The sequence below is a fragment of the Fundulus heteroclitus genome, chromosome 21 (genome assembly GCF_011125445.2).
Source record: "Fundulus heteroclitus isolate FHET01 chromosome 21, MU-UCD_Fhet_4.1, whole genome shotgun sequence".
Lineage (NCBI taxonomy): Eukaryota > Metazoa > Chordata > Actinopteri > Cyprinodontiformes > Fundulidae > Fundulus > Fundulus heteroclitus.
In genome coordinates this window covers 29099722-29243900 of record NC_046381.1, presented here as the reverse complement: position 1 = coordinate 29243900, position 144179 = coordinate 29099722, and the positions used below count along the sequence as shown (strand labels likewise).

The 144179-nt window shown below is 42.0% G+C and overlaps 1 protein-coding gene across 18 annotated transcripts; it reads left to right on the top strand.

Moving 5' to 3' along the window:
* Positions 1 to 25923: 25923 nt before the first annotated feature.
* On the top strand, positions 25924 to 120800 carry svila (supervillin a). Of its 18 annotated transcripts, none has more exons than XM_021320807.2 (43): positions 25924 to 26054; positions 64762 to 64825; positions 67701 to 67792; positions 68589 to 68652; positions 68764 to 68900; positions 68977 to 69691; positions 75217 to 75300; positions 77087 to 77941; positions 78361 to 78528; positions 79137 to 79171; positions 85513 to 85577; positions 86736 to 86872; positions 88198 to 88293; positions 88657 to 88945; positions 91842 to 91910; positions 92540 to 93056; positions 94736 to 94898; positions 98359 to 98491; positions 99788 to 99841; positions 101648 to 101722; positions 102130 to 102186; positions 102935 to 103100; positions 103262 to 103342; positions 104516 to 104602; positions 104775 to 104952; positions 105047 to 105219; positions 106679 to 106834; positions 109176 to 109312; positions 109422 to 109569; positions 109656 to 109801; positions 109946 to 110121; positions 112211 to 112349; positions 112438 to 112717; positions 112890 to 113044; positions 113125 to 113230; positions 113365 to 113572; positions 113663 to 113796; positions 116729 to 116884; positions 117098 to 117241; positions 117357 to 117478; positions 117589 to 117744; positions 119698 to 119718; positions 119983 to 120800. In XM_021320807.2, exons 4-43 carry the CDS (start codon positions 68645 to 68647, stop codon positions 120067 to 120069), a joined length of 6813 nt encoding a protein of 2270 aa, XP_021176482.2. In that variant the 5' UTR covers positions 25924 to 26054; positions 64762 to 64825; positions 67701 to 67792; positions 68589 to 68644; the 3' UTR covers positions 120070 to 120800. The 18 variants fall into 18 exon arrangements, 17 of the variants coding, with proteins under 17 accessions (XP_021176482.2, XP_035981403.1, XP_021176473.2 ...); XM_036125510.1 differs by lacking the exon at positions 25924 to 26054 and adding an exon at positions 47907 to 47933; XM_021320798.2 differs by lacking the exon at positions 25924 to 26054 and adding an exon at positions 57559 to 57962 and having other exon boundaries at positions 109659 to 109801.
* Positions 120801 to 144179: the final 23379 nt, after the last annotated feature.

Below are 144179 nucleotides of genomic sequence, written 5' to 3'. Positions count from 1 at the left end.
CCGAGCTAGCCCGACCCTCATCTGATTCTGTCTGCCGATTTTTGACTGACCTTTGGTTTTGGACCCTGGACCTGTCTTCGACTGGATTCTCCGCCTTGGCCCCTCTGTACTGCCGCTCCGACCGTCTGTGGACCTCGTCTCTGGAAGGATCAAGGAGGACCGCCCGTCTGGATATCTGGCCGCTGAACAGCCCAGAGCCCGCAGATTCCGTTCATCGGTGGACCTCGACTCTGGAAGGATCGAAAAGGACCGCCTGCCAGGATATCGGCTGCTGAACGGCCCAGAGCCCGCAGACTCCCTCCGCAGCCGGACCTCCTCCTTCGAATCTGTTTCCACCAAACCCCGCCATCAGGTTAGTGATCTGGCCGTCCTCTCCTTAACCTCTCATTACCCGCCGATCACTAACCTGTTGCCTCTGGCCAGGAACTTACGGCCGCGCAGGAGGCTCCGCGTCCCGAAAACACAGAAACCACTTCCTGCTTTCAATAAATAACTTGCCGCCACAGTCCTGTTTCTGACTGAATCTTGAGTCCAGTTCTCGTACGTTACAGTACACTCTGGCCAAAAGATGGACTCCTCATCGGATGCTGAGTGGCGTGCTGGCGTGGAAAAATCCATTTCCATGCTGGAGTCGGGCGTCGCTGAGATATTAGGTCATCTCCGCGGCCAGGAGACTCCGGCACCGGCGCTTCCGCAAACACTTTCCCCCGACACCGCGTCACGCACAGTGACGTTGCCAGAGTGACTCTGGCCGCGTCTGACCCCGCCTCAGCCATTCGGGGGCGATCCCGAACAATGCAGAGCGTTTCTCACTCAGTGTGAGATCCACTTTGAGTTGCAGCCTTCTTCCTACCCTACAGATCGCTCAAGAATTGCTTATGTAATTTCCCTGCTGACCGGCAAGGCAAGACTGTGGGGAGCTGCTGAATGGCAGAATGACTCCCGGATTAGCCATTCTTATTATGAGTTCTCACGAGAATTGGTCAGAGTATTCAGTCCGGTGCTGCCCTGCCGGGAGTCATCCAGGGGGCTTCTTTCTCTCAAGCAGGGAGAAAGGACTGTCTCTAATTACATTATTGACTTTCACCTGTTAGCTGCTGATAGCCTTTGGAACGAGCCGGCTCTTATCGATGTCTTTATTGAGGGGTTAAATGGAAAGATAAAACATGAGCTCGCTACCCGGGATTATCCCCAGACTCTCAAGCAGCTAGAAGATCTTGTTACCCGAATTGACCTCCGATTAATGGAACGGCGAAGGGAGCGTCGACCCGTTCCTCCACCCCGTTCCTGGGTCCCTTCTTTTTCTCCAGCTGGGCGGTCAGCCTCTCGTAGTCCGGCTGATCCAGAACCCATGCAGTTGGGAAAAACAGTTTTGTCCAAGGAGGAGCGCCAGCACAGACAGCAACAAGATCTCTGTCTGTACTGTGGTGGTGACGGTCACCGCGTCCGTTCCTGCCCAGTAAAAGGTCAGGCTCATTAGGTAGAGGGAGATTCCTAATGCACCTTACAAAACTCTCGACCTCCCCAGATCTTTTGTTCCCTGCAACACTGACTGTCTCCACCGAATTTCACAATTTCTCTGTTTTCATTGATTCTGGGGCAGATACGGAGTTTATGGACAAGGGACTGGCCAGGAGACTGAACATTAAACTCCTCCCGGGCTCATCTCCTCATAGTGTTTTAGCACTGGACGGTCGTCCACTTAACCACTTTCATCTCATCACGGAACCTGTTGAACTGTTAGTCGGAGGTAATCACAGGGAGAAACTGACTTTTTTGATAATCGACTGTCCACAGGTTCCGATTGTCCTGGGTGCTACCTGGCTGAGGAGACACAACCCCCAAATAGACTGGCAGAGAAGGGAGATTTTTGGGTGGTCTCCCTCCTGCTCTGGTTCTTGTTTACTGTCAGCCCAACCGTTTCAGAAGTCAGATGGCAGCATGGAGGAGACCTACCCAGACTTATCCAAGGTTCCTTCTGTGTACCATGATCTAAGGGAGGTTTTCAATAGGGCCAGGGCCACGAGCCTGCCTCCGCACCGCCCATTTGACTGTCGGATCGACCTGCTACCCGGGACAACTCCCCCTAGGGGTCGGTCTCTGTCGGCCCCTGAGTCTGATGCCATGCAGAGGTAAGTTAACGAGGCCCTAAGAGCTGGCATCATTCGCCCCTCTTCCTCTCCTGCAGGTGCTGGGTTCTTCTTTGTGGGGAAGAAGGACGGCTCTCTCCGCCCTTGTATTGATTACAGGGGACTCAATGACATTTCTTTAAAGAATCGGTACCCCATTCCCCTCATGAACATGGCCTTCGACCAGATCCAGGGGGCCAAAGTCTTTACGAAACTGGATTTGCGAAACGCCTTTCACCTGTTTCTGATTAGGGAGGGGGATGAATGGAAGACCGCCTTTAACACCCCAATGAGTCACTATGAGTATCTAGTCATGCCGTTTGGGCTCACCAATGCCCCGGCCGTCTTTCAGAACCTTGTTAACGAGGTCCTGAGAGACATGATTGGGCGGTTCGTTTTTGTGTACCTGGACGACATCCTCATCTACTCCGACAACCTAACTACTCACACACAACAGGTCCGCTCAGTCTTACTCTGCCTCTTACAAAACCAGTTATATGTAAAGGCAGAGAAGTGTGAGTTTCAGGTTACCACCACCTCTTTTCTCGGCTTTATTTTATCTCCTGGCCGGATGTTAATGGACCCAGCTAAGGTCTGATCGGTCACTGAGTGGCCCCTCCCAGCCGATCGGAAACAACTACAGAGGTTTCTGGGGTTTGCAAATTTTTATAGAAGATTTATCAGGAACTACAGTCAAGTGGCGGCAACCCTTCACGCCTTGACATCCTGTAAGCAGAAGTTTTCCTGAAATGATCTAGCAGGCAAGGCGTTCAGGCGGCTGAAGGACTTGTTCACTTCTGCCCCAGTTCTCACCTCCCCCGACCCAGAGAGGCAATTCATTGTTGAAGTTGATGCCTCTAGTTCCGGCGTTGGGGCCGTTCTCAGTCAGAGGGCCGAGGACGGCCAGGTTCACCCTTGTGCTTACTTTTCCAGAAAGCTATCCAGTGCAGAGTGCAACTACGACGTAGGCAACCGGGAGCTCCTGGCGGTCAAGCTGGCCCTGGAGGAATAGAGGCACTGGTTGGAGGGGTCCAAAGTCCCTTTCCTGGTGTGGACGGATCACGAAACCTGGAATATTTGAAAACAGCGAAGAGACTTAATCCCCGACAAGCCAGGTGGGCCCTATTTTTTGGTCGTTTTAACTTCTCCCTTTCTTACAGGCCAGGCTCCAAGAATGTTAAGCCTGATGCCCTGTCCCGAATGTTTGAGATGGAGGAGGAGGATCCCAGCAAGACACCCAAATTCATCTTGCCAGACACAGTAAGATGTGCCATCACCAGGCTCAAACTAGAGAGTGAGGTCAGGCAGTCTCTTGATGGGACCCAGGTCCCCGAAGCATGCCCCAAGAACAGGCTTTTTGTCACTGAACCCCTTAGGGACAAAGTCCTCAAGCTTTGCCACGGTTCCCGCCTGTACTGCCATCCTGGAATTACCAAATCCCTCCGCCTAATCCGCTCCCAGTTTTGGTGGCCTTCCTTGGGTAAAGACGTCAGGGAATTCGTCTCCGCCTGTCCCAGTTGTTGTCAGGCTAAGGTTTCCCGTCAGGCTCCGTCCGGCTTGCTCCGGCCTCTGCCTATACCCCCCCGGCCCTGGTCCAGTCTGTCTATGGATTTTGTTACTGGCCTGCCTGTCTCGGGAGGCAACTCAGTCATTCTTACCATAGTGGATCGATTTTCTAAAATGGACCACTTGGCTCCCTTGCCCAAACTCCCTTCTGCCAAGGAGATGGGCTCCATCCTGGCTAGAGAGGTGTTCCGGTTGAATGGGTTACCAACCGACATCATTTCTGATAGAGGCCCTCACTTTGTGGCTCGCTATTGGAGGGAGTTCTGCTCTATGCTGGGGATTTCCGTCAATCTGTCCTCTGGTTTCCATCCCCAAACTGATGGCCAGACCGAGAGACTTAACCAGGAGGTCGAAACTAAGCTTCGCCTCATCTGTGAGTCCGATCCTACCAAATGGGCCCAGAACCTGCCCTGGGTGGAGCACACCATTAACTCTACACCTTCCAGCTCCACCGGGCTCTCCCCTTTTTATGTAGTGTATGGGTTTCAGCCGCCCGTGTTCTCCGTCGAGGAGAGGGAGTCCAGGGTCCTGTCTACCCGCTCATCTGCATTGAGGTGTCAGCGGGTCTGGAGAATGGCAAGGAAAACCATTCTTAAGTCCTCTCAGGTCCAGGCCCGGGCGGCCAACCACCGACGGGTTCCAGCCCCACTTTACCAACCGGGGGATAAAGTATGGCTCTCCACAAGGGACCTTCCCCTTAAGGTTAAGAGTAAGAAGCTGGCACCCCGGTTTATTGGTCCCTTCACTGTCTCCAGAGTGGTGAATCCGGTAGCAGTCCGGCTCCATCTGCCCCCAACCATGAAAGTCCACCCAACTTTTCATGTCTCTCGAATCAAGCCCATCAAGCCTTCAAGGTTTTTTCCCACCTCTAGACCCCCTCCCCGTCTGGTTGATGGTGCCCCGGCTTTTAGCGTAAGGCGGATTCCTCAAGTCAAGAAGGTGGGGTAGGGGTGTGCAGTTCCTGGTTAATTGGGAGGGTTATGGACCAGAGGAACGGCAGTGGGTTCCCGCTCGCCTTATCTTAGACAAGTCTCTCATTAGGAATTTCCACAGGACCCACCCTGAACAACCTAGGGCATCTGGTATCCGCCCTTGAGGGGCACGCCGATCACTAACCTGTTGCCTCTGCCTGGGTACTTACGGCCACGCAGGAGGCTCCGCGTCCCGAAAACACAGAAGCCACTTCCTACTTTCAATAAATAACTTGCCGCCACAGTCCTGTTTCCGACAGAATCTTGAGTCCAGTTCTCGTACGTTATATTGTGTAAACATCAGGGCGTCATGATTAGTCATTTAGCCATCATAGTCCAGAGTTTAACATTTGGCACTAGGATGTTTTCATTCCAATTCTCAAAAGTGCTTGAAAAATAACAAAATAAAAATATTTTTTGTACAAGCATGTATTTTATTAGTGTCATTTATTGCAAAATTGCATATTAAAATGCCCAAACAGGCTATTACACTTTCAGAAATAAAAGAATAAAACATACAATTAATTTGCAAATAATCTCAAATTACCTATGGACATTATGTGATTAATCGGGGAAATGATCCCCCCCTCTGTTTTTTTTTTTTTGCAAATCACACACTGGATTTAACATTTCAAAAGCAACCAGCCTGATCCAGCAAATGGAAAAAGTTGAAAACATCATTGAGAGAAGTTACAGAAAAAATCTAAATAAGTAAATAAATAAATCAGAATGCAGTTTTTATTGGTTGCCTTGACACAGCAGTCAACTCAAAACCCACATTTTTCAAAACAGTTAACGCAGAGGCCTAAACAGTGGCACCAATGATCAAAATTAAACATTTTGTTTGCAAAAGGCTCCAACTCTGCCAAAACATTTAACAAATGATGCAAAAGCACATTTTGCCCTCAAACAACACAAATTGCACACAAGTGTTTGAGCCCTTCCAATGATTCGTTACACAAGGGGCAACAAAATACAAAACACCACACTCAATGTGAATCAGTGCAACATTGCTGGTTCATTGTAGCCAAAGACTGTACGCAGCTTACATGGCAGTGTCATTTGTAATCAAATTTGCCTTTTTGCAAAAAATGGATACAGAAGCAAATATGTTGTAATGCAAATTTTATTGATTCTTCATTCTTTTTTTCCAGATAAACAAATGAAATATTCCAAAAAATTAAAGATTCCAACAGAAAATACTAGGGCTCTTTGTTCCTTCTAGTCCATTCTGTCCTGACGAATAGGCCACATGGCCTCATCTACGTCACACTCACTATTTCCCCTTGCAATGCACCTAGGGAAAAATCTTCTTGCATGCCTGATCCATCCTTGACATGCCTCTGCATCTACATCTTGTGCAGCAGCAGTCATTGCATTGAGCAACAGCATCTGCTCATAGGGGCAGTGATCATATACTTTTCATCGCCATGCACTGAAGAATTCCTCTATAGGAATAGATAGAGATGTATATACTGTATAGCAGCAATACCTGCTGTCCCGTCGAAAAACTCTTACCATGGATGCAACCTTGTTTCTATTGAGAACAGGTTGGACTCTTTGTCCAGCACCTCTAAGTGAGAGGCCATGATTTACCACATGATCAATCATAGTTACCCAAATTTCATCTGTAACTTCAGCCCTTCCAGCTACACTGCCACATCACACATGGATTCCTCTTCCTCATAATCCTTTCCCCCTGACCCATCTACCTCTTACTCTGACTCTCATCTGCCTTACGTAGACCATTCATGCTTGCAAAGAACAATACACAACATGGCACCTTTTACTTACAGTTTTTATCGGTTGCTTTGACCTGTTTGAAGAAACTGGCAACATCTCAGTTTTCAGCATCACCATCTCTGCAGAGCAAAACACACTTCTTGCAAATGAGTTAACCCATTCTCATTGGTTTGACACATTTTCCCCGCCCTTGTGCAAAGCAGTTAACGCAGATGTCATTCATGCAGTCCAAACTCCATTGCTTTAGCTGCGGTAGCAAAACAGAAACTATATGTTCCAAGCTCTTAGAAACTTCTTGATCAGAATGAAATCACTGAAGCACCTGATTGACACCTCTTTACACAATGTTTCAATTTGCAGTCAGTTTGCAGGCTTTACGTAAAAGGTGCCATGTTGTGTGTTGTTCTTTGCAAGCATGGATGGTCTAAGGCAGAAGAGAGTCAGAGTAAGAGGTAGATGGGTCAGGGGAAGAAGATTATGAGGAAGAGGAATCCATGTGTGAGGTGGCAGTGTAGCTGGAAGGGCTCAAGTTACAGATGAAATTTGGGCAACTATGATTGATCATGGTAAATCATGGCCTTTCACTTAGAGGTGCAGGACAAAGAGTCCAAACTTTTCTCAACAGAAACAAGGTTGGATCCATTGTAAGAGTTTTTCAATGGGAGAGCAAGTATTGCTGCTATACAGTATATACATCTCTATCTATTCCTATAGAGGAATTCTTCAGTGCATGGAGATGGAAAGTATATGATCACCGCCCCTATGAGCAGATGCCCTCGCTCAATGCAATGACTGCTGCTGCACAAGATGTAGATGCAGAGGCATGTCAAGGATGGATCAGGCATGCAAGAAGATTTTTACCTAGGTGCAAGGTAAAAACGTCACATTCAAAAAATTTAATGTGATGTAGATGAGGCCATGTTGCCTATTCGTCAGGACAAAATGGACTAGAAGGAACAAACAAAATAGTATTTTCTGTTGGAATCTTTCATTTTTTGGAATATTTCATTTGTTTATCTGGAAAAAAAAGAATGAAGAATCAATAAAATTTGCATCACAACATATATGCTTCTGGATCCATTTTTTGCAAAAAGGCAAATTTGACTACAAATGACAGTGACATGTAAGCTGTGTAAATTCATTCGCTACAATGAACCAGCAATGCTGCACTGAGTCACATTGAGTGTGGTGTTTTGTATTTTGTTGCCCCTTGTGTAACGAATGATTGGAAGGGCTCAAACATTTGTGTGTAAGTTGTGTTGTTTGAGGGCAAAATGTGCTTTTGGATCATATGTTAAATGTTTTGGCAGAGTTGGAGCCTTTTGCAGACAAAATGTTTAATTTTGACCATTGGTGCCACTGTTTAGGCCTCTGCGTTAAAGGTTTTGAAAAATGTGGGTTTTGAGTTGACTGCTGCGTCAAAGCAACCAATAAAAACTGTAAAGCCTGCAAACTGACTGCAAATTGAAAAATTGTGTAAAGAAGTGTCAATCAGGTGCGTCAGTGATTTCATTCTGATCAAGAAGTTTCTAAGAGCTTGGAACATATGGTTTCTGTTTTGCTACCACAGCTAAAGCAATGGAGTTTGGACTGCATGAATGACATCTGCGTTAACTGCTTTGCAAAAGTGTGGGGATAATGAGTCAAACCAATGAAAATGGGTTAACTCATTTGCAGGAGGTGTCTTTTGCTCTGCAGAGATGGTGATGCTGAAAACTGAGAGGTTGCCAGTTTCTTCAAACAGGTCAAAGAAACCAATAAAAACTGTAAGAGCCATCTGTTCAGGTTTATTTGGCCACAGTGCCACAGGCCAAGGAGGCCCCTTTCATCTGCATCCCCGGAGGAACCGCACCGCTTATACCTACAGCTCCAGCCCTACTTAGCTCATAAAAACGTCTTAGATAAGCTCCCACTGACCAGAGATCAGTGGGAGCTACACCACATCATTACACTCAGATGAGACTTTGAAAGAGGCAAACCTGCTATTATCAGATTTAATTTTCAGACATGTAACTGCACGTTACATGTCTGAAAATCATAGTATGATTGATCATATCGTAAATCATGGCCTTTCACTTAGAGGGGCGGGACAAAGAGTCCAACCTGTTCTCAATAGAAACAAGGTTGCATCCATGGTAAGAGTTTTTCGACGGGACAGCAGGTATTGCTGCTATACAGTATATACATCTCTATCTATTCCTATAGAGGAATTCTTCAGTGCATGGCGATGAAAAGTATATGATCACTGCCCCTATGAGCAGATGCTGTTGCTCAGTGCAATGACTGCTGCTGCACAAGATGTAGATGCAGAGGCATGTCAAGGATGGATCAGGCATGCAAGAAGATTTTTCCCTAGGTGCATTGCAAGGGGAAATAGTGAGTGTGACGTAGATGAGGCCATGTGGCCTATTCGTCAGGACAGAATGGACTAGAAGGAACAAACAGCCCTAGTATTTTCTGTTGGAATCTTTAATTTTTTGGAATATTCATTTGTTTATCTGGAAAAAAAGAATGAAGAATCAATAAAATTTGCATCACAACATATTTGCTTCTGGATCCATTTTTTGCAAAAAGGCAAATTTGACTACAAATGACACTCACATGTAAGCTGTGTAAATTCATTCGCTACAATGAACCAGCAATGTTGCACTGATTCACACTGAGTGTGGTGTTTTGTATTTTGTTGCCTCTTGTGTAACGAATGATTGGAAGGGCTCAAACATGTGTGTGAAAGTTGTGTTGTTTGAGGGCAAAATGTCCTTTTGGATAATATGTTAAATTTTGAGTTGACTGCTGTGTCAAAGCAACCAATAAAAACTGTAAAGTTCTGTCATATAATTGTCATGAATTTAACAGTTTATCTGTCTGTTTTCTTGCAAATATCAAGTGTAGAGACATAAACTCAACCTCCAAGAAAGCCAGAAATGAGTGGTACATCCACTTTATCCTTCCTACAGGTGATTAGACATTTTCAGTTTCAAATAAACAGAACCTGCCAATGGCTCTGCTACATGAAAATAATTTTTTATAGAACTTACATACTGCAGCTTTAAACTATCATTAAATTTTACATTGTTTGAAGTTCTACACATGCTTTTGTTTATAAGTGCCATAACTTGTTTCAGATTGTATGGGCTAAAAATCTTATTGAAATTTGTCTTTTTAGGTCAGTTAGACTTCTAGTTTTGTGCCTTTTAATAGGACAGGAACTGTAGAACAGGTGAGACAGTCACATTCTATGCTTTTTCATTATTAGTTCCTATTGTTCCACTGAGCTATTTACTGTGTGAGAAAAATAATGCAGAATATAATGAGCTGTGGTCATTTACTTTTTATTCTTGATTTTTTTTGTTACAGCTTAGAGCAATAAGCCGACTACAAAATCTGGAGCAACATTATGCTCAGTTTGAAGAATGTTATGTCTTGCTCTTTTTCTAACGAAACTACTTGAAGGAACTGTTAGAGTTTATTCTATTATCAACATTACTTCGTTGATGGCTGGATGTTTGTGAATGTGTTTTTTGTACTTTTATCAACGATAAATACACAACTATGCTTATAATGCAGCTATTTCAAAAAGGCCATGTTGTAAATACTGACACTGCAGTTATCTAGTCTTCATAAGTCACATATACCAGAAAATATTGTGTTTCTCGGGGTCTCACAATTCAGTTAGACATGAAAGAATTGTATGAAAGTTTGTTCTAGAAACTTTGGAAAGGCACGTACCCATTTGTCCCATTTTTGTCAAGTGTCACAAATATGTGAGAAAACGTGTGTGTGTGTAGTCTGAGTTCTTTCCACAGTTGAGGATCTCTGCTGATGGATGGCACCATTGTTATCAATCTCCTCCCTCTGGCTGGTAGAGATTTAAGGAGCTGTTTATTAACCAGTCTTTTCCTGATTATCATCTGCCTGCCCACCCAAAGATCCAAGAAAACCTCAGACCCACCTCAGACCCTGTTGTCAAAGAACTTCCTAGAACCATGACAATTGAGCTGTGATGGGATCAGCTTGACTGTACCTATCAAGTCAATCCAACTTGAGGAAGGTACTTCAGGAAGCATGCCGGGGCATTTCCTCAGATTGCTTCAACAAATTGACAGCTAGAATGCCAAAGGTCTTTGCAACTGTAATTGCTGCAAATGGAGGATCCTTTAATGACAGCAAAGTTTGAAGGACAAAATTATTTCAAGTACAAACCATTATTTCTAACATTGTCAGTGTCCTGACTATATATTCAGTCAATTTTGCAATTCTTTTGATCAACAAAGTGGGTTTTTATAGAGAAACATGACATGTTTTGGGTAGCGGCAAACATTTGAGTGGTAGTGCGTGTGTATAGAGAAACATCTGACTAGTGACCTGCATGGCAATTCAGCTGTTGACTGCCTTACAGTTCCAAATCATGACAGCAAAGGGATAAAATAAATTCATGACGTTTTCAACACATGGCCATGATACATTATATGAATTCAAAGAAAATTATTTAGTCATGTATTCATGAAAAAGATTAATGTGATGTATCAAGTTTTAGTAAAGTCTTCACATGTATAAACAGCGATTTTGGCTCTTTTTAATTTATTAAACTTGTGGCCCTTTTGACCTTCAATATGCCGTGGTCCAAATTGCTGATATTTTATGCCTCTGCTTGGATTTGTGTTTATTTGTAAAAGGGAAATGTTATTGTAGCTCACTTTAAATACATTTATGTGACATACTGACTACTTACATGAGAAGTCTGTAGGCTACAGATGGTAATCATTCTGAAGGAGGGTATCAGAAAATGTGAACACATAGGCACCTTAAAGAAAATAATGTAAACCTCAGTCATATTTATTTGACCTTCCTGTCTCTCCGTAGATGTATAAAATCATTTAGTTCTTTGGTATGTGAAGCGTCTGAGTTTCAGTCCCAATTCCTGTCAGTGCTGAGTGCTTTTCATACATCCTCCAATGTAGGAAAGCTACATGAAATTGTTTGTTTTGAACATCAGTTTTTCATCATTTACAGCATTAAATTGTGCATTAAAGTGCTTTAAGTGGAAGGCCACAACTACAATGAACATCTTGAGATAAGGTGAGAAGCTGTAACTGACCTATCTTAATAAGTTACCATTCTGAAATTGTTCAGGGCACAGAATTGTTCTCTTTACAAGACTACTAATTCTACATGCAATATATATTGTGACTCTAGGAGGCGCCATTTCTTGTGCAAACCTCAAGCAGGAGTGTTCCATGCCAATAAAGCACCAGAGTAGATGCAGAGCAAAACATTTATCAGTTAGCTATTTTCAGAAAAGCAAATCAGGCGGGGTGTCACGGTGTGTGGGGAGAACAGCTTTGTGAACATCAAATCATCAAAGCAATATTTGGAACCAAACGTAATTATTAGATAAACATGTCACTGCATATTCTCACACATTATCGACTCTGTTCTGCAATCAGGCAAACATAACATTTCATTATGACTCAAAAAGAAAAGACTCCTTTGAAAGCATGTTGCTGAGGTTCCAATTATTCCCATTTGTCCAGTTTCTGCCTGTATTTATACTCACTATACAAGAACTCTGCCGTCATACAGGTCAGGGTGGCTTACCACTGCATACATGAGAAGCAGGCTACAGGAGATTACATAGTCTAATGGCTATTGACAGAAAATATGAACATATATGTACCTTAAAGAAAACAATTTAAACCTCGGTCATATTTATTTGACCTTCCTGTCTCTCCATAGTGTATAATATCCTTTATTTTTTAGATCTTTAGATAAAACAATATGTCGCTGTCAGTCCCATTTTCTCATGTCAGAACTGGATGTTATTAGACACTTCCACAGCAGCAAAGGCAGATGAAATTGTCTGTTTTGAGCCTCATTTTTTTATTTGGTCACATTCAGGCTATAATGTAACAGGATGAAACATGCAGTGATTTTCCATTGCAATGGTTTAGGATTAGAATTTTAGCTTTCGGGTTTATTTCAGACATGATCAAACACATTCACCCCTAAAATAGAAACAATTCATCGCCATCATCCTATTTCAAGTGCAGGATATCTAATTATCTTATTTTTGAGGTAAATATTCTCATACCATTGGCAAATAGTCTTATTTACCTGCTCAAATCAAGAAGAAATGCACTAATTTCAAGAAAATTATTATTATTAGTTTCTTTTTTTTGTAGTGATACTACTGAATTATTTACACTATTTATTGTTGTATTGTGGTTTAGGTTTCAGAGGAAGGCCACAACTACATGGAACATTTGGAGTTGAAGGGAAATGCTGTAACTACACTTTTTAAACAAGTTTCTGTTGTGATATTGTTCAGGAAATGAACATTAGAGCAAAGATTTGTTCTATTCACAATCTGATGGATCTGTGTCTGTGGTTGTAGTACACTGATGCTCTGCATCCATCCTTATGGTTACTCTGTTTACGCAAACTAAATGTTTACACTATTTACACATTCTTCTAAAGAGGAGAGCCAAAGTGAACTGAAGACAGAAATAGCAGTTGTTACACTATGACATGGTGACAGAATGAGGTGTTGCTCTTCGTTTGATGAAATGATTTTTCTTTCAGCGTCATAATTTAGCATTTTACAACTGAAAATCTAATCATTTTTTGTTTTCTCATTTCTGACGAATAACACGGACAGAGCAAGAAGGTCTTTTGTTATGCCAGCCTCCTCCCACTGTCCAGACACATGCATGTTAGAATAGTCGTTAAAATTTTCCTAAGATCTGAGTGTGCCCGTCTGGTTTCATGTTTCTGTGATGGACTGGTGACCTGTCCAGGGTGTAACCAGCCTCTTTCCCATTGACTGCTGGAGATCAGCACCAGTCAACCTGCAGGGATTTACAAAGCACAGTAAGTGAAGGCTCTATATTTCTTCAGTAGTTTTGTAAATAAGCCAGTGTTGGGTTGTGCCCAACTCACTTTATACCTAAATATTGAGAAATGCTAGTCTTATCCAGTAAAGTGACAGTTAGCACGTGGAGGGTAAATCATAGATACCCATTAATCTTTGTTTCAAATTGTCAGCCTGCCAGATCTTAGATTCCCCCTGCTTACACAGCGGCCTCACATGTTGTTTTTTCCTTTATTTTATTTTATGATCAAAGCTTTTTGTCCTTCCTGCTTTCTGTTTTGCTCTGTCCGATGAGTGCAAACCCCTCCTTCGGCACAAGTTCAGCTTGTGAGACCAAGAAGTTGTCGGTTCTTGCTCTAATCTACACAAGCTCACTAAACTACACACCCTTATTCTTCACATGGCATCGAACTTTGCAACTGTGAAAAGAAAATATAAGTCTATATACGAACCTGTCTTGAGAGTTATTAAGGTTTTGCGTGATGGCAGAGGAAATTAATCCCATGCAGCTATTGGCCACATATCAAAGGAAAAAAAGCAACCAGCTGCTTCACATTACTACAAAACACAACTTTTTTTAAAAATGGGAAGAAATCTTTATTTATTTCCTTATTTTTAAACAATGTTTTATTTGTTTATAAACCAAATATATTCTCCATTGGTATCAGCTGAAAAAAGTAGTTTTCTGCCACAGTTGCTTCACAAGACCATGATTATTCATTCACCGTGACCTTACTGAAAACGTCCATTATGTCATACTTTCTGTCCTGCGTCCAAACCAGCTCAGTTTGTTGTAACTTGACAATAATTGTTTGCAGATGTGAATATTTCATTTGCTGGCTTCAGTGCAGTTCTTACCGATCCCAGAAAAACAGAACCAGGAAAAAAAAGCTCTGACATAAACTTTCCTTAATCTAATAAAACACAGGAAACATGTTTTTATACTTGGTTTTCATTTCTGCTCACTGTACTCTGTAGGGTGACAATTTGAGAGATCATGTACATGTTATGTTGTGTGGTTTTGGAGTTGATCCAAAGTGCAAACAGGATCATGGGATGAGCACAGTGACGATTTTTAATAACACTAGGAGAACTTACAGAAAACCGCACCAGGGATACAGAACATGGAGCATGGGAAGAATAACATGCAGTACAAGGGGAGCAATGGAGAAAAAAAGCCAGAAAACAGGAGAAGGATGATCCAGAAAAGAACTTCAACAAATACTGAGGGCAGAATGGAGAATACCATAGAATGCAGGTACATTTATCAGGGATTGCGTGGAGCGGCTGAGGCAGAATTAACGCTGCCTCAGCCGCAGAGGGAGATAAACAAAGTTCCTAATAATCTTCTAAACAAGGGTAAACGCTGATACTGACCAAAAGCAATAAACTAGAGAGCACCTTGGCACAGAACACAAGATGAAACTAAAAAAGTTAGCACAACAGAGTGAACCTGTATGGAAACACGTTATTGACATTAATGAACACAAAGGAATGAAAGACCTTTTAAAACACAATAACAGGGAGATGTTGGAAAAAGAGACACAAAAGAAAACCAAAAACCAAAGGGTCATTACAGTGCCTGAGGTTAAGCTTTACTTCCTCATTCTAACTCCCGTGCAACACTCCAAGTGATTACATTTATGTTAGTCTCTTGGAAATGAGCTAAATCTGTGGGAAGTCTAGTATTATCAAAATGGCAACTAAATTCAGAACAGAAACACAGTAATCACATACATCCCTCCACCAGTCTTTCAGTTACTTTCACTTTTCACCATAGGCAACCTATGTTCACAAGAGCTCAAAATTGCAAACCAGTGACTGCAGTGTATTTATGCTCCTATAGTAGTTAAAGTCACATCTTTAAATCTGATACTAGAAACCTACCTGCAAAAGTCAAACAAGATGCTCTACAGGTTGTTAGCTGCTGTGGGCAGCTTCATGTTTCACAGACAGCCAGTCTTTAGGAATTAGGCACGCAGTGAAAGATTTTGAACTTTTTAAACAGATATTTTAGTTCAGATGTAGGTGTTTGTCCAGGCTGTGCTGCAGCCAAAGCTGTTACTAGAGGCCACTGAAAGCATGCACTTGTAAAACGCAATCACATGTGGTGCAGATTTATGGGGTCAGTGAGGAATGAGACTGGAGCAGCTAGGATGCCGTTCATTCTGCCTGTCGGTCATCAGCCTTTTTCTCTACTAAGCAAACAGAGCAGGATCGTTCATTTTAATCTTGTAAGAACTGAACACAGTAAGGAGAATAAATTCACTTGCGCAATTAACCGTCATTTATCAATTAAAAGTAATTATTAGACCGACAAATGGCACAGAGATGTTGAACAGTGCAACTGTTCACTTGAAAATAAGATAACCGTTTTCTTTCTTTCTTATTTAAGGATGGGAGAGCTCTGATGTCGTTTCTGGATGTCCTTTTCTTTTGCAGAAGCAGCACACCTTTTCCCTCATTAATGTGAAGGACACAGTGTCTTTAATCACTGTACAAAGGGCTTTGTTCTAGGTAGTAATATGTTGTGACCTAAAAGTAGATCATTTAATAAAAGAATCTACTCTTATCAAATTTGAGCTAGCCAAGTTTCCAGGTAAAAATAAAGGGTGGATGCAAACAAAACTGAAAAGATGTGATTTAATTTAATAAACTTAGAGTTTTAAGTTTAGTTAGAAACAGCATAATGAACACAGCAGAGACACAAGCATGAGATGGCTGAGGATGACAAGTTATTGAGTTTTGGGAGCAATCACTTTTTCATATAGGGCTGGGATAGCTTCCTCCCCTCATTAAATTAAGTCATCAATTTAAAAATTGTGTTTTTGTTTCCTTAATTTACCTTTTAATAATCTGAAACACTTGTGATTTAAAAAAGCCAAACCAGAAGAAATCTATTAGGAGGTAAATACTTTTTCACTGCACTGTGACTGCCAAAGTTTGTTATTCGTAATTTGAGTAAATGAACTGAACGGTTAAGTGGAAATTTAACCTTGAAAACAGACTTTTTGTGTCATAAAGAATACGCAAACAAAGCTGGAAGGCAGAGTTCAAAACTAATCAACCCACTCTATGATCAAAGCTTCTCTGACATCAACAATCACATCCATTTGTGTATTTTATTGTCTCCTAATAATTTAGTCATATTTGACATCCACTGTGATTAAAGCAGGACTGTAGTGAATCCTAGCTTTTGAAATGTCCATTGTTACCATTTGTACAATTTGTTGCAGGTGTTTTCTTTCAGGTTATTTCCTGCGTTGATGAAGATAAAAAAAAAAAAAAAAAAACGTCATTAGGCAACCTTCCGCTCCAATTGCCATTATAAATACTTGCCTCATTAGCAGGCGAATAACAGCTTTAGTGCCAACATATGCAGTAAAAATGAAATTACAGTGCCTTTCAAAATGATTAATACTCCTTAAACTTGTTTCCATTTTGTCAAGTTATAATCACAAACCTTAATGTAATTTATTAGGATATTGTGTGAAACACCAACACAAAGCAGTGTTTAATGTGAAGTTGAAGGGAAAGTATACATGCGTAAGTATAAAAAGTGTAATGTGCAACTGCATTCAGCTCCCTTTATTCTGGTCCCCCTAAATAAAGTTAATGTATATACTTTATTTTTCGTCTTGAATTATGCGCTACTTTGTGTTGGTCTACCAAACACAGTGCAACGACAACAAAATATATTGAATACGGAAAGTTCAAGGGATATTTGGGCTTTTCCCAAGACAGTGCACACATGTTTTAAAAGCAACATAATATGAAATGAAAATCACTTTCTAAGGTACCAGGAAGCAGGTTCTGTGCAGAAGAGATGGAGCCTGGCCTGGCCAGCAGTACAGAGCGGATGAGAATATAAAGAAGGTTTTGTTGGTGTATGTAGAGCAGCCAGAGAACGTTGCTGGTTTGACCTCATTACTGAAGCTTATACTAGTCCTGGAGTTGTGGAGAGGCATAATGGGCCTGTTTAAATGCCCAAGAATGTACACTCATTTGCAGCAGCAAGACAAACCCACGCAAACGGCAGTTTGGCTTCAACTCTGAATCCTCCTAAATAGAGCTTTGTTCAACATGTACATGAAGTATCAAAAAGTAATATGCAAAGCGGGAAACATATAGTCAAGCAAACACGTCTGGTCATTTGAATAAACAGCTTCCATAAAAGCAAACATGCAGACTATAAAAGACTGTGTGAGCTCAGTTTCTTTTTCTGCCTGACACTGAGGTACCTGTGAGTGTGACATCCTGGCCTCTCCAGCTGTGTGACTTTGCATTTTGGATAAAAGGTAAAGATTTGGACACCAACAAAACCAGCAACTAGTCACAGGTATAAAAGTAAGTGTTTGCCTGTATTTTTCAACAAGTTCAGACTGTACCAGTTCTGGTACAGATCATCATGTTTCTGCAGAGGAATTAAGTTTAATCCTACCTTTCCCGTGAAATTGAAGATTCAGTTTCACTGGATTATTCAAAACATGTCTTCATTAGTATTTGTTTTAACAAATTTTGAAGCAAAGCTTAAGCAAAGCTGCATACAACAATGATAATTTGCAACCTGTTAGGATGATATAATAGAATTATGTCTACATAATCTTAATTGTAGTTTAAATTTGACCAAAATAAAAACTCCTCAGATAAAAAACAACAAACATGATCTTACAATGTTTTATAGGTTTTTTTTCATGGGCTTAATTTCTCAAAGTGAACTTGCTCAGACTTCAACATTAGCTGTATGGAGTTTCTGTCAATTGAAGATAGATGTTAACTAATCTACAATCTGATTGGTTTATCAGTCATTGTCCTGCTTTATTTGCGCTCTGATCTGTTGTTTACCTGATGCCACTTGGAGCTGTGAGGAATTTTTAGAGGTGATACAGTACTTTATAAAAATGTGTCACCCCCACAAACTGTGTTGCATTTTAGTGGAAATTGAAAGCCATGTTTTAACTGCGGGGTCCTAAATGTTTTCTTTCGCAAACCTAATTTTACAGAACTTTTTTATCCACTTAGGAAGTTCGTGAGTGCCTTTCTACTGGGGAATGACCTCCCATGATGCTGAGCCGCTGCTGTGGTCTAGACTAGGAACGCTAATCTTCTAGATTTGATTAAAAGCAGTGAAAGCAGGCTAAAAGCACAATTCCTTTTTTTTTTTTTTTGTAGCAGTTTTGAAATAAAAGCCACATCCTTCTACAGTGAACTGCATGAAAATGTGGAGATAGAATAATTTGAAATTACCTCCACTGAGCCTAACTCCAGAGTGTGTCACAAAGGAAAAAGGAGAACTTCAATCAGGATTACAACCGAATTCTTCTATCATTTATGGCTATTTTATGATGTTTGAGCTCATGAATGAAATTCATATTACTTCTCATTTAGTAGAAGTTTAAAATGATCCACAGATCTTCAATAAGTGAAGCCTTAAATGTGTTCAATAGAAGGAATAAATCCACATACACATGCTGCAGCAACATGGCCGCTTCATTCAAGCTTAAAAATCAATGAATGTTCAACAGTCCTGGCCAGAGGAATTCCCTTACACTATTGCTCAGAAATGAAAGATTTTAGGAAAATTCAAACTTTTCAGGTAAAAATCTCATTTTGATGAACATAACCCTTTTTTGTATAATTGATAAAAGTAATTACTTTTTAAGTCTAAATATTTCCTGTAAGGCTGTAGGATTTTATCAATGTGTTTTAATGCAAGCTCTGGAAGAAATTACGATAATTAGTATGGATGGTGGAGTATAAATGTAACGTTTTCAAACCAAAACCCCTGTCTTGTGATTTAAAGTTAACAGAAACCATAACAAAGTGGGAGCTGGCAGTAATATTCAACCATTAAGAAATGTTTAGCATCCTTCTTCTACAAAGCTCCACCTTTTGTTCAGAGTTCATTGAAAAAGTGGACCAAGGCTGTCTTTGTGGGCAGATTTCTGCCTTGGTGATCTGATGTGGTCCTGGTTCCTAAAGTGGAAACCCAGGTGGAGAACAACTACTCCAGAAAGCTACCCTGGTTCCTAAAAAGGTTTCTGCCATGGAATCAAGTAGTTCATAATTGTGAAGTGGAAAATACTAATACATGATTTTCTTATCTTTTTTTTTTTTTTTACAAACAGAAGTATAAATAGACAGATGTTTTGAAGCAGTTTACACCGTGTAGAAAGTTTCTGTCTGCCAGCTTTGCACATCTAAGGAGGAATTCTTTGCCCGTTGTTTGCTAAATAGGTCAAGCTCAGCCAGCTTAGATGGAGAGGATCTGTGAACAGCAGTACCAAGTCTTGCCACAAATTCTCAATTAGATTAAGGTCTAGACTTGGATTAGCACGCTTCAAAAGAAATTTTACTCACAGCCTCTAATTTGGGATCCTCAGCTCTGGTCCTGAGGACCCACTGTCCTGCATGCTTTAGATGGGTCTGCTCCACCACACCTGAATCAAATGAATTCACGAGGCAGTCAGTGTAACAGGTCACCACAACAGGGTCATTCAGAAGTTTGGGGGCTGCTAAATCTATTGAAACTTTCATGCCCTTATAATTTAATACCTCATGCATTATTTTTTTTTACAATAAGTACATTTGAGACAGTTGCTGGATTTGAGTTACTTTAAATAAACTAAGCTGTTTATCAAGACATGTTGGGATTTCTGGTATGGGTCCCAGTAAAGTGTCTACTTGTACAGTTAATGGAAAGCTCAGACCAAGGCAGAGGTTGAAATTCAAATGTTTCACCAACATCGCTTTTCAAAGTCACTTGACTCACTGATCATCACCCAACCTCAATAACATCTGATGTTTTGGACAGGAGAAAATCATTTTCAATTCAATTACATTTTATTTATATAGCGCCAATACACAACACGTGTCATGTGAAGGCACTTTACAAAGTCAAATTTCTATCTAAGAAAACCCAGTAGATTGCATCAAGGGGAGTGGTGGCCAAGTGGTTAGAGCGAGAAGGACGCAAGTACCCGGTTCAATCCCAACCGCCTGCACTCTGGGTCCCTGAGCAAGACCCTTAACACCAGAATGCTCCCCGGGTGCCCCACAGTGGCAGCCCACTGCTCCCCAAGGGGATGGGTTAAAAGCAGAAGTGAATTTCTCCATTATGAGATCAATAAAGTTCAATTATTATTATTCAAGTCTAGACAAGCAGCATTCACTCCTCCTGAAAGAGCGTAGAGCCACAGGGAGAGTCATTTGCATCGTCCATGGCTTTGCAGCAATCCCTCATACTGAGCATGCATGAAGTGACAGTGGAGAGGAAAACTCCCCTTTAACAGGAAGGAAAACCTCCACCAGAACCAGGCTCAGTATGAACGGTCATCTGCCTCGACCGACTGGGGGTTACAGAAGACAGAGCAGAGACACAAAAGCACAGAAGCACACATTGATACGGGAATCCTTCTATGTTATAGAAAGGATTGCCTCCTCTGGATAATATCACCGCTAACAGAACGCCAAACCAGATGTACCTACTATGAAGAAATAAAAATGACAGAGAACAAAAAGATAAAAGCTGTAATAACAACAAACAAGAGGAGCCTGATAGCTAAAGGATCTGCCTCCCATTCTACTTTTAGAGACTCTAGGAACCACCAGCAGACCTGCAGTCTGAGAGCGAAGTGCTCTGTTAGGAACATACGGGGTAATCAGAGCTCTGATATATGATGGAGCTTGATTATTAAGGGCTTTATACGTTAGAAGGAGAATTTTAAATTCTATTCTTGATTTAACAGGAAGCCAATGAAGGGAAGCTAAAATTTCATCAGAACACTTTTTGCAGCATTTTGGATCAGCTGAAGGCTACAAACTTTTGTGGACTTTCTGATAGTAAAGAATTACAATAGTCCAGCCTTGAAGTAACAAATGCATGGACCAGTTTTTCAGCATCACCCCTGGACAGAATATTTATAATTTTGGCGATATTCCGGAGGTGAAAAAGGAAAACCTGTGAAACCTTTTTAATATAGGATTTAAATGACACGCCTTTGTCAAAAACAAGACCAAGGTTTTTGTACTTAATTAGCAGAGGCCAGTTTAATGCCATCCAAATTAATTGATTGATTAAAAAGTTTATTTTTTGACGACTCTGGTCCAAAGATTACAACTTCTGTTGTTTAAAAGGGGAAATGTATCGATAGTAGAAACAATGATCAGCAGCGCTGCTATTGGCTGTTCAGCATGGCCAAAGAACACCCACAGTTTTTCTCCCAAGCAGAACCAGAGCTTTTAATGGAAGGTTATGCCGAATTTGAGTCATTAATTAAAATGGCAGGTAACACCTCAAAATCTGTTAAAGCCAGGAGAGAGAGCTGGCAAAAAGTAGCAGACAAATTAATGCGTAAATACTGTCCATGGTAGATGTTTCTATCACTTTCTACAGTATGAATTTTTGCATTTTAATAATCTCATATTTACTTTGTTCTTTTATGTCAGAGCCTCCACGGGACCCACTAGAACATGGAGACAAGTACAAGTGAAATACAATAATATTCTACAAAATGGTAGCCTTTAATTATTATACTTTATTTTAAAAAGGCACTTGTTATGTCAAGAGATCCAAATTTCAGTGTCATTCCTTAGACACTGGAAGTAAAGGACAATTTTAACAAAAAAAATCTTTATCTAGAAAAAATGAAATTCTTCCTTTTCCAAGTCATCCACAGTTTACACGGTAAAACTGTATTGCTCCGTGTCTAAATAATCCATCCATAGTTTTTTCTAATACAATATACGGCTCGACGGGAAGCAAGCCTTTCAAAGTAAAACTAAACTTCACAATAAAATGGCCTGAACAAATCTTCTTACTGAATATGATAAAAATAAAAAGCAAACCATCATACAAATAACTTAAATATTTTATATTTATGGCTCCAACATCACTTTTTCCTCTTTAAAGCCACTGTTAAATGATGTGCTTGTCTGTTTCTAACAGCCACCAAGAGAAATCTCTCTACAATTACACTGTCGCGCTGCGCTAAAGGATCCTGTCTATTGCGCAATATGCGATTAATTCGAAAAACTCTGCAAATTATTCTTGCACTTTCCGCAACAGGTTGCCGTCGTAAAAATGGACAAGACAAGACAGACTTCCCTATCTCCTCCGCTTATAAAGCTGCGATCTAATCCTGTTTACATGAAATAAGCCTGCTCGCGAGCAGGTTTAAGCTAGCTGGCGCACATGTTGCTATGACAACAAGTCCGAGATGAGTTTCGAAGAACCAAACGATCCAAGATCATGCCAAACCGTCAACAATAAAATCCAGCTAACTGAGTTAGTGACGTACGGAGAACGGACCCCAGGAGAAGATGGATTGTTGTCTGTTTGTGAACGCATAAATACCGCAAGAATTAAGCTTGCAGCCGAGGTTAGGCCTCCATTGAACATTAAAAATAAAAACGTAAAAGAGTAACAAAAAGGATCTGCTTGTGATTAAGTTTTTTTTAAGCTTTCTGTTCTGTGTCATTTAGTTACATCCAGTGGGACCTCTTTGTCAGTGCCATCCTGCAGTTCACATCAATCACCTCACAATGACTGGTAAGTGACCAGCGTATGTACAGTAAATATGCAAAAAAAACAAACAAAAAAAAAAACAGGTTTTTCCATATTATGTCACTTAACAATTACAAGGAGAGAAAGTTGTGGCGAAGTTTAAGGCAGAGCTAGGTCATTTTATATCCAGAGCTATGAACATCTCACAGAGCGCTGTTCAATCCATCATGTGATGCTGGAAAAGTATGGCACAGTCGCAAACCTACAAAGACGGCCAGCCACCTAAACTAAAAGACTATACAAAGGATAGCATTAATTAGAGAAGCAGCCAAGAGAACTTTAGTAACTTTGGATGAGCTGCAAAGATCAACAGCTCAGGTAGGCAACACTGTCGATCTATCAATACAACAACCATTAGACAACTGTTAAACGCCTTTATGCAAAGTGGCTTCAGTAAAGTCATTGGTGAGTGAAAGTCTGAAGTGATCCAGCTTCCAGTTAGCCACAAGCCACATAGGGGACACAGCAAACACGCGGTTGGACAAGAGCAAATGTATGTGTTCAGGTCAAATGAGAATCCCACTCTGGCCTATATGCAAAACTGCATGTGTGGGAGACCAATAACAATATCACCATGAACATGAAATGCCAATAAAAACACAAAGGTTTGTGGCTTTGACATGACCAAATGTTAAAAGTACAAGGGGCATGATCGCTTTTACAAAGCACTGTGAGCCAGTCAATCATCTCATACCAGCAGAGTCTGCAGACGGTCAGTGGCCCGGTCTGCGCTCCGCCTTCGGCCTTCTGTGCATCTGATTTACAGCTTTCATGGCAGCTTGCTGTATCTGAAGAACCCTCTATCTAACAACATTGCTCTTGTTTCTCTCTGAAAATACGGCAGCAGAAGGAACGTTGTGCATGACATTCCTTCTCTTTTAAAACAAAGAAACATTCTACTTTCATGGTTAACAACTGACTGAGACCAAGAGACAGAATACATTTGCAGCCACAATGCTACATAACTCAGAATATTATCTCACTTGAAAAAAGGATGGATTTATGTTCTCAGGCCTTACTGACAACCCACAGGTCCTTCCCAGGCGCCCACTGTAACTCCCTCTCTGTGTTCTCCATATGGCTGCTGGTGAGTTTCATGTTCACTACGGGCTCATCAGCTATTCTGACTGCGGTCGGGGATCATTTGTTTGCTATTGGTCTGTTTCCCTTGGCAACATGCTTTGGAACCCGCTGCTGTGGAGACTATTCAAAGGAGGCAAAGTGAACAAATAGCACAGGTGACGAGTCAGTTCAACACTCGGATGCTTACCTTTCCACCTCAGCAGCTTCTATCTGACAGAAACATTTTGGATATTGCAACCTGGCTCTTAGTAGTGTGTGACAACAGCAGAGGCTGATCCATAGCAGCAGTTTGCATTTTACGAGCCTGTTAAAAGGACACAGGCGGAGATAGGAGCAGCTTTAACTGTGGTCAAATTGAATGTTTGTGCAGCTTGTTTTTAACAGTCAGGATGTGTAGGATGTTCACTGTGCCGTTACAGCACACTTGGGATTGATCGGCCATTTTAACCAAGCTAATCTTGCTTTACACTGCAGGAAAAGCATTTAAATGCATTTGGCCATGTGGCGTAAAAGACAATTGGTTTCATTGCCAAGCAGCATTACAAAAAAGTCAAATGCGTGAGAAAAGACCAAGGGAGACAGGATTGGCAAATATAGACCTGGCTCACTGAAAGCTAAAATAAATGTATTTTTATATTGTTTAACAGGAACATCCTGTTTGTCTGACCATAAGAAGCTATGAGTCTGCAGAGGGAAGTCAGTCAGTCAAGTAAGGCAAACCTCAGAGTTCAACAGGAACTCAGACATCTTTGTGAATGGGGTGAAGCCTTCAAAATAAAAGCCCTATAGAATGGAGTTGCCATGCGCCTTGGTGGTACTATTGTTTAATAAATTGTAAAGTGTACAACAATTCTGCCAACTACATTTTACCCTTCTCTTGCATCTGAATATTTTTGACTAGCTTTGAAGAAAACCTGTTGAGCTGAAAAACAGACATAGCCTACAGACATCAGATTATGACTTTTTTTTTTAATCAAAGAAAATTCCAGCTAGAGCAGAGTCTCACCAAAGTAAAGTCAGAGAAAATATTATACAAAGTATAGATTTGGCAAATCAAATAAAACTGTGATATGCATGACATATATGTCAAAGACATGTTGAATGGCTGACAAACAACAGATCACCAGAACAACAGAGCCATAAAACTCCTATACAATGCCAAACTTTGGCCGACAAAACTGTTGGTGTTATAGTGAATGTTTTAAAGCACCTATAAGATAAAGCTGCAATCTTTTGATGAATACACACATTTTCCAGCACATTCGACAATAACTGTTAATTGATAAAAAAACACACACACAAAACCCCCCGTAAAAAAGCAACATAGAGGTTTTCTTTACTAAATTATTATTTTTTTGTCCCACAGTTATCCATAGCTGTTTTAAATTGTGTTTTAGTAAACAGTTGACTGAATAAAGACCCTTTTAAAGTCTATGTATTGATTAATATGTATTTAAATTTTGAAACATTTATTAAATAAGTTTTGCTGAAAGCTTTTAGGAACAGAAATAAAATACAAATATATTTTAATGCCCCACAGTGGGGAGATTCAGTTTTCTCAGCAGCAAAGTGAAACGTAATGGAAGCAAGCAGATAAACACCAAGTTGAAAATATAAAAACAAACAAAGCATTTACAATAAACTGTACAGAAAGGTCAAATTTTAAATATTAGAAAAAATACTATAGGCTACAATTATTCATCATTAAAAAAAGCATACAAATAAAGAAATGTGCTAAATGTGTGTATATTTCTGCAAAAGAATACCAACAGATTATTTACAATGTTGTTTTTATTGCAGTATCTAAGAAATGAGATATCATGAGTATGTATGTGATTAATATGATTTTTGTCAGTTTTGTGAAAAACGCAGGGACATGAATGATCTTCATAGATCACCGTGTTCAGTGGTTTTTTTCTGAGAAGCTTTTTATTTTGAAGGTCCATCCCAGAAGCGATTGTTTGTTAGTTACTGTGAGCTTGAAAGAGGGTGTGAGGACTTCACAGCTGCTGGGCTGTGCCGTGAGTTTGTGTGTGAGTGGTTGTGCGTATGCGTATTGTCCGTTTGCTGCAAGGGGTTAGTGGTTCAACCTTCAGAAGCAAGTTCTTTCAACCAAGATAGAGTCGGTAAGTCTAACAAACTGTTTGAGCGCGTGAGTTTTCTAAAGTGCTTTTTGGGACGCTGGAAAACATCATAAATAATTTTTCAACTCCAAACTGGGTTTGTAACATCGACGGAAATGTCTAGGGAGAGGTTGGAAGTCACTATACTGGATAATTTTTAACCAGAAATAATTGCTGTTCAGGTTCATTAATGCAAACCTGCTGCGGTCGGTCGATTTCGCGTCGCGCAGAAACTTTAAATATCGGAGCACGCGCTGCTTTTTATTTTATTTATTTATTTTTTAATCATGACGACGCGTAACGGTACACAATTTACTGCAGGTGTGCCCCTGAATTGCAGGGAACGTTTAGAGACAGGTCCAGCTAAAACTGTAAAAAATGCAATTATTATCTCTGCGTTTGGACAATATTTGAAACTAGACTGGAGGTTTAATGTCTCTACTTTAATGCCTCAACGCAGGTAAGAGGTGCAGGTGTATTATGTTACCATGTGCATGGAACCCAACAAAACAGAAAAAATTACACATTATGTGGAAATTAATTAAGGAATTGTCTTACATTCGTTGCAGAAAATGAATTTCAGACGGGACAACAATTTTATTTAGAAGCCAAACTATGCAATGCCTCCATCTATTGTCTAATGCTTATCCAAGTCATTAGGGTCATTAGGGCAACAGATCCCGGAGGGAAATGCAGACATCCCTCTCCCCAGCGACATCCTGCTGGGATCCCAAGGCGTTCCCAGACAGACAGGATGTATAGTCCCTCCAGCGAGTTCTGGGTCATCCTAGGGGTCTCCCCTAAGTGAGAAGTGCCAAGAAAACCCCCAATGGGAGGTGACCAGGGGCATCCTGATCTGATACCCAAACAAGCTCCTTTCAATAGCCCCTTTTCCAGTGAAAGCCCCAGGATTTGAAGCCCACTTGAACAGTGTCAGAGGGACTTTAATATCAGAATATACTTTATATTCGTAATATTTTATTTTTTGCAATATTATCAGTATATTTTCGCACCCTTTGGCTTCATAAAAATAATTATAATAATCTAACCTGGCCCTATTACTCCAGGACTAAGATACTTCTGCAAACCATGAATATTCTGTAAATGTCCCCCCTTAATTGTCATAATATGACGTTTTCCTCATAACATTACCACTTGTCTTTTTTTTACTTTATTCTCCTATGACTTTTTTCCACATATTAGTAATTTTGTCTCTTTAATATTTCCCCAAAAAGTCTGTTGCTAATCTGTGTCTATACCAGATCTTAAAAGTTTCTCACAGTTTTATGAAATAATCAAGATCACAATGTTTAGATTTAACCAATTGATTTTTTTTATATTCATAACACATACACATGTATATATTTCTCTCACCCGTTTATCTATCTATCTATCTATCTATCTATCTATCTATCTATCTATCTATCTATCTATCTATCTATCTATCTATCTATCTCTTTAGAATACTTCAAAATCTATATATGCACATAGATCAAGGGTCTAATGTGGAGAAGCAATGGCTCTACCAGCTCCACCTCATAGAGCTCCTCACCCTATCTCAAAGGCTGAGGCCAGCCACCCTCCAGAGGAAGCTCATTTCGGCCGCCTGTATCCGTGGGTCTTGTACTTTTGCCCATAATTCATATCTGGACAGAAGATTCTACTTAACATATTACCAATCAAAATGTTGCTGTCATAAAAGTGCAAACTTGCTTCTGCTAGCCATCTAGCTTGAAATTTTAGGAGAAAACGGTAAAACGAAATTGAAATGGAAACAAATCTGAGTCTGCTGGCTAATTCAGTGCATTGCAGGATGAGTATTGGAGTAGCTAGAAAATGTGCTCTACACAAACTATATTGTATAAAATATAATGATGCATAAAATGTTAAAGCATATGCTAGCTGTGGCCCATGAGCCTTGAGTCCAACATGCCTGTTTCTTGCTTGCCAGTGTACACTTTGCAGCATGCTGTAAGTCTTTGCAACAAAAATATTTAGTGAATTACAAGGTTTCAAGATTAGATGTCGCTCATTAGCTGCTTTTCAATTGCAAGCCCCAGGATTGAAAGCCCCAGACTTCGGTTAAATAATATAAAGCACAGCTTCTCTCTCCCTGCGCAGGGACCCCAGTGGTGTGACTGAGACTGTGATCTGCCTCAGTCATGAGTATGTTTCTGCCTCAGTCATGTTGAGAATGACAAGGGGGATTTTAAAGTGCAATACTGGAAACGTTTGATCGCTGTAAAGTTATTTATATAGGTAGGATATACGCACAGGGCAGATTTGGCTCTTCCTCCACTTTCTCTACCCCGGAAGAAAGCAGAGAGCCTACCTTGAGACACACACACACACACACACACACACACACACACACACATGGTGGTTTGACCAGCAGCTGGTGCGCTCTAGAGACAAAAATTTCAATGTGAGGCAAAGCCTCGCTAAATTTGTTGAATTTAATTAAATACAGTGCTCCCATCTGCATCTAGAAAGCTGAAGTGTATCTTTTCTACAGACGTGGTTCATGGTTTGTAAATAGTACAATAGTTCAGTCCACCAACTTAGGTTTACCTGAAAAGTCAGTGGGAGTCTGTTTTCCTGTGTACAAGGAAAATAAAAGGGCTCCATACTTTGTGTTCTTGCTCCATTTCTTTGGGAAGTGCACAAGGAGGTAAATTAACAGCCATTCCTCCTTCCCCAATCCCTGATGATTTAAGGTCACTGAACCATGAGGGATTGTGACAACACTTCAGAATTTGTGCTTGATCTTTCTAATGGCCACAAAGCAGACACAGCCTGCTGAATGACATGACATTTGGACTGTTCTAGACCATATTTTTCCTTAAAACCTCTACCCTAATACGTTCAATGTGACAATGGTTTAATTTTTTTTAATAATCAGATGACTATATGATGACATTAAATCATAGTCATATCTGAGCTAATTAATCACTGTATGATAAAATTACTTGGAAGCGTACACTTTTTTTCACATTTTGTGAAAACATTTTATGCCCACTTTAAGTTACAGTTGTGGGTTTTAAATGCATAATGTTACTTGGAAAAATTGGAGAAAACAGGTGTGTCCAGGTCATCTGGAGATGGCAGTGTTTCTTTTTTTCCTTGTTCTATTCCCTTACTCTAAAGGGTGCTTGCAAATATGTACAAACTGATCAGTATGTCATCTCCCAAAGCCGAATCAGCGCCCCTCCGCTTCCAGTCTCAAACCTGATTTTAGCTCACAGATTTCCCCAAAATGAATGTTAAACAGATCAACACGTAGCAATCACACTTGTAGATGTGTATAATCTGTCTTGTTATCCACAAAACTAACATTAAGTAGGAAGGAACAATGGGGTGAGATATCCTCTAGCGGCTATGTTGTCTTTTTAAATTTGTTTCCAGTTGCCATCCATCCATCCATCCATCCATCTTCTTCCGCTTATCCGGGGTCGGGTCGCGGGGGTAGCAGCTTCAGCAGGGAGGCCCAGACGTCCCTCTCCCCGGTCACTTGGGCCAGGTCCTCCGGGGGAACCCCAAGGCGTTCCCAGGCCAGCAGAGAGACATAGTCCCTCCAGTGTGTCCTGGGTCTCCCTCTGGGTCTCCTCCCGGTGGGACGTGCCCGGAACACCTCTCCAGGGAGGCGTCCAGGAGGCATCCTGACCAGATGCCCGGACCACCTCAACTGGCTCCTCTCGACGTGGAGGAGCAGTGACTCTACTCTGAGTCCTCCCCGGATGACTAAGATCCTCACCCCTATCTCTAAGGGAGAGCCCAGACACACTACAGTGAAAACTAATTTCGGCCGCTTGTATCCGGGATTTCGTTCTTTCGGTCATGACCCAAAGCTCATGACCATAGATGAGGATAGGAACGTAGATCGACCGGTAAATCGAGAGCTTTGCCTTTTGGCTCAGCTCTGTCTTCACCACAACAGACTGGTACAACGCCCGCTTCACAGCAGACACCGCACCGATCCGCCTGTCGATCTCCCGCTCCATCTTGTATCCACTTGCCTCATTCAGAAACGATAATATTGGTTTTCATAAAGGACAGAGTGTAGGAGTGTGTTGTGTATTCCACAACTGCTCTGGTAGGTATCCTTGCTGGTTGTTCACATTAGCAAGCACCAATATTGATTATTGAAAATCATTATTGGTGTATCCAAGGGATGTCATCTTGGGGCGGTGTGATGGTGGTTGCATGCACTAACCACCAACCTGCATATAATGGGCGGGGCCTAAAGTATGTAAGCTGTCTTCCATAGCTGCATACAGAAAAGGAGAATTATTAGCTGCTGCTCGCAGAAGAGTGAGTGCTGCCACCCTCACAGCTCTGAGGGTATTTCACAAACATATTTTAGCTTGTTCTGCAGGTGGTTGCAATGCGGTCTCTGTCCACTGGCAGGAGTGTGTTCACCTGGTCACACGCATAAGTGGCTGTCAGTCATAGCGGGAACACAAAATTGTAGTGGTATATCCAGGCAGAGGTAGAAATGACAGTGTTGTGAAAATAAGATAACTTTGTTTCTATAAGAAAGGTAACTTTAAATGACTTCTGCTATGACCGACGTTATTTAGAAAATAAATTGGATATAATAACGTGTCCGTCTGTGCCTGAAGACTGAAGTCTCTAAACAAAAAGACGCCTCAAAAAATGAATCGCTTGGCTAAATGTGTGCAAAAGGCTTATCTTTCATAATAATCAAAATTACTTTAAATTATCAGATGCATATCCAGGTCACCAGGTGACACATCTGTTCAATTATGCTGAGGTTGTTGCTCATACACCCCTTCATGTATCCAGACAACAGTGTCTACATGCTCCTAATTACTCCTAGTTTCTCTGATGAAAAAAATCATTATGGTGTCTTAGCTGTAGTTTTCCTCTTGAGTTACATTTTAGCAGAAGTCAATTAAGCTGCCCCCTAATGGTGACCTACTTCGTTTTCTATGTAATACATTTATTTTCCTTCTAAACCAGTCCACTAACTGGTCAGCTAGAGTGGAAATCTTATTGTTATTTCAAAATATATAATTGAGAAAGGTTCATAGTGGTAAGATGAAGCCTTTAAAAACATTACTTTAAAAATAACTTAGAAATTGTTATCATTTTTGTGTAGGCATTTTGTGACATTAGCACCTCCATATGGTAAGGGCAAAAAGCATCATGCCTGCTGCCAATAGATGCACCGCTATTTCCTTCTGTGTAGTAGAAGCATCATCTTATTGCAAGTGTGGTGTAAAAATTTATTAGATGCTAATCAAATATTTTTTGATCCTTAATTACCATTTCTAGTTCCTAGTTCCATTTGTAGTAATGGAAATGATAAAGAATGTAGGGGAACTTCATAAAGAACCACAGTTGCCTCCATTTTTTTAGTCCTTAAAATTGCATGTGAGCAGTTAAAGCTACTTTTAATAGCTTCTTTTGTATAATTTTCCATCCACACAGTACCACAGTTATAATATGACCAAGCTCTGTGATGGGCAAATGTACAAACACTCCTGAATCGATTCAATTTCCTGCAGCTCTGAATCAATTTCGATTAGCTTGATTCAATCTGTTCTTACAATAATCAAAGTCGCTCAACTGTGTTTCAAAATACATATGTATTTTATATTTTTCTCTTGACATTAAACACAAATTGCAAAGTGCAGACTTGTAAATTGGACAGTTTAGACCTGGGGTCTAAACAAGTAAAATATTGCAGTTCACTGCAATTTGCATAAAAGCATTTTCTCTTAAAGGTATACTATGCAACCGGGGTTGATTTTCCAGCGAGGCTCCCCCCAGAGGGCGAAAGTAAAAGTGCACTGTCATAAAGATGCTCAGCTGTTCTGGTTTCTCCGTCAAGTCAGGCGTGGTTGTTTTGAGCTTAGCAGACAGGCGAACGCAACGAAAAGTGGAAAAAACGGCAGTACAAACAATGACTAACACAGTGAAAGTATGAACATCAAGCTTCCCGCAGCGCTATCTTGGCAAGGCAGCCGCCGCCTCGCCAAGCCGCGGCCGCCACCTCGCCAGTTTTATTATTATTATTATTATTATTATTATTATTATTATTATTATTATTATGTTGGCGAGACGCCACCGCCTCGCCAAGCCGTCTCGCCAACATAAAAGATAAATAAAAATAAAATAATAATAATAATAATAATATAATAAAACTCGATATGCTTGCATGTTTATTTGACGTTAACACGCGGTTCTTTGTTGTTGCTTTCGCGCGTGCATATAGTGAATGGCAGGGCAAAAACACATGGAGTTCTCGCCGTAAAGTGAGACTTCTGTGGGTGCGGGCCGTGAGCTCTTGCAATTGCAAGTGCGGTATTTCCCCCACAGACCCCCAGGGCGGCCGAGAAAACCTTTGTTCGACCTGAAATGACTCATTTAATCATCCAAAACGGTATGGAACACATTAATTAACTGAAAAATGTTGCATAGTATGCCTTTAAGCGCCAAAAAATATACTGCCAACTAAAAACAAAGTAAATTAAACATTCAAGTGTAATAGTCTTTTCACTTCCAACTAATTGTGAAATCCTTGTGAAGGAAATGAATTCATTGACATGATCTGAGTTTAGGCAGCTTCTTTTTGCAGTGATATTGTCACCTGCCATTGAAAATACCCTCGCCGATGCAATACTGGTCCCTGGGACACAAAGATAATGCTTTGCAAGGCGAGCCAGCAGTGGATACTCCCTTTCATTTGACCTCCACCTGATCAAAGGATTCTCATTCAGCCCAGCAGGATTTTCAGCTTTGTATCTTCTGACTTCATCTTCAGCCCTTATTGCTGGAGTTTTTTGTCCCGGGTCCTGTACTGTTGGTGAGTAGACTGTCCCAAGGCGAGAGGTGCTCCAAGATGCTGGATTTCTTGAGCTTCTTGGGCAAAGTTGCTTCTTCCATAACATCAGCTCCTATATTGCCGTCATCATTTTGTTGTTGAATGGGACAGGACAAAAAACTGAGATAGAAAATAATTCAACTCTTAAATTAATCAATTCCTAGATCAATTCCTTCTAATCCAATCTTTTGATCATAAATGAAAACATTAACTAAAACTATTTCTAAATACTTACATCACATGCAGCAGTGGCAGCCTCAGTCTGGAGCCTGGAGAAGGTGTCATTTTGCTCTGCAGCAGACGGGTATGGAAGGAGAGTATGAGTGAGGATAAACACAGGATGGAATATGTGTCGGTGACTATTACTAAAAAAAGGCACATAGAAAAGACACAAACATTAAATGCTTAAAGATAACTTGTCCCCAATTTATTCTTCACAGCAGCCTTTAAGTCCCTCACTACAGCGCTGTCTTCAAGGCTGGGGGTGAAGGCATCCTGAAGCAGGGTGTGAAGGGGGGCGATGACAGAGTTGGTTGCTTGTCCTCCGACATTACTAGTGTAGCTTCTTCCATCGGTTTCAACACCTGGACCAAATCTTAGGCAAGTGTTACATCCTCCTCTGTTAAGATGCACAAATCTTTTTCATTCCTGTGCATGTCTTGTGAAAGGAGAGTAACAGAGATGGCTGTTGCTCTATCAGCCCCCATTTCTGTATGGTTCCCGTCAACATATCGGCTACATTTGCAGCGGTGTGACTGAAGGTAACCTCGGTGGTCTGTAGCTCATGAGACGTGAGGCGGCACTCATTATCAACGTAGTGGGAAGTCACCGTCATGTAGGACTGAGTTGACAACGATGTCCATTTCACAAGTTATGCCGACTCTCTTTAACTGCATTTTCATTTGAATGTTGTTTTTCACTTGTGCGTATATTATGGAGATAATTGTTTCAGTCAGATGTTTGCGTTGCACCATAATGTAGCGTGGTTCGAGCACATGAACGAGCCACTTGAAGCCTTTATTTTCCACTATGGCATAAATCTGCACTCAAAGTTGGAATAGCCTGTTATCGTAATGGCCCGCGAAGAATATGCATATAATGCTAGTGAGTCCCCTCAATTTCTTTTGTTTAGCTCCGGAAGGTTTGTTGTCGGATGTTAGCATAGCATGATATCCTGTCTGGTGCATTCTGAGATTTGTAGTGTTTCTACAATAACTGACCTCCGCTTGGCAGATCTTGCAAACCACTTTGGTTTTATCCAGCACATTCTCTTTAGTTGTTTTCAATTCAAAATGGTTCCAGACGTCAGCCTTAAGTTGAGACGGCTTGCTGAGCTACCTGAGTTGTCCATTTTGCATTTGTACATGCCTGCTCTTGAATGTCAATGTAACGTCACACATTAAAACCATTAAAACTATTAAAACCAATCGATCTCATTCCCTACACATTGATTTAGCAAAATTTAAATGGAATCGATCCGACATCAATTAAATAGATTTTCCTATGCAGCCCTACTCATGTCCTGGATTATACTGTCTCCTAAGAAATAATAATTTTTACTCCTTTTTGGTTGCAATATAAAGAATATCTGATAAGTGGTCATCAGATGGGATGGACAGGTGTTTATGTGTAGCTTCATATAAGATTCTAAAATTGTCTAATGACTTATTTAGTAACTCCAGGTCTTACAAATAACAATTTTAGTGGTGCATCATACTTCTTTGTGTACTCTAATTTCTGTTTAGAGAATTTTATGTATTGTGTTAGTTTGAACAAACTTACTAAGACTATGAGCTTATGGCCCTGATCTAAGTTATGGTTCACAATACTTGGTGTTGTCTGAGTGAATCCACCACAGAGTACTGACTTACAGCACATTTTATTGTGCGTTGCCATGGCCTCCACCTCATGTGTTCCAGAGTAGAAAACTAGCAGCAGAGTTTGGTTACATAAGCCCTCTGGGTGTTGCATCATTACTTTGGGGCCCTGAGCTGTGGCTGGGGCTATAGAGGGGCCCATTTGGATAAATCTGTCCTGCTGCGAGACGTGGCTTCATTCTCCAGAAAAATTAAGCTCGCGCCACCTGTAGCATCACCTGACACTTTTGTCATTGGTTTGTTGCACCTCACTTGGGTGTGCTTGGTTTTCATGATGTCAGACTTGGTATTTAAAACTGAAATGATTTACACTTCTCAAGATCAACCTCATCTCTTAAACTTAACGCCAGTAAATCATCCACCCAAAATACTAAACATACCTTTGAAAACTTTGTGGGCCATAGTCGATTTGCAGCTAAAAGTCATCTGTCTGCCATAATCAGAAGATTTAGAGTAATGTTCTGCATTCTGGGATTACTAGGATCTGGAACCTTTTAAGAATATCACTGTAAAACATGAAAAGCTAGGAATAGTTTGCTTTTATGTGGTTGTGTCCTTCCTTCAGTCTATATTCACAAAAAATTCAATCACCGCCTACAGAAAACCATTCCTCTGAGTTTTTCGGCCACCATGAAAACCCCCTTAGATCTGCACATTTAAGACTCTGTGTGGCCTGTTTTTTTTTTTTTTTTTTTTTTTTTTTTTTTTTTCTCTCAGTTCTCCTTAAATCATAATGTGCATTCACCGAATATCTAATAACGGCAAACCGTATAATGGGGCAGTTTCAAGTTTTGGTTAAGCACAATTCCCACAGTCTTCACTGAGCAGTTGTGGACGGCTGTGAACCAGAGGAAGGAAGGTCAGTGTCTAGTAAGACTCTAAAAGAAGATGAAAATGTGCTGCTTCACACGATGCGCATAAGCATCCTTGTTGCTTTGTCATTTCAGTTTTTTTATTATTAGTGCAAATAGTATGAAGGTGCTACACCAATTAAAAAAAGTTATGCACTGTAAAGGAATGCTTTGGTTTCCTTTAGCATACCCACGCAGACCAGGACTAGCTGTTTAACTGATTTAATTTGCAAAGAGCTGACACATTTAGAACCTGCACTGAGTTTTCAGTGAGTTTTCACTTGATTAGTTCAACAAGCCTACATTTGCTCATATAGAACCTCGTCCACAAAAAGCTATTGACGAGCTTCTATTGAAGCCCTTCTATTGTTACTAAAACCAAAGGCAAAAAAAATTTTATTTAACAAATGGAGCAAGAGTGACCACCAACAAGTCCCACTGCAACATGCGGTATCTGCAATGCGTAAGTTGCGAGGGGGGGTGATAAGGTTGGTAAATTCAACACCGCAAACTTAAATAAGCACTTCCAAAAGCACAATGCTAAAGAACACACAGAACGTTTTTTAACAATATTTTTTTCAAGCCTGATAACTTCACTCACATGGTAAGGTACACTGTTTTCATTAAACAGTAATATCAGATCGGTATTGGCCGATACATGGAGCACAATTATCTGATTGGATCGGCAAAAACTGGATCGGTGCATCTCTAATAAGAAAGGATCATCCCATTTTGGCTCACAGGGCACTGAAATGCATTCTGCCTTTTGCAACAACCTACTTGTGAGAGTCTGGCTTCTGCTCTTTAAAGGTAATTGAAACAAGACCGAAAAAGTTGACACTTGGACAATGCCAAGCGTATGGCATGGATAGACATTAGGCCCTGCCCTCCCACTACACACACATTTGAAAGAGGTTGGATTTCTTTTGTTCTGTTCTTATCAAGTTTGTTGAAAGTGTATTTAATGGGAATATGTTGAAAACCTGTTATTTATTATTCTGATGCTAAACAAATTTAATAATATTGAATAGTCAATAAAAGAAACATTGGAAGAGTAAATTTTTGGATGCTGTAGATGTCTTGTAAGGAAACCATCAAAGGGTCTCAGAAAGAAACACTATCACAGTGTCACACTGACAGCTTACCTATTGGATTAGATGCTAACCATCCCAGACAAAGTTGGCACTTTACAAAACAAGTTTCACCTTGATGAACAATATCTCAACAAGTTATTGTTATTGCAGGATCTCATGGCCCTTATGTGTATGATGTTTCCAGACATTTGGAGAAGCTGAATCGTTTTCCTTCATTCCAAGTGCTAAACGCATGATATTTAGATGAAATGAAAGACTCAAAGCTGTTGTTTCTTACCTTTTAAAGCTACTAAGGAACACTATTTACCCATCAGGTATACAGAATTTATTTTACTAAGTCTTGGGAAGACTACTGAGGCAGTGTCTCAATAGTCTTCAGTAGAGATGGCAGTGTCTTACTAATGTGAACAGTTTTAATAAGTTTTTATTCTAGTTCATTGGGAGATTTGCTTTGGGCCCTATTACTGCACACTGATATTGTTCCTATATAGTTGAGCATATATTACAGTCTTAGTGCTTTTGTACGAATACCATTTAGTTTCAAAAGCAGTTACGTTTGGCAGATGACATTGATAAGTGTATTCTAATATAAATTAAGCAGAACGCTGATTGGCATTGACAAATGTCCTGCTGGTAGCATTGCATGTCTTTTCAAATATCAGATGATTAGATCTCAGCAGCTGCTGTGGTGAAACAATGGCCAGTGTGTTGCCAAGTACACATAAACACATCCAAAGACCGAGGTGGCCCAATTGTCTGTCAGTGATTTAGTTCGACCTCTGATGAACCTTTACCAGCCCATTTCCACCTTGTTAATCTCCGATTCTTTGAGTCATTTGTGTTCTCTTGTTACACTTCTCCTTAGGTTATAGAGACTTGTTTTTGTTAGTCCTAAGCAATGTGTCACCTGTTGGAATATTTACTCATTGTGTTCCCATCAAGTTTCCATGATTACCCAGCATACTTTGGCCTAAGTATTTGCTGCCACATTGAAGTAATTATAACTAACAGATTGGTGACAAGCAATGAAAAACACGCAACTCCTGTTGTATTGTGTGATGGTATTTTGACAGAACGTGGTATTTGTTATTAAAGGTTTGGCAACCACTGGTTTATGTGGTATCATTTAGGAGGAATAATGGTCTAGTAGGGAGAGCAGGGGGATTGCATCCTGGAATTTGCAATCCCCCTGCAACCCCTAAATTTGAAGGTGTTGAAATATTGATTCTTCAGAGATGCATTTAAATGACCATCTGAGTCCACTCAGCATCCAACTAAGCTGGAAACTCTGTTTCAGCTAAAAAAAAAAAAGAGTCCAGATATGCCACATGGAAATATTATCTTGATATTCTATTTAAATGCTTGAAATAAAGCAGCTCTAATTTAAACCCGGGGAGCCAGCTTCCTGTGAATAATTGCTGTCTTTTTCAACGGGGCTACGTTGACTAATGCAAAACACAACGTGGAAGTGACACTGTCATCAAAAGCATCAATCTGCGAAGGGGAAGGAATAACATCAGGGCAATTCTGTGACACTAAGGAAATTGAAAGGGGGACAGACTCATTAAAGTTTCATACAGCATTATCTGACAAATATCTACTATAATGAAATCCTCTTTTGGGGGTGGAGAACTCGGTTAAATTCAGTTGAACTCAAAGGTTATTAAAAAAACATAGGACAAGGATGTGAGGAAATGCTGTAAATTCTTCGAGATCAATGGCACAAGTCAGCACAAGGTCCAAAGTATGAAGACAAGTGTCAGTTTATGCATATTTTGAGAAAAAAACGATTGAATCTAGGATAGCTTTAAAGGCTACACTAAGGTTATCACATTCAGTGTCAACATGAATGTTAAAATCCCCCACTATAATAACCTTGTCATTGTTTAACACCAAATTAGATAAGAAGTCTGAGAACTGATCCAAAAACTGAGAGTAAGGGCCTGGTGGATGATACAGAACAACAGAGGTTTTATTGCTTTGTAGTTTGTATGAGGGAACTAACAATGTTCAAAAGAATTGTAGTTATGAATTGGCCTGCGACTAATTAATAAATCAGACTGAAAGATGGTTGCTGCTCCTCCTCCTTTTCCCGTAGTGCTGGGAATGTGGAAATTCAAATAAGTAGGAGTTGACTCATTTATACTAATGTAGTCCTCTTGGTGATGAACTAATGGGCTATTTCACAGCATATTAATAAAACTGGACTCATTGCTTGTTTACAATCTGAAATACTTGAAATGAATCCCTGACTTGAATAATATGACTGTAGAGATTATTTAAAATATGGTTTGAGACTTAACAAAACTTTATTCTATTTGTGACATAAATGTTTTCAGTATTGTTTTGGTATTAGGACTGCGTTAGATTTAGACGAGCATAAAATCACAATGCATGGATTAATGAAATTTGGATATATTAATAGAATTTTGTTTTCTGAAACTTTTCCTCTGAACACAATAATTTTATTGAAATCTTGAGTTGTTCTCATGAACTCAACTAATGAGACAATTCCTATGTTCCCAGTATTTGGATTTGTCAACACGCCGGCTACTGCATAATTTCATTTGTGTAATCACATTGTGAGACATGGCCAGTTTGTGTGGCTTAGTAGTAGAAAGTAAACCTACGTTACATAGACTTTCTTTATGACCATTCTGTGGAAGTGACCACAACACGCACATGTGGCGGTTCTTTCCACCCTGCTTTGTATTTATCAGTGACAGATTTAGATTTGGCTCCTTATGTAGCCTGTTGCTCAAAATGCAGCTTGATATCACAGTGAGTCATGAAACATGATACTTTGACAGCTGGACTGAATTTACAAAAAGAGGTTGTAAATGTGGCATCAGTTGTTTGTAATCTGACTTTTCAGAGTGTGTTTGCTCAGTCACTTCTGATGGGGAATCTGATACTTAAGACATGTACTGCAAAGAGAAAAGCCCCACCCATCTGGAGTTTTTTTTTTTTTTTTTTTAACCAGACTGAATCATCCAATAAAAAAAAAAAGAGAAAAACATTCTGAGACAACATGATAGTCTGACGCAGCCAATTGGGTGAGGTCACAGCTTGAAGTGTTCCCAGGTGGTTCAGGGAGTCCCACTTTCCTCATGTCTAAACTGTTACAACAGATCAGAAGAGGTTTCTGAGTTAGAAAGGAGTCATATCAAGTTGCTACGGTATGACAGGGTTACTGTGTTGAGCTGTTAGCCATGCATGAACTCACACCTACACCTGGTGCTGCTCATCATTGTTCTTGGTCTCTTGCCACTCTGGTGCTCTGGACTGTCCTTATATAGGAAGGTTAAGGGTTGGCATGCAGGATGTTTGTAATAGCATGAGTGCATGGTCGTGTGGATAACCTTGATGTTGCTGTAGCCTACATCACACAGTAATGTGTGTTTATCTTCCACATCTATGCACTCTTGTCCTGATTTAAATACTTTGGGTCTTATTTCATTTGGGAGTGGTGGCCATATTTGACTAAGACAATCAAATGTTGTTTTCACAAAGAGTTGATCTCATTGTTTTTCCTGCAACATCTGGTAGATGCTTGTCATTTAAATGGAACCAAGCACTTTATAGGTACTCTAGCCTTGCACTAAGTCTTCCAATAACTTCATTAAAAGTGTTGAAGAGATGATTTAAATTGCAGATGTGAAAAGTTATATTATGCATATGAAGATGCACAGTAGAAAAAGAGGATAAATCAGATATTGTTTAGGGCTGGCTGGTCAAACTTTTGTTTGGTGTAATCATTTCTGCTTGACAACTTTTAATTCAGAATTACTTTATTCATCCCAAAAAGAATTTGGTACTAACTACAATTTCTTTAGTCATTATAAATGTTCCTAGCTGTGTGCAGGGTGTCCTATATTTGAGAATTTTATTTTAATGGGGATGATAGTTTTACATAGTTTCCAGACAGTGTCTTGCAAATGTATACTCACTCATCTTTTTTTCTTTTTTTTTTTTTTGCCTTACCACCTGGGATTAAAATGGATTGTTTAAAAGTCTGCACCATTTCATTTACAAAACATACCAACAACTATGAAGATTGATAATTTTTTCATTGTGAAGCAAACAACAAAGAGGACAATTTTTTCACATTTAAACATTTGATAGTTTTTGCTTGTGAACAGCGTCCTTCAAGTCTAACCACTGATCCTCAGTTGGATTGAGGTGTGCACTTGATTGCCACCACCACATCTCACTGTGGGGATGGTGGTCGTGGAGTGATGGGATGTTGTGTTTTTACCAGACATCACGTTTTCCTTGGTGGCCAAAAAGTTCAATCTTAGTCTCCTCTGACCGGAGCACATGCATTCAAAGTCGCTCATGTGCCTTTTGGCAAACTCAAAACGTGTCCTCTTGTTTTTAACACTAAATGTGTGTTTTTTTTCTGGTCATAAAGCCCAGCTCTATGGCGCGTATGTCTATGGAGCCTTCAGGGTTATCTTTGGTCTCTGCACTTCCTCTCTGATTAATGCCCTCCTGACCCTGTCTGAGTTCTGGTGGACAGCCATCTCTTGGCAGGTTTGTTGGGGTATTATGTGCTTTCCATTTGAAGATGATGGATTTGATGGTGCTCTGGAGGTACATAAGAGATTTTGGTGATTGAACTGATATCGCTCTGCCCCCTGGGCTCCACAAAGCCTCCTTCAACCTCTGGTAATGAGGGGGGCGGGAGTTGGAACCTCCACCTTTTTTTATAAAAAAAACAAAAAAAAAAAAACAGATGTCACCCTGGTCTCTCAATGTTTCAACATGTCACTTTCCCTTGTCCTGACCGCAGCCATGAGTCCCACTTCACCTCCCCCACTGATCCCTACACTTTATTGTTTCTCGCCCACTTTGGTGGTGGTTTTCAAAATGTGTCTGGGTGGGGTTACAAAAACTCGGGGCTTTTCATCATAGTTCTCATTTTAAAGGTAGTCAGTGATTTATTTATTTACTTACTTTTTTCTTTCTTCTAGAAATGCAAGTAAGAAACGCCCAAGTCCCTTTTTTGAATAATTGCGCCTGTACAAGACTGTCTTACCTGCTCTTCTGCTCCTCAGGGACCAAATCTCTGACCAATCTCTTCACTTCAGTCCGAATGACAGGATTGGTCAGAGTTTTTACAGTCCTGGGGCTCCTGGAGCTCTCAAAGAGATCTCTCACAGAGATCAAATTTTTAGCCTACTTTTTCTGAATACATAATGTTTGACTGCTAGAGCATATTTATTTAAAAAAATTGTCCAATTCTGAATCAATTCTTATAATTCCTAACGATTGATTCATATAACCAAAGATCTATTTTTATTTCTGGCTCACACTCCACTCCAGGATGTGAATTTTTAATGTAGTTTTTAAGGTTAGTATCCAAATAGCAGCTGTATATATCTCTGGTTTTCTCTGTTTTCTACCCTGGATCTGTTTGGGTATTCCGCCCCACAGCATGTTTGTGAAAGCAATTGTTTCAACATTCAGGGAGAGGGTTTGGTCCTTACAGCTGCCATTAACTACCGTTACTTTATTCATTTGCTGTTGAATGTTAATATAATACTAGTATCAATATGTTCCATAACCACAGTCATGTAATTCATATAACAGCTAAGAAAAAAACATTTTAATACCAGCCATCCAACTTAGGATCAGATCAAAAAGAATCCATTTTAAATCTTGAGTTGAAGATGAATCGTTTCTTGAAATTTCAATCAATACCAAGCCCTGTTGACTCGTAAAGATGGAAGGATCATCTCGTCCAGTATAACAAGTGTTTCTGAACAGGATTACCAACTGTAGCTTTAAGTCCCTGCCTCTGAAGCCCTTATCCCAGACGATGGCAGAACAGATGGAAGCCTCAAAACTAGACTTATAGAAGATACACAACATCTTCTGTGCAGCTGGCCACCTGATCAGAGACATAACCTCGTAGTTACAAGTCAATGACTTGATCCAATCTGCTGGGTTTCCTTAGATGGGAAAACTTTTAACCAACCTACTCTAATGATTTGATGGATTGACATTGTAAAGTACCCTAAACCCTGGCATGGGTTTGTGAATTTCTGCTGTATAAATAAAAATTATTTGAAAGTGTAATTTCATTTTAAAGTTTGGTCTGTCTGGTAGCCCCTGATCCAAATGATTGAGGGGTTGCTCCTCCTGTTTCTTCTGTAGGGTAAATCAGGCTGAATTGGGCTAAATGCACTGGAGAAATCAAAGAACATGATTCTCATGAGCAGTTTGCTTTGTCTAGGTGACTCTGAGTGTGTTGAAGCAGGTATACAATGGCCTCTCCAACTCCACAATGGAAATGAAACTGCAGTGAGTCCTATAAGGTGCTTGTTTGCAACACGTGGGACAGTAAGTCTTTAGAAGACTTTCATGATGTGGGTTGTCAAGGCAACAGCTCTCTAGATGGTAGGGAACACGCACAAGCTTTGTATTAGCGTTATTCCTGACTCTTTTACAGTGTGAAAACATCCCACCAAGTGCATTTTATTTGTACCCCACATAGTTTCAGAGGGAGGAGACGACACACCATTTATCCCCTTGTGGAACCAGACTCTGTTAGTCACAGTAGTTCTGTCTCTGAGCTTTTACTTTTTCAGATTTATTTATTTTTGCCCTTCTGTTTGAGTCATCAGCTTTAATGGAATAAATACAAAGGAATTCTCTCCATTTTTTCCCCTTTTTAAATTTTCTATCTTTTCTGGTGCTGAAAACTGTTGTTTGTGGCTGTATTGTCCATCGGCGTTAGAAACACACCAGGTGTAGATCACTGTGCTGGGATTTCTAACAGTTTCCCCCCGTTACTTTCTTACTGGGACAACACGAGTGCCACCACCAAACCCAGCCCTTGGCTTTGTGGGTTGTGGTCACTGGCGAGCCGCCTGTCTCCATTCTGATCACGTGACTCCAAGTCTGTCCAGCCTTTATTCCGTTGGGCTTTGTGTCCTCTTCTTCATTCACTACGGTCTTCTCCATCATTTCTTTTCCCTTTTTAGCTGAATGAATGTATTTCATGATAAATCAATTCTACCAAAAAAAGGAACAGGCAGCAAGAGCACAATGAAAGGTACAGTCGGTTCTACATGTTTTTATCCTTTGCCTAATCATTTAGTATCTTTAGGTCTTAGTCAGCTTCTGGTTCTTTTTAAAAAATCCTTTCACTCAGTAATGCAGTTGGAATGGCAGTTTCTGTTGTTTTTTTGCCTGTAGTCTTGGCAGCAGGCTCTAGTGTAGTGGGAGTTGGGGTCTGCTTAGTGTAACGGTTATTTTGCTGCTGTTGAGCAGACGTGGGTCAGAGCAGTATCGAAGGCTGGAGGTGAGACCAGCAGGGCTGATAAACTGGATGGAGATGGAGGGCTGGAGGTGTCTTTGATGGCTGCTGTCAAGATAAGTCTGGGATATGAATGTGACTTTCTTTTTGGGAATATCCCATTTCTGAGAATTTTCTGATTCTTTTTCTGAATTTTATTCCATATTTACCCAATTATGCATCATCTAGATTCTCCTTATGCTACTGTTAACCTTGTTTCACCACCAACCTACTTATCTGCACTCTATGAAACTCTTATCTACTTGCCCGCTGTTTATTTGTGGTTTGAGGAGGTCAGTCTGATGTCTTGAGTCCTGTAGGTTGGTCGTGCTGGGTCTGGGTCTGTGCCCTTTTAATGTTTTCTATCAGAATGACAAAAAGGAGATTGAGGAATGTTACACTAGAAACAGAAGCCTTGATCAATCAGGTCGCTCTGGATACTTATCATTGCCTTTTTTGAAGAACAAAGCTGTGTTGGATAACCTTAAGGCCACAAGCTGCATTTCTGGTATCTCCCTGATACCAGAAATGCACCAACCAACTGGCCAGTTTTCCTTTGAGTGGCACGGATCAATGATCTAAAGGGGAAATACTGAAAATACTGCTTTGTCTATTCATTAAACGCATCAAAACTTAAACTGCTATAACATTTATTTTATAAACTCCTTAAACTACTATATGTAGTTTGATGTACATGTCTGCATGTAGTAAAAATATTGGAACATCTATTACATTCTGATCCTGTTAACTATTTTCCCTTGGATTAATTAGCTGAAGTGCTAGGACTCAGGTTTTCTAGATTTTAGTTAATAATTCTGCACACAGCATTATTATATGGCTGTTCGTTATTGCTTGGATTTGTTAAATAGAAGTTTCCATGTGTAGTTCTGGACCTAAAACTTTAGCTTGATAAATATTTGAATAAAAAAATAGGAGTGTAAACTAATCTTGATTGTTTTTGAATTGGTAAGAGATTGTACACATACTCAGGCTCCCCAGATTTATGAGCTGGATATGATTTTTCTCATATTTCCCACTGTATAAGACTTGTGTACCATCGTTTTCTGATCTTAAAAACAATTATTTAGGTTTGCGAATTAATTTCAACCTTGTTTTCTCAAATCATTTTAAAAATGGTTGCAGAGTTTAGCCCCAGAACCTTTTTTTCCAGGTACAGCCAAAGTTGGTTACCAGGAGCATGGAGAATAGGACAGTTGGTGCTGTGGCTGACTTAAAGTCACAAGCAGTAGATCAACAACAGCTTTGGAGAGTTGAGTTTAATCAGGAGTCCTTTTACCAAACTTTAAGAAATGCCTCCGTTGGAACTCTAATCTGAGATTTGAAATTGAGCGGCACGTCCCTGGTTTTAAGAAATACTAGTCTCAGACCAGATTTCATCATATCAGTCCAGTTTTTGTTATGCAGAGCTTGAGACATTATTGCTCCCCTAAAGCTTCAGGTTACAGAATAGATCTGTTTGTAGTTCTGCGTTTCAGATAGATTTTACTGAAATATAAATGCAACATTGTTACAAAAAACAAATTAAAAATACAGGACATCGATGGAGAAGTCAGTCTTGTTTACTCTATTTAGACGACTAGATTAATTTATTTTTTTCTTGGATGGGAAAAATCTGTAAATGTTGGATGTTTTCAGTCTGGTTTCTGATGGCGCTCCTCTGGCTCAGCAGACTTTCATGTCCTTCATGTGAGCGCTCCACATGTTTTACAGAGGATGGCCTTTGAAGCAGAAGCTGCTGAGTAGGAGTTTGCCTGCATGGCTGAGAGTCATCAAAGAACCCTGTAGTGGTACACACATTTCCAGTTTTCCTACATCTGGGAACATTGTTGTGGTCTTTCTGTAACTGTTTATGGAAAAACAGGAGTCAAGGTCTTATGCTCACAGTGTTCTTTATGCTGACCGTGTGGAGTGCTCCAGGCATGTTAGCAATCAGTATTCAACTCTTTTAAGCTAGCTGAATTAGAATCATGTTGTTAGTCAGTGCTTTGTTTGCTTTGGGAGAGCTAAAGTTTTCTCCAGCACTAATTAGCTCTGGAGTGACTGAACCCTGCTGCTTTCAGTGCCTGGCCCCGTGCCTGCTGCTGCTGCTGCTGCTGCAGCTTCTGTATGCATGAGCTGAAAAGCATGGACCTGTGTTCTAGTTGACCTTTTCACTGAGCAATAACTGCTCACGCTCTGTTGCACTTGGAGGAATTTTGTTAAGAAATGAAGAATGAAAAGCCCAAACTGTGGCGTCATTCACATTGTGGTTCCTTGTTGTCAACACTGGGTGGTGCTGTTGGCTATGAAGGAAGTTGGGTGTTCGAGACTGATACTCTAGTTCTGCTACCCAAAAGCCTAAAACGCATAAAATGACCTCTGGCAAAGCAGTTTTTTCTTGCCTCATCCTTTTATTTACCTCCTAACCCAGTTCAGGTCCCTTTCTTTGGCTGTCAGCTGAAACTGGCTCTTTCTTATCTTTGGGTGTTTGTCTGTTTGACCCTCTTCCTTCCTCCTGCATCTCTCCATTGTTCTGAATCAGAGCTGACGAACCCTGGCACATTATGATGAATATGTTATGCCTGATAGTTTGTTGGTCATGCTTTTTGTGTTTTCCAGCCAGGCAGTATAATCCTTTATGTTTTTAAATAATCTTTATAACACAAGGCATATTCCAGTTCTAGTTGGACAAGTCCAATTTTCTAAAGATTGCCAAATTCAAAGGTGGCCCTTAGGCCATGTGGTGTTAGTTTGGTCATGTGACAGCGATGCAGTGCACGATTGTGGGGTGTTTAACTGAAGCAGACGATCAATGCCGGTGGTGATGTTGTTTTTGATGTTAAAAATCAGTTATCAGCCATAACAATAATATCAGTCCCAATGTTTTTATATCAGTACATCCCTAACTATAATGAAAATGTGTTTGGTTCCCTTAATATTAGTTTTTTAAACTGCCCATTAAACACTGCAATGACAGTTGATGTCATGTTGGGCTATAAAAATCTGGCAGAGAAAATGAAGCAGAAATATTTCCAGAGAAAACTGTCAGATGAAGATGTATTTGGGTCTTTTATAATGGCACAAAGGGAGTTTTCAAAATCACCAAAACTGATTATCATTTAAAAAATCTGCTTTAGTCAAAGTGCTCAGTTTTTCTGTAAGAGCAAACTCTTTGAAGTATAGAAATCTAGACAAATCCTATAAAAAAATGTATTATACTTTTGCCATATTGCCCACCCCCACTTTAAAGATTATTCAGCGTTTCAAAATGTGAACTAGAAATCTATGAACAGCCTTTAGGCTGTCTAGTTTACATTGTTGTTTAATGTTAAATAAATTCCCCTTTGACTTAAAACCTCATTAGTATTCAGTTTATATTAGAGCCTTCAAGGGTCCATAGAAAGACAAAGCTCCTTCAGGAAACTTTGGATGCAGCTTTTTTCCACAAGCTCTCTTTTTCTAAACCCTGACCCGGCTCAATAAACTTGTATTTTAGAGTCCATTCATGTCTTAAAGCTGGGTTATAAATGAATGTTATATTGAAATTGTATGATGACTAGTATGGCCCCTCAATCAGCTGAAGCTGGTAAAGCCGACCGTTTCCTTCTTTGACCTCACGTCTGTGACTCTCTTGACTTGATTGATCTCGCCTGGCGCTGATGGAGTGGGAAAGCACCGCTCTAAATTTATCACCTGCCCCTACCACCCACCCCACGAGCTCATGCTGGCCTCAGATCTCGTCACAACACTGGTGGGTAGGGGTTGACGGGACCCTTGGATACGTTGGTCTATCTTTCTGTCCCAGAAGTGCCTTTCTAGCAAGCTCTGACCTTTCAGTAGAAGACGAAACTAACCTGGAAAAGCTTTGTCCACCACAGTTACTTGGGCCAGGCATTTTATCAAGGTATGTGGATTTTACGACTCGTTGCTTCTTCTATATCTTTTGGTAGTTTTGAGACTTGACTTTGTCTTTATATTTCCTTATAAGCCTTTGGAGTTTTTCACCTACAGATCAAACACGTGCCCTGTAATCATGTTTCAATAAAAATTCCAGTAAAATCATTTTGAGAGCCACTTTTTGCTGCTCATCGCATTGAAATATTTGAAGAGCAGAAGTCGAGATTTGGATTTTGAGGTGTGCCGATGTCCACCAAGTGTGATGGACTGGCGGTGGAGAGTCCAGCTGTTCATTGTGCTGCACCTGCTCTCACTCTGTCAGGAAAGGCCGACAGAAATAGAACGCTGCCTAACAGGGCAGCACACCGCAAATATTTTTGCCCAAGTTTTTCCATTAATATAAGCTGTGCACTTTATGACTCTTAAAACTCGACTTTAAAACAACCCTTTAAGCTTGTTTCATTCTTTAAAGAGATAGTTTGCTTCTGTTTTGATATATGATAGATAACTGGTAGTTCCAACAAACTTTAATGCTTTGTACAACTGAGAAAAAGGGATAAACTCAATAGTTTCTTGTGGAAATTTAGACAGTAAATACCTGCAGATTTTGTCTTATCGCTTATGTGATTGCTTCAAGTTGTAAACTGCTAAAAATGAAGGTCTGTATGATTAGCCAATGACCCTCTTTAGCTCTGAGACAGATGTATCACAGTGGTTTGTGGAAAAGAAGAATCCTACTACAGGTAATGGATCCATTATCGCTAACTTCTCTGAACCTCACTTAAACATCTGAAATATCCATCTAAATGCCGAACTCCTTATACATTTGCTTCTAATTCAAGTTCTAAATGTATGAGTTCTAGTGTTGCTGTTGCATAACTGCCTGATCATCATTTTAGTTACAAAATTACAGAATAGTCATTAAGTGTTTCAGGAGAGCATTATTAAGCTAAATCTTCTAACATATTAATTTGCTGATTGCTTGTTTTCTTGTAGTTTGAGGTTTTATTACAGTTTACCCATGTTGGGTAGTGTCCATGTATTGTGTAGCCCCACTGTCAACTATTGATGAAACCATATTTTTACAGACGTCTATTTTGGCCAATATAGGGCAACCAGCAAATCTGCAGGAGGTTGCAGTTTAAGAGATTTTTAGTTTGGGAATCAAAAGTGTGCAGAATTCAGAAAAGGACCATGTCAAAGTACGTCAAAGTTGGCAAGGTTTATTTCTTTGAGGTACATATCTGCTTACATAACTCGAAAAGGAAATGGAAATAAATATACCAGACTCTAGTTACTGAATTATTTAATTTTCCATTTTTGTTACTGTTAAAATAATATTTAGTTCTATAATAGTTGCTTTCAATGTAAAGGCATTTGGTGACATTTGATACTTGATTTAACTTTCTTTTTGGCAGCCATTGTCACACACGCCTGTAAACGTCATTTAATCACAAAGCTCTGAGTGCCGGGTTTATTTTTACCATCTGCTCTAAATATACTGGAGCCCCAGTTCCCAGTGGCTTAATTGGCTGAGCTCTGATCTGATTTCCGGCTCTGTGGGACGAGGTGAAGCACAGCAGAGATGTTGGATGACTCCACTCTGTTACACACCTTCAGCGGCTGGCTGCGTCACTGTCAGTTTTCTCAGCTGTCTGTGATCACTGTGTCAGACTCAGATTTGATTGGCTGTGATCCAGAACTAATAAAGCTGGAGGTTTATGTAACAAATAAATAGTATCTCTGTTATCAGAGGATAATCATTAAGCTGAGTTTTGTCTCCGTTAGTTTATGAAACGGGTGGGAATATCTAGTATTAAACGGCACAACAGGTTGCCGTTTTACCTCAGGCCACCAAACCCAGACAACATGACTGAACAGGCCTCAGCCTGTCTTTGAAAAGCTTTTTTTAGTCTGGTTGTTCTCACATAAGCTGCCATAGTTTAAAACACACCGAACATCAATATTATATAGAATGTATGTTTAGCATTTTGTTAAATTACTTGTACGTCAGGTTTACAGTTTATCGTTATAAGGATTTTAAACAAGCAAAGTCCTGTAATCAGTTTAGTAAAAAAAATAACTAAAGCTTGCAGGTTGACACACCATTTGGGAATTGTGGCATGGATCATTTATGGCACAGTAAACATCTTAAACCAGACTTTAAACTGTTAATTGGTCTGTTTTTCACTAAAAAGGAAAAGGGTAGAAAACTGATATTTTGCAGCCTTGGGAAAAGTTTCCCTGAATGGGAAAACTAGGTACCCTTGCTTCTTCTAGATGCTGCTGATCAATGCACTTGATAAGTTAGATTAGCTCCTATAAAAGCAGGAGTTTTGTGTTTAGCTGGCCTGGTGCATACATACAAGTGTATGGCAAAGACATCAGCAATAACCTGAGAAGCATCTGTCGCAGCCCATCAATCTGGAGAGTTGTCATTTTCAAATAATCAAGATCACACTATAGTTGTGCATTTACACACTGTTTTAAAGTTATTTAATGTTTAATAAATAACACTGTTGGGTATTGTCTGGTGGATATCAGCCCGGGTGCTGATATTTATTCTATGTGTGTGCAGAGTTTGCTGTTAAAAGATCGGCAGTGCTCCAATCATCCCTTTCAACTATTGTCTTGATGAGGGTTAGGGTTAGGGTGACAACTTCTCTTCAAGTTCAAGAACTTATTAACAGAAATAAAATGAACGTCCAGATTACATCACTAAAGAATGCTGTTTATCTGAATTAACACTATTTCACTCAGCAAATCCTCTCTACCAGGCTAGTGAAACTTAACTGAAACTACTAAGCAAAATTAAGATAAAAAGAAGCTAAGGAACTATGTACACACACAAGAAACAAAAGACAAAATAAAAGTGGGTCATTATCAGAATAATTCAGTGAATCCTGGTCCACTGCAGATCTGAGTTAAAGAGCCAAAGTTCATCTTAAAGAAGATGGAATGAGCTTAAATTAGTTTAACTAATTTAGAACATTTGGTATGAGTTTCGACCCATTCACAATGCATATCCCGAGTTAAACAAAACATTTGATACAATAAAAATTATTTTCTCAGTAAGGATCTGTAAACTTTAGATTTTGTTAATGCGATTATACCTCCAGGAGGCTAGGGGTCACTGTAGCGATCAGTCGCTAAAATCGGTTACTTCTAAAGTTATACAAAACACCTCTAAAACGACATTAATATTCCATATTAAAGCAGTAATAACACTCATAGCCCTATCAAATGATGGTGGCGCAAATGAAACAAACTGTTTGAAATGAACTGTAGTCGCGGATCAGGGAGAGCAGAAGTTACCGGAAGCTAATAGGATTTAGGCTAGCGGACATTCGGCTCTAATTTAAAAATCTATCGCTTTTTTTCTAGTCATAATGAGCAGACCGGATAAACACAAACATCAATATCCCATCAGTGTATAAAACCCTTGTGGAGATGACATTTGTTATAACCATAAAACACACTTGGATTACATCAGCAATTACCTGGTTAGAACAATGCTAACGGGAGCTACCGTGTAAGCTCCACGTGTTCCAAAAACATTGTCAAAATGCATTAAGTAACCTTCTAAATAACCCATTTAACTTTCCCTGTTTATTTCTCTGCCAAACCTGTTGGTGCCTCTGTGTCAGTTCAGTTCACTTTGGGCATCCAAGGGAAAGCAGTGCTCCAGGAAAACGTTGGTTGTTTCAATAGCGGGCATGAGACTCTGCGGCTAGCCGAGACGTTGCGGTTGGAGCAAGCCGGTCCGGGGTCCTGCATGCGATTTCTGACCCGATTGCAGCGGGAGAGTTCAGCTCGGCTTTTGCTCTTAGCTTGTCTGGTGAGGAAAGGAGATAGCTCTGCCCCGTCTCGCATCAGCTTCCCTGCAACAGCTGACAAAAATAAACAAAGCTGTTTTGGCATTCTTTCACCTCAGCGTTGCACAGAAGTGAGACTGCAGACTTAACTTTGATACAGCCGTCGGGTCCTCTGATGCCAGTCAGGACAATGAGAATTCATCCCCCCCTTTGTTGCTAAATTGAAGCGAGGGGAAATGAGGGCGAGTTTCTCGTCCTTTGTTGTGTGCCCTTGAGCCCCACGTGGCCCACATGGCTGGCTGTTATCCAGCGCAGACCCTCTTCTTGACAGTCCCCGGCAAGAATGAATGAGTGAAGAGAGTGAGGTGAAATCTGGCTTCATAGCAGGCCCCCTGTTGAGAGAGGCTGTCTCTGCGTCGATGTGTGAAATTCCTTTGCTTACAACCCATTTTGATTTCTCCTCGGGTTACATGTTGTTCCCAATTCAATCTGATTTTTGTATCCATGGCTCGATGGCACAACAGTATAGTGAAATTATTCTCTGGTAGAATTCAGCACCAATTGTCCAAGCAGCTTCATCCTATGATCAGACCATGCACTTCTCAGAGAAATTATAAAACCCTGAATTATAAAACTACATTTTCAACTCCACCGGCCTGAGTGAGTTAAATATTAAAGTCCATGTCAGTACCAGCTCCTTCTTTCTTTCTAAACATTTCAAGCAGTCATGACTTGGGTATCAAATTTAATTTAAATGAGGTGGCTTGCACTCTAGTCCTTGAGGGCTGTCTCTCTTGCAGGTTTTTTATGTGTCCTTGCTTAACGCATTTAAATCTAATAACTGGGTCATTAGAACTTGAGTTCATGCTAAAGAGCCCATTCAGCCATTTTAATTTAGGTATACTGGACCAGAGACTCACCTAAACGCACTCAAGGACCGGAGCTGGAGACCTCTGATCTAAACATACAAATGCAGTTAAAGTAAAGTTGTTTGGTCATAACCAACGTTGCCATTTTTACCGAGAACCAAACAGCTTTTCAGCACAAACGCAGCATACCAACACCAAACCTGGTGTGGACTGCTAATTTGGTCTTGTTTCATGTTAACATGGGCTTTGAGTAGGGCACCTTTCAGTCAGTGAGTTGATCATGAAATCCTCTTTATACCAAAACTTTTTAGAGTCAAATATGAGATCAACTTTCTGAAAGCTAAATCCTGAGCCAAACCGGGTCAGAAAGGACAGTGATCCCAAAAGCAGCAGCAAGTCTTCAACAGAATGATGGATAACAAAAGGTATAGAGATGTTTAAATGGCGTAGTCAAAGTCCAGACCTTACCCTGACTGACTAGAACATTTAGGACCTCAAAAGAATTGTGTAAATACTTCTAATCCTGATTAAAAGTTTGCAAATTGTGATAACATTTTCTAAAGAATAAAGGGATAACATTTAAATCAAATGTATTTGACCAACTGTAACTGGATCTTGCATGCCATCTGTAAGCAGCTAAAGCATTCCTGTTTTTGTAACTACTCCTGTTTTGTAACGACTCCTGATTTGGTGAATCATAAAAAGTCATGTCTTGTTTCTTCCACATTATCAAACTAAAACTTCAGCAAGTGCCAAAAATGTCTTATTTTAGTGTTTAAAACATCTCTGAAGGTTTTTTTGGATGGCCTTTTGGAAATGATTCAATTCTGCTGGAGCTCTGGCTGGACTTGTCTTGACTTAAGCAGCTCAAGCAGTTCAGCTTTCCAGCTCTAAGTTTATGTTTAGAGTTGACATACAGCAGGTGGGGGGGGAAGCAAAGGTCATAAATGAACCCAATAAAAACGAATAAAGCATGCACAGGTACCTGATCCGTTGGTAGAAATTATTTGGATGTAGGAGAAGCCTTCAGAGCATGTTGTTCAGAATGTTCCAAGGGTATGGAAATAAAAGCTTCTGGCCAGATACTGATCACTGCAGCTATATTAAGTTCAGTGCAAATCTATGGAAGGATTCTGGTGACTTTCTCCTCTAAGCATATGTGCTGTGTTTATCACGCTAAGGCCCACATGTGCTCATTTAATAGCTGAGGTGTGCGCAGACCATGGTATAGATGGTTTCCACAGGCTCTGCGTGAATCAGATAAATGAGTGTTCTAGAACTTCAGGTGCATAGCATTCCTCTTGGGTCACATCATCATTAAGGAACAGATGGTGCTGGCACACATGGGCGCCTATCAATCATTATTGTTAGTGTACAGACAACTGACAGTCATGACCTCACTGTTTGCTAATCCGTAGAAAGGAGAGTGCATTACAGTAGCTGAGGCCAGGGACCAAATTTAAGCCCTGTTCTTAGTATCAACGCACACTTCACTGGAGCTCATCAAGCACTTCACTTCAAGGCCATACAACAGTCTAAAAGCCTCTTGTCTGTCGTTATGTCTGGAAAATGTCATCAAAGGATTAGTGCTTTCTCAATGTAAAAGTTTTTTTTTTCTTCTTTTTTTATGTCTTTGGAGTGCTTCTGTAAACTTTCAAAGACTTGAGTCTGTGATGAAAGTCAGCAGAATAAGAAGTGTTTGAGAGCTAAGTAGGAGCAGGTCAGTTGAGTAACAGGTCTTAAGCCTCCAGCTTTAGGCTTGACTCTTGTATCTTAAGGGTTGAGCTTAGCTGGTGTACAACTTCAACAGTCATTCTTGAAGCACAAGCACATTTTTGCTATATCTTTGGTAATACATCTAGCTGTTTAAGCTTTGTTCTAGCTCTGTGGATGTAGGCGAGGAAGAACAAAAAGTGTAGTGTGTGGAGCAGTTTCAAGTGATATGGTATACAGCGTTTCAGTGCAGGTTTAACCTGTACCTTAGTTTTAGCCTTCATCTTTAATTCTAACATGATCATGACTTAAGAACCTGAGGTACCCATCTACCACTGAACCCAAGTGGATGTGCATAATTAGCTTTAGCTCCCCCTCTCGATAAACGTGTCGTCAACCCAGTATTGGTCATACTGCTTCTATTCCATCTTGTCTTGTTTATTACTGGCATGCTAGCATTCACAGCAACAAACCTAAATCCATGAGGCATGCCATCCTAATGGAAATCACTTCTCTGGACTCTGAGTTGGTGTTATGTGTAACTGGTTTAAAAGACTGAATACAACTATTGACATAGATCAATAAACAACTTGTACATAATATATAAACTGTTAGTAGTGTAAAATTTAGCAAAAACAAGTTTTGACCCTGCTTTTTCACTGTTTTCTTGAATGTGGTAAAGTAATATGAAGCTCTACTGGTGGTGACATTCCCTATGCATTTTACTGGACACGTATCAACCAGTGTTGTGAGTAAAGAACTTAAAATCAGATAAAAGGTTAGAATATACTGTTTTAGTGTGCATATGTGGTGGTTTTCTAAGCTTGCATCTTCTGTTGTTCTTTGGAGAACAACCACAGTGTTGCACCAGCAACCTGTCTTGCCATGTCTTGCTGTTGGCAGCCTCCCTATTACCCATAATGGTGTGGGAAGTGACTGATTTCTAGGAATGATGTCATCTCTGAAGCATAAGAGTCATGGAGACAAACACTATGCATCAGTCAGACAACCAGGTGCTTGGTATATTAGGATGTAGCAAAGTACTAGTCTGAGTAACACTGTTTCACGCTGTGTAATGTCCTGGCAAATTGCAGTTCTCAGCATTTCAGTGTAATTTCTCCTTAAGATGAAAGTTGTCAAAATTACATCGAAATTAGACCTTGAGTGTAGCGGTGCTATGTGCTAAGCTAACAGTACAACAAGGATGTTTCAGAGCAAGCTAAAGCTCACGCGTATCAACAAAGTTGTAAACCACCCAGACAATAAACCTGTAGCTAGTGCTAGCTGTTATTAGCTTCACAGACAGCCCAATTGCAGGGTTGTATCTTGGTCTGGGCGTGTCGAGCTGCACCACGCAATGCTCTGATGCGTCAATGCACACTGAAACAGTGAAACAACTTATGTACATGTGTTCAGTCTTTGTTGTTTATAAGTTTCAATTAATTTTTAAGTGCTACAGGAGCAGCATATAGTTTTCACAAGCCTAAAGAGACCACTTGCAGCTATAGACGGTGATGTTTACGACTTGGTTCATGTTGGTCAGTATGATTTACCATTTTAAAATTGATATTCAAGTCACACCTGACTATAAGTCGCAACGTTGGCCAAACTAGTTATTTTTTTGTTTTCTTTGCTTGCTTTCTTGGCAAGTTTGAAAAATGTTGCCATCAAGTGCATGCTTGATAACTATTTACAAGACCTGTTACATCTAAGGAGTCGGCAATGATGGTTGTATCTGCTTCACAAAAGATATGCTATTTCACAGAGGAATATTAGGGATATTAGTTAAATTGGGGTGGTGATGTCGGGGGGGGGGGTTCAAACAGCAGCAGGTGGTACAGCAATTTGAACATGACAAACATGTTATTGAATTTGTTTTGTTAACCATGATGATTAGCTAAATTTCCGTAAAAAAATGCTACTCATGATAGTTGAGCATCAGTGCCTCCATGGCTTTAACGGGCTAACTTTTAGTAGGCAGCAATCTGCATTCTCTCCACTAGATGGCTCAGAATCTTGTCTTGCACATCTAAACTGCTGATCAAACTATCAGAAGCTGATTGTTGTCTCATATTGGCCATCCATCTGCATCTCCGTGGGAATTGGCAGGCGGGTGACGTATCACACAAGCTCATCTGTGTGAAGGAATCAGACCTGCCAGCTGAAAGGTTTACAAAGCCTGATGTGTGTCCGGGCTTTTGAGGCAAGGCAGGACCCTGACTCAGCCAAGGACATCTGTCTGTGTTATCAGAATAAAGTGGAGTCTGTTCACTTTGGTCTTTGTGTTAGCCTTCGCTTCTGTTAGCCGCTGCAGTGAGAAGCAGACATGTTGCAGTTGTCCATCCACTCGGTATGCTTTCTGTTATTCCCTGTGTGGTGGTTAAAGCTTGAGATTAACTAAACCTTGCTTTTATTTCACCAGCAGCATCTGCCAGGCTATGTGCCTGCATCTCCCCAGCACTCTCTATGAACAGTGATCATTTTGTCAGCAACATAAAGATTGAAAGGCAAGGTGTTTGTTTTTATGTGTTCATTGGTCCAGGAAGTGGCCTGAGTAGACCAAATACCAGGGAATATTAATTTGTTGGACAGAACTCTACGTTTTCAATAGTAAACACCCCCCCCCCCATCTTTCTCCTTCTACCAAGTTTTTCAGGAAAGACTCAAACGGTTTGGATTTTTGTATCATTAGCTTAAGACGCAGCAGAGCTTGGGTTCTGTTCCTCTCATCACAGTTTGCACGTTACCTGTTTTTCTCCCTGACTTTTTGTTTTGCTGTCTCTTCCTCACCCGCTCTTTGCCCTTCCCACCACCTCCTCCCATCTGCACGCTGTTTTTTTCATTTGGTCCCTGCTCAGAGACGACTGGAATTTCTCATTTGACTGAGAGGGTCATTTGGACTTTCTCCTTGCTTCTGCCTCCGTGCTTTCTTCATCTCCACTCTCTTCCTGCAGACCCTGTGCGCTGTCTTTTCCTCCCTTTTCCGACACTCTGCACCGGATTTTTGGCATCCTGCTTGTGTGTGCGAGCCAAAGGAAGGCAGCGCTCCCAAGAGACGCTCCCAACTGTCTTTCAGTCTTTTTTTTTCTCCCCCCTCCGATCTGTTCCTGTGAGGCTCGTTCTTAAGCGTGCATGAAAGTGGTGCTTCCTGCTTTCAGTAGAAGAGAAGGATTCTAATTTTCTTGCCCTGCCTAATGAGCTTACCCTCATCTGAGCAGCTTTCCGCCCCGCAGCTCGTCGTGGTAGTGGGTGCTACTCGGTGGGAGGAACAAGAAATGAGGAGGTGGTCTGAGAAGCGGCAGAGCTCCTCTGTTTGTCTACCAGGACCAGCGCTGCCTGAGCCGGGACTGCGGCTGGGACGTTATCTCCACCTCTGTCCCTCTTTCTCTCTGCTCGTCCCTCCCCACCCTCTTTCCCCTGCCTCCCTCAAACACTACCTGACTCCCCCCTCTTTCTCTCTCACCGTCTGTCCCAAGCACTGACAACGTACTTTTGTAGCTGCATCACCTCTCTGCTCCTCTCTCCTTTTTTTGTTGCTCCTTCTCTTTCACTACATTATTTGCTTTGACTGTGTTGCCAAAATGTACCGGAATCCCTGGATCTCAAATTACCTGACTCATGTGAAGTTTTGCAGCCAAGGTAAGAGCAGTGACTTGGGGCTCTGCAGTTCAGAGCTTAGCTTAGATTTGGAGCTTTAAAAGCTTGGGGACAGGTTACTCTGGTTGTGTGTTGGGAATCTGAGCTTGTGGAAGTTGGCAGGAAACAAACTGCAGACTCCTGCTCACTCTCCCTCTGTCCAGTCAGCTGCCCTTGCACTGCAGCTCTACGTCCAAGGACACTACGCAGCAGTGGAAACGGACTCAGAGCGCTGCAGGGAGCTTTTTTATTTTAGTAGAGTGAAAAGATACAGGCTAGAAAAATTTGGGACCAGCGTTATGCATACACTCTTAACTGCTGTCCACTTGGATTGGACTAACTACTGATTTATCATTATCCTGAGACCCATTCTATAAATGGCTTTCATCGGTTTCAAGATATTTCAGTAACCAGATACCTTATGACAGCAGCTTTTATGCACCTTTTGTTTTATTAAGAGCTTGTTGATAATTTATCTGCCACAACAGCTGCATTCACTGGCATGGGCGAGTTCACATTTTCTAATTGAGAACTTGACTTCAACACAGTTTTGTGAGAAAATCCAAACATTTGGGTCTTAGAAAGATGACAATTTCACCTTAATTGAAGGTTTTGGGACCAACCTTGCTCTGTAGAACTGCAGACTCGTTTCAATGGACAGAAAAGTTCTCCCTGTGTTGTCGCTTCATTACAAAGCTCTTAATACCTTACTACCACCATTTAAATTTATTTTTAAACCCATATTTATGCATGTATTCTTATTGAGACACGAGTTCCCATTTGCAGGAAGTGACCTGTGGTTAGAACTCTTCTTTGGTCCCACATAATAACTTGATATTGGCTGCTGTGTGATGGTCGTAACAGATTACATCACAATAATGGGGGTCATCTGACATTTTTTTCTCCCAGCTCTCCTATAATGCATAATGACAATTGGAAGCTTGGAATATCAGTGGCCATATTTAAAACGTACACATTTTCCACATATGAGAAAGTTCACATTTTCTGCTTTCACTGGTTTATAACCTAATGTTTTGTGTGAGCTGCATGCAGTTTTACTTTTTGATTTCAAGTTTCATGCAAATAATTTATGAGGAATAATAAAGGCAGTGTTAGGAAGACCATTGAAAGCTACCAGGGGGAATTGGGTCTGGCTGCTCAGCCATAAAAAAGATCATTGTGATTAATTTGGTGACTATTAGATTCATTGAAGGCAATGCAAGTTATGAGTAGAACAGAATCTTCAAAAGCTGGCCTAAAGTTGTTTGAAAAGCTATCATTTAAATCATTGAAACGTTTAGTTTTGTAAGATAAATCGCCAAAAAATGTGGTTCACTTAAGTGGATGTTTGTTGTTCTGACTGGCCAATGAAATTCAGATGTTTGCTGTTGTCTGCCTTTATTTCCCTGTGGTATTTTGTCCCAGTTCAGCTCTGATTCTTGGAGAATAAAAGTTTTCACCACACTGCCTTAGCTTCAGCTGAACGACGGCTCAGGAGATTGGTCTGTTTTCATCAATGTTCTTTTATCTTAAACATTTTATTTTGCGTAGAAAACCCCCTATTCATTGGATCACATCCACATATTGTAGCATTTCACAATATTCAGTTTTACAGCAGATTTCCCTGTCAGCATTTTCCATATCTCAGCAGTCCTAGAGAAAGTAGAGCTTGGACAACAATTTTATTTATTTTTTTTCAGTTAAGTAGCTTTGTGATCATTAGGTGCTGTAATAAACTTTTAAATACAAATTGTATATGTATCAGAGTAAATGTATGCGCCTACTAGAAGAAAAGCCAGCATGTTTCAGCCAGATGAATATCAAAGAATATGAACAAGTGTATTTTTCTGTGTTGTCGGTCATGATCTTGAGGTACTAACACAGCTCACGTATACAGCATTGTCTGACTCTGCTAATTTCCTAAAAGCTTCACATTTAGGAAACCCAAACAGATACATAGCATTTACTATCTAAATCAGATTTTCTTGTCGGATAAATCCATTTGCACCCAGTACTTTTATTCATCTGCAAGGGGTTTTGTAACATTTTGCACCGGCTGGTTTTCTTTAAAAGCATTACACTGTGGACTAACAAGAATGGCAACGTTTAATGAACAGACTGCTGAGACATGCTCAGTAGCTTTCCAGCTGTCTGTGCATTTAACTGTGTTTAGCTACCTCAACAGATCTGCCCCTCAAGTCAAACAATTTAAAAAAAATTTTTGAAGTGTTTCCTTTGTCTTTGGACTTCACTTTTACAGCCATGTTATTTATTAAGATAATTAACAGCAGCATTTAAGGATTTTAGTGTGGAGGATTAATGTGGAGTTATATTGACTGGCAAGTCCCTGAGTAGCAGGCGAGGCTTAGCTCTAGTTCCCTTAGATGACCCACTTCCATCTGCATTAAGACTCAAATCAATGTGAGTGACAAAAGTTAAGTTTAACACTAGTCAGACCGTGTAACAATTTATAAATTCTGTCATCTGCCATTTCTGGTCTGTGTGATAAATTGCTGATGCTGTTCCAGCATGTGAATACTTCTCATTCCCACCACACTCTGTAATATTTTCTGGGTGGGAGCTGCGTGTTGATCTGCCTGCTCTTTGCTTAACTGGCGGGGAATCCACAACAGGTGGTCCACGATTAGAAGCCTTTATGTGAGCACAGAGACAGTCTGGGGGAGAGGAGGGTGTGTCCTAAAGCTTGTTTAAAGATGTCAAAGTGGCTGCCTTTTTGACCTGTTACCTATAGTGAACCACGTCACTGATCTAATGCCCTGTGCACAACACATTTACAACAGCATTATTTTTCAGTTTCAGTTAACACATCTAAATGGCAACATCTTAATTACGACCTCTGTGCACATGAAACTAGTAGAAACAATAAAAAAGGTGTAGTTTTTCTAACATGCCACTAGAAGGAGGTATGTTCTTTAAAGCATAGCAACATACTGCACATGTGCCAGGGCTTCCCCACATAGGCAGATTCAGTGGAAATGCTTCGTCACTGGGCTGTGTTCCTGAAACTAATATTTAACCAGCATTAGCTTATATCATCCAGGAGGTTTGCTAGTTAAATGTTGTCGATATGGTAGCTTTACTCACCTTTTTACAATGCTCTCAAACATCACTGTTATGGCGTTGGCTTGTAGCCTTTATCGTAGCATTTGGTATCATTTAGCATTTTTTTTCTTGTCAGTCTTCCTCATAGGGAATGTTCCTTCAAGCAACGCTTTTCTGTTTGTCTTGTCAATAAAGTGGTTCACATGTGTGTGTGTTTTTTTTTTTTCTGGGAGAACTCGACACCTTAGTAGAGTTTAAACGTCCAGCATCAGGTCATTGCTGAGATAAGAGGAGTGTTGTAGCTAGGAGTTACCAACTGTCCCTTTTTAGCTAGGACGTCCCGTGTTTGGAGCCAAATTGAAATATCCCGTTTGGACACTTTTTGTCCCGCATTTTGAATGCAGTCTGTAATTTGCGTGTGGACACTAGATGGGACTTCACACCTTACTTTCCCAGACCTACATAAGGAAGTCACATCGAAGCAGGCAGGGACCGTCGGAGACGATGTAGTTACGATATTATGCAATGAGTAAACGAGGCGTTTACCACAGAGATATATAAAATGTTATACTGAATAAATGCATTCATAAGTATATGTTCAGTCTTACCTGTGGAAGGTAACGCCAGTAGATCTAGACACCAAGCTGTCTCTTTACTGCGAGGCATTGCAGGACAGCCTACTGGCTCTTACAGTAGTTGCGTCAACTGGAGCACACATTCACATTCAAGAGCCCAAAAGGATAACACTCAGCAACATTGCTGTAATACAATTAGCCTTACTGTTATCTGCTAGATGTTGCTCTGTCATTCTCTTGCAGGCTGAATTATTTAGACATCTCTTTACATGCCATAGAAAATTTTATTCTTTTTAGTTCTTTATTTTTTAATTGCCTTTCTAAATAGCTTCTTACATCTATGACTGAAACTGAAAACTAGTGGATGTTCTTCACTCAGCAACATAGTCATAGTCAGTTTAGCTCACTAGCACTTTAGCACTGTTTGTTGATCAGTACAAAAAGGTTTTTGAGTTTGTGATCACTGGTCAATGCCAGTTGAAGCTGAATATCATCCAGTCAACAGCCTATTTCTGGTCTCTATTGATACATGACTATTCACAGCTTTAAACAAGTCGTGAACAATATTGAAAAGTAACATTTATTAAAATGTTTGTGAAAACTGTGTATGTTCAAAACCCGTGTTGATTACTTTAACATTTACCATGTAACAGAAGATTCAGTAGACTGGCTTCAGATTTCTGCAAAAATGACTACACACTGTTAGGAAGGGGTGTGGCGGATTTATCCAAGTATTTAAAACATTCCTTGGAATTTTGTTAACCTAATCTGGTCCACAAAGAAAGCAACACAAAAAAGTCAGCTCGGATAACCACGATTATCAGCCGGGATCCACGAGGAATGAGCCTTGTTTTCATAGGCAGTATTCCCCCCTGTTAAAACAATACTCAGCTACCCCTAACACATCCTGACACCCCCCCCCCCTCCCCAACTCACCCCTCTTCTCAAATGTTGTTTTGCTTTAGTAAGAACAGTTTAAAGCATCAACCTGAACATAGTTAATAACTCAGATCTGGAGCGGAAGTGAGAGATGGCGAGAAGAGTGGCCACTGGAGAGGAGATGGGGGATTAGGGTTGAGCAATTTAGCAGAGCTGGAGGGAGGTGAGGGGTGGGGGTGCTTGAGGCATTCCCTGAGGTGAACTCTTAAGTGAATCAAGTAAGACCACATGTTAGTAGAGAATTTTCACGACTCGGGCCAAAAGTTCACATTTACGGTTAAAGATAATTGAGGCAGTGGAACACATTTTGAAAAGAATGTTGTTTCCGAGAAGGATCTTCCTGAGAAAGGCTGTTTGTTGCACACGAACACACTAATATCCCTTTTTGTGGCTCTGTGTTTCTATGTAGACAGGTGGAGGTTTCTGTATATCTAATGTGACAACTTGTCAAAGAGGGGTTGAAATGTCTGTCTGGCTTCTCCGAGCTATAGATGTCCAGGTCATCAACAAAAATGTGCTTTGACTTTAGCGTTTTAGCAGCACTGCAAGGCAACTCATTGTGTGAGAGTCACTATAATCAGGGTCTTCTGTGAAATGGTCATAGCGATCTTAGCATTTATAGAGTCTTCTTGAACTTGTCCACTTTACAACCACAAATATCAGTTAATTTTATTTGGACTAAAAGTAACATTTAATGTGACAGACCAACACAAATTAATGAATAATCAGGAAGTGGTATTAAACCGTTTTCTAAAAGTTTTACTCTTCTAATAAAAAACCCTATGAAGAGTTAAGCATTGGTAACTGTTTCAATCTGATGCCTAGACCCTAGACGAAATCCAGTTCAACCATGTGCCTTCAGAAGTCACCTAAATAGAAATGCATTTTTTGTGAAGACCTCAGAGGTTTAATAGAGAACAATTGTGAACCAACAGCATTATAAAGCAATACAGTTGTCAATTTGGTATGTTTTAGAACCTAACCTGCTTTAAACGCCACAAAGCTTCGCTCATCTGACAATGGCACAACCGCTAACCTACCAAGACATGGCAGACCACATAAAGCACTTCTAATAATCACACTCACAATAACAGTGTACTGCACTGACACGCAGATCAGTTGGCAACTTGGGGTTAAGTGCCTTGCCCAAGGGCAGATCAACATGTGACAGAGCTCGAACCCACAACCTTCCAATTGCAAGATGGCTAATCTACCCACTGAGCCATAATTGCCCCTAGTATAACACCTTTTGTTTGCAGGTTAGCACAATGAGACGTGGAAAACGTGAAAGACGTGTTGTTCTGGTCAAATGACATCAAACTATCTTGACCTACATGTAAAACCACTGTAGGGAGGAAAGCATTGCATATCGCTTTAAACAATCCCCATGGCTAAACATGGTGGTGGCAGCGTCATGCTTTAGTTTAACGGGAACAAGAGAGCTGGTAGATGATTAGAAAACCTGTTACAGGCTGCGTAAAATGCCCACATTCTGGCAGAACTTCAAGTCCAACCTAGACATAAAGTCTGAGCTACCACAGAAGGGTTGCGATCAAAGCAGAGGCATGTGTTAGAATGGTCCAGTCAAAGTCCCAACCTGGGTTCAGTTGACAATATGTGGCGAGATTTAAATTAATATTCAGACATGCTCCGTTCAATATGACAGAGCTCACTTGCAAACATTTCAGTCTGTAGATGTGCAAAGCTGGTAGAAACATAAGACTTGGAGCTGTTATTATGGCACACTGTAGTTATGCAAAATATCGACAGAGGAGAGTTAAATACAAATGGAAACAAAACCTCTAGATTTTTATTTGTAATGTGAAAACCAGGCCTCATTTCCTTGTATGAATTGTTTTTTTTATTGATTGATTCAGTGGTTTGTATTGCGGTATAACACATAGAATCCCAGCAAAATACATGAGGTTTGTGATTGCAATGCCACTCAGAGTGAAAGGAATCACATGTGCTATAGACTTGTTTGTTGCTGGTCGTATATGGTTTTAAAATTTCTAATCACTGTGATTTTCTTAGATGATTGGGGGTTTTGTTAATGTGGCTTGTTTGCTAATGAGCTGCTCACAGGCTTCATGGTTCACCTAAAGGTTTCCAGTCAGCATGTTTATGTCAATGAAGACCTTCAGCTAAAAGGTTCTGCTATTCAGACTGGAACTGCTGAATGCAGAGATGTTGCTCAGTGTTTCACTCATTTCATCTGTTCACAGGACTTGGGAGTGAGAGCCCCGTGAAAGCCAGCAATCCCAGGGTCCTACAGACGCGAGCGCTGAGGTAAGACAAGCAGGTTCTGTACATATTTCTGTTTAATCTCCTTATTAAGGACCAGCACAGGGTTTCCTCGAGGTTTTTTTAAAACCAAGGTGGTGTTTTTCTTTTCTTTTTTTTTTGTTTGGACGGGGTTGGCAAATCGCATCATCTGAATTGCATATTTGTTCATACGTTACCCAGAATGTAGAAATAAGAAACTTTTTCAGACAAAATGTGACTAAAAGCAGTGATTAAATGGGTTATATATGAACATATAAATATGGAAACTACAAATGTCCTTTGAGATGATTTAAGAATTTTAATACATTGCCTGAATCCACACTACATGAAACACACTGTACAAAAAAGAGGCACACAGTGCAGGGTTTCCCCCAGAAAATTGGGTAATCCTGCTGGTGTGAGGTACGATGCATGACGCAGCTCAGAGGAGGAGCACAGCCGCGTGCATGAAGCTAATACCAGCTAGAGCTTTAGCTTATGGAGGTTCCATCATATTTCTTTTGCCGCTTTGTAATCCAGGGCGGGATCACCAGCACATTTGTGCAGCATGATTCATTTGGAAAAGCATTAGAGTGGGTCTCCTCTCTGCTTTCTTTGCTCTGAATCCATGCAGAGCTTTAAGGACGAGGCAACAACAGCCGTGGTGTGCCTCACATTAGCCTCAGAACGATCGGTGCTTTCAATAAAATCACCATTAACACAGAAAAAGTTGATAGACTTGTCAGCCACTGTTTGAAAAAAAGTCACTTATGGGATCTGAAGAGTTGCTAAATACAGCAACACCAACACTAAATGGGCAACACTGGACTGTTGCGTGGCAGGTCACAACCAGACTGACGGTGTACATGTAGTGGAGCCCCTGCAACATAATTCTTCTGGTCCAAGTCAACTGGTATAGCTTGGGTGTATCAATCCCTCTCAGATTAGATTTTAGTTGGGTTTCCTCGTGATTTCAAAGTGATTTTAAAATTTGAGACATTGGGGTAGTCCTCCTGCTTGTTTTTTCCAGGCAGGTATGTGTGCATATGCTGCTCTAGATGAAAGGTTGTAAAAATGTATAAAACATTAATTTACAAAAGTTAATTTCATGTTTGGTCAGTGAATCCAAATGGTTCTTCCTCAATGCTGATTCAGAGGGATATTGTTGCTCACCTTGTCCTCAAATATGGGTGTCCAGTTGTTGTGCAATTATACACTGTTAACAGTTATTTAATGTTTCATAAAAAACCCTCTGTCTGTTAAGCATTGTCTGGTGATGATCAGCTCTTAAGCTGATATCAAGACAATGATTGAAAAGGATGAATTCGAGCACTAGCGATCTTTTAACAGCAAAACCTGCAAAAACATAGAATAAAGGAGTGACAGCTTCTTTTCAAGTTCAAGAATTTAATAACAAAAATAAAATGAACATCCAGAGAACATCACTATGTAATACTGTTTACCTGAAATAACACAATATTTCAATTAATAAATCCTCTCTATTAGGCTAGTGAAACTTAACTAAACTACTAAGCAAAATGAAGATAAAAAGACGTGCCCGGAACACCTCACCAGGGAGACGTCCAGGAGGCATCCTGACCAGATGCCCGAGCCACCTCAACTGGCTCCTCTCGACGTGGAGGAGCAGGGGCTCTACTCTGAGTCCTCCCCGGATGACTGAGCTCCTCACCCTATCTCTAAGGGAGAGCCCAGACACACTACGGAGAAAACTCATTTCAGCCGCTTGTATCTGGGATCTCGTTCTTTCGGTAATGAACCAAAGCTCGTGACCATAGATGAGGGTAGGAACGTAGATCGACCGGTAAATCGAGAGCTTCGCCTTTTGGCTCAGCTCTCTCTTCACCACAACGGATCGGTACAGAAATTTATATATCTAGCACAATTCAGTACAGAGACGATGCAAAGTGCTTTACATGATTAAAATATAGGAATAAAAGCAAGTAGGGATAGAATGTAGAAACAAAAAAAGAACATTAAAAACAGTTTAACTGGAACATTCAAAGGCAATTTTAAACAAATGTGTTTTTAATCTCGATTTAAAGGAACTCAGGCTTTCCGCACTTTTACAGTTTTCTGGAAGTTTGTACCAGATAAGCGGAGCAAAGGAACTAAATGCTGCTTCTCCGTGTTTGATTCTGGTTCTAGGTATGCAGAGCAGGCTGGAGCCAGAAGACCTGAGTGGTCTGGATGGTTGATACACTGATAACAAGTCTGTGATGTATTTAGGTGCTAATTCAGGGATTTATAGACTAACAGAAGTATTTTAAAGTCTATTCTCTGAGATACAGGGAGCCAGTGTAAGAATGGTTCAGGCAGTTATTCCAGCTGTGACGTCAACAGACAAAAGTGACATTTCTGTTGTGTGGAGACACCATTTAGATCCTGAACCATGCGAGGCATGGCGTAAATGTGAACAGCATCTCAGAATCATGTTGGATAATGTTTCGATATGACAACAAATGCTGTTTTAATATATCGTCTGTGTGTGTATGTTTGCATTTGCAAAACATATTTTGATAGAATAGCTAAAAACACCAGACACTTTTTTCCCTCCCAATTCTTAATAGTTACCTCCCATTGGCTTTGACCTGCCAAGCCTTTTATAGGTCTACTGAAACCCTGTAGTTTTGTGACATATTGTGAAATGACTTTATTGGGTTTCATGTTCGTGTGAGGCGGAAAAATGTCTCCCAACTTGTACATAAAAGAAATACTCTAAAATCATTCAAATAACTCTTAGTGATGGTTTTATTGATCAGGGTGTAAAAGTGAAATTGACTGAATCCGTCTGGCCTTCCAAACCGCCTGCAGTTATCAACATATGCTGTTCCTCACAGCTCAGTCATGTTTCAGTAATAGTTGGTGTTTCTCCCCTCAGCTTCCAGAAGGAATTTTCCTACGAGGACAAAGACGATCCAGCCAAAAGCAACAAGGATATAGATGTTCGACTCCTGGTCGCTCTCCCCAAAGGTCAGTAACTTTAGGTTGTTTGGGGCCATTAGAACAGAACAAAAATCTGTTTATATCGCCTTGAAATGTTTTTGACTATCCCAAACACAAATCTGACAAAAAAGCAAAAATGGAACAAATCTCTAAAGGTGTGTTGACATTGAAAGTAAATGAGTCAGGCCAAGCAACAGATTTGCATGATATCCCTATGCACAGGTGCACTCAGGAACGATGCTATGTGAGGCCACAGAGGCAATTCTAGTGATGCCAAACGCTAGATTTTGGCGATTTAAAGCGAAACCAGAGGGACCCGAAACTTGTGATGGATGCAAAGCGACAGTTGTTGGAATTGGCGACAACCAATCAGGAACTAGATGTGGCTGTGACGTGGTGTGAATGACTGCGGCGGAGACAAAGCCGTTTTCATTCAACATGGAAGAAAGCTGATAATAGCGGTTTGTGGTCGGCCTGAGTAAAATTCAACCAATAATTACTACCTAAACAAGTCCATAAAGGACCAAGCCTGGAGAAGAGTGAGGCTGGAGTGGCAGGGAAGTGAAAGCGTCAATAGATAATGCCATTGTACTACAATATTTCTGGCTGGTCGCTCCTGTGCAGTTGCTGTCACCTGCCCTGCGAACCGCCGCCGATAATGTCCGCAGTGAGCGGCAGGACGCAAAAGTGGCAACATTAGGGGAACGTGTTCAATGTGAATGCACCTTTAGAGAGCTGCTATTTTTCTATATTTATTTTTTTAATATTCAGAAACCACTTTAAATAACATTTTGTAATATGAATGCATTCTTTCTCTTTTAAGTCTCTGAATTAAGGAAACGGTTTGAAGGCATTACCACAAGTAGCAGTGACTGGGAAATGAACAGGTAGATAATAAACCCTCACGTACAGGCTGCAGCAGTTTCTAAAAACAGGATGTGTTCAGGGCTGAGTTAAAAGCATGTCCTGGGTTCACTTCTCTTTCTGTTGCCATGAAGAAAGGAGCGAATTGCTCGAAGACTGGAGGGCATTGACAGGGAACCGTCTCTGCTGCCCAACTTGGTGGCCAACCGGCTCCTGGAAGAAGACACACCGCGTTACACCAGAGCATCAGACCTCTGCGAGCCTCACGCTGGTGAGTGCAGGACAGCTCGATTACAATGTGTTAGTGTGTTTATGTGCTCATTACAGCTGGTGTCTTCTCTCTGAAGGAACAGTCCAGCGATACACCATGGAAGGATTCGAGAAGCCAGACATGCCTGTAAAGCCCCCTGATAGGGAGTCCAGAGGTCGAGTCAGGTCTAATGCTCAGCCCTCCATCCATACGGAGCCAGCCCAGAGTTCAGGATCTACCACTGCTGCCCCACTCCAGGAATCTAAAGCTGAACGCATCGCCCGCTACAAGGCAGAGCGCCGCCGGCAACTGGCCGAACGCTACGGCATCTCTTTGGATCAGGACCTCGACTTGGATTATGCGTCACGCTACACCCGCACCCGGAAGGAAACTGACATCTCGGAGAGGCTTAAAAGAGGAGAGCCTTTAAAGGACGAAGCTAGGGACATCGGTCTGAGTGTTTACAGCAGCGCGGCAGTCAGTAGCCCGAAGTCCGGCAGCTCTGCAACCCCTCAGGGCCTCCCTGACCCACGCTACGATGTGGCTCGCACCAGGGTGGACTCGTTTACTGAGAGGGAGAGGCTGATGAACCTGGAGAATCAACGCAGAGCTGCTCCACCCGGGTCTCCACCCACCTCCTCCTACATGGACGTAACCTCATCAATCTCTGCCATGGCACCGGCTAAAGACCCGGTGGCACAGCTGTCATCCAGCTCACCAAAGGTGGGCGGACTTTCCTCTCCCAAACACGCTGCAACTCCTGGGGATATGTTCATCGAGCAGCAGGCCCATAGTGTCCTCAGCAGGCAGGGGTGAGTGCTCTCAATGTCCTCCTCTGTTCTCTGATCTTTAGTAAGATGAGCATCTTCTGCTGAGAACAGCAAGGAATTTCTTCTCACTGGTTCCCAGCTTCCTTTGTATACACAGGGGTCCAAGCCCAAGTACTTTGTTTTTGTCATTTTTGTTTTATAGTTTGACATTATGACCGCATGAGTCATAATGTTTTAATTGAAGTATTTGTCATACCAACTCTAATGGAGACCTTTCGCGGCCTACCATATCCAATATTTGCATGTTTCAAGGTTTTCTTTGACTTGGTAAAAGCAACTTTTTTGTACTTTAGCATTCCCAAATGAGCCACTGCTGGTTTGGTTGTTCCTCTTTAGCAGGAGCAATGTCCATGACTGTTGGGATGATACCAGCTTCTGGTATAGGTTTCATCTTTGGCTCTGAAAGTTGATATTTGCTTTAGGAAAACGAATGTCGAGTTTACCGGCACAAATTCTTAATAAGTTGTATTTAATGAATTCAGGGCAAACAAAGTGAGTTTGGGAAGGATCGTTTACCATCTTAGATCCATTGTTTTCTAAGGTCTGAGCTAGGTGACTCGAGGGACCAGAGTTAGGTTTTACCATGTTTAGAACCGACTCACCAGTCCAACCAGGAATCATATCTTTAGAACTCACAAAATACACTTTTGCTGCTTGTCCTGCTTCCAAAGACCTTTTTGGAAGCAGGGCAATTAGTTTTCCTTGCAGACGTAAGCATAGAAGGAATTCAGGTATTCCCCCAGAAAATAGGCTAACCCTAGCGATGGGTGTCGATGCGGGTTCTGGGAAGTGCGCGCCCTTCTAGAGGGTATGCGGAAGAGGGGAACGTTGTGTTACGTGGCTTAAAAGAGGGGCATAGCTTGTAAAGACCGTTTTTATGTCGCTCTCAAACATTGACACATTCAAAATAAACAAACAATGCTTATTCTGTCAGGGAGGGGTGAGTTCAGCCTTATAGTACTTAATAATACGCTAGGGGACATCCTGGAATTTTTTAGCACTTCTTAAACTGTTGGTTTCCTGGGGACTCTAAATGTTCCTAAATGCTGTTGCAAGGTCTGTCTGATCCAACCCGAACCCTGACCAGCCCATAACCCTGCTATGCGCAGTTATGAACAAACCTATGGATTCTACACTAGATGCGTTGGTGCCGACTCCCCCCCCCCCCCCCCCCCCCACACTATGTTCCGTTTTGCCCCTCTCATATTTCAAAACTTGGCCAGGAAGTAGGTTCTGGTGCAGGGAGGGTGTTTGTTACAGGCTGGCTCAGTGTGACGCCACGGTCACACCTCTGACCCACAGCTGGGTTTGATCAAAAGCAGCCCAGCTTAAGGAAACAGAAACAAAGAGGAGAGCCTCATCACTGCCTCTTCACTCAGGATCAGTGGGGCTAGGGTGAGGAGGTACGTTTTAGGACCGGTTTCATTTCTACTCGAGCCTCAAAGTTCATTCCTGACCTTTGAACTGAGATAACTTAAAGAGCGCAAAAATGTAACTGGTCCTCCTTCACGTAAATGAGCGTAAGAAAGAGGGCCCTTCAGGTGTTCAGTAAACATCTCAGTTTTACTTTATCTTTTTAATGTACATCAGAAAAAGAGGCCATCCGATAATTAACACTGTCCTGAAAACAACAGGGATCCGTAGCAGAATTCAGGAACTGTGTGTTCAGAGGCCTGTATATGTGTGTGGCCTCCACAAGCCTGTATGACCTCCCTACCATGCCTGGTCATGCTCCTGATGAGGTGGCAGATGGTCTCCTGAGGGATCTCCTCCCAGACCTGGACTAACGGTTCCACTAACTCATGGACAGTTGGTGGATGGAGCGAGACATGATGTCCCAGATGTGCTCAATTGGATTCAGGTCTGGGGAACTGGTGGGCCGGTCCATAGCATCAATGACTTTGTCTTGCAGGAACTGCTTACACACTCCAGTCACATGAGGTCTGGCATTGTCTTGCATTAGGAGGAACTCAGGGCCAACCACACCAGCATATGGTCCCTCAATGGGTCTGAGAATCTCATCTCTGTACCTAACGGCAGTCAGACTACCTCTGGCGAGCACAAGAAGGGCTGTGTGGCCCCCAAACTAGTCACCCCACACCATTACTGACCCACTGCCAAACCGGTCCTGCTGGAGGATGCTGCAGGCAGCAGAACGTTCTCCACGGTGTCTCCAGAGTCTGTCACGTCTGTCACATCTGCTCAGTGTGAACCTGCTTTCATCTGTGAAGAGCACAGGGTGCCAGCGGTGAATTTGCCAATCTTGGTGTTCTGTGGCAAATGCCAAACATCCTGCATGGTGTTGGGCTGTAACCATAACCCCCACCTGTGGATGTCGGGACCTCATACCACCCTCATAGTCTGTTTCTGATCGTTTGAGCAGACACATGCACATCTGTGGCTGCTGCAGGTCATTCTGCAGGGCTCTGGCTCTCTCATTTTGCTTCTCCTGTTCCTCCATGCACAAAGGTGGAGGTAGCAGTCCTGCTGCAGTATTGTTGGCCTCCTACAGCCTCCTCCACGCCTCCTGATGTACTGGCCTGTCTCCTGGTAGCACCTGGTGCTCTGGACACTATGATGACAGACCCAGCAAACCTTCTTGCCACAGCTTGCATTGATGTGCCGTCCTGGATAAGCTACACTACCTGAGCTTCTTCTGTGGGTTGTAGACTGCGTCTCATGCTGCCACTAGAGTGAAAACACCGCCAGCATTCAAAAGTGACCAAAACATCAGCCAGAAAGCAAGTGGTCTGTGGTCACCACCTGCAGAACCACTCCTTTACTGGGAGGGGGGGGGGTTGCTAATTGCCTCTAGTTTCCACCTGTTGTCTATTCTATCTGCACGACAGCAGGTGAAACTGATTGTTAATGAGTGTTGCTGCTAAAGTGGACAGTTTGATTTCACAGAAGTGGGATTGACTTGGAGTTACTTTGTCTTGTTTAAGTGTTCCCTTTATTTTTTTAGCAGTGTATAAGAACAGCATTAAAACTATTTAAGCCTCTAGGCTGTGTATAGTTAACAAAGTATAGTTGGAGCAGAGGAGATGCACTGCAATATGAAAAGGCCATGTCTGTAAAACAAAGACTAAATTAAAGGTATAGTGGAAGATCTTCTTTGGCTTCGAGTTCTGGAGGGGATCATCTTATCTATTGGTTGTCCCACATGCCAATGTGTGTGCTCGTTCCTGGCTAGTTTCCTCTGGCAGCGCATGCGCACTTCTAGTGTTTCTGTATCCAGTTAGATTGAGTTTCAGCCATTCATCGTAGCGTTGCTACTCACTGTATACTTTGAACTTGGCTGAGAGTCGCAAGCAGCAAACCGCATACAAGTTTGAGAAGAGGAAGGCCTCTGTTGAAAGAAATAAGACCAGAGTGGATTTGGGAGTTTATTTTCATGTGAAAAAAAATCCTCCACTATACATTTTTAATGAAGTTGATATTTTAAACTCTGTATGAATCTTAGGTTAGCATAGCTAGCATTAGTAATACAGTATTCTCAGTGTCTATTCTCTGAAGCAGTGATTCTCAGTCCTGGTCCTTAGCACTGTTCTACATGTTTTAGGTGTTTACCTGCTGGCACCCCTCTGACCCACATGAATGGGTATAATTAAAAGGCTTCTGCAGCGGTACTTGATGGCTGCTCAGGAGGTTCTACAATAATTTGGAATCAGGTGTGCTGAAGCATGGCCGTATGTATAAGATGAAGGACCCTGAATGATGGCCACTGTTCCGAAAAGAGATTTTCAAATGGCAGCTGTCATTTCCATATCGGCATGTCCCAGGACATATACAGGTTGAAAACACAAAAGGACAAAACAGAGAAACCTTACGTTTGTGTTATCTGCTGAAAGGCTTACTGTCTCTTGCAGCTGTTCTAGACATGTGAATGGTAAATGGCTTGTACTTGTACAGCACTGTAATTAATCTGACGACCCATTCACACACATATATTCAAACCCTGAGGGTGGTGAGCTATGTCATGGCTGGTTCACATGGCAGGATTTTAAAATAGTCGGTCGATTCTCAAAGCCTGAGAGACACCACACACAGTGATAAAATATCCGCGATAAAACAGGTTTTGTCATACAGTGTGTTGTGTCCTGTCATACGGCAAGCTCAACACACAACACACCAACAGATTTCGCCTAAGGTCATTCAGATTATCAGACGGGAAATCTTTCAAATCCTCAAGATCAAATGGGAGTTCAGAATAAATAAACACGGATGACGAGGAAGAACAACGGTGATAGTCTGTGGACTGATTTTAACAGAGAAAAAGATAACAAAAACAATAGTAGTTGGTTAAAGAAGAGAAGACGACGTGACCGGGGGCTCCACGTTTGCTGCACTATGAAATGGAGTTTCCCTCACCTCGCTTTCCGACAGGCTACACGTCACATTCAACAGGCTGCCTGCTCATTTATCCTCGGGGAGCACCCCACACGTTAGGATATCGGGGCAAGACAATCCAACATGTTGAATATCCCCGATTTGAGGTCTGAGCGTTCCCAACATTCTACATCAGCGCCACCGGGCCCTCTGACCACCTCCAGAAAGCAATATGGGTGAGGTGCCTTGCCCAAGGACACAATGACTGAGACGGTCGGAGCGGGGTATTAAACTGGCAACCCGCCAATTGCAGGACGACCTCCCTAACTCTGCGCCACTGTCGCCCTTTATATGTGATAGAAAATGGTTTCCGTTTAACTATCTTTTAAAATGTGTGTGCTTCCTTCATTTTATTTTAATACCGTCACTGATGCAGAAAATGGCTGTATTCCACGACAGCATCCACATCAAAGAGGGACGACACGGAGATCTGGCAGCATGTAGATATGATGCGTTCACTGACTGGGAAAAGGTTGGATTTTTGAGTTGCAGACACGCCAGGCATCAGTGATTTGACCAAGCTGATGATCAGTAGATTTTAGTCACCAGATGATTTCTCAGTGCAGCTCTGCTTCAGCGGCACCTTCCACCACTTGGGGGGGGGGGGGGGGGAAGGATGTGAAATGGTGCTTATCCACTGGAAGCTCCAATTATTCTCAAACACAAATACGTGACCGTATATTAATTCAGCACCTGTGGTTCAGTCCAGAGTCCCGATAAGTAGAATCAGTTATAAAGTCTTTATAGGTTTAGTGTGTGGTAAGGTTTCTCTGAGGGAAGTTTCCTTTCAGCTGTGTGATGATGATGATGTTAGTGACTTTTTCCTCCCTGTGTGTAAAAAAACTAGCACTTCATGTAAAAACAAAAACAAACTGATTGTGACCATGGTGCCCATAGATCTTTAGGTAAGACATGTAGTCATTTTATTATGGATAAGGTCTCTTCTAAGACCACAGGAACAGGGAACTGAATGACCAAGCTGAGTTCTTAGCCAGGCTGCTGTGTGTAATGTAGTGCTGTGTAGTCCTTGTGTGCTCTGAATGAAGAGCTCACTGCAGGCTATACCCTCGATACTTAGTCAGTCACTGCTGTGTCTCCCTGGCTTTCCTCTGGAGCAGTGCAAGAGCGACCCTTGGTACTGATTGGTTCCTCCAGACAGATGCTGAGGGTGAGGCCCACTCGCTCATCAACTGGCCTTCAAGGTACTTGCACAGGCTGGTTGTGTGCCTCCGGTATAATTTCCTTTGGCCTCATTGAGCTGGACTAAAACCCAGACCCATCAACCTTCATGAGCAGCACTTCTTAAACTGCTGGTTTCCTGGGGACTAACACTGTCGCCCTGGTTCCTCACTATGGGTGCTATCCTGAAAGGAAGGGACCGTCATGTTTAAGAATGTCTGCATTTAAAGTCATCTGACCTCATCATCATCCTCACTATCACAAGCACCATTGGACCCTAACCTCATCTCCCCTCCACCATTTGCCTGTCACGTTAATTGTGATGGAAAACATAACTGGCTGAAAGGCTTGTATTGCCACTGATCTTCTGAGAAAATAAACTTTATGAAGTGTTTTTTATTCTAAAATGTATAAGATTACTTTGTCCTTGTGTGTTGATTAGTTTTTTTGTATTGCCTACTGTAGTGCCTTGCAAAAGTATTTATCCTTTCAATCTTCACACCCTGATCACTTTCCAAGCACAAACTTCACAAAACAACAAAAAACTCAAAAAATTCTACTTTATTGGGATTTATTTGACCATCACTGTGACATGGGAGGGGGAATACCTGGTTTCTCCACCTTCTGATAAATAAGAATCTAAGAACAGTTTCTTTTCAGCCCCCCTTGACCCAAAATGAAACCTAGTGAATTGCTTTCATAAGTCACTTAACTTGTAAATAAAGTCTTGGCGTGTAAATAATTCCAGCTATTCTGGGAAGGTTCTAAGGGGTTTGTTGAAGTGTATTAGTGATTGAGGAGCACGATGAAGAACGACAAAACACAGCAGTCATGTCAGGAATGAAGTAATGGAGGAGTTCAGAGCAGGGTTGGGTTGAATGTATCGTCTGAAAATGGAAAAACCCAAACCTGCCAAGACATGGCCTTGTACCTCAGCTGACGGACGGGCTGGGTAAGGAGTTCAATAATCAGACAAGCAGTCTAGAGGCCCATGGTAACTCTGGAGGAGCTGCAGAGACCCACAGGTGGGGGAATCCGTTGACATGACAGCTATGCAGGTTTGCCATAAGCTTTAAGGGAAACAGAAAATGTGGATGTGGGTGCTCTGTTCAGATCAGACTTTTTTTGGCCCAACTGCTGCAACATATTGTATGATACCAAACTAACTTAAGACATCTTCATGAGTAGTCCACCCCATGGTGGAACACGTCAGGGAGAGGGAAGCTGTTCAGAGTTGGTCAGAAAATGGATGGAGCCAAATAAAGGCCAATCCTGCAGGAAAACTCCTTGGGAGGCTTTTAAAATACTGGAGAATTGGCTTTGGGCGCAGCACTAAACATACAATCTGCGCGACAGTGGAATAGTTTGGTTTCTGGGTCTTTTGTGAGAAAATGTGAAGTAGGACCAAATACGTTTGCAAGATGCTATGGCATTGCTGTATCACAAAGCATAATTCACATCCATTGCCAGCCTTTTCTGGACTGAAACCAGATACTTTTATTGATTTGGGGCAGTAGATTCTGTTTCCTCCACCTTGCTGCACCTGTTTTTAAGCCATTTACCCAAACTGGATATGGTCCGTGCAGGATAAAAGAATCTACTTCATTGCGAGGTTCTCGTGTGCCAGTAAGAGATGCAAACAAAGGATTGTGAATAATAGCTGCTGATGCTCTTCCTGACAATGCTGTTTTCAGATTTTGATTAAGGCTGAAATACCAATTATTGTTTTCACGCAGTTGAAGTTTGTATCTGCTATGCTTTGTCTACCCAAGTATGCCAAATGGTAACTGGTCCTTTGTTTCCCTGAAGAATAAAAGTTAGGGAGAGGCTTGCCAGGGAGGAGGGGCACCAGAGACATCCAGAGCCTGAAGTGTCTGCATATCACAGACAGCTTCAGCACCGACCCCAGACCTCTGCTCCGATCCGCTACCACAGAGAGCCGGCAGGCCCCCAGCAGACCTACTCCCAGTCATATTGCTATCCACCAGCTAATTTCAGCAGATCTAATCAAGGAGAAGACATTGGTGGTTACCCGAGTTACCTGTCTATGGCGTCCGGTCCTGCATCCAGAGCCGAGATGGAGCAACTCCCAGAACAGGTGTGTCAGGATGAGACTGATGAACCCGTTGGAGTAAAAACCGAGGGTCTATTGAGGAGCAGGAAAGCTGTCTTGCCTTCAGAGATCCGTCGCAGGGAGAAAAGCACAGAGGACCCGCAAAGAGGAAGAAGCGAGGAAGAGATGGGGATGTCCAGCGTGAACAGCCTCAGCCAGGCTCGTGATGCTGCTGTAGAGGAGACTGCACTATCTGGAGTGATGGGCAGAGGCAGAGCAGAGAAATCGGAAGACAGCGCCTTTCTGCAGGCAGCAGAGTGGAGACCTCGAGAGCAACAAAATGTCATATATGTTCAAAAAGGACCGAGACCGACCCATGTCCATCCCAATGCACTGCACGCAATCCAGGGCACCTCCACCTCCAGGACTGCTGCTAACCTCTTGGTGTCAGATGTAGGATCAGATCATAGGAGCATGCAGCACCAAGTCCGGGAGCGTGAGGGCGTTGGCAACGGAGAGAGTCATCAGGAACGGCGGGTGTCCGTGGCCAAGCTCAGGCATTCATACATGGAGAGCACCACCACGCCTCCAAGCAGCCGCAGGAACGAGCTGTAGGTGGAGAAGCTGAATGTTGCATCACTGTTGCTTACTGCTGTGGAAGCTTATTACCTAACATGGGCTGGCTGCTCACACTAACAAGCAACTAACCTAGGTGTAAAGTTAACATAAAAGCAATGTGAGTGCTTGCAGACCTCCTAAACTCTGGGACAGTACATTTATCCACTAACTGACCTAACACTAGGCCTTTTGTAGAACAGTTGTGTCCATTACCCCAACTGTGTCCGGTTCTACATGGGCCCAGTGATTACGTATGCTTTCACTGCTCACTCATCTGCATGGCATGGCTACTGTGCTGGAGTCGGAAGGAAGGAGTTTGTGAAGAGATGCATTGGTGCTATTCGTCCCTCTCGTGTTTCCTCTCTTCCTTGGGCTCTCCATTTGTTCACCTCTCCCTTTGCACTCCCTCCAGTGACACTGAGGGTCACAGAGAACATGGGAGCTACCAGGCACCCTGGAGAGGTGTGAGGGAAAGGGGGCACCATCCTCTGCTCTATATCTGTCCTGGGGAGAGTCGAAAGACCTCAGACAGGTTTAGGACTCAGCCCGTCACTTCTGCTGAACGGCAGGAAACTAATAGGTATTCCTTTCTACTCAAAAATGCATGACTTAGAGTGGGGAACCCTGGAAATGATCATGATTGTGCATGTTAATCACTTTATGATCAGAAATGTCGATTCAAATCTTGTTCTGGTGTGCAATTCTGATCATCTAATTTAAATTAAATCGCTTATTCAATATTTGAATCCATAATAAGATTCACATCTTAATGTTTTGGTGTTCTTATGACCTATAGGATTAACTCGACAAACGACCATGAACATGCTCCTTAGCTTTGTACCTCACTCTAACAACATTAGGAAACGAGCAAGCTTAATGGCCAAAGGTTCCTCTGGTTGGGATTTGGCAGAGGTCTCCACATGTGACCACAGCACAGAAGCATGAATTGACCATTGTAAGGAATAATAGCTCAATATGACGGAACCGAACGGACTTCCTTAATGCTCGCTAATGCTCCTGCTTAGTCTGCTTTGCTGTTTTCTTTAGCAGTTCATTTCTTCTCTTCAAACCAGAAGCAACTAACATTCTTTTGCATCTCCTGTTTTTTACCAGTCAGCACTCTATTTGGTTGCATCTAGATGAGTGGCGTTTACTGATTTTTCTCTCCCTTTTTACACCTTTTTAAAGGTCCTGTGTGAGCTCGGATTTTGCTTCCACAGAAGGTAAGTTATGTTTCTGTTCAAGCTGGGATTGTTTTCTGGGTAGAACTTGAAAATCAGAATGAACCAGTTAGTAGATTTTAAATGTGTTGTTTTCCGTGTCCATTTCAAAGCAGAAACTACTTTCTTAAAACCTAAAGTCTCAAAAACGTCCTAGGAACATTGAGAATGCTGTTTTATGCACCTTTCACCCCAGTAACGTTTCACATTGACTCTTATTCATACAGCAGCCGATGATTAGTGAGAAACAAAATGGAAGAGGAGGTGGTACACAATCAATATAAAATGCATACAGTGAACAGAACATGTAAGGTTTCTGGTTAGGGTCATTAAAATAGTGTCAATCTAAACTGGTATAGCAGATGAGTCAGTGCCTCTAAGGCTGGTGGACTCCTCCCTTCAGGTAGAGGTTGGGTTTAGTCTCTCTCTAGGACTTTAAAGATCTGGGGATTTGTTCGTGAGTGATGGTAGAATACAACTGGAGATGGATATGTGGCTTTGGGTCTCATCTGCTGTAAGGCAGAGCTGCTGCTTCACTCTGTGACGCAGCAGCTCTGCCTTAAAGCAAAGATCCTGGCTTCTGATTACTGTATGGAGTGCTTCTCACTTTCCAGGCTGGTGTGTAAATGCAGAGAGAAAGGTGCATTGATCTGGGGCAATGTGCTTCAAAGGCCGCCTATTTGCGCCATGATCCAGGGACCAATTCACCTTTCAACACTCCTCTATTCTCCTACCAGAGCTGTGAGGACAGAGGCGCTGCTCCTCTTGGTTTTTGTTCTGCCTGTTTTCACCATTTTATGTTGATTTTATGTTGTTTTATGCAAGCAGACCATCCTAGTTAGAATACTGACAGGTGAGTGCACATTAATATCAAATAGATGAAGTTGTACAATGCCCAGTATAGGGGGTAAACATAACAAGCAAATCAAATAATGATGTAAATAAGGAGATTCAAATATGTTGATGCTTTTAGATTAGTTTAATTTTCCTAAGTTTCATCATGTCACATGTCTTATCAGTCTAATCAGTTAATTTTGCTTCATTGATTAAAAGAAGCGTATTTGTTTTTTGTTTCTTGCACTATTAACCAATCACAGCTCTTAGCAGATAGCTCTTAGCAATGCAGTCAGCCACACCTCCTCACTAGGAAATATTTCTGTCTCCTCCTTACTCAGTCAGTCTCAGCAGCGATCTGAATCACTCTTAAGCTAAGTCTCCTTGGCAGGAATTTTTAGGCTAAAATAGGAAGCTCTCTGAGAATTTATGTGAATGCGGGCACAGATGTTTATCTGCATCAACCCTAGTCGGTTGAGGTGGTTCAGAGATCGGATGAGCTTGCCTCCCATTGACACTTTTCCAGAAACCTCCAACAATGAGTAGACCTTGGTGGTGTGCCACCACTTGCCCTCATTTCCTACATAAATAATAACTGGCCAGTGTGGAAATAACCTCCCAATGCAAAACTGTATTCATTCATATAATGGCGTTTTCACAAAACCTCTCAAATATGCTTCAGATTAGTCATTTTGAGATGGTCAAGTTTGCTTTGGTGTTTGTCTCTTTTGGACTGGTTTTAGGATCAACTAATCTGGATCTACGGTAAATGAAGAAGTTAAGGGACTTATCAAGTGGGAAACATCTTCACAGGGGGTAACCTTTTAACAGGACCTCACTATCCCTTTGGATAAAAGTAAAACTAAAGCTGTGTTCACACTGCAGGTCTTGATGCTCAATTCTGATTTTTTTATTTTCTATTTCATTTTTTGCTGAAATCACATTTTTTTTTTTGCTGAAATCAATTTTTTTTGAGGTGGCTGTGCATACTACTACTACTAAATACGGCCGTCATGAGACGACCCACGTGCGCAGATAACAGACGGACATGTCACAAAGCAGCGCACTGTTTGCGGGAGTAATGGTGAATGCAGTTGTTTCTAGAAGTGTTCAATAAAGTTTTGTTAAAAGAAAAATCAAAGAAAAAAAATGCGGACGCCGGCCGGCATCTCTTTGTTATTATAGAAATCTGTTGAGCAATGGGTGCCGACATTATTAAGACCACATCTTAGCCTGATGAATTAAGGTAAGAAGAAAGCAGCACAGCTATTAACAACATTCTGTTACGAAGTGCTAACTGCTACTACTGTGTCTGGATGTGTAGTGAGAGACAGTGACGTGAAAGTTGGATAAAATGCGTCATGACCGTTCCAACTGCGGACGCTTTAAAAAAACTCATACGTATCCGAATTAGTACCAGATATGGAAGTGGCACAAATCGGATTTTTTGGAGGGTGAAAAGGTCGGAAATGGGCTGTTACCACTGCCGTGAAAAAGATAGATATGGGTCGCATCTGGGCAAAAACATCGGATTCGGGTCGCATTTCCCTGCAGTGTGAACGTAGCCTTAGTAGTCTGTAATCAAGTGTCAGTGACTCAGTGGGACACAGCAGAAGTAATGTAGATGTTTGAACTGCATAAGCAGGATGTCCAGCTGAATTGTATTTGACATATTTTAAAGCAGTAGAAGGATTTTAGTTTATGCACAAATTAAAGATAATTGTTTCTAAGATCTTTTGTTTAAAAGAAGTGAAACGTTTTAGAGTGGAGTTTGCAGAGTCATTAATGGTGCTCACAGTAGCATAACGCAGCTGCTAAGGGCTAAAGCAACTCATCTGGTTCTCATAAACACACTTTCCACCAGGACACTTTTGCTCTGACAAGAATTATGTGCAGTTGAGTCAATCAAAGGAAATAGTTGTTAGGTGATGTCATGTCATCTGTCTCGCACAATGTGTGTGCGCTGTAAAGCCACACACACCTGCAGATCTTCGGCCTTTTCTCTTCAGAAGACGCTAGTCTTGTTGTTTCATGGTTTCTTTCTTTCCAGCTATAAAAGTGCAGCTTTTTTTTTTTTTTTACGATGCAACATACATAGAATAAATGTTAAGATTATAAAGTAGGTTTTGAATGAGCAGTTTACCTAAAAATGTAACTATTTAAACATGACACCCTTTCTACATAATGAAAGCTTTACATTAAACGGCACAAGTACGTGTGTGTGGTGGTGTTAATTGTTATATCACACATAACTGGGTCTGAGCTTTAAGACATGGACATACACACAAAACAGATGGTTTAAGCCAACATCTGTTTAACTTTACCCAACTGGTGGAATTAATAAAGCAGCTTTCCTGCTCCATAATTTTTACCTTCAGTCAATGGTTCCAGCACAGAGTTGTTTTTACTCAGCATCTGGACTGAACAAACATGAAAGAAACGGTCCTGTAAGGGTTTGATCTGCAGCAGAAGCAACTGATTTCTCATCTGTTTGTTTTCAACTGCTTTCATCAACCGTTGCTTTGTTAAACAACACAAATTAAAAGGATTCTTAAAGATGTGATGGTGGAGGAAAATGGTAATCTAGATCTCAGTTGTTGTGCAACCATGATTGCTTGATTATTAATTTTAATCCCAATTAATAATTATAAAAAATCACTGTAGATGTAACTGTTACTAGACATTTGACCTAAAAGGGATGATACATGCACAAGCCTGCAGACAGTAATCATCCTGCACAAAATAAACATAAATGGTCTTTATACAAGTGTAAATGTATTAACTAAACAATTCACATGAGCCAATGAACTCTCCCCCTACTCATTAATCACTAAGAATAAAATGCAAATTGATCAATTGATACCTGATGAACAGACAGCAAAATGATGAATTATGAAAAAGAACAATTATGGACAATTAGGCAAAGATAATGAAGTTGCGGTGATCTGAGGAATAAAGCACTGATGAACAATTAATAGGCTGAACAATGCGGACCAATCACAGCTTCAGGATCAGATGATGTTTTAATGTTCTTCATATTGCCTCATATCATCAAGAGTGAGTGTGTCTGAGTTGAGTGGTGGCTAACTAGCTACGAGGTTAGCTACCATGGCCACCAGCAGAGACCGGTTAGCTGAACACACAACAAAACCACAGAGGACACATGAGCTTTTGGTTTGGAAACAGCGGCAAATTGAAGGCAAGGGCTCTAAAACTTGGGAGCAGCATGTTTGTTCAGGCAAAAGATAAAAGATGGATGAATAGCAGTTGAATAAAACAGTACCCTAAATGCAAAGACTGCTATGTTAGGCCAAATTTTCCAGATATCCTGGCTGAATTAAGCCTCGACTGGTTTCAGAAAAGCAGTAGTACATCAGTTCCCATGGCGATTTATGCTGTGCAGCTAGCCTGCTCCAGACCAGGCTACCTTCATCCTGGTGTTGAGTCAGTGGTCACACCGATCAGAAACCAATGCGTTTTGTCAGTGATTCCATTTTCTTATGTGTGTTCTGGTATTTTTTATCAGCCTGCATTAAAATACCACTGATACATATTGGTATTCAGTCAAGCACTTTTATCACATTACATTATGATGTTAGCCCAGATTATTAACTTCATAATTATCCATGTGGGCATTGTTACTGTTGAATTGAGTTTTTAAAGATTGATGTTGTTGTAAGTTTGACAAAAAGGCTTTTAATACACTATTGCATGAGTTGAGGGGATTATAGAAATGGCTGATGAAGAAGCGAATGTATTGTCAATAAAATCAGGTGTTACACCATTTTCCTTGCCCTGTCAGATTCTGACTCTAGAGGGCGCTGTTTCACCGACTTCTCCAGAACAATTGTAGTGCTGAAGTGCATTGACTCAATATGCAATCTCACAGCCCCAAAAAGGAAAACTATACGGCCTGGTGACCTAACTGTGAAGGGATAGAATGTTATTCTTTAAGATGATATCTTTTATTAAGACTTGATGATTTAATTTCATATCAGTTATCCTTCATTAACTTATTTCAATTAGATTTAGATTATATGCTTAATGTTTTTAAACAGTGTTTGTATTAATCAGTAATGCCACTATTAAAATCTGATATGAGGTCAACATTGTTTTGCAAAGCCTGTCTCCTGAAAAATGTTCATCCAATGCTTTTCTTTCAGGACTTATGTAGCGTCAGCAAAACAGCGTCGTCTATAGTCACAGAATCTGATAGGTTAGATAGGGTAGATGCAGAAAATGGTGTGACACCTGTTTGCCATATAAGTAGCTCCAAATACATCTCTTCATTTATAATTGCAGCAGCTTTTCCTTGAGTCTGATTTGCTTGAATTCGTCATCAGCCTCCATCAAAAAGATGAATTACTTAAACCTGGATAAAGCCAGGGTGCCTTGATCACACTAGGTTAATCCTAGCTTCAGCTCTTATGCTGGATTTCTAAATTCTGCTTTTGTTAAGCAGACCTCTGGATCCTTTCTTTAATCCCAGCTGTTAATTTTGCCCAGATTAAAAAGAAAAAGGGAACGTTCCTATAACCTGCGGCGTCTTTGTGGGAGGTTGAATTGTGCTTAGGCTGGAAATGCCGTGTCATGATTCAGATTCAATAACACTGGATGGCAGGCAGTTGGTTGGTCCACGTTCTTCGGCCAGCAATGAGGGAGGGCTGCTGGGTGCTAATAAAATTAAAATCATCTGAGCTGTTTTAGCTCCTTTTTCAAAGGTAAAATGGGAGAGTGAGATTTGCTGAATGCACAAACAGCTAAATCCTGAATGCTTCCTTAGATTCCTTTAGAGAGAGGGGAGTGTAAACAAAGCCTGCCTGCAAGTTGAGGCTGCACTCAGAGTTCAGGTCCGATCCGTTGTTAGTCTGCGCCGGGGAGGAAGTTACATGACGTTGCACTGTGGGTATATAACTCCTGTGACATCAGAGCCCCAAATGAATGCTGGGATGTACATTCTGTCAGTCTTTTCTGGTGATTATGGCCCAACACAAGTGATATAGAATATTCTGTCCAATAGCACATGCAATAATTAATGTAGAACATGCATGCGAGTTTCCATCATTAATAGGCTGTAGCGTATAGAAAAGTGATCTTTTATGCCCCGCTGCCATGCTTTCCATACCCACAGAACATTTGGTCAGTTAATATGAAGAGAACATGGCGCCCCTGATTTACTGCCCCATCCTGCTCAAAGGGCAAACACTGCATGCACCATAGCTTTCTCTATCTCTTTATTGGTGTGTCTGAATGAAGCTGTACGGAACATTAGAGCTAATGTCATCAATGTCTAAAGGACCCATGAAGCTCTCAATGTTGCCTTTAGCTCAACTCCAAAGAGTGACGCTGTGTAATATCTGAGGCGATAAATCTAGTTTTGTTGATCTTCCCTGTTTCACCCACACCAGGTTTTTGGGTTTAAAGGTATTTTTTTGCTGTTAATGTTCCAGTGAGGACAAGTTACCCAATGACCCAACAACCTCCTTTCTTTGTGTCCACCTCTTTTACAGCTGATGAAGAGAAGCTGGATGAACGAGCCAAGCTGAGCGTAGCAGCAAAGCGCTCTCTCTTTAGGGTGAGTTGCAGGGCCTGACCTTTGGACCGCTGGTTACTTTGAATTTCATCCTGCTTTCACATACACAGCTCCCAGACGCATGATACAAAGATGAGCTGTATCTGATGTTGCTTTTTCACTCTTTGGGGATTCATACATAGGAGTGTGGATGGACTAAGTGCTCTTCCAGTGCCAGGTGTCCAAAGATTAGATATTGTTTTAGAACTTAACCCTGCTTTTATCTTCTGCTGTGTTCTTTGTTCTCTAACAAACCAGAAGGCTTTGACAGAGCAGCTGAATTTATACTGACTCTAAACTACACAGTGGCTGACATTTTTTCCTAACTAGATGACTTCTGAAGGCATTTGGCTTTTATGTTTGGTTAGCAGAGTAAAAGGGGCTGAATACAAATCAATGGTCAAACTTGTTATATTTTTTCTTTCAAAATGCATTTAAAACCTTATAGTTTCTCTGCCACTTGACATTTAAGGGACTACATGCTGTAACTAACCCATAAAATCCCAATAAGTTTGTGGTTATGTGACAGATTGTGAAAGAGTCAAGTGGCTAACACAGCGGTTCTCAACTGTTTTCTGTTTCCCCCTTTTGAAGAAGGAAAATGTTTCAGGCCCCCTGATCCCAACGAAATGGGTAAAAAATGTAACCTTTAATTGTTTTCTGGTTTAGTGCATTAAAGTTGTTGTTCTGACGATGACCTAGAATCCCTTTTAAAATTTACTAAAAAAAGCACATATACGGGTTCATTTATACCAACCGTTTCTAACAACTAGCATGGCAGATATTTTAATATTAAATAAAGATTCAGTTACATTAAGTTTTGTACTTTTTTTATGACTTTATTAATAGTATACTATAGATCGTACTACTGAATGCGGGTACAGAGCAAAGCGGGTGCTGTTGTCACATTTAGAATGATTTAGAAGGTCTGTATTTTCTGGTCAAAAAAAGCCAGGTATGTTCTTGACTCCCCCTGGTAGCAGCTAAATTCAGCAATAAAGACAGTTTTCACTCTAATCTTATTTTGCAGAAATGATCAAATCTTATTTTTCCACCATATTTTGTTCTTATAGAAGACGTTCCAACAGGGCCTATTGTGTGGAGCGGTACTCCACTCATTATTAATAATCTCCTATGTTTATCCCAATGGCTCTTGTCCAGGAACTGGAGAAAAGCATTGATGGAGGACTTCCCAAACCGCGGTCCAGGAATGCAGCAGTGGAACGAAGACTGAGACGGGCACAGGACCGATCGAGGACTCAGCCTGTCACCACTGAGGAAGTAGTCATAGCAGCGACGTGAGTGCTGATGTTAAACCTACTCTGATGCTAAACTGCATCACTCAGTCTTCCAAGGAGGGTTAGAGTACCAACAGAAGGGAAGGAAGCCTATTAAACTATGCTCAGCCAATCCAAAATTTAACAACAAGAGGACATCAGGGTCAGTGTTTTTGGAAAAGCATCCATGATCTCTGAGGTGGATGCTCTCTGACTGCAAGGTGGCTGTGTGTCAGGAGTATTATCTAAAGATGAGAACCACTAAACCACTGGAATGTAGTTTTTCATCCAAGCTAATTAACATCTGTTCAGGAAAAACTAAATTTTTTGGACTTTCATAATTTTCAAATAGAATTTGAAAAGTTTCTTGCAGATGTCTTTACCATACCGTTACAACCACAAATCTGTTGTATTTCATTGGCTTTTATGTGAGAGGTCAACACAATGTGTTGACCTCTCACATACGACCTCTCAGCGTATGTGAACATATATTTTGAAGTCTTGCCACAGATTCTCAAATATTTAGGTCTGACTACACCACTAACACAAGAACAAGATTGATCAGTGGTGTTCAGATGTTTTGACACATGGACGAAAACTGTTAACTTGAAATTACAGACGCACCATTTAGTTTTTTCAGTAAAGAATAATTAGCTGAGCTTCAGTAAAATAGTGTAAAATAATGGAGTGTGATGAAAGGCTGAAATCATTCAAAATCTCAGCCTTGAAAGCCATATGCATCAACTGCTATCACCGGCAGGCCACATCTGTACCATGTGTTTAACTGTGGTTGCTGGCTGCCCACAATTATTCTGAGGGCCACAAATGGTCCACAGGCCACACTTTGGACACCGTGATCTAACACATCCCATTGCGTCTTGTGCTGTGCATTAAGGCTCTTTGACCTGCTGCAACATGAACCTACACTCCAGCTGACTAAATGCGTCAACCAACCATTATTTCATGGTTAGCAATGGAAACCACAGAGGAAAGAGCAAACTGTGAAAAGAAATCCCAGAAAGGCTTTTATTACATGTGTAAATCAGAAGTAAAAGTGCAAATGTCCAGATAACAAAAAAAACTTAAAAAAAAAACATTAATTTATTGCCGTCTTAATTGCCGTATGACCCCCTCTGTTGGTTTCTCATAAAACCCTAATGAAATATATTGAAGTAAAGTGAAAAAAAATTAAAAAGTAATGTACTACTTTGCCAGGCACTATATATTTATCATATTTAATTAATACATGTGTCCCCTTTCTGTTCTCTTTACCAACTGTATGTGTGTGTGTGTGTGTGTGTGTGTGTGTGTGTCTGTGCTGCTGTCCCTGACCTTCATCCCTGTAGTGTACCCTCTCATGTGCCACAAATGACTGATCAGTCTACTGTAGCACGTACTGATAGCCACACCCTAGTTTGCACCAATGCCCTTCCCTCTTACAGGTACACAAACGTGTGTGCACGAGCATGAAAGACTGAATCAACCTGAGTTGTCTAACTAATGTATTCTGTATGATGTACTAAAATTGCTATGCACACTATTTAAGCTTTGATGCCCTCCGGTGTAATCCAGGGAAATTACAAGATTAAGTAGGTAAATGACAAATGGGTTGTACTTTGTCTGGTGGATATGAATCACTATGCATGTGTAACATCTCTCAGTACCCTTGAAAACTTTTATTTGACCTTGTTTGTAAAGAAGTGTAACATGTCGAATGGCGCTTGCCTGCATGAGCCTCTTTATATTCACGGCTTACCAGAAGTCCCCTTTTCTCCTTGTTTCTCTGGTGTTGTCTTTTCCTGCAGCTTGCAGGCCTCCTTACAGCGTAGCTCGATTGGCCAGCAGCAAACTCGGGGTTCTCAGGAGGCCCGAGGCTCAAAGCAGGCACCTACGATGGAGGGACAAGTCGAGATGCAGAGTCAAAACAATGAGGAGCCGGATGTTTGCACCCTCAGCCTGGCAGAAAAGATGGCACTGTTCAATCGACTCGCACAGCCGGCAAGCAGAGTCACCCGTACCCGAGGCGACACCCGCCAGCGCAGGGCCCATGCTCGCTACCAGACACAGCCCATCACCCTGGGAGATATGGAGCAGGTGGGTCAAAGTCTAATGATCAATCTGAGTGTTTATGCTGTTGAACTAACACTGTTTGACTTGATTAATCCAGAATGATAGATTCTCCTTTTTTCACCACATGGCCGATTCATTGTATCACCAAAAGGGAATAAAATAGAAAAATCCCACAATCAAGCATTCAAACAAAGTGCATTTAATACCAATTTGAAACCTTGGGGAGGATATTTTTCCAGAAAGACATTTTCTCTGCTTTCTTTACAGCTGTTTAAATGTTGAGTGAGAATACAGAGTTTTTCTAATATGCTTTTAAAAGTGAAGATTTCCAAAAGCGTTGGTGCGTTTGTAAGGTTTACCAACCTTTACCAAGTTTTGAAAAACCATGACGTAGCAGCGTACTTGGCAAATTCCCACTGTTGATTATGTCTAACTTTATATTTAAGTGCTGAAAAAAATCGAATGAGAAGAGATGGTAAACTGTGAAATAAGTCTAAAGCTATCATTGCTGTGGGAGAATCATTACTGTAGCACTGATGTAACCCTTTGCAGGAGGATTTTCTAACCTTTATTTATACAGGTTCTTTCATTTTATGTCCAAGATCTGGTCTTGTTTTTATTACACACACAAAAAATGGTACAAATAGTTAAAACATGTATTCAGATTTAATAAGCTACCAAAATAAGACCTAAGAACAAGAGAGCAAGATGTCTAAATTTCCCTTAAAATACATATACGTTGTCCCAGAAGAATCTGGATGGTTTCGGATGCTGCTGTAGCGCGTTCTGTATTGATGGGGCAGGGTAAGAAAATTCCCCACTATTTGAGAAGCACTGACATAGATAAACCTTCAGCTGCCAGTCTTACGCTGCTGTAAACAGCCCCTTTTACTGTATTCTGCTGCACGAAACTCTAGTGCTGATGACCTCTGCACTGACCGTCAACGCGCGGTCATAGCACCAACAGTGGTGCCAGTCTCATTGGTCTTGGGCCACAGCTTCAGATGTGTTCCAGGGAACCTCCTTTCTTACAGAATAGGCACAGTGAGGTCTCTGCCAGGCCTCTGGATGGGCCGGGATGGACATCATAGACAGACTAAACCAGGAACTTGATCTGATGGGACTCAGACATCCACATCTCCATACATGATATTTTCCAGTCTTTTGCCATCTGGTCCACACCCGATGATGCTGCAATCCACACATACTATCTCTGCATGCCTCCTCCATATCAGTTGGTGCTTTTTCTTTCTTTGGGCCTGGTTGTAACTGGGCATGCCCGTCTAAATGCCACCACCACCTGCTTACTGTGCCCCAGCAGTTATTCAGCCTGATCTACTGCCTCTTGAACTTTTGCAGTCCTGCTGGTTCTGACCTCTCTGCCAAGGATACAATGCTGTCATTGGAGTCTTTATATAGTAGCAACTCTTACTTGGGACTCAATAAACCTTTTATCGGACTACTCTGGGGTGAAGAGTAGTCTAATGAAGAGAAACCGATGTTGTGGTCACAGTCAGATCATCCATAAATACGCTGACTGTGGGCTGCCGTGTTCCTGACTTGGTGAGTGGTCCTCTAGACTCCACGTCTGCTGACTCCACCAGCATCATGGCCAAGGTGAACAATAATGCCCTTGTCGAGCTAAAGAAATTCAGATATTTCTGTTCCGAAGGTGATGCTAAACTAAGAGTTGTAATAGTCATAGCCATTGATGTGATCAAGACGGACAACGGCTGGGTCTCCTCTGTGTTCACGTGCCTTGTGTTAAGCTGGGGGATCAACCCTGTGTGTTCAATGTATCCTGGCTGCACCTCTGTGCAGAGGGGTCCATGTTTTCCTCAGGAGAAATGCATGTAGCAAGAATACTGAAGAAGACTTTGCTATTAATGCTGAGGAGTCAGATGACTCTGATCTGCTCTATGGTACTTAAATTTACCTCCTTTGGAATCCGCACCCACTCTGCTTGCCGACACTGTTCCGGGACCTTCCTCTGTATGACCCAAACGATTCTCTATTGTATCTTCAAAAGCCTTCACCACCTGGTTCTGTTGCTCGTGAAGGGTCTGTGAACTGTGTTTAATCTGGGGCCAGGCTCCTCCTGTGTCTCACTTGTACAGCATTTAATTTTTGCCTGGTGGATCCTCAGGCCATACCACTTCTTGCACACTGTGCCACATACACAAAAGGCTCAAATTGTTGTTCCTCCAACAACTGTGTGTGAGACGACAGTTGCTGTAAAATGAGGTTTTACTATTTTTAACAAGACTAATTACAGCGTCTAGATTTTAAACCCGCTTTTGCATGTTGTGTTTATCATGATTAGCATTAGTAAAGCCGATTTATCAGTGTGATATTTGGAGAATGCTGATACGTACCTTTGTAATTTCCACAAGGCTGGTCAACGTTTCCATATCCAACATGTTCCATGACAGAAGTTGATAGTTTACAAAGATATAACAATTTTGGCCAGACTCCATTCCTTCCTTTCATCTGCTGAAGTTCCTACTTTTCTGCAGCCCGGATCGACTGCAGACTTGTCTCTACATGAGTTTAAAAAAGTCCACTTTTAAACTAGAGATCTGCTAATTATCAAATAGTTTGTTTAGCTCTGAAACACAACAATTTTTCTCTATCAAAATATTTTTTTTATCTATCTTTAAATAAGTCACAAACTACTTTACTGTAAAATGAACTCATTCTAAAAAAAAGAACCAGGTTACAAAGCTGTCTTTCCTTCGTTGGAAATCTAAAACTTAAGACAATGTTGTGCAACTTTAGTTATAACTTTACTGCTTATCGAATAGTTTTAGAAAGCTGTCCTAATAAACCTCTGGTTTCAGATGGTGATGGCAAACACTCCATATTTTGGATGAGCAGGAATGAAACAAGTGTTGTAGTGTGTGCGTGTTTTTTGCTCCAGGAGCTCTCAGACACAGACAGCAGGGATGATGAACAGGAGCTGTGTGACAGCCCAGTCGAACAACTCCAAGTAAGATTGTTCAGTCGGTACATTTGCATCGAGGATGACGGTCTCTTCTCAGAAATGACTGTGCATTTCACTGTTTCGCTCATCTGTGTTGGTGTGATGGCATTGTGAATGAGCGGTGCATGGCCGGGCTTCTGATAAAGTTCTGACTCAGCGCTCGTCATCATCCGTCTTACTGTAAAGCATTGGTGCTGTCTGCATGGGTGATGCTGCCAACTGCATTCCACTAAAGCAAAAGGAGTTAAAAGGCAGCTTTGTGGTGGCGAGAGGAGCTGAAAAGGGCTAGAACTGCAGCATCGTTTTGGACTTTCAATCTTTCTATGGATGTTTGCTGTTGCCTCGCAGTGGCTGCTCAACAGAAATGTCAGGTTTGTGATCCGTATTTGTGATGCATTAGTAAAGTCTGGTGTTGTGTTGGCGTTAACTGCATTGTGTGTAGGGAGATGGCTTGTGATGTGGAGGACAGGCTGCCCTTTGATGCTCAGGAAGTGTAGCGAGTCGGTCCGGCTGTGATAAGTCAGCGGGATTGGTTGCCTGTGTGAGCACTTTGTCCAAACTCCCCTTCAGCTGTTTTAACAAACTGACCAACGTCTTTGTGTCCTTTCTTCTCTTTCTACTTCCCGGTTTAATAGCTTCAAAATGGTGCAGAAGCTCTGTATGGACACACTTCGTCCTCCTCTGTACTCGCAGCAGGAGCCACTTTTTCCTCTGACCATGCCGGAGACATCCACATTGCAAGCGGCGCTGTCCATACTGAAGCCAACCCACCCAGCTCCAACAGGCCCCTGCTTCACCGCCCCCCTGAGGTCCATGCCGTGAGGTCACAGGACACCTCAGACCACCACATGAAACCCATCTCAGACCAGGGGGAAGACATGAAGGACCTGAAAGTGGGGAAGAGGAGGTTGCCCTCTCCTGAAACAGCAGCCAGGCAGGCTGCCCTGCCCCAGCCCCAAACTGGAAGGGATAGATGGTGGGAGGAGGAGGAGGAGGAGGAGGAGGAGCAACGCTGGCTTTCCAGAGGTGGGGAGGAGGCAGCTGTTCAGAGCTTGGAGAGCCACAAAGTCCAGGAGAAAGAAGAGCAGAGGCGGTATCTAAGGGAGGAAGCACAACACTCGGACAGTCACAGGATCAGAACCATCAGTGGAGGTAAGAACAAAAGGCCGGCTCTCTATGACTTGTTTCTCTTCATGTTTACATTGTTATGTAGCTTCATACCCCCTGACTATGTACAGAACATCAGTTACACTAAGAAAAATTGTATGAATGTTAATTTTTTTGTATATTTAAGGGTTGTTTGATTTTTGAGAGAACAACAAATGTTTTTTGCCATATATTGGTATTGGAGACTGGGATGGAAAATACTGATTTGAGAAACTTTTATGATATCTGAACTTTATTGGACTAACGTAGTAAAACATGAGGAAAAAATATACCTGCTGAACAGATTATAAGATGAAGTTTTTTAAACCAGGTCCATCTTGAAAGTTTACAATGTTTGCAGAAGTTGGCGGTTTTTTAGCAAATTTGTAATATACCCACCCAATTATAATTCTAGTTAGATGTTTAAGCTCTGTTCTGTGTAAAACCTGTGGCATTAGCTTTGCTGCATTTTATATTGGCAGTCTTTTTCTATTTCATGTTGTCTGTACATTGAGTGCAACAAGATTGTAACCAGATCAAATCAGATTGGTAAAATGTCCAGCATGGACATTTTCCAGCTGCAGATTTTCTGCAGCTGGCACCTCCCAAGATCACATTTAAACTGTGAACAACCTTCTAAGAAACAGATGTGGTTGTGTATAAACTGTGTTGTCTGCCTAGACTGGACATCGGTCTACTTTGCATACGTCCACTCAAGCTTTGTATGTCAGAAGTTACAGCAGTGTAATGGGTTATACCTGAAGCAGTGTGGCTGTGGTCCATTGGTTTAACAATATGTTGTCATGAAACGCTGTAAACATAACGCTGTGACAAAATAAACAGAACATTTTCATCAGAAAAGTTTGTAACTCATGGGGAACCTTAGTAAGTAAATGTAAAAAGTGTTTTTTTTTTGTTTGTTTTTTTGCTAGCAAATACTCTTCCATGCAAACAAGCTAATGTAAGACAGGTTAAGTTTCACCAAGCAGTCAGCCATCTCTTTTCTAATCACACATCCTGATAGGGCTGGGCAACATGGCCAATAATCAATATTGCAATATATTGAGCAAGATGACGTTGGTTATTGTCATAACTTTCGGCGTCAAAGTTTGGGTTTATCGCGCAGGCCTGTGTCCTGATTAGATCTTGAGAAAGTGTGACACTCGTTGGTTTTCAGTCATCCTTTATGTCTAAGCAGCTGTCACTTTAAGGTGTGCCTCAGGGTCTTTATACAGCCTGTCAGTTTACTAAGATACAAGTCAGATAAACAAGCCGTCTCATAGTTTTGCAAGTTGTACTTGAAGGGGAACAATTGCGGGTTTTTACAACGTTGGATATTCGATTACAGCCGTAGGAGAGACATGAAACTTAATGAACAGTATCTGTGCTGCTTTAGAGAAGCAGGTGGGAGCCTCTTGGTAAGCAAGAAAGAAACTCAGCATCTGGTGTATAATCTAATCATTGTTCATTCATCTGGGTAAGAGCAATTAGTATTCAAATCTCTGTGGTCATGATAGGATAGCTCTGCAGTGCTGCGTTATTCTGAGTCCACTGGAAATTTTGCAGGATACTCCTCATTTGTTTTTTTTTTGTTTTTTTATCTTTGAGGCATCTGTGGTAGAATTTTGGCATTGGTGTGCTGTCAGGTTATTGATCTTACTTCCTCTGTCCATTTGCTCTCACAGAACTCCCGGACTCCACTGTGATAACATCCAGAGACCCATTCGGATCGCCCCCAAGCGAGTGTGGGCCTCTGGCTGGGGGGCAGTCGGCGTGCCTGGTTCAGCCTGATCCTGACGAAGAGATGGGTGACGTGATGATTGGCCGACACATGTCCATCAGAGAGAGGTAAGAGCTGCACAGGGGTCAGTATTGGTATAGGTTCATATTCTCTGAATTGTTGTGCACATTGTGGATTAGGGCTGGGTCTTTATCACATTGTTTTATCGTTATCGTGAAAAATGTCTTACAAGAATTTGCATTTATCTTGACAACGATAAATTCCAACTAGTGGTGTCTGGGGGAAGAAAAAAAAAACTGCCAGTAGTGATAGGATTACTTTTTCTATTTCCTCCACTGTTGGTTTGAGAGCATCAACAAAATCCATACATTTAAAGATAAAATTAAATGCAGTTACTGTGTGCAGTTAGGTGATAGAAATCACAATACTTCATGTAACCAGTGTCCTGATGAAGCATATGTTGAATTTAATTTTAATATTATATTTTTAGATGATTTTTAAGGACAGTATTTATGGTTATTGGGCTATAATTGACATGCAGTCACAGCCACACAGTTGCATAAAAACTACTGCAAGAAGCTGTAAATAGTCTTTTATCACTTTTATTGTTATCACATTAGCACAATATACCACGATAAAATTTAAAGTCTGTATCGGCCACCCCTTGTGTGGATAAATTAAAGTTTGTTAGTTTCTCATATGATGAATGTTAGTTTAGCTTTCCAGGCACTTTGGCACAGGACTGGATTGACAGGCAGGTTTACATAAGTGTAGTTATGTCACACTGAGGCTCAGCCTGTTGATTGGAGACTAAGCCGACAAACGATCAAGCTTCAAATCGATTGGTGACATAATAGAATTGCGTGTTACCGTTTGTTAAAAGCGAGTGAGTGCGTAGCGTGTCCCAGTCTGCCCATTATTACACATTTCACTGACTCTTTGGAAGAGGGGGAGGGCCACAGTGGTCCTGAAGTGGTCAAAGCTTTAAAGGCAGGGACTCTGTCCCAGAGGCAGCTGATGACAAAGTCAGTGCTGCCTACATCCTGTTTTTGGCATTGATTTGGGGGGCGGTCTGGGACAGAACAGGATGTGTCCTCAGTCTGTAACAGAGGGCTGGTTGTGAGGAGCATGCCGCCTTTCTTTCTGCTCTAAGATAAGTCTCCTCTTATGTGAAATGGGACCCAAAAAATATACCCTCTGTTGTTCACTCCTTCTCATATTAACCATCCATTGTCCTCCAAGTCAAGATATGTGGACTTGCATAATATTCTCAGGGTATGACAGCCTTATGTGAAAGCACCATGGTTTTACAGCACTTACACAACAATGTAACACTAAAAGGCATACTGTCTTCCTGTTGCTTTTATTTAAAACAGAAAAGCAATTATGCCTAGTAATGCAAAAACTATAGTGGGCTAGTTTGATACACAGACTTAAGCAAATGTCTGTTAAATTCAGGAGTTAAGTGCTAGTAATTTTACCTTAAAGGATCCTATACAGTGCTGAAAAGTCCTGGGAAGTTATTTTCTCATCTTCAAAGTCAGGATAGGAATGGAAAAATGTATTAAGTTGTTTTCCTGACTTTTTTCCTTCTCCCATTTTCATAAGGACATGAATGCAATTCTCAATAAATGCAATAGACTTTACATATATTGATATTTAACTGAAATAATTTTTAGTATTGCTTCTTCAAAACGAAATATTAACATTTCCCCAATATTTAAGTTTTTGATTTCCTGACTAAACCAGTCATTTGAAACGATTTAAAAGCTTTTCTTTTACTAAGTCTTGGAAAGCTTCAAATAATTGTTCAACTTAAACAGTGGTCCTTAAACTTTGTCTGGTAAAATGTCACACCAAACACTAATTCTTTCATTTTACATTGTATTTATCAATTTATTTTATATTGCATTGTTTGGCAAATAGAATAACGATGCCATTGGTCCATAAAATGCTCCTTTAAAAACAATCGGCATTTTGTTTAGGACACTAGTCCTTATTTAAGAGTCCTTACAGGTCCAAAAGTTGTGGAATTGTGAACTAACCCGAGATCAGTCCTTGAAAAGAAGAAACCAGTTTCAGCACTGTTTTTGGAACCTGTACAATATATATAAGATAAGACCCAATTACTTCCCAAGCAGCTGAGGGTAAATATTTTGTAACCAAATGTCTGTAGTGTTTTAAAAACTCCAGGAAAAACGTATGGATTCTTAAAATGAAAGTGTAGGAACTGTAAAGCTTTTTTGTTCTCTTTATTGAAGGAACACAACTTTACAAACTGCTGTTTAAACGGTCTGTTCAGGCAAAGCTTTCATTTGGCTACAACAGTCATGGTGTGGAAACATTGAGTCCTTTTATTCAGCTACAGATGGTAATACCAGCAGCATTTCTATCTATGTTTTCAGAAAACGGCCAAACTTGACATCTCAGTAAATGACCTCCAGGTTGCCATAGGAACTATTTTGAGGAGCGTTTTATGTGTTCAGCAGCAAGTTTTTTTTAAAACCTTAGTTTTGCTACAGGTAACCAGTCCGTGGCTACCACTCGTGTTTTAGCCTTTTAAAATGTAATTCCTTTACTATCATGTTTAATAAACACCCTGGTGAATGATGTTTTTTCTAACTCAGGGAACTCAGGTTTAGTCCAGTCGTGCTCTAGCTGTCTGCATTTTGCTGATCCTCGTTACAGTTCTCTGGAGCTGCAGCAGCCAGATTACATGCTGACTGCTGGGCTCTGCTCCGTTTATCCTGCTGTAATGAGACTAAGAGGCGCGTGGGACCGTGCCTGTTTTATGTTGCCACTAACATGTGCACGGTGTTTTGGAATCATGTTTAACCTCAAAGATTTTCAGACGGTGGTCGGACTCATCTCTGAGTTTGCTGAAGAGGTTATTTGCCTTATGTTCTGTTGATTGATGTCCATTTAAACACAAACTGAGGGCCTTGAATAAATATTATCACCACGTAGGAAATTGGTTATATAGAGGTGGCAAACGTGCTTCTGCTCACCACAAAACCTCTCAGTAAATATACCCATGTAGGCATGTGTACAGATTTACTATCAGAACTACTATGGTTGTGTTTACTGGTGCTGTTTTTGTCTTTGTTTTTTGTGATCGCTTCAGAATCAAGCAGCTGTTTACCAGTTCAGAGTATTTTCTGCTATATCAAGAGGATTGTGTATAGTTAACGACGTTTAGCTTAATGTATTCTGTAAGACTGCATTAAAGTTAGTGTAAAAGCAATGCATAAAGGGGGAATGTACAATGTAAACATTAAATAAAATGTATTAGGTTATTAACATTGCCGATCTTAGATTAATATAATGTTCTTGAAGTTCCCTGAAGTCTTAAAGTTGACCTAATGAAATTTACAGAAACTGTACTTAATATAAATCCTTTCTAAATGTAAGTACTTGAGTCTTTTTAAGGAGCAAAGGGTTGTGCTACAAAGCATTTTTCAAAGCAGCCTATAGTGAGCTTAAAGTGTAGTTTTATTATTAAAGTTGATTTCCTTGAGACCAAGCAGCTTATTGTCTCTGGTCCCTCCACCCTCTGTCTACCCTCAGAGTCGCCTTGCTAAAGAAGAGCGGTGAGAAAGACTGGAGGAGCAGGATCAATAAGAAGCAGGATGTGGCGAAGGCTGCTGAGGATGAGCAGCAAGCTCAGCTCTGGGAGGTGGAGCAGAGCTTCAGGAAGAAGGTAACCACCTCACTGCTGAGTTAGCGCTTCAAAGGGCCAGCCTTAGAATCGCCTGTCATTTGTTTAAATGCTGCAAATTTATATGTGCTCTTGTTTTAATTATTACTGCAGCAGTGACATTTAGTAGTGCTGCTGGCAAAAGTGATTTGGTCTGATCGTATGTCTCATTAACATCCATCAGTCTGTATAGACTGGTCATAAAGAAAGCTTTGAGGAGCGTTTGTTTCTGACATGTTGAGAATTTAAGAGTCAATGAAGTATCAGACCATTTAATGACTTTTTGTAGAAAATAAACTTTCATTGTCATGCGGTAATAACTCTGAATATCTCCAAACAGAGAGGTTGTGCATTGTTAATTTCTGTCTTTTGAGCTGCTTGGTTTTCCTCTTCTCCGTTTTATAAAAAGCTGGTAGATGTTTTGTTCTTCTTGCCATTTGGCCCAAACACTTTGGGTCAAATGGCAAAGCGGCAAAATGTCCTGCACCCAGAGCTGAGGGCAGCATGGTAATGTTGGAAACCTGCCAGAGCAAAGTATACTTTTTTTCCTCAGAAAACTGCTGAGTAAGCTCTTTGCCTACCTGTGGAGTCATGTGATGCTGATTTCTATCTGTCCTGTTAAATGTAGCCTGTTTTCTCCTGCTGGTCTTTCTTTTCTGTCCACTGAGCTGCATGTTGCATGTAATCTTTCATTGTCTTCTTCCTGTTTGCATGTCTTTGACCTTTAAACAAAATAAACCATGTTTCTGTCCCTGCATGTTTACTGTTTTTCTGTTTCACCATCATCATTGTGTTTTTTTTAAGGGGGTTTTAGGACGGGCGCCGTACACGTAGCTCTCTGTTTAGACATTCTCTGCAGCTGCTTTGGAACAACTCTTCTTGTTTCCAGCTGCTTATCGGTGTTTAGGCAGCTCCACCCGGCAGCTCTGCGGGTAAATACAGATTTTTTTCGGTGATTTAAGGTCAGGCTGTGTGTGTGATCTGACACACTGTGGCAAACCTTTTATCGGATTTAACAAATGGCCTAATTTTTAAATTAGGGGGTGATTTAATAATTGATGGAGGTTGTATGCAGGCTAAAGGGAAGCACTGTCAGACTTGTTTTCATCCTCCCATTCATTCAGACCAGTAGATGTCATGCAGCATGTTTCCTGTGTTAGAACAAAGAACAAAAGTGGGGATGAGGTGGAAAAAAACATCAGCAGGACTTAATAGGATTCTGACCCATCAATGAAGCAAGCAATCCACGGCGTGAGAGCTTTCAGAAAATGTCCCTTTTCTTCGACTGCTTGTCTGTAGGACGATGAAGCCCTGATGATGATTGAGGACTTTGCTGTGTCCGACCAGATTTGGGTAAGGCCAGCGTCCAAGACCTCTGTGACCTAAGCACTCTGCGGGGCCAGTTATCGACTATATTCAAATCAGAACCGTGATCAAAGTTTACAGAACTGTTATTTCTGTTTGGATGTGCTAAGAAAAACCTGCTGGAGCAGAAATCCAGCCTCGCAGAGTGTGTGTTCAGGTGGCGACGGTACCATTTTATTTATGAGTTGGTTCCTTTTTTATTATTTACATTCAAGTTGACAATTTTCTACACACTCTGCTTTTCATTATATCACTGCACTGTCTGGTGAGATTGGGGTGTCAAATCGTGTTGATATTGTCAGGCTCACACTGTTTTCAATGATAATGTTTACAGTTTGTTCTGACATTAATCTTTTCATAAATTTATTGGAAATGTGTTTAGGATGTTAGTTAGGATGTAACCTGTGCCATCACATAAGAAATTCTTAAGACCACGTGTGAGCTAAGAACAAACACTACTGATAATGTTTTAAGAGTATAATTTTATCAATCCCTTTTCGCTACATATCATGAATTAACCCAAAATTAGGATTCATGCTAAGCATGCACTATGTGAATGTGAGTTTCCTGTGTTAATGTACCTGGAGTTTATGGTTGCTGCAGAGAACTGAAGGAACTTTTAGCATCTAAAACCAAAGATTTTATGCACTGGAAACGAAAAGCCACAAATACTTTCCTCATTTTGTTTTAATTAACAAAAATGTTTGATCTATATATAAAGCAGAGATGCATGTTTTTATATCAAAATGTTTGGACAAGGGAAGATTTTCCTATGCTTCTCAAAAAATGAGGCTTACATCAGTGTGCATGTTAGATTTAAAAAGAAATCCCTATTAAAAATCTGTCATTTACGAATAGACCCCGACCAATACCAAATCCCTGTTTGATATTTCCCTCCACTGCCATGTTTTTGAAGCAATAAAACACTTTGCACTGCATGGTCTACATTAGTATTGGAATTGTGCCCAATTCAATCTACCCTCCAATGTCCTTCATGACACAGCAGTCTTTCCTGTTTTCCTGCATGAACACAGGGTTATAGTGTCCTGGTCTAAAAACATCAACGCTTTATTTGGTTAGAAAGCTAAATGTGAATTGACACATGTAGCCTTTAATAAACTTAAGGTCTGCTTCCTTTGTCAATGTTTTAATGCGAGGCTAAAGTTAGCATGTTTATTTGCTGCTTTGATAGACGTTTAAGAATTTACTTTGTAACGTATTACATTGCAGTTTCAGCTTTGCATTTGTAGACAGAAGTCATTAGCAAAGGTTGATTTCCTGCCTCATTAACTTTCCACTTTGCTTTGACATCATAAAATCTAACTATTGTTTCAGCTGCTCTTTTTAAATTGGCTGCACAAATCATGGCTGAACCTCCTGTAGGGTACAGCTGATGATCAGACATTGGTCCATGATGGGGATCCAGATTTGACTTTATGCAGGACTCCAATACCAGTCCATTTAAAAAATAGCCTTAGTTGGGACATCCCTAATGTATTAGAATAATTTCCTGCTCTATCCATGGCTTGAGTAAGTGCATAACAGTGTAAAGGTTTGCTGCAATCAAACCTTTACACAATTACTGGACAGGTTATCCTAAAGTTCATTCCCAGTGGGGGGTCAAACTCTAGAAATAAGATCTACTCTACTAGAAATGTCTTTATAGTGCCTTTTATCAGACTTTATTTCCCTTGCCAACAGTAACCAACCAGGTTTCAGACTTTCAGTTATCAGCTTTATTTTTCTGCCGTCCTCTACATGCATGTATATTTCCTTTTTCTGTACCTGCTCTAGAAGCCTGACGTTGCTGCTACGTTCTCCTCTCCTGATCATCCTTTCCATCCCTCCCCTGATGACACAGCCAGCCAGGTAGGCAATACCAGCAAGTCTTGTAGTCTGCATGCCTTGCTTGTTTGATGGCCTGCCTGCCCTTAAACTTTATTAAACCATTGTCACCCATACACACGTCTAAACCAAATTCTGAACTGCATCAGTTTCTGGAGAGGAAATAATCCACTGATCGCTTCACTGGCGCTGCTCTGTTAGCTTTACTGCTTTTATAGGCAAACGCATTGTTGCAGAGGCACATAATGATCGCTTGTCTTGTTGGCTGTTTTGCCATCTAGTAGTGTCTGCAATGTTTGTCATTGCAAAGACAGCCTCACGGCCCCTGCAGCTTGAGCTTCTTATGCAGATTTTAGATATTTTCACCCATATCTTCATCCTCATCTGTTGATGTCATCCTTTCCCTTACATCCATCCGTGTGATTGTGAAGGCCACCAGATCACCCAGACCCTTGCAGGTGGATGAAAGACACCCCTGGAGAAGGAAGGTGACCCAGTCAATATATACAGTCCTCCCATCAAGCCAATCTTCCCAATCCCTTTGTTGTTTCTGGTTCTACCTGAATAATTAATTGGCTCTTACTCATTTGAACATTAGATTTTACATCATAGGCCATGTTTTAGGCACTCCTTACTAAAGATGTGTTGTAAATAAATCTATATTTTATTGAATTTGCATAACCTTACCCTGAAAATTCCAGACAGTTCAAATGGCTTTTAATTGATGCATTTTTTTTTTGATCAGACTCTCGAGGAACTGCTAATTAGTAATTATAGACATTCTTTTCCTTATGACATTTCAAAAAGGCTAATTTCTTTCAGGCACTGGATGACGACATATTTTTTTTCTTGCTATAATGCACTGTGATCGTGGGATGGTAAGAAAAATAGCAACAAAGTTAAATCTTGGTTTCCCCAACTACCATTGGATGCTATTGACAAGCTGCCCAGTAATTTGTAAGTCAAAAATAAACATGTGACGTTTGTAAAACTCAGTTTTCTACCTCTACAGTGAAATTATCTATAAATATAACATGCCCATAGTAAAAAAAACTAAATAGGATCAATTTCAGTTCCATTGACTTTGTTAGTACTTTTTTGTTGTTGGCGGGACATATCAAAGGCAGCGTTAATGAATCTCTTTTCAGTTCGCTTTTGCAGTTGTTCCTAAATTTGACCTCCATCTGTCTGTTGTGCTGAGTTAAGCTGATGAACTGTTACTCCATGTTTTCTCAGAGAACAACAGAGGCAGAGATGGAGAGCCAGAGCATGGAGGCTCACATGTCCATCCAGGAGAGGAAGCAGCTGATTGAGGCTCGGGAGGAAGCGTGGAAGACCACGGGCCACGGAGCTGCTAATGACTCCTCCCAGTTCACTGTGGCTGCACGAATGGTGAAGAAAGGTCAGAGGGCAAGTTGTAAACATGTCTACAGACCTGAGGGGGGATTTTTAGAGTTTGTCCAATACACTCTCAACAATGCAAATGATCTAAGCATGTGATTCCAGTTTTTTATCATGCTCTAATTAATTAAGTTGGTGTTTTGGTCTTCTGTGTTCCTGTAGGGCTGGCCTCTCCCTCTGCTCTCCACTCCCCCCTCCAGACCAAATCAAAGAACAGTCTTGCTGTCTCCAAACCACAGGAAGGTCAGGCTTAATGTTTTTTTTTAATACCCCAATGAACACATTTTCCATTTTTTTTGTTCACTCTGCTGCTTGCGTCTCTGTTATGTAACATTGATGTCCTGTGGTTTTTTTTTCCTGAGTTAATTGAATGGAATTAGAGATGCCTTCAGCGTCAACCTACTGTTTCAGTTGGATAAGTACCAAATACCCTGCCTGATAAATCCTCAGCTATCATTAGACGCATGTTCCAAAACAAATGTTGTAGTTAAAATATTGAATTGTATTGAATCCTGTGTGTTGTGACTTTAAGTGATCGAACAGACATTAATTCAAATATAAACTTTTTAGATATCGGTTCATTCAGCATTCCAGAACGGGCAATAACTGTTTTTGTAGTCTTTCTGGCAGTCTCTGATTATTTATATAATTGAACAGCTCTCACACATTACTTGGCTGTGTGTGTGAGAGTACTACCTGTATATTGGACTTTTTTTTATCAACGTAATTCCTTATGAAAATGGCATTTTAAACTGGTTTTATAGTCTTGTATCAGTGATGCGATTTAGCTACCACACTTGGCATTACTAAAGCAGCAGTCTGCATGTGTATTCCCTAGAGACTGTGTAGTTTATCTTTACCCTAATTCTGAAATTTCCAAAAGTCTGCCAACATTTCCACATTTTTGCTAAGAGAACAAACAGATAACATGGAGAAACGTTCTCTGTTCAGCCTTCCTGTTATGTGCTGAAAGTCTTTTTCTCTGGCTGTTTAAGAGTCCTGCCAATTTCTCTGTGTATGTTTTATTGAAATGTTTTAATTGGATTGCAGTGGTTATTTTAATAGTGATGTTGTATAACTGATTTTGTTCTTTTTCAAAAGACATCGAGGAATTTCAAGGTTTATTCCCTTCTGTTTTTCATGATCATACAAACAAATGTCACCAACGCAAACATGAGATTTCTATTGGATCGTAAAGCTAAATAGTAACTAACGCGTGGGATGGTGTTCACCGTGATGAATGAAGTTCATTTTCACAAGTCTGTGAACATTCACTTTGCCATTATTATTCATCATGCTCAGTTATTATTTATTCAACATTTCACAGGTTTCTTAAAAACTGCAAATGGTCTGTAAATGTGTGGTTTGTTCAAACCTGATGTGTGTGTGTGTGTGTGTGTGTGTGTGTGTGTATAGAGATTAAGGCAGTGCCGGATCTGAAGCTGGAGTCGGACACAAAGCTAGAGAAGCTCGAGTCATTCCTTGGAAAGCTCAACAGTAAAGGTACGACCGAAATGAGATGCAATTTTAAAGCCAAGTTGACAAAGTATTTCTGCACAAGAATTTATTATAAAAAGTCAGATTTTGTTGATGTGTAATATTTGGAACCAGAAAAGCATGTCCAGCAAAATGAAAACATGCAGGTGTGTTCAAGCATCCCTGTTTTGTCAATCAGTGCCTGGACTGCCAGAAGCAACCATCACTGTCACTGAGAAGAAAGTGAAGGAAGTGATGAGCCTTGAAGATGAAACTTTTTCCAAGTTCTACCGCCATGTGGAGGAACTTCCTGCCAACATCAACAAGGTGGAGATAGACGACGACTTTGATGCCATTTTTGACCCCGAGGTGCCAAAGTAAGCTTCAGCTGTGAGGAGACGGGGCTTTAAAAAATACACAAAGTGAGCCAAGAGTATGAGACGCTTTGACCTTTTATCTCTGAATTTCTAGATTGACTTCAGCGATGGTGCAGCACAGGAGGGCGGTGCGCCCAAACCGCAACGTTCAGTCATCTAGGAACCCTCTGAAAAAGCTGGCTGCCAGAGAGGATATCAGGCATGAGTACACGGAGCAGAGACTCAACATCGGCCTGCTGGAGAGCAAACGGATGAAGGTGGAGAAGAGTAAGGATGAGTCATGACTTAGTGGGAGTTGGTCAATTTTCCTGCTGTTTATTATAAGGGAATGCAAGTTCATCAGAGGTTCAGGCTCTGGCAGGCAAACATGAGTTGCACAACTGACAAAAATAAAACATTTTTTCACCCCGTCTTGCTTTTCTGTTGCATAATCCGCCATGTTTCTATGGGTGAAATCAGCTACAAATGACTAGTTTTATCATGCATTCATCCGTGGACTTGATGTTTTCTTTATTGCATGTCTGCTACTGAGCTTTTGACATTTTCTATGGAAAAAAAAACACATTTTGATGTGCATTGTCTGATATTAAATGGTCCAAGAAACATACACAGGCTCTGTAGAAGCTGCCCACTTGTTGATCTTTTTCCCCGACTGCTTGTTTGCCAGCTGCCACTGATCTGCAGCTTCAGAGAAGTGTGCATCATGTAACACTTAAAGCTCGTTCTGCTTGCTTTACAGTTTACAGCTACTCATGGGCGTGTTTGTCTCGTTCATCCTGGGGCTCTTCAGGGTTCATTTGAACTGATGATGCAACACACTATACAGACTGATGTTTTAAAGCCTTTAATTGTGTAATTATGATGATTTCCCACTTACAGCTATTGAAAACACAATATATCTAAGATTAGAATATTAGACATACTACATCTTAACACTTTCATATGTGCTTAAAGGTTATTTTCAAAAGTACTTTAATCTGATCAACAAGCCTCATCAGAAAAAACATTCTAATTCAATATGCAAATGAATTGGGCGTAACATTATGATGAAGCTAATGACCGTCTTTGTCTCTACAATATGACGCCTGTTAAGGGATGCCAGGCAGCAAATGAACATTTTCTCCTCTAAGTTCATTTATAAAACAGTGAAATTGAGCAGCACCAGAATTTGAGTTTGACAAGGGCCTAATTGTGATGGCAAGACGACTGAGTCAGATAATTTCTAATACCAAAGCTCTTGGGAGGTGTTGCTGGTCTGCAGTGATCCGTGATGATCAGAAATGGTCCAAGCAAGGGAAAGATGAGGTGAAGCGCCAACAACAGGGTTATGAGTGGCCAAGCTTCACTGTTGGAGATGTGGAGAGTGATGTTTGGTCCAACAGTAGCTCAGTTGTCTGAAGGTAATTCTGGTTCTGATTTAAGGTCAGAATGCACAGTCCACCACTTTTTTTCATGGGAACTGTATTCACTAATGGTTGCAATATCTTTTAGGAAGATAAGCCCCTTTTTACAAAGCAAAAAATGGCTCAGTATGGTTTAAGGAGCTTGAGGTGTTAAATTACCCTGCAGATGTCTCGGATGTTCAGCCAATGAATTTTTGAAAGCATCTATATGCTTCTGGTATTTTTATTTTTTTCTGGTATAATTCTGGCTGCATATCCAAATGTGATTATCTGGTGTTATGTCTGCGCCGTCTCATCTTTGTGCTTCTTTGTTCTCTCTGCAGTGAACAAGAACTCTGGATTTTCTGAAGTGGCTCTGGCCGGTTTGGCAAGCAAGGAGAACTTCAGCTCCGTCAGCCTGCGCAGCGTCAGCGTCTCTGAGCAGACGTCCAACAACAGCGCCGTGCCATACAAGAAGCTCATGCTGCTGCAGGTCAAAGGTCAGTGAGGCGAGGATGCAGCTCTGAATGGACAATCCTGCACTGATGACGTCTGTTTGATGTAACACTCGGGTTCATTATGCAGTTTGGAAGAGCGAAGACGAGGCTTTTGATTTAATAAAGTCTGGAACGGTGTGGGAACAAAACAGGTGGATTATGAAGGGAAACCGTACATCGCCAGACTTTATTCCCTATCCAGCATTTTCAAAGTTGTTTCCATCCCTCCCATCCATTCATCAAATCTGTCCAGCTCTTTGGCCAACATTCATTAGTCCACCCTGTTATCCACGCTTACATCCATTCATAAGGCATCCATCTATCCATTGTAGGGCTGGGTATTAAGAACCTCGCAGTTCAATTGCATTTTCATTCTTTGGTTCACAATTCCATTTAATTTTAATTCACTATTGATTTAAATGTTTAATATCGACTTGTTTTGTAGAAAGCACACAATTTTTGCCATTACATTTTAGATACTTATTTGTATTTTATCCATATGAACAGCCATAGTTTACCAGTTAGCGATTAAATATCAATATGAAGTACAAAAGTGAAAACATGACAGTACTGTATTAGCATTGAAGTAAAGCGCATGTAAACCTAAATTATTCTCCTTTCCTCTGCGACAATTAAAATGATTTTTGAACACATCTGAAAATGAAGCACCAGTGTAGTGAAAATTCAAAAAGGATTACAGTACAGCCTGGCCCTGTTTCAACAGCTAGGTGGAAATTTTAATGAAAAATATAGGTATATATCAGTGACAGTGCTAATGTGACGATTTTTATTCTCAGATGGCCAATAGAATATACAGCAACAACATACAGTATACAACCTATAAGGTAAACTATAACAAAGCCAGTTTCTTTCCTTGCAACAAATGACTTACAAATTTAACTTGAACCTGACACAATAAACTAGAAGGCTAATAACTTTTTATATTGTTTACTCTGGGTAACCTCTGCAGAAACACTGTTTTCTGATACACTGTATATGTAATCTCTCATGCATTTTATCATGTTCATCTTGAACCTCTGGTGCGCTGGTGGTTCAGGAATCCCCAGTAGTCTGTTTTCACCCGTACAACACAAATCACTCAAAACTGTCGCCCTGAACCCAGTGGCCAGGGAAACTAATCAATTCAGAGGATTTTCTGAATCATTATTGAATTGGGGAAAAATCAATTGCAATGTATTGATGATTCGATATGTTTACCTGCCCCTAATCCATAGTCAAGGCAAGTTTATTTATAAAGCATAGGGGCAACATTTGCCACCCTTTTTTTGGGCCAACATCTGTCCATCCATTCGTCAGTCTGTTCATCCTTTTGGCCTACACGATCTGTCCCTCTAGCTGTTAGATCCATTGTTTGTCCAACATTCATAAATCTATCATCCATCCATTTGACTAGTGTCCATTTTTCATTTAGCCAGAATCCATCTGTCCATCCATTTATCTATCAATCTATCTGTTGGGCCTACATCTGCCCATCTTTTTCATCCTGCATTCATCCATCTCCTCTTCTTTCCTTCAATCAGTTTTTTTTTCTCAGCATGATTTTTCAAGCCTGAGCACTGTTGAATTATCTGCCCATAAATAAATGTGCACAAATCTTTTGTATTTCTACTTTCTAAGTAGGCCTTAAAACACTGAGGAGTCTGCAAATCTGTACCTGAAAAGTCCAGAAATTTAAGCTATAAAATGTGTCTGAAACCCAAGCGCTAACATCAGTTTTTTAACAAAAATAACATTGCAGCATCAGCTACATTGAAAAGTTTGCAAGTTGATGGATGTGAGTTCACTGGCAGCTTTGAAATGCATTTGTTTTAGAGGATAAAGAACGGCCGCTGATTGACTCAAAGCCCAGAGGATGCGGCTTCCTGGGAGTCCATTTCACATGATATCCAAAAGCAGAGATGGGACTCGCTCTATTTTGGTGTGGTTTTATCTCCTTCACGCATCTGTTGGTAACAGCTGTGGTTCTAAACCGTTCTCCCCAGGTCACCTCACGCCATCCTGCACTGATCTGCTCCTCCAAACCCCCCACTGCCCATAATCCAAAGCAAATCCCAATGCAGCATGGGTACTACTTTGTTAGGATATCTCTCCCAGCCCAGCAGCATTCACAGCTTCAAATTTAGACCGACTTCCGTTAGTTAGAAGTCCCCAAGGTTTTAGTGCTTTGTAAGATCATTAAGCAGATATATTTACCGTGTCAAATTCACAATGGCTGGCACAAGTTAGGTCTGATGGTTCACGTGTTCTAATCCAGGCACGCTGCTGGTGAGAAGCAGAGTAGCCACTGATAAGCCACCTGTCGCTGTTCCTTTATGTGAAACAGGCCGAAGGCACGTCCAGGTCAGGCTGGTGGAGCCCAGAGCCTCCTCTCTGAACAGTGGGGACTGTTTCCTGCTCATCACCCCACACCGCTGCTTCATGTGGATCGGAGAGTTTGCCAATGTCATCGAGAAAAGCAAGGTAGGAAACCAGAGTGATGCAGCGTTTAGGTGTGTCTGCGAGCTGATTCCTGCTTTGACTGCATCCTGTTTTCAACAATAATCCTCTTTGAATTTGTCTTCCCTTAAAGGCGTCGGAGTTGGCCAACTTCATCCAGAGCAAGAGAGATCTGGGTTGCCGAGCGGAATACGTCCAGATGATAGATGAAGGTACCGCCTCTCACAGCTCTCCCGTCCAGGACTTCTGGAAGTGTCTCGGAGGACAGTCAAGTTATCAGTGTGAGCATTAAAATACCTCTGTCCAGGGGAAACATTGCCTGCAGTGACCAAATGCAAACTGAAGCCCTTTGCGTTTCCTCTTGTAGCAGCAGGAACCCCAGATGAAGACGAGCTGTATGAAGCTGCAATCGTGGAGACAAACTGCATCTACCGCCTGATGGGGGACAAGCTTGTCCCAGATGATGACTTCTGGGCCAGAATGCCCCGCTGTACACTACTCCACCCCAAAGAGGTTGGATTAGGTTCCAATTTGTGTAATTATATGTTAATAAATCAGTGCATAAATCAAAGGGCCTTAGTAAGGTCCTACAGATGGTGTGCTTTGGGTAACAGACATGCTGAGCTCATCCTGTCCATTTTGCTGATTATTGTGCAGGTTTTGGTGTTTGACTTTGGCAGTGAGATGTATATCTGGCATGGGAAGGAAGTAACTCTGGCACAGAGGAAGGTTGCCTTCCAGCTGGCCAAGCACCTCTGGAACGGCACCTTTGACTATACAAACTGTGACATCAACCCACTGGACCCAGGAGAGTGCAACTCACTCATTCCAAAGTACGGAGACGCACCTTCACAGGACGTTTGTACACTGCCAGGCCGAAAAATAAAGTCACCACCAAAAAACAAAGATCTTTGGACCTCCTTTAGCTTTGGTAACAATGCCCACACATTCCCTGGGGCATTGTTTCTGTAAGCTTCAGCAATGTCACAAGATTGATTTCCATCCGGTGTTTCATTCATTTAACACCAAGATCTTGTATTGATAATGGAAGAGTCTGGTCACGGTGCAGAGCCTCTCTTCAGCACATCCTGAGGATTCTCAGCGGGGTTAAAGACTCTGTTGGCCAGTCCATGAGTGAAAATCATGTCTCATGCTGCCATTAGGGAAGAAACAATCCTTTGATGTAATAATCTGGTCAGTCGATGTATTTCAGGTAGTTAACCTAAAGCTGGTGGTGAGTGTTTTTGGCCAGGCAGTGTACTTATAAACCATTCAGTCACATCAGGTTAAAACAGTGTAGAAATATTTACTCTACATAGAAACGTATTTATACCTCTTGAGCTTTTTCAGTTTGTCACATCATAACCACAAACTTCATGGTCTTTTTGCTATTTCATGTTTTGGACCAACACAAGGTAGTGCACGTCTGTAAAGTGGAACCTGATTTTCAGCATTAAAGAAAAAAATGACGTGCATTTGTATTGAAGCCACTGTCCTCTAAAGCCTCGATATCAAATACAGTGCAACCATCTGCCTTCAGAATTTCTGAAAAGAGTCCACAAATGTAGAGAGAGAGAGATAGAGAGAATTGATTGATGTTACATTCAGCACGTAAACACGGCCACAGCAAAAAAACGCATCCGCCGGCAGCAGTGGTGGTGTGGGCGTGTCAAGCCCATCAGTGCTTGTCATTGGTTCAGAGTCCCGGCACCATGAGCAGTCCTGTTTGTAAATGCTGCGCGATCGACAGAGAGACCAAGTCACTCAATTTAATCTTGTAAATAAAACTTTCAGCCCAAATTCTCTTTTCCCTCTACTGAGGTAAACGAAGTGAAGTGAGGAGAGAGAAGGAAACATTTTCTGACTGTCGCTGGTTTTCTTCTCCAGGCTCTGTTGCAATTCTCTCGTCTGTTGCCTCCAATTCCTGATTCTCTCTTGGTTCCTCTCCTCCTTCATCACTAACTTTGACCTTAGATGTCTCACCTACCTGACAGTCTCCCAGGTTTCAGTCAATTGAGCAGATTTGCTAGAATGAATGAAGTAGAGACCACAGGCTAGGTACGCATATACAGCACAATGCGTAGAAGAAGATAACTTCTTCTATATTTCATCTTACAATGAAGCGTAGAAGACTTCTTCTAAGTAAATAGACTTTCGTGTGAATACATTTTTATTTATTTAATAAATTTAGGGTTTTTGTTAATAATTTTACAAAGAGAATGTTTATTTGCACGTCTTTATGGTGTGGGGAAAAGCACTGTCAGACCGCCATTCCATTTTTCACCTCACGCACACCCCCTAGCAGCAGCTCTCACACCCCCAGGGGTGCACGCACCACACTTTGGGAATCCCTGGATTAGATCAAAGCAAATTCAAACTGGTCAGAGCTGATGGGGAGATGGGTGGAGATAAACAGAGTCTGACCTAAAACCTTCAGCCAGAGCTCTAAAGGAAGGCTTTGTGTTAGAATGGCTCAGAGCCAGACTCTAGAGCTAAATCCACTTGGGAATCTGGGCCAAGAGTTGAAAAGAGATGTTTAGACGCTCCATCTAGTCTGACTCGGCTAGAGCTGTAAGAAACATCCAAAATGTCAGCCTCTAGATGTGCATAGAGGGTAAAGACATGCCCCCAAGAATATGAAGCTGTAATTGGATGGACGGACGAGCAGATGGTTGGATGAATGCCGGCTACACGAAAGTATTGACTTAAGGACAGAATACAAATGCACGCCACATTTTTAGATTTCTGTTTATAAAGAATGTTTCTAAACCATGTATTTTCTTTCCACCACTTTACAATTATACTGTCCTTTAGTTTGTTGGTCACAGAAAACCCCAATTAGATACACTGAGTGTTGTGGTTGTAACGTAGAGAAGTGACAGTGACTAAAATATGGGACTCATCATTGTCTGCACTGTGTAGAAAAGGCCAAGGCCGGCCGGACTGGGCAGTGTTTGGCAGACTGACTCAACACAACGAGACCACCCTGTTCAAGGAGAAGTTTCAGGACTGGACTGAGTCCAGGAAGACGCCCAGTCCCACCACAACAAACGATCACAAGGTTTAAAGCATCAAAGTTGTCCTTTTTTATCATCAGAATGTGTGCGTACAGCCAAAATGGAACATTGTGTCTTCTGCTTGTTGGCCAGGAGCATCCTACGTCTGATGGCTCCCGTGCCTTCAATGCCTCCTTGATGCTGCCCCTCCATCAAGCGGCGGTCTGCACCATTTTAGACGGGTTCAGTGTGGGCCGGGGCTATGGCCTTGTGCAGGCTGAAGAGTGGCGGCGCTATGAGATCAGCACCCTAGCAGTGGAGGCGTGGCACATCCTGGAGTTTGACTACAGCCGGCTGCCTCGCCAGAGCATCGGCCAGTTCCACGACGGCGACACCTATGTGGTCAAGTGGAAATATATGGTCAGCACTGCAGGTGAGTACTGCCTTTAGGGATTAGAAACCATTTAAATCTGCACTCATATTCTGCATGCAGAACGTTTGTTTTCCTTCTGCTACCTCCAGACTAGTGCATTGACAAAAATCCTAGACTCTGGTTTTCACATACATCTCAAATTAAAGCGGTTCCTCGGTTTTCTTACCACCAGTTGGGAAGAGACAGAATCCAGAGCAGCAGAAGACGGCCGGCGCTGGAAAGGAGAAGTGCTGCTACTTCTTCTGGCAGGGCCGCAACTCCACCATCAGCGAGAAAGGAACGTCAGCGCTCATGACCCTGGAGCTGGACGAGGAGCGGGGAGCACAGGTCAGCGGGTTTTACGTCTCACCTCTATGCTCATGGCGAAATTCTGCACGATCACAAGAATGTTTATCTCCATGTTCCAGGTTCAGGTGCTGCAGGGGAAGGAGCCGCCATGTTTTCTGCAGTGTTTCAAAGGGGGGATGATTGTCCACTCAGGGAAAAGAGAAGAAGAGGAGGAATGCTCCCAAAGTAAGGCTTGTAGTGATTTAGTTATTCAACATTGAAACATTTCCATTTGTTTTCTATTGTCATAAACGAATATAGATTTGGACTCACAGCAGTGACTCTGTCCTCTGTCTCCCCTTTGCTGCTCCCCCTCTCAGATGACTGGCGTCTTTACTGTGTGCGAGGTGAGACGGCGGTGGAGGGCCACCTGCTGGAGGTGGCCTGTCACTGCAGCAGTCTGCGCTCCAGAGTCTCCATGGTGCTGCTGGGTGTGAGCCAGGCCCTCATCTACTTGTGGCACGGCTGCAAATCCCAGAAACACACTCGGGAGGTGGCGTGCATCGCCGCCAACAGACTCAAAGAACAGTGAGTGGAAATTGTGCTTTCCTCTAAACAATCCTCAGGACCTGTTGGAACAGGAAGAGGGCCGGTAGTGTAGCCTGTGTTTCTGTGCAGCTGTCCCCTGGAAACCGGGCTGCACAGCAGCAGCAAAGTGACCATACGGGAGTGTGATGAAGGAGCAGAGCCCACGGGATTCTGGGAAGCCCTCGGCAGACGAGACAGGAAGGCGTATGACTGCATGCTTCACGGTGAGTCGGCAAAGACTTACTGGTAAAAGGAATTGGGTAATGGTGCTGTAAAATATCAGTACCACCAATAAAGGTCACCAAGGCTGAATAATGGTGAAGAGCGATAAGATGTGATTTATGACCAGAAATGCACCGATGAGTTTTGCTGCAGATTTTCAGTCTTCATCTTTGTAACCCTCTGAACTGACTGACATTATTGCGGCACATTTTCACTCAATTTCAGCATATTTAGGACCGTTCAGGAATTCCTCCACTTTCCTAAAATGTCTAATTCCATCAGTACAAAAGTGAACACAACTCATGATGCTTCCAAAGCCATTCTTCTCTCTTCTTTAGCTCTACTTCTTTTGTGCTAAAGACTCCTTTCTGAAATTATGACCAAAAGTGCAAATTTAGTTCCATCAGCCCTAGCACTGAAATATAAATCAGTTATATTGTCGTCGACACATCACTGTGTGCAATATTCATATGACAAAGGGCTGCTTATAGTGCATAATTTCTGGCTGATATACTCTGAGTGTTATGAGCTTGCCTATATGTAGTGTTATACTCAGCCAGTTGGACAGGGTCTAACAGCAGCAGATGCTCACAGCAGACACGATGATAAAAGTGCAGGAAGGACAAAAGACAGATGGAAGAAGAAAATAGGCACATATCATGGCTGATATCATGATCACAATAATTACAATATTATCTCCATCGCCTTCTCCTGGCTGATATCTTTGTACAGTCTGATCATTGCACATCTTTTTCTTCTTTCAGCATTGACCTATCAGGGGTCTCCACAGTGAGTCCCCTGTCTTCTGCATCTTCTTACAGCTCATACAGCTAACGTGAGCTATCCTTCTGATGAACTCATTCCTGATTCTATCCATCCTCGTCTCTCCCAGAGAGAACCTCATCTGTGCGGTCTCCAGCTCTGCCTCCGGTCTCTTCCTCACTGCTACTGTCTGTAATCCAGACATCAGTGGTCTCACCACCGTCTTCTACACCTTTCATTCTCACTGATACTCTTTTATAACACAACACCAGCAACAAACCCTCCCTTTTAAAGTCTTATTGGTTCTGAAAACAGCTGAATGGCTAGCTGTTCTTTCCTCTTGGCACGTGGGTGGGGTGCCTTGCAAAAGTATTTACCGCTTTGACATTTTTCATGTTTTGTTGCCTCATAATCTGAATTTTGAATGTATAATTTGAGCAACACCCTTAGCCCCAGGTTGCTCCCTGGATGCTGCTAGCTGCCCACTGGTCCCTAAGGGATGGGTTATCAGTTCCCCAGTCCCTGCTGCTGAAAAAAGACCCCCACAGCATGATGCTGCCACCACCATGTTTCACTTTGAGGATAGTGTTCTTGGGGTGATGTGTTGGGTTTGTGCCAGCGTAGCGCTTCCCTTAGTGGAATACCTTGGTTCACAAGGCCCTATATGTTGGGTATTATTGGTAATTATTAGGGTTAATTTTTCAGTGCATCTTTATATCACTGCATAGTGAGCATGAATGGTGGTGAAAAAGGAAGCATAAAATATTTAAACAAAGTTGGAGAAATGTGACTAGAGTTTTTGCTGCATCTAAAAAAGTTGGTAACTTTTTATTGTACAACATTTCAATAACAGATCTCTACTAGAAAGGAGCTGTCTTGGTTTTGACTTAATTTTTTGTATTTCAGAACGTTACTGGTCTAATTGAATTGACCACATGAAGCACTCGGATTCTAATTAGTCCATTATAATAACATTACTTTTGTGTCATTAAACGTATGGAATAATGATCATCAATTGTTTGGGTAAAATAAGCTGTCCTAGTTTGCTTGTGATGCTAAACCAAAATATTGAAATAATCCAGGCATAGAAGGGAGCTTCAGTGTAGATCATGTCTTATGGTATTAGGATCATCATATATTATGATGAAGTACAGAAGTATTTTAGTAGTCTAGTGATACCTTTGAAACACATTCTGACATCAGTGCATTTGCATCACTGTAACGTTCAACTTCTTTACAAAAACACAGAAACAACGTTCACTAGGCGAGAGGCGGAGTTCACCCTGGACAGGTCGCCAGTCTGTCGCAGGGCAACACAGAGACAAACAGGACAAACAACCATTCACACCTAAGGAGAATTTAGAGTAGCCAGTTAACCTAACAGTCATGTTTTTGGACTGTGGGAGGAAGCCGGAGTGCCTGGAGAGAACCCATGCATGCACAGGGAGAACATGCAAACTCCATGCAGAAAGACCCAGGGTTGGATTTGAACCCAGAACCTTCTTGCTGCAAGGCACCAGCGCTACTGTTCAGCCCACTTTAAATAACAGTGAAGGTCAAATCCATTTATGAAGTGAAGAGGAGTCATGATGCCTGACCTGAATCCAGCTGCAGCATCTGTATGTTAGAGCGGCTCTCTACCGGGCAGCCAGCAGGTGGAGCTATCGAGCTGCTGTCGGGTAACCAGTAAGACATGCGCTGATTAAACTGCTATGAGTGAGTCGGGGTCTGCCAGGGTCTGTATAGTAAAAGGCTTTAGGCTTCACCATGAAGCATCAGAGTGCCACCAGCTGGTATTTACAGCCCAGGACTTCCTCTTCCCGTGGAGGTGGAGAGTCGGAGCAGCTGCAACCATTCCTCCAGCTTTGAGTCATGGTGTGATTTGAGTGATGGTTACATTAGTCAGTGTTTACATGTCTGTTTCCACTGGAGGTGTCACTCTGACATCCATAGTGTTATTTGTTTTTAACAATCTGAAGTGTAGAGAGCCACATTTGTCTGGAGTGCCTAACAGTCCTTTTTATTAAAGAACACATCTGTAGGCTTGTCTCTGAGTACTTTGCTAAGTTGATGGTTTTGTTTCAAATTCCTCTCAGATCAAGTGTCTAATATGGAGGCATGCGCTCTCCCTCTTTGGTTGCATGTTGATTAATTTAAACCTCTGATGCTCAGATCCCGGCAGGTTTAACTTCACGCCTCGTCTCTACCAGCTGAGCAGCAGCTCTGGGGAGTTTACAGCTGTGGAGTTTCTCTACCCCGCCAGAGACCCCGACCAGGTCAACTCCATGCCCTTCCTGCAGGAGGACCTCTATGGAGCCTCGCAGCCAGGTATACACACTCTTTGCAGCTCTCGCCCCTCAGAGGAGTACAGCTGTCTGGGGTCCCCTCAAAGCTTCTGTGGCAAAACCATTAGGACAGGTCTCAGTGATTAGAGGATCCCTACATCTGACTTCATGCTGGTTGTGAAGTTTAAGCCATAACTGTCTGATCTGTAAAGCACACGATGATCCTGAGTGAATGTTGTGCTGTGTCTCCATCCAGCACTGTTCCTGGTGGACAACCACCACGAGGTGTACCTGTGGCAAGGCTGGTGGCCTCAGGACAGCGAAAGCACAGGCTCAGCCCAAATCCGCTGGGACTCGGACAGGAAGTGTGCCATGGAGACGGTGCTGCAGTACTGCCGAGGTATTCCCAGGAAACCCCTCATGCCCTGCATTTATTTAGTTCTCTAAAAGAGAAGAGTCTGGTGAGGGATGTCTGTGAAGAACCGTTCTGGAGCAGAATGCTTTTGTTTCCCCAGAAAAGAACGAGAAGAAGCCTCCCAAAGCGTACCTGATCCATGCCGGTTTGGAGCCGCTCACCTTCACCAACATGTTCCCCTGCTGGGAGCACAGAGAGGACGTGGCTGAGATCACTGAGAGGGTGGGTAGATTCCCTACAGCTCTCCCTAGACCACCTGTCCATGCATTGAGCCCAGGAGAAATGTGGACAGCTCCATGTTTTCCTGATGGAGATCTCTGATGTGTTCTCAGGAGGCGGAGGTGTGTAACCAGATCATCCTGGTGGAGGACGTGTTAGCCCGCCTCTGTAAGACCACCTACCCACTGGCGGAGGTGCTGGCCAGGCCGCTGCCTGAGGGGGTGGACCCTCTTCACCTGGAAATCTACCTGTCTGATGAGGACTTTGAGGTGAGAACATGGGTTCTGCACCTAAATCGCTCAGGTTGTTGAACGTTGGATGTTGTGAAGTCAACAGCAGCCTGACTCGTTATTTCTGGTGAAACCTTCAGTTCTACACTTTGCTGTTTTTCCAGACATTAGACATTGGATCATATTGCAAATATCATTTCACTGAAAATTACACGGATTTCCATAAAACAGTTAAAAGCTTTTAAAAAAAAGTCACATTACAACCACAAACCTGACAGGAAGGGGGTGTAAGAGGGGGAGAAACATGCGGCAAAGGACCGCGGGTCGGAGTTGAACCCGGGTCGACTGTGTCGAGGACTAAGGCCTCCGTACATGGGTCGCTCTACCCGCTGTTCAAATATTTTAATGATTTTTGTAAATGAATAGACATGAAATGGCTCACATTTCCCATTGAAATTAACTCATTTGTTGGTTATTGTTTAAAGAACGCATCATGTTTTTGTTCTGATGCCCGTTTAGCTCAGTTTGTTTCTCTCAAACATGAGATATTATGCCCCCTAATACACCAAAATAAGATGCTACCTCCCAGTCATCTAACATTTGCGATAAGGGCAGGAGGTCTTTTTTCCTCAACAGGCTGAAATTATTGCCCAATGTTTAAAGATCTGTGGGTGTTCATATTCTAGGCAAGTTTGCAGTTTGATTTAGTTCTGGACTTTGACTAGGCTATTCTAATACAAGGTCGTGTTGTGATCTAAGGTCAACCCCGCTCTATGATGTTTAACCCATTTTCACATGATGGATTGAAAATTCTCCATATAAAGATCCAATTCAGGGACATCGTTTTCCAACCTAACTTCACTTCCGACTTCTCCAGAACGTTCTACCTGGCCCATTCGCTGGGTTCCTGGGTCTTCATGATGCTGTTTGTTCTGTAATGTTCTTTAACAAACCTCTGAGCCCAGAAGCAGAACGGCTGCATTCATACTGAGACTCAAGTCATTTCTGAAGTCCATAAATTGCCTAGTTATCTAATTAGGTGCTAATTATATCTTAATTAGGTATCAGAGTAAAGGGGACTAAAACAAATCCATGTTACCATTTTCTTTCTACTCCTTTATTTAAAAAAGTAAAGAAAATGAAGAAATAAAGGAAACCATGTATCGCTTTCCTTCCACTTCAAAAATGATGCACTACGTAGTGTTGGTCTATAACATAACATCTAAATGCACTTTGAGGTTTGTGGGTTTAACATAACTAGTAATGTTCAAGGGATATAAACATTATTGTAGCAGCGTAGTTCTAGGTAAACAGAATCAAACAGCAGTTTAGATTGTGAAAGCTTGTGAAAGGTCACGTATGTTATCCCGTCTTGTGTTGTGGATTTAGCATCTAGCCAAGGGGTTAGCAACCTTTACAGTCCAAAGAGTCATTCTAGCCCTCCATCCTCCTAGACACCATCAGTGTGGAGCTGAAAAACCTACAAGAATGCTGAAAAATCAAAGTTACATTTTGGAGATATCTATTACATGTATATATCTATTATGTTTTTTAACAAAATAAGATCCTTGAAACAATGTTTAAATCGAATGTTGCATATTTTTATGAAATAATGAAAATGCATTGTATGCAAGCTCATGACAGTTACCAAAACATTATTGTTATTATTATTATTATTATTATTGTTCCTTTAACTGCAATATTATACATTGTGTTCTTATTGGTTTTATGTTGCATAAAAACTAGATCTGCTCAAACTAACCTCTTCACCACCTTTAGAGCTGAAATTACTGCTTAGTTGTACATCACTTCTAGCTGGGCTTATTAAGAGCCGCTGTGGGGCCCTTAAAGAGCCACAGGTTGCAGAGCCCTGACCCAGCCTCTCCATCCTACCTTCACTTTGTGCTACCTCTAAGCTGTTGACCTTTAATCATGTCCTCTCACAATCCTGTCTCTTTGAGCTCACCTATTTCACTCATTCCACTTCTCCAGGGTGCAGGGGCTTATGGGAAGGTGAGTCCAACTGGTTTTAGCATGGAAGACACAGACTAGCGTCTCACCTCATTGTGTAAAGTTACCAAAACTCCATGTTTTGGGGATTTCAGCTTCCTAACATCTTTAACAGAGTGTCATCATTGGCATGCTGCTTCCCAGCGTTTGGACTGAATCTCTGAGAATCAGTCATGCATGAGTTTCTCACTGCAGGACTGCTTGTTTGGACTCAGGCTGCAGATGCTCTGTGAGCTGTGCTTGACTCTGATTGTGCTGCTCCAACAGAGGGCCCTGGAGATGAGCAGAGAGGAATATGGCACTTTGCCTGGATGGAAGCAGGTGAAGTTGAAGAAATCCAAAGGACTCTTCTGAAGAAGGATGCTCAGGTATCTTGTTTCCATGGGCACACAGCAGAGACTCAGGAGCAGCTCTTCCTGAGCCAAACCTTTGATGGTGGATCGAGGATGGAAACAAGAACCTCGGAGAGGCTTGCCAGCCTCTCACGCTTCAGATATCCATCCTGTCTGCACTCGGTTGGGTTTGATGAGGGGGAAACATGTGGGTGCAGGATTCTGTGTTAATAGTGCTCCTTTATTATGACACTGTTAATGATTGTACATATGTAGCATACGGAAAGCAGCCTGGGTCCTTCCACTGGCTGCCATACAGCCATCTGTTGGAGTGGAGGCAGGTCTGCCAGCCTGTTGGACACACTTCACTTCAGACTCTGCTAGATACATGTTTGTGCATTAACTAATTTATATTTAATATAAACGCCACAGAGGAGTTCTGAAAATAAACTATAGAAATGAAAATGAAAAAAATAAAATGTACAATTGTTGCTGCAAATGTTTGTGTCCTACTTGTATAAATGGAACAGCAGCGCTGCCGTGCAGGTCAGCTTTTACTAATCAACTGAAGCAGCTTTGAATGCAGCATGTCCGTCTCTGAGAACACAGCTGATGGAAGAGGGCAGCCGGACGCAGTGACTGCAGTGTATAGTGCCTTGCTCCATGTACAGTTTATATACAGATCCTGTTCTGAATTTTCAGGACTGTTTGTGATAACAAACCAATAGAGGAATAAAGTTTGATATCAATGCACTTTTTGTTGCTCCTTATTGCTCTGACCTTGCAAACATTGGGCCAGAGTATTACGTAGTTTAACTCATTTGCAGTGCAGTTGTGGTCCAAGGTTCCTGCCTCTGACAGTTTATATATTTGTCATGTCAGTCCATGTCTTCTGTTATCTTTTGTATGTTGGAGCTTAATTTGCAGCCTGATTATATTCATACGTCTCCCTGGGGGGGGGACACATGTACAGGACCGTTGCTTGGTGGCTAGAAATTTTCTTTCAAGATAAAAGGAAACTTCCTATTTGGAAATCAAGGTTGCAGAGTCTGGAGAAGTGGAGAGGAATAGAGCTGCTAAAGGTCTAGTGTGACATTTCCACCGTCAGAGGATCCATGGGGTATTGTCAGGAGGAAGGTGGGAGATACCGGAGCCGAGGCCTAAAGGCTATTAGAGCAACCTGGGCCTCTGAAACACCTCAGCAGAACCACAGGCTTAACATCTCCATGTCACTCTGCATTTATTCATGCAAAAGAAGCTCCAACAAAGTATGGTGTATAAACTAGTCCCTGGATCTATGTTTTAGTAGGCTCACATCACTGGAGTATAAATCTTTTTTAGCTTGTCTAAGATTCAGATTTTCTGAGAACATTTCTTTGGGTAGTTTCTCTCGCTGCTTCAGAACCTCTCAGGTTCAGATCTCTCCACGGATGTTTAGCCTCTGGAGGCTAAATCACAGATTGCTCCTGGAGCCAGCGCTTTGATGTCTTGGCTGTATGTGTGGGTCATTCTCCTGCTGAGAGATGAACTGTTGCTCGGGTCTGATGCCCACAGCACTCATCGTTCCTTCACTTCTAACTAGTTCCCAATGTCTTGCTGCTGAAAAGCATTCCCGGCACCATGATGCTGCTACCACCGTGCTTCACTGTAGGAGGCCATTGGTCAGATGAGGGGTGCCTGGTTTCCTCCAAACATGGCGCTATCCCCCACACAGTTCAACCCTCGTCTCATCAGGCTGGAGACAGATGGCAGATGATGTGGACCACTGGGCTCCTCAGGACCCTCAGAGAAGCAGAAAGGTCCCTGCAGTTGTTCCTAGAGACAATGCTGTCGCTGAGGTCTGCAGACGTTTCCTTCAACTTAATGCGTGGTCTGTGCTCCGACGTTCCCCCGCCAGCTGTACGACCGTTTCTAGCCGGGCGAGTATCGCTCCAAATCCTGTCCGGTCAACTGAAGCTACCGCAGGATGACTCCAGTGGAAAGCAGAGGTGGAAACAGGATGTGCCTGAGCTAAACGTTCAGCTTCATGGCAAAGACTGTCAATACTTATGTACATGAGATGTTTTATGTTTTATGTTTGCAAAAACTGAGGAAAAAGCATTTTTTTTCCCTCATGGTCATTATGGGTTTTTGTGTGTAGTTTTAAGAGGAAATGATACATTTTGGAAAAATGCTGATGAAAAGGTAAAGAGCTGAATACTCTCCAGGTAAACTAGATCTGAAGCTGCTGGATCTGACGTTTCTTTTTCCTGTACTTTCTCTTTTTTCACCCTCGACCTGATTCATCTTTAGGTTGTTTATTCTAATGGATCAGTTTTTTTTTTAATTATAACTTGATCCTCTCTTATTTAGTTCACGGTCAACATTTGAATTTTCCTTTCAACATTTTCGATATTTTTAGATTTCTTCCACCCAGACATTTTGTATAACCTATATTTTTCCATCTAAACTGACAGGAGTGCATTAATCAGTGCGACCTGTGGTAGCACTGGAGGAGCTGCTGCCAGCTATTGCTCAGGTGGGAGAATCTGCTGACAGGACAATTATTAGTCGTGCACTCCGAGTCTGACCGTTATGAACGAGTTTTGGGAAGAACCATTGTTGAATGAGCCCAAATAGAACCAGTCAAAAAAGAGTTTCTTCATCCAATCCGACTGTGCCTGAGCTATTTTATGAGGGTTGGGCTGGTAGAGAGATTTAACCAGAAAGACTTGCAGCTGTAATGGCAGCAAAACAGGGTTCAACAAAGTCAGGACTCAGGAGTCACACGTTTATATGTAATAAAACTGAAAACTCGTTTCCCCTCTGAGTTTACAGACGTGCCTCCATTTGAATCACATTATTTGCTCCATTTTGTTGGTCTATTACACATTTTTGATAGAACACTCTTTAAGTTACACACATTAGATATCCCTTTAAACCTTTTTATTGTTTCTAAAAATGGTGCGATCATTTCTGTATATATTCACTCTGTTGCTTTTTATGTCACCTTTAGTAAGTAAATTTAATGCAGAAAGATGAAACTTGTCTGTCTGGGAAAAGTGAGAAATTGTCCCTGGATTCATGCAGTAGAACTAGAGTCCAGGCCCCCTCCCTGACTCAGCCGGTGGCTCATCCAGCCTGCAAGTTAACCCACCACTCCTGGAAATGGATGGTTACAGGTTCAAATTCAGGCAGCAAAATCTCTCACCACTGGCCCCGCTTAAAGTAGCGTTTGATGAGCCGGTCTGATAAACTCCAGACAGCTTTCCAATTTGGCTCAATATTGAAACTATGTTTTAAAACTATAAGGGCGAAGTCAGCCTTAGCTTGAGTGTCTGAGTGGATCCACTGGGTCAGTTTCCTCTGATTCTGTTCATTCTACTTCAGCTGTAGTAAAGTGGCATGACTAGAGTCTGATCTGTTTCCTTTGCTCCTGCTTCCACACTGCCCTCTCACTGTGAGCAGCACCCAGAGACTGGCGCTTCTCTCAGAAAACAAACCTGTAGATGGCTGCTCTGGTGAGGGCATTTTGTCTCCCCCCTGTGGAAGGGATTGGAACTACGACAACTTGGCCGACTCATTCGGCTTTAAGTGCAAGTTTCTATGACGAGGACCTGTAGCCAAATGACTGAGAAAGGAGAGCATTAATCTGAGAAAATGCTAAGAGCCTAATGGCAACTCTAGAGCAGCTGCAGTTACGCAGCTCCAATGGGAAAATCTGCTTAGCAGAGCACAGCAAACGTGGGACAAGGCGCTCCAGTCCGATGAGAACAAAACTGATGTCTTTGGCCCACTGCTATATGCCGTGTGTGGTAGAAACCCAGAGCTGTACCTCACCCCACAGTGAAACATGGCGGTGGCAGCATCATGCTGTGGGGATAGTTTTCATCAGCAGGGACTTAAAATTTGGTTCTTTAACCTAGCTCAGTCTCAGGAAGCGTGAGCTAGGCTAGAGGATGGAGCTAAATACAGGGCAATCCTGGAAGAAAATCTGTGAGGCAAAAGGATCGAGACTGGAGCGAAGCTTCCAGTGTTTTACCCAAAACTTCATTTATGGACTAATTAGCTTTGATTTCTGTGGCGGGGTGGATTATTATGGCAGCTACCATCACCTGGGATGAACATTATAGCAATGGTTTGCACCTCCATCACAGACTATTTCTGAATACAGGCAAAAGTTATTTAAACACTGGCAAGCAGCGCCACCCAGTGGTCAAGCAAACTCTGGGAGTGAATAAAGCGAGGGACTGTGCTCACAGCTTTCAGCGGCTACGTTGCAGGCTCCATGCTGCAGGCTCCATGCTGCTGGCAGCTTTCACATCAGGCTTTTTGTTTCTTTTGAAAAGATCTGAAAATGATGAAGGTGCATGCAGGTTCCCAGAGACTGTAGTAATGAAACGCTGCTGGTTAAATGGTGCTCCACGTTGAAATGCACTCCTCAGGACCTCAGCTTTAGGGTTCCAGTGAAACGCTCTGATGCCTACACGCCGACGCAGGTGAACGCTCCAATCAGCCGTCAGAGCATTCAAGCTGGACTTCATGAGTTTCCAGGCTGCTCTCCAACACTTTGCACTGAGCGCTCTCAGATGTTCTCAGTATCAGCCCATCTGGAAGAACAAGCCCAATTAGAGGGGAATTTCATGCAATCACAGAGGAACAATATACACAGCGGGGTCAGATCCATCTAGAGGAGGAAGGAGCTGCAGCTTCTACCCAGCATGTCAGCTCAAAGCCGCCTGCTTCTCCTCTCTTACAGTGAGGATAGAAGTTGTTGGGTGCTGAACTGGGATTATTCTGTTTCACATGCCTCCTCCGAACTCCTCTGGCCTGATTGAGGAGTTTGATGTGGCGACACGGTGCAAATCCACCCACCTCCTCCTCCATTCCCCGTCTCTAAAGCGAAGGTGGGATGTACAGTATATGTTACTTCGCACACTCTGCCAGGTGTGTGTGTTTTTGACTCTAAGCCCGGCTTCTTTGCCAAGCTCCAACAAGCTTTTCTTTTCACACATACAATCTCTTTATAGGACAGAGAAAAAGCAAAGCGAGACACAGAACCACTCACACACACCCGTACAGTAGACGGTCTCTGGAAGAGGTAAGCCCACCTTCGTTCAGCTCCGTGCTTTTATAGGAATCTACTTTATTTTGCCAGGTTTGGGGGTACGAACAAGAAATCTGACTTTGGATTCCAACACTTGCATAAAGAAACAGGCAGACGAGCCAGACATCATTTCTGGGAGAGTCTTGAGTTCCTGGCGCATCAACTACATGATGCTTCAGACTTTGACTAGGCCATCGGATTCCTTTCTCTTTTCATATGATAATCGTCTTGATGACAGCAAGGCTCCCCAGATCCATAAAAATCAAAACAAGCCCATATCATCAGCCCTCTAACACTGTGCTTCACAGTGATTTGTTGCCTTGAAAAAAAATGTTTGCCCTATAAACACAAATTAGAGCCACAAACTAAATCTTATTTTATTGGGATTTAATGTGATAGGCCAGCTCACTGTAGCACAGAAATGTTTAACTACAGTCCATTCCGTCTCCTTCGCTGACTGCAGTGTCCAAGCTATAGTTGGCTCGCAGCGAGGATCTCACTAAGTGGAAAACAGCCTGAGAGACATCATGCCTGCTGTGCAGCAGGGAAAGAGTACAGCCACGTTCAAAACAGCTCATACCTCACTGTTTCCTCTTTCGTCGTGTTATAACGGCAGGTTTTAATGGACAGTGCATTGCAAAAGTATTCTGCCATTTTTCATGTTTTGCTGCCTCATTACCTGGAATTAAAATGTTTCAATTGTTTCAGAATTTAATTTACAGAACATGGCTACAACACTGCAGATGGTTTTTTTTTTATATTATGAAGCAAACAACAAGTAGGACAAAAAATAAGGAAACTGAAGCGTGCACAGCTGAAGGTGTACCACCTTCCCACTCTCAGGTCCAGAATCCTCCAGAATGTCCCTGTATTTAGCAGCATCCATCTTTCCCTCTACTCAGACCACTTTCCCAGGCTCTGCTGCAGAAAAACGTCCCCCCAGCATGATGCTGCCACTGCCGTGTTTCACTGTGGTGACGGTGTTCTTGGGCTGATGGGATGTTGGCTTTGTGCCACACTTTCCAGTTCACATTTAGCAATGTGTTTTTTCTGGTCATTCTTTCATAAATCCCAGCTCTATACCACAATAGAGCTGGGATCAGGACCACAATGAGTGTACGGCTCATTGTGCTCCTGTGGACACATCCTCCTGTCTCTGCTGTGGAGCTCTGATTAATGGCCTCCTGGCCCCGTTTGAGAGTTCTGGTGGTTCATGTGACACCTTGACTGCATTTTACTAATCATGAGTCTTTTAAGGGTGATTGGTTGCATCAAAACTGTTTAGGGGCTTCATAATAAAGGTTGTGGATATATAAGCACATGGCAATTTAAATTTTTTTTAAGTTATAAGACACTTGGACTGTCTTGTGCCGATGCATCGTATAAGATTTAAAAAAATTTAGTTGAAGGTTGGAATGTAACAAAACGGACAAAAAGCCAGAAGGCTGAATAATTCTGTAAGGCCTGAATGATGTACAGGTTTTTCTTTGACATTGTGTCTGTGAAAGAAGCTTTATAAATAAACCGAAGGTCATGTGGTTTACGATTTTAATGCAAAACTCCTGAATCTCTCCTCGGTTACCGAGACACGTGAGGTAAACGACCCTGCACACACCCAGGGGTGACAGAACTCAGTCAACCTGACGGGCCTGTCTTTGGACTGTTGGGGGAAGCTGCAGTACTCGGGTAGATCCCACATGCAGGAGAACGCCGCTAGCTACTCCCTGATGAGCTGGTGTGTAAATGTTTTACCTGTACAGGTGTAAAAAAAAAAACAACAAAAATGAATGAGGTGTTGTAATATTGTAAATGCTGGTGAAGATTCTCAGTCATCCAGGTCATGGTCATTCCAAAAAAAAGTAAGTCCAGTTGCTTTGTTTTTTACTTTTTTTGGAATAATATTGTAAATCCACGCATGGAAGGGGCAGACTGGGCTCTATTTTAGAAAAAGGGAGCCTCACACAGCACTTTGCCTGCTGTTTACCCTTTAAAACCTTAAATGAAAGTTGGACAGAGATGTCACACCTTGACTGTAATAAAATAAGTCATCATTAGAAGGGGATTCTGCAGGCCTGTGCCTCTAGAGCGCTGCCGTGTAAAGGTGAAACAGCAATGTTTGTCATTCATTATTAGATTATGCGGAGGGTAATTAAAATATCCATCAATATTTGCTGGGCCATATGCCACAGGTTCCTCCGCTGAATTCTAATAGCCAGATCGGGGGTGAAAAGCGCCCTTTGGCAGGTATCTCCCTAATGCTCTTAACCATCTGTAGACGCTCAGCCCGCTGCCGCGCTGGCAGGAGCTTTTGTTTATGATAACGCCGTTCATTCAGCGCAGGCTTTGGTGCAAAGTGGCACAGTTGAGCCTCAGCCCCGTTTTTATCCCACAATATTTGCAGCTGGCAGCGGTCCCACCCAGCAGCGCTCCTTCCTCCTCCTCGCCTCCATCCGCACACGGAGACACCAACGAACAATGGGGGAGCAAACCAAGCTTAGTGCATGTTCCCCTGAAACGCGCCACGTCCCTTTTTGTTCAGAGTTGCTATTTCTGTGTGGATTACTACTTGCTCTCAGCATCACGGTGCAGATATGTTCCCTCTCTGGGCTGGAAAAAAACCTCTAAGCTCAACACTTCTTGTCCAAAGTCTACAAAAGCCACTTCAAAGGCTCAGGGCTCAGATGATTTATAAGAAATAAATTTCCGACAGAAGACTTTTCCCCGTCTTTTCTGCTGCCCTGGGCTCTTAGTGGTGAGCTCTGCTTGTTAACCCAGATTTAGATCTCCATCCTGATGGAGCCCATAAAAGAATGGTGGATTTCCATAAAGTGCAGCCACGTGCCTCAGGTCTGTCTCTCCGCTCGTCTCCTGTCCAGGTTCCAGTTGGACAGGAGCTTTAGGAGCCAGGAGGAGGCTCCGTCAACACCTGAGGCTCCTCATCTGGACTAATGATCCGACCACACACCACACGATGAGATGTCCAGAAGTCTGGGCTTCATACTTTAGATTTATGATGGAATTAACTTTCCTCCTTCGCAGACACTCTGACTTTCAGATGGAGAGTCATGGAAGAGGAAACGTAATCCACCCAGTGTTAGCTTTTATTTTCCCGTCTGACTTTGAACTTCATGTGGATTTTATTTCATCAAGCAGCGCTGGAACGTTTACCCATACCTGGCAAATAAAGCTGATTCTGAAACAGCTGACAGTAAAGGAGTCCCTCTGATGGTCATGATTAAAGACACTGAAGGCCCTGAGTCACATGCTGTCGTGTTGCAACAAACATCCGTTTGTTTAGCTGGGAAAATGATGCATGGTTTTCAAACTCTTACAAACAGTAATAAATGTGGCATGTTTTCAGCCCCTTTGTAATCTGCTGCCCTTAAAATGAAAACCCAATTTTCCAGAATTTTCCAGAAATAATACAGAAGTCGCCTAAATAGAAAAACAGCGTCCATCTTTGTTTAGTTAATCTCAGTATTAATCCAGGTGTTCTGTGAAGGCCTCAGAGGTTTGATGGAGGACAGCCATGAGGAAGTCAGACAGCTCAGGGTTTACAGTCTACAGCAGACTTAGGGCCTAAAACAATCTCCTTAGCTGTGACCAACAGAGTTCTGTTCAGTCCATCATCTGGAGACGCCACGACTGTGAAACTACTGAGTCATGGCCATAGAGTTACAATGGAGTGATTTAGATAAAAGCAGATTCCTGTGTTGGAATGGCCCACTGTTAAAGCAAACAAGACATTTATGTTTTCACTGATGCCCTGCATCCGGTCTGAATGAGCTGGGGCCACTTGGCAGAGAGAAATGGGCAAAGCTGATGGAGACAAACCCCAAATGATTTGATTGAATACTAACATAGGCCTCACTTTAAAATTTTCATTTGTAAATATTTGGACACCATAAATCATCTTCTACGCTCTTGACTGCTGTTTACTACTTTGTGTTGGTCTGTCACATAAAGGGCCTTTTTCACACCAGAAGCAAACGAGGTGAAGTTTTCCAGTGGGACGCTTCACATTTCGCCTTTCTCTTGCAAACAGTTTGCGCTGACAACAGCCGGTTCCCCCCCCCCCCCCCCCCCGCCCGCTTCACTTCATCATCAAAAAGGAGGAGCGTCTATCCGCTTGCCGGTTCCTCCTGTCTGTTCAACTCAGCGTGCCGGCGATGGATTTTACCGAGCCAGTCATGGTGCTGTGGTGGAAAGGGCCCTTGGGTCCTCCAGAGACGCACCCGGTTCGGGGAGTACCCCCACCTGTAGCTGCGTCTGGATGACGGTCGCTTCCAGCAGTACCTCCATCTGTCCAGGACCCAGCATGAGGAGGTGCTGCTCAGCATCTGGGGACGGATCAACCTCCAGGACACCAACTACAGGCATCTTTGGTCTCTGGATCTATCACTGCCCAATAAAAATATAACCTAATTGTATTGTCTACATTGTGTAACATAAAATGGATGAGGAGCACCCTTAACTTGACAGAAAAGTTCAGATTTTTCAACTCAAATGAAATTTTGCTTTGCTCTACTGGCAGTTTGGCTTGGCTGAGTTTGCTTTGCCCAGCTTCAGCCGTTCCACTAATTCACTCCTGAACGCGCCTTTACAGTGGGGTAACCAAACATTTATTGCTTTGGTTACCTTTGCTGCTTGATTCCATTTGATCAGTTTTCCGTTTATTAAATGTAAATAAATCAGTCAAACAAATGTTGAATGATGACATTAATTCTTCCTTTGGGAGAATGCTCATCTTGGACCAGCTCACCAGTTTTTTTGCCGGGCGCTCCAGCAACTTCTCACGGCCTTCAGAGGACTTTAAAGCACCACAAGGGGGTGATGCTGGTGCAAGTCAACAACAAGCTGCTTTTGCACAGGATTGTCATTGTTTTTTTTTTTCAAACACACAATGATTTGCAAGCAGGCGGAAAAGGTCCATGCTCATCTCACAGGATCACCTTCCACATGTTTGCTCTGTTCCCTCCGTGGCTTGTGACAAACTACAGGACCTAATATGGTCTCCTTCCTTTCACCATTCTTCCATAAAGGCCATATTTGTGGAGCGTACCAATAATATTTTCACAGCTTCTGCCACCTGAGCTGCAGATCTTTGCAGCACCTCCAGAGTAGGCTCGCTCCTCTTGGCTAAATCATCAAGTTAATGCTTCATAGTTATTCCTCCATAGGTCAGCTTACCTACTATTGTTGCTTAGTCTCTCTCTCTCTCTCTCTCTCTCTCTCTCTCTCTCTCTCTCTCTCTCTCTCTTTGATCTGATTCCCTCCCATGGCATCAGTGGATTCCTGTGGCTTCTCCATCACTGACATATGTGCTTGCCCTCTATTCACCAGCTGAAGCTATTTTCTGCTCTACTCGTGGGCCATGGGTGAATTTTCAGATTTCAAAAGGCAGGAAGAGGTTTGCTTTTTTCTTGTGCTGTAAAGGAAACATGCGCTGGACGAGGTTCGGGGTCAGGTGGACTATTTGAGGCTCGCACGGATACAAACACAAACACAAAGCAGCGTAACCAAGAGGAGAGAGTGAGTCGACCTCGGGACTCGCTCTCCAAGGCCCAAAAAGGCCGGGGGAAACAAAAACACGGCTTCGTTCTCGGGTTCGACTCCAAACGCTGCTGTGATTCATCGAGTCCAAACCCCCCCAACCCGACTGCTCTTTTCCGTCACCGTTAGGGTGGGGGTCACCGTCCAGAGACAAACAGCATCATTTCCTAAACACACACACATGAAAACAGGCTGAGCAGACAGGAGGTGCACGGTGAAAACAGCTGGCGGCTGTCAAAGGCTAATTTGTGGTTAATAAAAGAGGCTAATAAGGCCTTACCTTCAGCAGCGAGTGGCTAAATGAAATGAGTCAGAGAGGAGGAGAGCATCACCAGCGTATGATGGGACAGATAACAGCTTTGACCTACAGCTGCCTTCTAAAGCCGCTCCAAACTTTCTCCGTGCCGCTTAACCAATGAGTCAAAGCCGATAAAAAGCAGAGCGACAGGAGAAGCAGCTGCTGCTGGAGCTCATCCACCTCTACACGGTTCCGCCGGCGTACAGGATGCCCAGAGCGCCACCAGCAGGCTGGTGATCCTGTGGAAGGAAAGTGTCTCACCGGCATCAGAAAAAAAAGACTTAAAATTAGTGCATGGGCAGATTTCATCGCAACGTCAGCACAGATGTGCGGAAAATAAGAGGCCGACACGCGCCAGCCGTCTGCCTGAGCCGGCAAAAACATGGATGGAAAACAATGAGTATTAGAAAGGAATCAGTTTTGTTTGGGAAAAGGAAAAGTGTAGCATATGTGGGATAGAAATATTTTACATACTGCACACACTTTAAATTACGCGATGTGTTTATCTGGAGCTTTCTAGAGTTTGGCATGTTTTACTTTGTGGTCCCATAACTGCTCTGGTTCAGTGCCAGCTCTCCCAAACTGGGGCTTTTGATTACAGATCAGGCTAAAAAAACGGTGACGCTGCAAAGGAACTTCAGCCCATTCCTTTGTACACATGTCTCTAATTATCTAAGCTTTGATTCATGAGAGCAGATTAAAGCAATCAAAATACAAACCAATTGTGTTTGTATATTTGCAGGCTTGATTGTGACTTTTCGGGGGAATTTCATCAGAATCCAGGTAAAACAGGGTCTAATTATCCATAGAAGAATCATACGTAGGGTTCCTCCAGTCTTTTTTTTTTTTTTTTTCTTCATGTGCCAAACACCATTTGACTTTACAGGCAGCATGTTTCAGACAGACACACATTCAGCTGCTGACAATCTAAACGTATATTGCCCTAGCAATTTAATGCGGTCAAACTGCTTTGTAATATAACCCAGTGGAGACTGTGTGTGTGTGCGTACGCAGTGTATGCAGATTCTTACATCTACCGGCCAAGCATATTAATTCTGACTGACTCCTGATAAATATCTTCACGTAATCCCGCTACGTGATTAGCCCGAGCTAAACGCTAGCTGTTAGCAAACACACATGATGTGGTGGCTGTAGTTTTCGCGTCACATGTGTGAGTGTGACTGAAAAACACAACTTATTTGGTGCAAACATTTACACGCCATGTGGCAGCTAGCCCTCTGAAATGTACTCGCCAAACGGAAAATTTACCCGCATTTTTAGTCTGGCAAGTGTTAGTTTTGGACCCTGAACGTATGTATGTCTCCCAGATTTTTATAGTAATATTTCTAAAGGTGCTATTAACATGTAATAGCCAAACGTAGCCCAGAAGTTATGTTTAATAATGTGAAATGAACAGATAAAAGTATTGAACACTTTCATTGATGTTTATTTAATACTTTGTACAAAAGCCTTTGTGGGTAATGACAGCTTCCAGATGCCTCCTGCATGTAAAAACTAGTGGCTAGTGGCTCAGGTGACGTTTTGGCCCATTCTTCCTCACAAACAGTCTTTAAATCTTGAATGTTCTGTGGGCCTCTTCTATGAACTCTTTTTTTAGTTCCTTCCACAGATCTATCAGATTCCAGTCAGGTGATTGGCTGAGCCCTTCTTTCTCTGAAGCCAGTTTAGGGTTTCCTTGGCTCTGTGTTTGGGATCGCTGTCTGGCTGAAATGTCTCATCTTCATCATTCTGGCAGATGGCAGCAGACTTTTCTCAAAAATGTCTCGGCACATCTTTCCGTTCATCCTCCGTTCAGTTATATGAAGAACCATAAGCAGAAAACCAGTCCTGTACCATGGTGTTCCCCGTCCAAACTTCACTGTCGGTATGGTGTTTTTGGGGTTCTGTGCATTTCGTCCTCCAAACATGGTTTGTGTCGTGTCATCCAAATGTTCGGTTCTCCTCTCATCTGAGCAGACTAAGTCCTCCCAGTATTTTACGAGTTTGTCCAAATGTTGTTGGCCAAACTTTAAACCAACTCCAACATGCTTTTTCTTCAGAAATGAGGAGCATGCGTACAGGACATGGCTACTGAGTGCATTGCTTATTGTTTTCTCTGAAATCATTGGACCCGCTAATTCAATCCTTTTCTGAAGCTCTCCACTACTGGTCCTTGGACGATGTTTCTGATCATTCTTTCACTCCTCTTTCACAAATCTTGCGAGGAGCACCTGGTCGACCATAAGAGGATGTGGCGGGTTTATGGAGGAATATTGTTCTTTCCACTTCTGGACTATGGCCCCAACAGTGCTCACCTGGATGTTCAGAAGCTTAGAAAGCCTTCTGTAATCAGCGCCATCAAAATGTTTTGCAACAATTTGGTGGCAAAGGTCTGCAGAGAGTTCTTTGTTTTACCCATCATGACATGTCCCTTGTGTGACACCTTGGTAGTGACACGCCTGTTTATAGGGCCCCAGTTGGACTGAACCAGCAGATTTTCCTTTGCACTGATGAGGGTGTGGATGACTTTCTGATCACTGGTACATTCCAGCTGCTGTCTTGCTGTTTTATGACTTTTTCCACCTCCCTTTCTGTGTGCTCAATCTCAATACATTTTCCCTGTGTCATTTGACTTTGTTACACATAACCTCTGAGATTATTTGTTGAATGGAATGCTGAGAAGAAATTCATTTTGTAAAATAACTCAACCTCAGTTAATCCATCTATTTTAGGTCAAGCGTGAACTTTAAACAATATACTTCAGGCTTAAACCATTCCGTTGTAGATCTGGCTGTATTTTCGGGGTGGTTATCCAGCTGGAAGTTGAGGCTCCAACCTGACCTCAAGTCTTTTGCAGCCTCTTCCCGGTTTTTCTTTTGTGGATTGACCTGAATTCGGCTCCATCCATTCCCAACTTCTTTCTCTCTGCTGAAAAGAAAAGCATCATGATGCTGCCACCACCATGCATCAGCATGGGACCTGTTTAAGTCAGGGTGTTAAGCAGTGTAAATAGTCTCCCACAGATGACGGTTTGCAGATCAAAAAGTTAAATTACAGCCTCATCTGATGAGATCACTTTCTTCCTGATTTCCTGTTTCCCTGACGAACCTCATTCCACCCTGTAAACAGGACTTGTTATGATGTTCTTTCAACAATGCCTTCATTCTTGCCTCTGGCCAAATGTGTGCAGAACTAACAGATGTCCTGCTGATAGATTGTTCCACCTGAGTTTTGGACCACAGCAGCTCCTCCAGAGTCTCGCCTCCTGGCTGCCTCTCCGATTAGTGCTCTGCTTGCCTGCCTTATTATTTTATGTGGGCAAAGTTGCTTTAGTGAGTTGGCAGTCATCAAAAATCAACATTTTCTTGTAAAACAATGCATTCTTTCCTTGCACTTCACAATAATGTCATTTGTGTTGATCCATCCCATGAAATCCCAATAAAATACAATGCGTTTTGTGGTGGAAACTGCAAAGAAGTTCATGGGATAGAAATACTTATGTACGACACGTCATCACGTTTGAGCTCCTTCTCCCCACTGAAGGATCTGTCAGGTTCCTGATATCCAGCTGCTAGTTCTAAGTGTGAAGCTGCTGCTAGAGTCAGACAAACAGGACAGGTCCTCTTCAACTGAGCTAAAAAAAGTCTTCACATCAATAACTGTCCTGCTGGGTTTATCCCCTGTTTTGATTGTGCAAGCAACTCCCTCTATTTAATGTTACCGTAACCAGATGTCTGTGTAAGAATGACATCAGCTGTATTGACTGCTCCGAAGTCTCATCTTTCCGTTTGTGCAGCCGCTGCAGTCCAGCGTGAACCCGATCCGGTCCACTCCCTGCCGTCCTCAGAGGCTTCCTGTCTTTCGCCGTCTTCAGCTCCACCTGCGCCCTCCATATCTGCATCCTCCTCGCAGCCTGATCACTGCTGGGATTCAGCCTAAGTAATGACTAACAGACCACAGGAATATTGATTTAAATCCTGCAAACTCCTACTAGCCATAAAAATGATTAAAGCCCCTATTTTGGTTAACTGCGTGCCCTCCCACCACAACTGGCTTTGATTTGTCAGTGGAAACCAGATGCAGGTGACGTTCCTCGCTCTGTTCCAGGGAGCCAGTAAATCTAAACCGAGGACAGGGCTGGATCTGATGAGCTCTGCTGCGAACCTGATACCCACTCAGGTCCAGGCCAGAACCTGCAGAGGTACCCATGAGCTCAGAAGAACCTGCCCCCCCCCTCCCCCCACCCCGGGCAGCAGGGATCGCAATGCACCGCTTTAAACCCGAGCTGACTGTTTCAGCTCTCGGTTGTTTTATTGCCACCTTGTAAGCACTAATTCAGCCAGAGATGCAAAATGATGCAAGCCAAGGCAATCGGCTGAGTGTGGGTAGCTTTCATGGCGTTTCTATTTAGCAGATAGCTGTGATCCTGCCCTGTCAGCTTTAAAAAGCTTATCAGGTGGAGAGGCACCGGTGCGCCGTTGGACCTGACACAAAAAGTACTGTTTAATAGCACTGCAGGTCCTGCCTGGCAGACGGCTCTTCAGGTCCCTGAAATAAAGGATGGCTTCGTTTTACCAGAGCAGATTTAGAAATGTCTCTAAAATTAAAGCGGCGGCAGTATTTCACATGTTAGAGAGCCACTGGTGAAGACATTTTCTGGTCTCATATCAGTGTGGCATGCCAGTACTCCCACAAAGACAGCTTTCTCTTGATTTGGATTTCCTCCTCTACCAGGAGCTGTCAGCTGGCTGCCAAGCCTCCAGGAAGGAGGAACAGGGACCCTCAGCGTCTCATTTCATTGGCTGATCAACAACAGTACCTGGTCAGTGTGAAACTCTTAACTCACTACAAACCCAAGGAAAAACTACGCTTGTTTACAATGTGTTCTGAAAAAAAATCAAAGTATTTAAAGTAGTTGTTTTAGATTTTGGTAAAATATTTTTGAGTTTTTTTCTTCAGGTTAGTCTCAAAGGCAGTAATTTTTTCCTTGCATTTATTTTGCAACTGTATAAAAACTGTAATTGTGTTTTTGGTTCTAAGCTGATGCTGAATTAAGTAGAAAAAGATTTGAATAAACCACACATAATAAACCTAAATGTTGGTTTTTGGTATTAAACATGAGCTAAATTGGGCAGAATTGGGCAGAACTTCAACCTCTAGATGGCACCATGGTGCTTCCAACAGCACCCCTGGCACGTGTGCAATGTGCATCAACTACATTAGGCTGCATTTAGACCAAGAGTTTGTTTGAGGCGAATTTGTGACTATATTCTAAAAGGGGTTATCATTAGTCCTAGGAACTGGGGTAACAGTTTTCAAAAGGAAAGCTCCGACACCGAAGGACTGAAGTTACCAGTGAGCAGCCCGAGGATTTACCAACCACTGCTCCAGCCATCTGCTCTCAGCTGTCCAGATCACCTTCTTGCACAGGTTTACAGTACATGGCCAGTGGCAAACTGCAAACAGGGCTCCTTATGAATCTATTTAAACAATGGCTTTCTTAATTCTGCGTCTGACTGATAGCTGAACCTTTATGAAAGAGGAGCCATGTCCCTTCCATGGAACCAGTACCAGATTACTCTCGCAGAATTACTGAGGGGATCATGGGAGTATGCTTCCCTATTCCACATGAGTGTTTTGAGAATGTGGGATATCTGGGTGGCTTTTAAGGACTGTCTAATCCTTGTACGCCAAAAGCAAGAGCTGTGTCTGCATTCTCGGCATAATGTCAAGCTTGTTACCAGAGCAGGTCTGCCTCCGACAGGACTGCCTGTTGTCAGAAATCCTCTTTTTATAGACGGGATCTATGAGAGGAACTTCCTTACCAATAGGCCATTATGGCAGTTGCCCAGGGCACCAACAGCTGAAGGGGGCGATGCTGCAACAACTACAAGAAACTAACTAACAAAGCAGTCTTCCTCATTGGCACCATTTTTACTGTGATAACTTGTACAACGCTTAATAAGCACCTTCACACTTTGTTATAAGCACTTTATATGGCACTTTAACTAGCACTGCTCTTTAAGCATAGATTTGTACATTAGTAATCATTTATACATATTTCCTTTATGCAATAGAATAATTCAATTGGTAACAAAGTAGAACAAAATGTTTTAATTGAAACAGTAAAGAACACAATTTTATGCCCACCATTTAATAATTATTCAGAAAATAGTTGCAAATTAGATTATTAGACAGTGTATTTGTTGCTGGTGGGGAACAGATCAGCTCTTGAAGTTCAGAATATCAATCAAAATAAGGCAATTAAAATGTCTGATAATGCTACTGCACATTCTGAAGCTGCTGTGCTACAATAAGTGTAGGATATCATATTTTATCAATTAAGGCCTTAATCTCAAGAAAGTCATTTATGTTGAGCACATCCTGCAGTCTTTCTGCAGCAGCTGCATGTTTGGCTTTCACTGAACGGTAACAGGTAAATCTAATCTAAATCTGTTCTGGATAGGACCACTGCCTCTGGATAAGAGACTGCATTTGCTCTTTGCAAATGATGTGATTCTGTTGGCTTCTTCGGGCCCTAATGTTCAACATGAAGTGAGCGATGTGCAGTAAGAAGGGGCTAGGGTAAGAGTCAGCTCCTCTAAGTCTGAGGCCACGGTTCTCTACCAGAAAAAGGTGGACTCCTCCCTATGAGTTAGGAGTCAGAGGCTCAAACTGAATACCCTTATAGACTGAGCACCCTTTAGCCAAAGCGGAGGTGCATCAGCGGTCGCCATTATAAGCGCTGTCTGAATAGTGCAGTCAGTAAGGAAGGAGGTAGGAAAAGAAGCCTGTATGCTCCCTCTCGTGGCTAGTTTTTACCTACAGCCTTTTTGGAAGGCTAGGTGTCTTGTTCCCATGATGGTGGGATGGAGCAGGAGATGGATGGGTGTATTGGGGCTTCTGCAGTAAGCTGCACTCTCAGTTTACCGGTCCATCTATGCTCTGACCCTCACATATGGTCATGAGATATAGATTATGATTGAAAGAACAAGATCCTGGAGACAAGTGGACGGAATCATCTTGTATCCAGGAATCAGTTGAGATGGTTGGAGCCTCTGATCAGGGTGTCCTTTGGAGCTTTGTTCTTGCACGTGTCCTGGAGGAGACCCCAAGGAAGAACCAAAACTAGTTGGAGTGGCCTTTATATCCCTTCATCCCTGAGAACACCTTAAGTTCCCCTGAGCTGGAGAGTGTCACTGGGGAGTGGGATATCTGGGTGGACCTGCAAGCCATGGGCTTTGGATTTAATGGCATACACACAAATCAAAAACACATGATGTGAATTTGTCTGCACTGCCCAGAAACACAACTAATCTGTGGAACCCCTGAAATGAAACCTGGACTGATATATGAGCAACTAATGTAGAAAATAAATTTAATTTATGGATTATATTGTGTTTAAATGTAAATAGTTGTATTGCCACATTTAGTGACTTAATGGACTAAAATCTGAACAAATTTATGTTTTCAAATTAATGTATAGAATAATAAAAAAAAATATTATATTAGTGTAAGTATTTGTCAGTTATTTTAAGAGAAAGTTCAACAAAAAATACCAGGAAAAATGTTGTGTTCATGGTAATTTAATGTTTTCCAAGAGAATCAACAATCTTTATTGTCACCATGTGTTACCATCCTGAAGATTTTTTTGAGACAGACCGACTCAGGATGTACGCAGAAAGCATATATCTATCATATATATCCACACTTTTATGTCTGTCTTTATAAAAGCCACCAGTTACAGAACTGCTCCATCTGCATGGATGAGTGTCCAGACAGACATTCTCTGAGAAATGCAGTGAGCGTAAATAGGCGTTACCAGTAGTGTCATTGTAACATGTAACAGGCCACAAACTTCTCAGCAGGGGGAGACCGTCCTTACAGCTTTTGGAAAGAAGCAGGTTGTGAATGTATTAGTTTTTGACTTAATGTTTCTGAAGCGTTTACCTGTATGCATTCTCCAGGTGGGTGGGTTCTGTGGCAATGCTTTTGGCCCTTTTCTGAACTCATGCAGCATAAACCCTGTCCAGAGCTTGTAGATGACATCCCACAATCCTCTGCGCTGTGCTCACCACCTACGCTAAATCCTTCCTCTCCTGCACTGTGCAGCTCCCGCACCACACAGTTATGGTGAGACACAAAACGCTTTCTACTGTAGCTCTGTGAATAGTTTTTCATCAGCTTAGTGGAAGGTCCAGTCCGTTTCAGTTTCCTGAGGAAGAAGAGCCGCTAGGGCAATAAAAACATATATTTTTTTTCCAAACTCAGTAAAAATAGCTCAAATAATCTTGTTATTTACTGATTTTCCATAATCCAGCAGCTCCAAAGATCCCTGTGTTACAATAGTAATAAAACAGGCTGCCTAAATCATTAGATGATGCTGTTATTGCAACATTGTCTCTGCTATGCGTGGGAAAAGCACATTGAATTTTAAGTTACATTTTACTTGTAAGATAAAGCACACATGCAACACATGCTTCTTGTTATATTGACTGAAAACAGACCAAACTCTGAGCTTCAGTGATTTTAGCCTTTGGTGCCATGTTTGTTTCGCTCGTTGTTACTTCACGTGAGATTTCCCTTATACTACGAAAACGGCGCTATTACTTATGCTTTCTTCTAATGAAAGCTGAACAGCACCTCATTTATGACAAGTGTGGAGGACAGTTATTATCCACTACAGTTTATAACTTCCTGCAAGTTGTATATCAAAGAAAGGGGAGTATTTTTACACGTTTTATAATACAGCTGGAGGGGATCTTCAGTGTGTGCCGTTCAGCTCGGTCTAATTGGAGACGTCGTATTTAAAAGGAAGAGCGTTCAAAAGGAATGAGGACTGTTTCCAGGACCAGAACCTTCCAATATGAATCAATCCTGCTTCTTTGCCTGTTTTTGACATGAATCCCTGATTCAGCCTCAGAGTTGTCCATCAGAGTCTCATTAGATATTTGCTAAGACATATCAGATGATACATCAGACACAGTACGCACTATGGCGTCGTGTAATGAGGGAAACAAGTCACAAGGAAACGTTTGCACAAACATGTCAGTGGGGAGGGGAAAAAAAGCCTGTTTAATGCGAAATGACAGAGAACTCCTCAGGCGTTAGAGGCAATAGCAGGCCCAAATTAACATAAGCATCACTCGGCTTCTCCCCGATTCATTGGTATTTTTAAGTCAGGATAAACCCGAGGAATGAAACTACCATTAAAAACAAACAATGACTCGGTTTTCTCTGGCACTGTGCTGCATTTCACAGGGAAAGAGAAGAAACAGAGACGTGGGGGGAGAAAAAAAGAAGGGAAATAAAACAAGCGCAGCTGCTTTTCTGGCACGGGCGTCAGATGCAGCGGTGGGGAGCCGGGAACCGCGTTCCATGCCAGCACATCCACATGTCATCTCTGTTTAGACACACCTTGGAGAATGTGACCTCTTTCCAAGCTTGGCCTGGCAAGCGGTCCGCAGAAAGAAGGAGAAAAACCAGCGTTGTGGCAAACCTGCGCCAGGAGGCTGCCTCCCACTGTGTGCGTGCGTTAACGCATGAGCCGGTGACTCACGCAGGATTTGTGCGCATCTACGTGCAGGATCGCAGTTCACAAGCAGCGGCCCTGCCAAGTCAACCACTCAGTGGTGAAACTACAGAGCAGCACATTATCTGCTCAGTTATATGTGGGGTTCCCCAGTGACCTGATCTCAGATCAGCAGAAGATGTTTGGACGGATGAATGTTTCCCCGGTATCTTTATACGGACAACCCTGCAAATCCTGAAGATCAAAGATGGCGTAGTCTGTTTTGATAGTTTAGCGGCCTCCTATTCATGCTCCCATAAATGTTTCGTTTATTTTGCCTCCACAGCCTCGATGCTGAAGCGACGGTAAAATTCCTCTGCGGAGATCATGTCAAATATAAGCCATCAGTACACAGAAATGTAAGATGACAGATTAGCAGCGAGAGAGAGAGAGAGAGAGAGAGATTCCTTAGTATTCGGAGGCTGTGTGAAAACCGAGGGGGGTGGATGTGGAGGGGAGGGGGGCGGCGGGAGAAGACGCTCACCTGTGTACAGGAGGGATGAGCAAAGCCGCCAATCAGACGGAGCACGGACACAGCAGAGTCCTACTCGCTGCCCGCTGTCGGCCTCAGGCAGAGAGGGATCGCTGAATTACAGCAGCAGCAAAAAGCTAATCTCAGTGCCTCTGCGGGGGTCACATGTGTACTCTTGTCATCCCGTCTGTGGGTTGTTTGTGCGCGCTCGTCCGTCGGCCTGTGCACATTCGCTCAGGCTCAGCACGGGTTTTGGAAAGCGTGTCGGCCTGATGGTGAGAGTGCATGTTTCCTGGATGGGGGATGAAGGCTCGCATCCAGCAGTCCTGCAGGGAACAGAAGGTGAGCAGTAATGGAGGTGAGAAACATCAAAGCATCTATGTGTGGGCAAAGAAAATGGCACGAGCAGCTTGTTTTCACTCCGCACGTTTGCTCAAGTGTTTAAGCACCCCTGAACTTCACTGGTGTCCCTCGGCCTGACGACCTGCCCTGTAACGGCACACTGAAGACCTGGAATCACAGGCTTTAAAAGCAGATGAGTAACTGATGGGCTGTGTAAAATTGACACTGGACACTGCCTCTCCCCCCCGCTACATTAACGCTCAGTCTACTGAGTGGATATAGCTTATGTATATATATCTACTTTATTTTATTTTACTTTATTTTTTGTCTGCACCATCAACTCCAAGTCAAATTCCTTGTAAGTGCAAACCTACTTGGCAATAAACTTGATTGTGATTCTGATTCTGATTTATGAAGCGTTCCTATTCCACTGATCAATGGAGATAGGGATTAGTCACGATAGCTGTCACCTCAGGAGTGGAAGTTTAAAAAAACATCTACGTTAAAGTTGGACGCACTAGTCTCATTTAGCATATTAAATGGTAATATTCATTGCAGTGCAATGATTACGTATTGCTTGTTTGAAAGTGTTGCTAAAATAAAGCACAGAAAACAACAATACAGCATTGTGACTTAGTGTTGCTATGTTGCGCTTGAATGGACCTCCAGAGTTCTTGAACAATGACCAGTGGACAGATGAGGACACAGCAGAAGTGTTTGGACACAATGCAGGGCACCGTGCCTGGAGAAGACCAAAGAACAGACGATCATGTTTACCTCTTAGCGTGGTTGTGGAGGAGTAATGACCTGTGGGCTGGTTTTACAGCCGAAGGACCTGAAAATATTCCAGTCGCTTAGTGGAAACCAAAGTCTTTTAGTCTGAAGTCTAAGGCTTGTTCCCACCTGGGTCATGGACAGAACAATGATCCCAAACACAGCAGGAAAGCTAGAAGAGAATGAAGAAGAAGAACGGCCCAGTCAAAGTCACGACAGCCTCACTGAAAAGCTCTGATGGTACTTTAAGACGGTTGTGCAGAAACCGATATCAATAAATCTCCAACCATGCTAAGGTACCTCCATGGTGCTATGAAAGACCAAAGACATATAGCTGTGATAACAGTGTAGACCACTATATGCCTTTTAGTTTTTGAGTCATATTTAATTGATTTATATCAGATTAAATACCCGGGAGTCATGCTGCAGTCCTGTCTTCTGCACCATGGACATATTATTGGCACATTTCACCCTCCATACACGCCAGTCTTCTCTCCACCTCAGTAATCATCTACACCTGTCAGCCACTAATCAAGCCAGAACTCATCACACCTGTCATCCTCTCTATTTAAGCTTCCTGCATTCAGTCCTTCCTCGTCGGATCGTCTGTTTACTCCTGTTAAACTTCTGCTGACTTCTGTTACTGCTGCTCACCTCTTCCAGTCCGAAGTCCCTTCATCTCCGCCTGCCTGCTGTGGTTCTGGTTCTGATCTCACTCCGTTCCAGCAAGTATTCACCTAGTCGTGCTGCTTTATGCTGTTGGTCAAGTTCTGGTTCCATCCTGCTTGCCATTCCCTGCCTTCACCATCCTCCTGCTTCAGCTCAGTACAGACTCTTGGTTCCTTTCTCCACTATTCACAATCTACAATAAACTGTTAAACTAAACTCTGTTGTGTTCGGGTTCAGTCAACAAAACTTGACACCGGGAGTGTCAAAATAAACATTTTCAAACAAAATAAAAAATTTTAGTGGAAACCACTTAAAAAAAAGAAGAAGGGTGCATTTTCTTCTTTTTCTTTTAGATTTTTCGCGGCTCTAGTGGCTCGCTTTTTTACAAAGCGAAGGGGTGGAAGAGGAGGAGAGACATGTGGCAAAGGACCGCGGGTCGGATTCAAACCCCCGTACATGGGTCGCGCTACCTGCTGTGCTACCAGCACACCCCTAATTAGCTTTCTCTAACTTAAAAATGAAACTGCCTTTGAACAAAACTTTCTACAAAGTTAGGTTCTGCGAGATATTAGAGATCATAAACCGGGACGCTAAACCTAAACAATCGACTTTGACTGTGAGCCTAAATACCAGGACTAGAGCAGAGACAGCATTGCTACAAAGAACCACCAAGGAAGAGCTTACAGCGAAATAAACAGCCTACGGTATGAGGGGAAATACAATCATTTGCTACACAGAAAGCCATTCCTGGAAATCAGCATTTTGCTGCTGCTGAAGGTTAATGAGAGCGAAATGGTGCCACAGGTGTCTGTCAGACTGTACAAACAAGCCGGCCAGCTTGTATCAGAAAGGACGTTTCCATAATCAGTCAGAAGGATCAAAGCCGCGCTAGCATAGGTTGGATGTCAGACTCTGTGCACTCGGGTCATTTCTCATTCAACATGAATGGGATTTTAGCACCAAACAATAGCTTTCCTGTTTATTATAACCTGGAATATGACATCCAGCTGCAATCTCAACTAATCACACTCACAATCACTTTTTCCTGCCATCACTCTTTGTAACCACGAGAGCACAAATAAACACGCGAGGTTTGGTGGAGCAGAGCTCGCCTCTCTGTCAGCAGAATTCCCAGAAGAGGAACGCGCTCGTATTTGACTTTACATTCACAGCTCCTGGGTTTTCAGGAAGCGCAGCTAAAATGCACATCTGATGACACCAGTTATGTACTTTGGCTGGGGCAAAGGTTTCTACTGAAAACACACCAAAGCCAGAGTCCTCACAAAAGGTCTTACCTTTCATCGCCCTTCCTTTGGCTTCAGTCTCACCTTGGAGTCCAGACAGAAAAGTGTTGCTGCTTCTCATCA

What these genes read in the sequence shown, in the direction of transcription:
- svila (XM_021320796.2), top strand. Translation starts at nt 57,905, where the DNA reads ATGTACCGGAATCCCTGGATCTCAAATTACCTGACTCATGTGAAGTTT. An exon ending in AGTGACTGGGAAATGAACAG is followed by an intron (nt 68,653 to 68,763) that starts GTAGATAATAAA and finishes GTTGCCATGAAG; the next exon opens with AAAGGAGCGAATTGCTCGAA. An exon ending in GCCCAGTCGAACAACTCCAA is followed by an intron (nt 91,911 to 92,539) that starts GTAAGATTGTTC and finishes CCGGTTTAATAG; the next exon opens with CTTCAAAATGGTGCAGAAGC.